Genomic DNA, 128,110 nt, shown 5'->3' on the forward strand with positions numbered 1-128,110 from the left:
TAAAGATGATCCAAAATCTTGGAAATAGAATAGACAAAATGCAAGAAACAGTTAACAAGGACCTAGAAGAACTAAAGACGAATCAAGCATCGATTAAAAACACAATAAATGAAATTAAAAATACTCTAGATGGGATCAATAGCAGAATAACTGAGGCAGAAGAAAGGATAAGTGATGTGGAAGATAAAATAGTGGAAATAACTGATGCAGAGCAGAATAAAGAAAAAAGAATGAAAAGAACAGAGGACAGTCTCAGAGACCTCTGGGACAACTGTAAGTGCACCAACATTTGAATTATAGGGGTTCCAGAAGAAGAAGAGAAAAAGAAAGGGACTGAGAAAATATTTGAAGAGATTATAGTTGAAAACTTCCCTAATATGGGAAAGGAAATAGTTAATCAAGTCCAGGAGGCACAGAGAGTCCCATACATGATAAATCCAAGGAGAAACACGCCAAGACACATATTAAACAAACTGTCAAAAATTAATTACAAAGAAAACATATTAAAAGCAGCAAGGGAAAAACAACAAATAACACACAAGGGAATCCCCATACGGTTAACAGCTGATCTTTCAGCAGAAACTCTGCAAGCCAGAAGGGACTGGCAGGACATATTTAAAGTGATAAAGGAGAAAAACCTACAACCAAGATTACTCTACCCAGCAAGGATCTCATTCAGATTTGGTGGAGAAATTAAAACCTTTACAGACAAGCAAAAGCTGAGAGAGTTCAGCACCACCAAACCAGCTTTACAACAAATGCTAAAGGAACATCTCTAGGCAAGAAACACAACGAAGGAAAAGACCTACAATAACGAACCCAAAACAATTAAGAAAATGGGAATAGGAACATACATATCAATAATTACCTTAAATGTAAATGGACTAAATGCTCCCACCAAAAGACACAGATTGGCTGAATGGATACAAAAACAACACCCATATATATGCTGTCTACAAGAGACCCACTTCAGACCTAGAGACACATACAGACTGAAAGTAAGGGGCTGGAAAAAGATATTCCATGCAAATGGAAACCAAAACAAAGCTGGAGTAGCAATTCTCATAACAGACAAAATAGACTTTAAAATAAAGACTATTAGAAGAGACAAAGGAGGACACTACATAATGATCAAGGGATCGATCCAAGAAGAAGATATAACAATTGTAAATATTTATGCACCCAACATAGGAGCACTTCAATACATAAGGCAAATACTAACAGCCATAAAAGGAAAAATTGACAGTAACACAATCATAGTAGGGGACTTTAACACCCCACTTTCACCAATGGACAGATCATCCAAAATGAAAATAAATAAGGAAACACAAGCTTTAAATGATACATTAAACAAGATGGACTTAATTGATATTTATAGGACATTCCATCCAAAAACAACAGAATACACATTTTTCTCAAGTGCTCATGGAACATTCTCCAGGATAGATCATATCTTGGGTCACAAATCAAGCCTTGGTAAATTTAAGAAAATTGAAATTGTATCAAGTATCTTTTCCGACCACCACGCTATGAGACTAGATATCAATTACAGGAAAAGAGCTGTAAAAAATACAAACACATGGAGGCTAAACAATACACTACTTAATAACGAAGTGATCACTGAAGAAATCAAAGAGGAAATAAAAAAATACCTAGAGGGCTTCCCTGGTGGCTCAGTGGTTGAGAGTCCGCCTGCCGATGCAGGGGACACTGGTTCATGCCCCGGTCTGGGAAGATCCCACATGCCGCGGAGCGGCTGGGCCTGTGAGCCATGGCTGCTGAGCCTGTGCATCCGGAGCCTGTGCTCCGCAACGGGAGAGGCCACAACAGTGAGAGGCCCACATACCACAAAAAAAAAAAAAAAAAAAAAAATACCTAGAAACAAATGACAATGGAGACACGATGACCCAAAACCTATGGGATGCAGCAAAAGCAGTTCTAAGAGGGAAGTTTATAGCAATACAATCCCACCTTAAGAAACAGGAAACATCTTGAATAAACAACCTGACCTTGCACCTAAAGCAATTAGAGAAAGAAGAACAAAAAAACCCCAAAGTTAGCAGAATGAAAGAAATCATAAAGATCAGATCAGAAATAAATGAAAAAGAAATGAAGGAAATGATAGCAAAGATCAATAAAACTAAAAGCTGCTTCTTTGAGAAGATAAAATTGATAAAGCATTAGCCAGACTCATCAAGAAAAAAAGGGAGAAGACTCAAATCAATAGAATTAGAAATGAAAAAGGAGAAGTAATAACTGACACTGCAGAAATACAAAAGATCATGAGAGCTTACTACAAGCGACTCTATGCCAATAAAATGGACAACCTGGAAGAAATGGACAAATTCTTAGAAATGCACAACCTGCCAAGACTGAATCAGGAAGAAATAGAAAATATGAATAGACCAATCACAAGCACTGAAATTGAAACTGTGATTAAAAATCCTCCAACAAACAAAAGCCCAGGACCAGATGGCTTCACAGGCGAATTCTATCAAACATTTAGAGAAGAGCTAACACCTATCCTTCTCAAACTCTTCCAAAATATAGCAGAGGGAGGAACACTCCCAAACTCATTCTATGAGGCCACCATCACCTTGATACCAAAACCAGACAAGGATGTCACAAAGAAAGAAAACTACAGGCCAATATCACTAATGAACATAGATGTAAAAATCCTCAACAAAATACTAGCAAACAGAATCCAACAGCACATTAAAAGAATCATACACCATGATCAAGTGGGGTTTATTCCAGGGATGCAAGGATTCTTCAATATACACAAATCAATCAACGTGATACACCATATTAACAAACTGAAGGAGAAAAACCATATGATCATCTCAATAGATGCAGAGAAAGCTTTCGACAAAATTCAACACCCATTTATGATAAAAACCCTGCAGAAAGTAGGCATAGAGGGAACTTTCCTCAACATAAAGGCCATATATGACAAACCCACAGCCAACATCGTCCTCAATGGTGAAAAACTGAAAGCATTTCCACTAAGATCAGGAACAAGACAAGGTTGCCCACTCTCACCACTCTTTTTTTTTTTTTTTTTTTTTTTTTTTGCGGTATGCGGGCCTCTCACTGTTGTGGCCTCCCCCGTTGCGGAGCACAGGCTCCGGACGCGCAGGCTCCGGACGCGCAGGCTCAGTGGCCATGGCTCACGGGCCCAGCCGCTCCGCGGCATATGGGATCCTCCCAGACCGGGTCACGAACCCGTATCCCCTGCATCGGCAGGCGGACTCTCAACCACTTGCGCCACCAGGGAGGCCCTCTCACCACTCTTATTCAACCTAGTTTTGGAAGTTTTAGCCACAGCAATCAGAGAAGAAAAGGAAATAAAAGGAATCCAAATTGGAAAAGAAGAAGTAAAGCTGTCACTGTTTGCAGATGACATGATACTATACATACAGAATCCTAAAGATGCTACCAGAAAACTACTAGAGCTAATCAATGAATTTGGTAAAGTAGCAGGATACAAAATTAATGCACAGAAATCTCTGGCATTCCTGTACACTAATGATGAAAAATCTGAAAGTGAAATCAAGAAAACACTCCCATTTACCATTGCAACAAAAAGAATAAAATATCTAGGAATAAACCTACCTAAGGAGACAAAAGACCTGTATGCAGAAAATTATAAGACACTGATGAAAGAAATTAAAGATGATACAAATAGATGGAGAGATATACCATGCTCCTGGATTGGAAGAATCAATATTGTGAAAATGACTCTACTACCCAAAGCAATCTACAGATTCAATGCAATCCCTATCAAACTACCACTGGCATTTTTCACAGAACTAGAACAAAAAATTTCAAAATTTGTTTGGAAAAACAAAAGACCCCGAATAGCCAAAGCAATCTTGAGAACGAAAAATGGAGCTGGAGGAATCAGGCTCCCTGACTTCAGACTATACTACAAAGCTACAGTAATCAAGACAGTATGGTACTGGCACAGAAACAGGAAGATAGATCAATGGAACAGGATAGAAAGCCCAGAGATAAACCCATGCACATATGGTCACCTTATCTTTGATAAAGGAGGCAGGAATGTACAGTGGAGAAAGGACAGTCTCTTCAATAAGTGGTGCTGGGAAAACTGGACAGGGACATGTAAAAGTATGAGATTAGATCACTCCCTAACACCATACACAAAAATAAGCTCAAAGTGGATTAAAGACCTAAATGTAAGGCCAGACACTATCAAACTCTTAGAGGAAAACATAGGCAGAACACTCTATGACATAAATCACAGCGAGATCCTTTTTGACCCACCTCCTAGAGTAATGGAAATAAAGACAAAAATAAACACATGGGACCTAATGAAACTTAAAAGCTTTTGCACAGCAAAGGAAACCATAAACAAGACCAAAAGACAACCCTCAGAATGGGAGAAAATATTTGCAAATGAAGCCACTGACAAAGGATTAATCTCTAAAATTTATAAGCAGCTCATGCACCTCAATAACAAAAAAACAAACAACCCAATCCAAAAATGGGCAGAAGACCTAAATAGACATTTCTCCACAGAAGATATACAGACTGCCAACAAACACATGAAAGGATGCTCAACATCTTTACTCATTAGAGAAATGCAAATCAAAACTACAATGAGATATCATCTCACACCAGTCAGAATGGCCATCATCAAAAAATCTAGAAACAATAAATGCTGGAGAGGGTGTGGAGAAAAGGGAACACTCTTGCACTGCTGGTGGGAATGTGAATTGGTACAGCCACTATGGAGAACAGTATGGAGGTTCCTTAAAAAACTACAAATAGAACTACCATATGACCCAGCAATCCCACTACTGGGCATATACCCTGAGAAAACCATAATTCAAAAAGAGTCATGTACCAAAATGTTCATAGCAGCCCTATTTACAATAGCCCGGAGATGGAAACAACCTAAGTGTCCATCATCGGATGAATGGATAAAGAATATGTGGCACATATATACAATGGACTATTACTCAGCCATAAAAAGAAACAAAATTCAGCTATTTGTAATGAGGTAGATAGACTTAGAGTCTGTCATACAGAGTGAAGTAAATCAGAAAGAGAAAGACAAATACTGTATGCTAACACATATATATGGAATTTAAGGGGGAAAAAATCTCATGAAGAACCTAGGGGTAAAACAGGAATAAAGACACAGACCTACTTGAGAATGGACTTGAGGATATGGGGAGGGGGAAGGGTAAGCTGTGACAAAGCGAAAGAGAGGCATGGACATATATACACTACCAAACGTAAGGTAGCTAGCTAGTGGGAAGCAGCCTCATAGCACAGGGAGATCAGCTGGGTGCTTTGTGACCGCCTGGAGGGGTGGGATAGGGAGGGTGGGAGGAAGGGAGACGCAGGAGGGAAGGGATATGGGAACAAATGTATATGTATAACTGATTCACTTTGTTATAAAGCAGAAACTAATACACCATTGTGAAGCAATTATACTCCAATAAAGTTGTAAAAAAAAAAAAAAGCTATTCTCTTTGTTTACCTACCTTTATCTAGAACAGGATTTTCTAAGTCCATGTGGCATTTTATGAGTATTTTATTTTAAAGGCACAGCAATTATTCCCACATAGGTTATTCTAAAAGAACTCAGAGCACAAGGAGACTTGGCAAAATAAGCAGCCAGACATCCCCAAAAGGTTGTCCTCGGGTCTATGCCTCCAGCTTAGTCCCAGGTCCCCTTCCTGGATGCCTGTTAGCTCATATGCTCTAGAGCTGTTTTGTCTCATACGATGGCCACTAGCCACACCCAGCACTTGCAGTATTGAAATTCTGAATTGAGCCTTGCCCTAAGTGTAAAATACACACCCGATTTTGAAGATTTAGTATAAGGTAAACATTAGTATCTCATTAATAATCTTTATATTGATTATATGTTGAAACTAATATTTTGGATAATTAGGTTAAATAAAGTGTACTATTAAAATTTACCAAAAAAAGCTCTTGTAGATGATACTAATTTGCTGAAGGTGATTCAGCTAGTTGAGGTGATTAACCAAATACTGAGGTAGAAGGCCAGGTTAGGTGAAAGGTCAACTCAGAGTAAGGAAGACAGTTTCTTACAGCTAACCTTCACCTCTCCTGCATGATAGGCAAATAGGCACCTTCGTGAAATCTTTGGTACTCACACTTTCATTTTACCACTAGTCCCTCTTTAAAGTCTGTCAATTCATGGACCCAAGAAAACAACAGAGTAGCTCTAAGTTTTCCCAAATTGGGAAATCTCTTGGGTCCCAGTTGTTTAGCAGGGAAACTAAGGTTAGAATGAGAGAGTAGGAAGCACCAACTTAGTTTACATTACAAAGAAATGAGGTTCTTACACCACAAGTATTATCCGTATTTCAATCCCTAAGGTCAAAGCAACAAAGGTTTGAGCTGACTGCCTCCCAGTTCCCCACTATCTCTGGATCAGCCTTTAATACTCCTCTTGAACTGATTTTTAGTCAGCTTTCTGGATGCACTGTTAGGGAGGGTACAAGGGAATAACTGCCACGTTTGACGTACTATTGTATATATAAGACTAAATCCCGATCCCCAATTTTCACCTGGGCCTGAGTGATCGAAAACAATCTCTACATGTCTCAGAAGACATCAACTTGCGCCCACGTCTACCGCTACCCCCGCTATTCTAAAGACTCCGGCCGAGGAAAGCCATCAGCTTAGGCAAAGGGAGACACATTGCAGAGGACGTTGTCCACGACAGACGACACAGAGGACACGCTGGCCACTTCAACAGACGCGTGGCCTTCCCTCTCCACATCGGAACGCTCGGCTCCACCCCTCCCACCCGGAACTACAACCCCCGCGCTCCACGCCCGCACGAACCGCGTGACGCTCACGCCCGCCCCGCCTACCCGGACCTACTGGGCAGACGCAGGGCGCGCGCATGCTCGGCAGGCCGGCTGCTGGGGGCTTCGGGATGCTGCAATCTGTTGCGCCGCCGCCCGCGGAAGCAGGCAGATCCGGGTCTTGTGGCTAAGAGTGACGTGGTCAGTCGAATCAAAACAGAGGAGGGGAGGAAGCAGCGGCCAGGAGCGGCGGCGGCAGCGACGACCGGAGCAGCTGCAGTGTTCCGGAAGCTTCAGGCGGTCTTTCTGCCGAGGCTTGGTCCCGGCCCCCATCTTTCCCGCCCTATCGGTTGTTGTCTGGGCGGGTGAGTGTCTGCCCCTTCTCCCACCGCCGTTTGCCGGCCCACCTTCCCCTCACCCCGTTTTTTCCTGGTGGCTACTCAGGCTCTGGCGGACTGCGGCGGCTGTGGCAGAGAGGGGCTGCTTCTCGGGCTCGGTGCGTCCCCGGCTGGGCTGGCGACTCTGCACCTGGAGAAGCCCGCTGCTGCCGAGCCCGCGTCCCCCGGCGAAGAGCGAGGCGGAGAGCCTGAAATTGGCTTTCTCTGCAGAAAACCACAGTCGGGACTTGGCAGGGAAGTGGACGGTAGCCAGGGATGGTTTCATTTTTAGGGCAAGCAGTAAACTCGGGTGGAGGCGTATAATGGAGTAAAAAGAAGAGAGAGAGTCTTAGCTGGAAGGAAAACCCCACAAACCTTGAAATTCACACTATATCATTTACCTCTGTTCCTCAGCCTTTGCCGGGTTTGATGAAGTCACTAGGATACGTCCTTTGTTGTGATTAATGAGACTAGAGAGCTGCCGTCCAGAAAGCGGGAGCTTTTAGCCCTTACTGGGTTGTGAATTTGAAGGATTCCATTTTTCTATTTGTTCAGTAAGTGGAACCAGAGCCGACAATAAAGAGGTAGCACACTTTATTGGAACAGATAAAGTGCGATAAACTGGTTACCAGAGTACCTGAAGTCTCATGTTGCCATTTAAAGCCAGTTTTCCAAAGTGGCTGTTTCTGTGTGTTTTTTAGCCAAGATGATGTTTGTTAGCTGTAGAGAATCAATAGGATGTTTTCAGTTGTCCTAGTTTGCAAAATCGAAGTTGTGGCCTTAAGAGAATGTCTTGGCTTTGCATAAAGTCGGATGAGCTTCCTGCACGTAATACCTGTGTTCAAAGCGATCTTCCAGTTTTTGTATTATTGTCAGAAACCATTGGCAGCTGTACGTAGAATAACTTGGACGGCGTAAGACCTTTCAGACGTAGTGTCGAGACCCTTAGGAGGCGTTCTCGCTGCCCAATCTGTGGAGCTTGCAGAAGGCTTGTGTTCCCTTCCACTTAAGATGACCGGCCACGCAGATTCCTCTAGTGTAGCCTGCTTCGAGCCCTGCCGCTCTCCGCACTTCCCCACCGCAGGAACGAGACCGGAAGACCAAACCTCCCTTTTGTCCTAACTTAGTTTTAAAAAAGAATTTTTTTCCCCAGAGAACTCATTAATTGAGGTGTTTCTTTAGCAAACGGCAGGAAAGAAAAACAGAGCTATGTGGTAAATTGATTGTCACTTATCAAACCCAGGTCTTAGGAATTTAGACTACTCCCTTGAAGGGTATGTCCTTGTGTGGCATAACATGGACCTCTTCCTAACAAATTTCTTCCTTCCGTGTGTGCAACTGGGATCTTTTTTTCTTAACACCACAGTTGGAATCCTGCTGATTTACACACAAACGAAATTATGTTTTCTTGAAGTTCTTTTTTTTTTTTTACCTTTTATGCTAACCTATAACAATATTTTTGTTATATGAAATAATTTGTGATAATTGGAGAAAATGTTGATTAAAGCAGATAAGCAAAAAAAAGAAGAAAATAAGTCATCAATATTCTTGCCATCAGAGATGACCAGAATGTCAGCAGTGGTTTTATATCCTTCCAGACTTTTTTGCATTTATGTATTTTATACAAAAATGGTATCATACTGCATATACTTTTCTGTAACCTGCTTTTCCACATAGTAGTACTTCATTTTTGAGTAACAAAGTTTAAATTTTTGCAGATAGGGACTTGTAGACTTAACTTTTAGGGAATATTCACTGTATGTTTGCCACCCCATAATGATTAAAATCGTGGTTCTAAAAGATTTCCTTTCAAATCTCTTATGATGATATTGTAAGATTTATGAAATTAATATGCACTGTGTGACAAGGCTTTGCTTGTTTAACTCTTGAGAGCAGGCACAGAATAGCCTGAGATGACAATATGGAAGTTTAAAAAGTTTTTGTTCATTTAGTGATCTGATTCAGGTAAAGGTTTAGTTCTATTCCATAGCTGCTATATACTCCAAATACTGACCCGCTGTCCAGGCTTCTGGGAGTAAGATCCTAAAAGATTTTACTTTACTTTACACACTTAATATTCTTTATTAACATTGAGTCTTGGATGTGTGCCCATTTAGTCCAGTGCTTTATCAGTGGTGCCAAAAAAGAAGAAAGTTTCCTCTTCACTTCAACTTCAAAGGATAAGTACATACTACAAAGTATCCTAAACATGCTAATAATGTATTGGGGTCTGTTAGTCATAAACTTAGCTAAATTTGCCTTATAGTGTTCAATATATATTCTAGATTTGTCCACTTTTTCCCATCCCTACTGCTACCACCTTTGCCAGCTAACCATCTCTCACCTGGCCTACTGCAGCAACCTCCTGGTCTCCCTGCTTCCACTTTGGCTTTCCCCTCGCCACAGCCCAAGGGATCCTTTAAAATGTAAATCAGATTGTGTCACGCCTTTGTTGAACAGCCTCTCATCACGTTCGGAATGAAATCCAAACTCTTTACCAAGGTTTGCCAGGCAGTACATGTTTTGGCACTGCCTTCCTCTCTTATTTTGTATCCGAATGCCTAGATTAGTACCCAGGAGCCTGGTCACGTCAGTTTCTTCCTGCGTTCCAGCGGCACTAGCATTGTTCCAGGAACTTGCCAGGCTTGTTCTTGCCTCAGGCCATTTGCACTTGCTGTACCCCCGTGGCTTCATCTTTTCCCAGATCTTCCCATGGCTGATTCCATTGTGTCATTCAGGTCTCAGTTCAGCTGTTGTCCCTTCACGGAGATTGCCCCCACAATTATCTCACCGTTCTCTCTTATTTTCTTTATTCCATCACTGTCCGGAATTTCCTTATTTTTTGTATTCTGTCTCCTATACTAGAAGTTAAACTCTGGGAAGATGGGGACCTTGTCTGTCCTTTTCACCGCAAAGTAGGTGCTCAACGCATGTTGGTTGAATGAATAAAACTGAACACATCTGCATCACTCTTGAACGTACTGTCTATTTTAAACCAGTTCTTTCTATGGAAAAACCCTAATTTTCAGCTTGTTTTTGTAAGGCTGTCCCTTGATTCTCCAACTTCAATAGTTCTTGGTGTTTGGGCCAGAGAACAGCCACATTCTACTTTAGGCCTGTAGAATTAATCCCTGGGAGGAATTGGTCCCAGGTATCTGAATTTTCAACAAGCCCTTTAAGTGATTTGAATGCTTGTCAAAGTTTGAGAATGTGTTAATATTTTAATGGCTTTACTCTGGGAGATTTCTTCTTGCTTTATAGTAGTAATGATAGCTGTCATTTTGGGGAACACTCTGTGTCAGGTACTATGCTAAAAACTCTAAGCATGTTTTTCATTTAACTGTAGAGCAATTCAGATGTAGGCATTCCAGCTCCCACTTTACAAATGAGAGAACTGGGACATAGTAAGTAGCAGAAAGTTGGATTTGATCCCGTGTCTGTTTTCTTAATCACTGTACCCTACTGCCTCTGAACTACAGTGTTTAGAACTGTACACAGTACTTTGGTTTTGATAGGACATGTTTTTGTTAAGGCCGAAGTAATGTTTTTTGTCCCGTTTCCAGTCGTGTCCTTAATGAAGTCCATTGTTCTGTTGGTCTTTTTGCCTGAGGTTGCATAGCTGGTAGGTGACCTCAAGAAACATTCTGCAGGGCCTCCCTGGTGGCGCAAGTGGTTGAGAGTCCGCCTGCCGATGCAGGGGATACGGGTTCGTGCCCCGGTCTGGGAGGATCCCATATGCCGCGGAGCGGCTGGGCCCGTGAGCCATGGCCGCTGAGCCTGCGCGTCTGGAGCCTGCGCGTCAGGAGCCTGTGTTCCGCAACGGGGGAGGCCACAACAGTGAGAGGCCCGCATACCGCAAAAAAAAAAAAAAAAAAAAAAAAAAAAAAAAAAAAAGAAACATTCTGCAAAGGTCTTCTTGCTTTGTTGTATTGAATTTTCAGAGCCTACCAGGTTTAAAGTAAATTTGGAGTATTTTCTCCTTCCTCTGCATTACCTTGCATTCCACACACCAGAAATCCGTCTATCACTTTTTACCTGCTGGTATAGTCATTTGAATTCTTCCTACATTTTTTAAATTGATGTGAGTGTTTTAATATTTGGACAGCCATTGGATCATCATAAACTGAATAGATTTCTCACTGCAAGACCTCTTTCCAAATGAGTAAAAAAAAAAAAAAAAGATTGATTGATGCATTAATTTGGAGCAGTTAATCCAGAGAAATACCAGTTGTCTTTACTCTCTTCCTAGTCTTGAAGCCTGACTGACTATGTTTATCTGTCGAAGCTCAGGTCATACATGACCTTTAGCAGAGCTCTATCCTAATCCACCTCAGGATTCTGTAAAGAGCCCTTTGTGGCTCCCATCACTTCACCTTCCATGTTATCAGTAAATTGTCTGTGGCTCTCTGGCCTATTCGATTGGGAGGCCCATGAGGTTAGGGAGAACCAATTAAGCAATCAGTAGGCTTGCTGATGGAATAAATAAATGAAGAAAAATCGCAACTTTACCTGTATCTGTAAAAAGCAGTACAATGCTAAAAGGAAGTACAGTATTTGTAATAATCTTTTCCCATATAATGTAATAAGACTTAGAACAAAAACTTCAATAAAAGACACTAAATTGTCTAAATTGATAATTAACAGTGATATATTAGCATACGAGTTGTAAAGACTTTGAAGAAAATTAAAGACTCCCGACTGTTACATTGTGGCTTATATTAGGATTTTTTTAAGATTGTAAAACTTCTTAGACAAATACTACTACAGGCTTGTGAGTAAAGGTATTCTTTTGGTGTGTGTTTATGTGCATATTCATATTTTGGCCCATACAAAAAGTGCTAATCATCTGAAATGGTTGGGCATATGTCAGTAGATCCTAACGTAGGTAAAGAAAAGTTTGGGCACTTCAAAGGCATTTTAAAAGAGGGCTGAAAATTATTTGAGTCTGAAATTTAAAAAAAGTTACCTGTCAATATCAATAACAATGGCATTTACTATTCATGGAGTATATATGCCAGCCTCTTTACTTTCTTTACATACTTTATGTTTAGCGTACACATCGGCCTTCCAAGTCAGATATTGTTACCCCTAATTTACACTGGAGGAAACAGGCTCTGGTTAGGTAAGGTGCCCAAGAAAAAGCCACTGGAACTGTTGGGATTCAAACCCAATTTTCTTTGACCCAAAATTCATATACTTTATATTACAACAGTGTTGAAGAGTCTTTTTGTCTTACAGAATCATGGAAGTTATAACCAGTAAACCTACTTGTTCTGGCTGTCAGAATATGCTAATAGAACTGCGATCATGAATTGTTTTGTTCTATTTAAACCTAAGTTGCATATGCATTTCTAGTAGTCCCTCTTTTTTTTTTTTTGAACACAAGACATGCTTGTTACTGAAAAGCTGCAAAGGATAGTAATATATAAAGCCAACAACAAAAGCTATAATCCTGTCATTCAGAAGTCATCTCTGTACATGTATTTCCTTCCAATCTTTTTAAATTCATCTTTGGTACAAATGAGATGTAATACTCACATAAGCTTGTATTCTTTTTTGGGGGTTGTGGAGAGGGTTAACATGGTGAGCTCTTTACTGTGGCCTTAGAAAATTTCTAAACTTGATTTTAGCTGGCTGCATTTTATAAGAGATTTTGAATAAACTGGTTTACTCGAAGTTTTCATTTTATGTTGGACGTGAATGTAGTTTCCAATTTTCACCATTATAAATAATGTTGTGGTGAACCATGGCTTTAAATAGTCAACCAACCAGTCTAATTATTTAAAAAGTCATAATTATGACATTTAAATGATTTGAAATGTGATTCAGTCATAGTTCAGCAAGTATATATAGCATACATATACTTGCAGTCTGAGAAAATTTACATGAGAGTTTTTAATAGAGGTTGCCTCTGAGGAGAAGAGAGTACCTTTTACTTTTGCTTTTTTTTTTTCAACTTTCTGTATTTGAATTTTAAAATTAAATGTGATTGCTTTCAAAATTAAAAAAAAAAAGTTTAACTCCTTGGAAAAGTGTATATTTTTCTATACTAAAACCAATTTTTAGGTGTGTAGTAGGGCTTATATTTTGTTTATAACATTTTAAACTTCATTGCTTTTGTTTTGAAGAAAGTTACCTTCTTGTTGCTTATTTTCGTATTGAATTTTCATTTCCTTTTTTAAATTTAGGTTAAAGAACAGATGTGAGTCTCAGTTTTGTAAAAATACAGAATAAATCTGGGTTTTGCTTGACTGCACTCATTGACAAGTATTACAGGTGCAGCACTTTCAAATTTTAACAGCTAATAAAGATGCTTCAAATCAAGTTAGGGATATAGTAAGCATCTTCTTCATAAACGAAGACTTAGAGGACAGTGTTCTGGTTGCTATCTTGTTTTAGCTTATACTTTTAAAAGACAGTAATTTTTTCATATAGTATGTATTTTGTTGCTTTGTACTCTGGGCAAAGGTAATGTAGAAGAAACTGACTTGAAATTTAGAAGACTTTTTTTTCTGTGGTGCTTACTCAGGTTTCATTTTTTTAAATAACATTGCTTTCTTTATCACAGAGGTTCTAAGCATTTTTCCTGTCATCATGAATGGCATTGACGTGCATCTACGTGCAGATATGTCATCTAGGCTGTAGCATGGGTGAGAGAAGCTGTGAGTTACCTGAGTTGGGAGAACAGTAGCCATAACTCCTTTCTGCTTCCAAAAATCATATAGGCAAGGAAGTGAATGGGAGTGATAGTGAGGAAAAGCCTTGATTCTGCTCTAGCTTATTTGAATGGTGTAAATCATTCACAGATTTGTAACATCACTTATGATATACCTCAGAATTTCAGAACATAGTAGTATTTTGTAATACAGCTATTGAAACCTAGTTTTTTAACATTTGTGAGTAATTTATATCCACTATGACTTGGGGTCACAGAATATGGAATTTTTATATCATCTGTTGAATTTTTCTGTTCCTAACTTATGAAACACAGCCTTTTTTCCTGAGTTTAAAAATTTTTATTCAGAATATGACTAAGTAGTACTCGAGTAGAAATTTCAGAAAATACTTTTAGAAGATGAAACTTTGGGTTAAGATATTGAATATAAACAAAAATGATTCAGTTGGAAAGTTTTCCTTTGTTTGACCATTTATAATAAATTTTACCCCTGGATCTTGAGAAAATCTATCTATGAGATTGTTTAAGAGCAAAGAGCAGCTAGGGAAGGACAGGAAATTTGTAGGTGAGGGACCAAGGTTCAGAACAGAAGACTTCTTTCTTCCCTTTTGCTTTTATGCAGAAGAGTGATAGCTGAGCCCCAGGAGAATACAAACACCCCAAAGCAGTATACAGAGAACTTGGGCTGAAGGTTGAAGATATATTTCAAATCTAAGGGCTTAAGAGTTACTGGCTCAGAGCATTTTACAGTTTATAAAGCACTCTTACAAATTCTCGCTTGATGAACAGCCCTTTAAAATGAATGGTTTCAATTATCTTGTTTTATAGGTAATCTGAAGTCACAGAGAGGCTAATTTATCCATTTCTCAGTAGTGCGGTAACTTAAGTCATTTATCTGAGATATATTCTTTCTGCTATCCCATGCTGTTTTTAGCAAGTGTTGCCTAAGGTGATTCCTAGAATACAATCAAATACAGATAAGGGAAAAAAGGGTCACAGAGGAAAGTAAAGGTAATGTCTAAGGTGTAGGAAAATAGGGTCACATTAATGGGGAATTTCCAGAAAAGTGGTGGCAGCCCTGGGGTGGACCTTTAACAGAGTCCTGTTCTGCAGAGACATCAAAGAATTAAGGAGGTAAGGAAATTCTATATAATCTTGAAGAGTCCAGCTTTTAATAAAAATGGGATAGGGGCTTCCCTGGTGGCACAGTGGTTGAGAGTCCGCCTGCCGATGCAGGGGACACAGGTTCGTGCCCCCGTCTGGGAAAATCCCACATGCTGTGGAGCGGCTGGACCCGTGAGCCATGGCCGCTGAACCTGCGCGTCTGGAGCCTGTGCTCCGCAACGGGAGAGGCCACAACAGTGAGAGGCCCACGTACAGCCAAAAAAAAAAAAAAAAATAGGATAGAAGTTAAGTTAGTTAAGTAGTTCTCCATTTGATCTTTCTCCAGAGAGATTGTCACAGAAGTCATTTGTGACATTTATTTTGGCCATTAATTACGTACTGGTATGTGATTATATTATTATATGAATGAATTATAATTAATAATTAACTTGATTGCAAGCTCTTGGAGGTGGGGTATGCCTTTTATTTCTTCTGTATCCTTCTCTGAACTCTTCTGCTAGTTACCTAGTCCCCTGGGGACTTGTTAGATATATCCTTTTCAGGAAAGGAGAAATGAGAGAAGACATGGGTTTGAAGCCCACCTCTACTGCTTGACTTTGGGTAAGTCACTGACACTCTCTGGGCCTCAGTTCTTTCCTCTTTAAATGAGTGGATGAGAACTGGTGATCCCCAGAGTTTTAAGAGTAACACTTGTAAAGTTTTGGTTTGTTGAATATAAATAAAGACTTAGCATCCTCTAATCTGTACCTTATCTATACAGTGATATCTTGCACAGGCCTCCTGGTCATACTGACCTTGTTTCTTCTATACATTCCCATTCCCATTCTATGAAAAATGAACATTTTGTTGTCATTCTTTCTAGCCTGCTCTAGTCTCTTCCTTTGGAATAGTACGCCCCCTGAAAGAGTATCTATACGTTTTTTGTTATCCTGTAAAAATATTTTATGGTAAGATTTTCAGAGGTGGTTTTTATTGTAGTTTTCTCTTGTAAATAGCTAATTCTAGATGGGCCTGTTGACTTGGAAAAAGTGTACAACGTAAGAGCTGTGAGTTGAGTTTATTCATTGTCTTACTGAGGACTGTAGCATGGGAGACAGCCTCTCAGGTAGCTCTGAGGAACCGTTCCAACGAGGTGAGGGAGGAGCTGGTGTGTGTGTGTGTTCATATATATATATATATATATATATATATGTATGTATGCAGTCAAGTGAAAGGTTACTGCTAGTCGCAAGGATCAGATATCTCAATTTTAGTGCTTTTCTGTTCATGAGAAGATGCAAGAATCTGGGGTCATTGGAATTCTTCCTTAGATATGCATTTTTGACTATCTAGGGGCCCATAAATCCAAAACACAGAATGCTTCATCCTAAATTCTTTCAGTGTGTACTTATAGGTCAGCAATGGTTGTGGCTAATGATTTGATCCTTATAGAACTGGAATGGTAGGCAATATTCTTTGTTTACAAACAATATAGGGTCACCCTATTCGATCAATTTGGGAGTATTATAAGGAATTTGTAACTGTAATTGCTTGGCTATTAATGTGAATTCTAAAAATTTGTCATGGAGGGCTTCCCTGGTGGCACAGTGATTAAGAATCCGCCTGCCAATGCAGGGGACACAGATTCGAGCCCTTGTCCGGGAAGATCCCACATGCCACGGAGCAACTAAGCCCGTGCGCCACAACTACTGAGCCTGCGCTCTAGAGCCCATGAGCCACAACTACTGAGCCCATGCACCGCAACTACTGAAGCCCGCGTGCCTAGAGCCTGTGCTCCACAGCAAGAGAAGCCACCGCAATGAGAAGCCCGCGCACTGCAACGAAGAGTAGCCCCTATTTGCTGCAGCTAGAGAAAGCCTGTGTGCAGCAACAAAGACCCAAAGCAGCTAAAAAAATAAATAAATAAAAATTAAAAAATAAAAATTTGTCATGATAGATTCAGTAAGTCTTAACTCCTAAGCATAGAGAATTATGGTATTTAAGGTACATAATAGGGTTTATTTCAACATTTAAATTTTTTAAATGACTTTAACTTCCCAGGCATAGCTTTAGCAGTTTTTAACAAATAACAGTTGACTGATTTGAACTTGAGTCTGCATCCTTTCCGTGCCCTCTTCCCATCAGAGAATCAGATATGAAAATGTAGTTTAAGAGAAAAGTATGTCACTAGTAAGAAGTATTAGGAAGTTAGTTGATGGTTATCTCATTTCTGTACTGCTCTAAAGTGTTTATAAGAGTGAAACAAGTATAACTAGCATGATTGGTCATATCTGACAGATGTGGAATGAGTCTTGGTCAGGAATTTACATTGTGACTTCCTGTCCAAGATCTGGCTCATACTGGATGGATGTGTGATCATGGTCAAATTGCTAGCTTATCTGAACCTATTTTCCTCGTTTTAAAACGGATAATTTTCCTGCTTTGACTTTGTCGGAAGGGCTGTTGTTAAGATATGAAAGTAGTTAGAAAGCTACAGGCAAATATAAACTATTATTAGGTATGACTATGTTTGATTGAGATCCATTTCTGATATAAAGAATAAAGCAAATGAATATGTTACAAAAAAGTATTGTATATGAGTGAATTTGAACACCTTATTGCATTGAGATGTTGAGTCAGTTGATAAAAGTAATCCCAACAACTAATTATAGCATATTAGTACATAGTACAGTAATGATAGTATTACTGAAATTGATAGGCAAATATTTTGTTCTCCCTGTTTAATATGAAAGGTAGCCAGAGTTTTGGGATAGCTCTGCTCATTTGGTTAATCAGTTTTCTAATTGGCTACTGGGTAAAAACTTGGGATCAGAAAGCCATTTATAGAAAAAAAAATTTTTTTAGAGGTGAGTAATTACCCCTTTGATATAATTGGGAGTAAGGTTAAAAATAGACAGCAAACTCAAGTGTAGTCTCCCTGAATGTCTGGGGGGCAGTTCCAGCAGTTTCTGGCACATATGTTTCACTTTCTTGGTTTTATAACTTTGGAGCTTTAATCAATAGCATTGACGCTTTTTAGATAAAAATGCATAGAATGCTTCTTCTGAGTTCCCCATTTCACTGACTAGCATCTCTATTTTCTGTCTTATAAAAACAAATTGCATGCATTCTAAATTATTACTCTGTATTTTGCCCTTGCTCTGGGTTTTTATTTTTTATTATTTTTTAAGATTTTTGTTTTTGGTGTGGACCATTTTTAAAGTCTTTATTAAATTTTGTTACAATATTACTTCTGTTTTATGTTTTGGTTTTTTGCCCGTGAGGCATGTGGGATCATAGCTCCCCGACCAGGGATCGAACCCACACTGCCCCCTGCACTGGAAGGCAAAGTCCTAACCACTGCATCACCAGGGAAGTCCCTGTTTTTAATTTTTAAATGGGAAGAGTTTTGATACTGTTCTTGATCACTGTAAAGATTTGGCTATTTGGAAGAGTGATTTTATCATAAATCACCTTCTTAAAATTATGGTAGAAAGATAGTTTTCATCCTCTGACCTTGAGTTAGGTTTGGTTATCCCTACTTTCTCAAGAAGAGCCCTCTGCGTGGGGAGGAAGACGAATTTTTGTTTTGTCTATAAAAATGTACTTCTAAAAAACTTAGGTATGTTTGAAATTTTTGGTACTAAAAGGTAGAATAGTATCATGCATCCGAATGTACCCAGCAACTGGCTTCAACAGTTATTTAGCTTATGGCTGTTTTATTTCATGCATACCTCCCCCTTTGGACGATTATTTTCAACTGGATTCCATGCATAAAATCTCTTTTAACTGGAAATACATAGTGAGATCTCTCAGAGATAATGACTCTTTTCAGATGTGTCAATTGACTTTGTAATGTTAAAAAAAATTAGTAATTCCTAAATGACATTTAATCCAGTCAGTGTTCAAAGTTCCTGGTTGTTTCATAATTGTCCTTTTGCTAGGTTAGTTTGAATCAGGGTTCAGACAAGGTCTCTATGTGGCATTTGATTGTTAATCTCTTAAATTTCTTCAACTGTAAGCATATCCCTGCCATCTCTTAAAAGTTTTGTTTATTTACTTTTTACCACTTATTTATTGAAAAATCCGAGTTAGTTTTCCTTAGTTTTGCTGCATCCAACATTTTTCCTGATTTACAAGAGTTAATATATAATCATTATATGATATTGAAAGATAAAATATACAAAATGAAAACTAAAATCCTGTCACCCAGAGATAACCAATGATAGTTTTGGTATGTTTTCTTTCAACTTTTTTGAGTGCTTTTTTTTTTTTTTTTTTTTTTTGCGGTACGCGTGCCTCTCACTGTTGTGACCTCTCCCGTTGCGGAGCACAGGCTCCGGACGCACAGGCTCAGGGGCCATGGCTCATGGGCCTAGCCGCTCCGCGGCGTGTGGGATCTTCCTGGACCGGGGCACTAACCCGTGTCCCCTGCATCGGCAGGCGGACTCTCACCCACTGCGCCACCAGGGAAGCCCCTGTGCTTTTTAAATATGTGCATGTGCTTTGCTTATTTTTATATCCTATTTAATATACTTTTGTGTTGTGTTTATTTCCCCATGTCATTATGAAAGAAAATGAAACATTTGGCTGCATAATACTTCACAGTATGTGTCATAATTTAAATATTTCCTTTTAGCCAGAAATTTAGATTGTTCCAATTTTTCACTATGATAAAGCTATGATAACCATGTTAGTACATAAATCTTTGTATTTCAGATTTTTAAATTTTTTTTATTTTTTTGGTTGTGCCGCACGGCATGCAGGATCTTAGTTCCCTGACCAGGGATCGAACCCGCACCCGCTGCAGTGGAAGTGTGAGTCTTAACCACTGGACTGCCAGGGAAGTCCCTCAGATTTTTTTTAAATGGTAGAACCTTAGAAGTGGAATTATTCACAGGACATGAACATTTTTTGACTTCTGGATTCGTATTGCCATAAAAGTTATAGCTTGTGACCTCAAATGCAGTCTCCACTTTAAGAATCTGTTTGTATATGCTCCATGTTATTAAGATGTCTTTGCTTGTCGTATTAATAGAATGTGTTTTTTTTTAATTCTTTGGATCTTTTCATTGTACTTGAGAATTTTTTTGTGCACATATTTTTATGTTGTAAGTTTGTTGATATTTTTCATTGTGTGTATCTTTAGGAAATTCTTCCGCTAGAGGTCAAATAAATATTCACCTAAATTGTCTTCTGGAATCACTGATGGGTGTTTTTTCCTTCTTAGTTGCTAGCAGATTTTCCTAGGGACCATTTATTAAAATGTTGATCCCATCCTCATTTATTTGTAATTCAAGTTTTGATATATAAATATATATATGGTTGGTATGTTCAGAAAATTCTAGAAAAAAGAATTGATTTCCTATTTACTGGGTTGTAATATTATCTCTTATCTCTTTCCTCCCTCCACCCTCTTTTTCTGCCTTCCAGCTATAGTATGTATCCAGACGTCTTTGATTCTGAATGTGCATTGGGAAAAAACCTGAAAGAAAACTAGTCTCATCTTCATCTGTTTTCTTTTATTTTCCTTGTTTTATGTGTATTTTTAAAATGAATTTAAAAATGAATTCCCATTTGCTTTTATTTTAAACTCAATTTACCAAACATTACCAAAGCATTTTACCAAACATTACCAAAACATTATACCAACATTAGTAGTTTGTGATATATACTCTGTTGTTTCAGTATTTTGATTCTCTTAATTGTTAAAGCTTCCACCAGAGAATGAGTAGAGGAAGGGAAAGGTAAAACATTGAAAACTGATTTTACGAAGAATGATTACCCAGATTTAGGGCAAAGGTTGACTTTAGAAGTATCCATTGTATGGTCTGTTTATACACTTGGTCATTTCTCACTGATAATGGGATTTGGTTTATTTTGTAACACATTCACTTACAGAGTTTAGAATACCTTTTTTTATATACTAATTCTAACGGAGAAATTCAGTGATGATGGAAGCTCAGATAGAGGGTTAAAATAATTTAGCATGTTCAGTTCAAGAGAAAAATTGAAATGTAATTATTTGTCCCTAGAGCTAATGGTTCTGGTACGGGAAGAACAAGACGCTTACTCTAAGGTTATTCTTTTTTTTTTTTAAGGTTATTCTTTTTAAAAGTTAATATTTTTTGAGTAATTCAGAAGACACAAAGCAGTATACAGTGAAAAGTTTCTTTATTACTTCTGTCCCCTAAACGCTTAGGCCCCCTTCGAGAGGCAACCAGTTATATAATTATTTTTTAATACTAAATTCTTATGGTTTTAAACCATTCGCAAGCATCCATAGAAGAAAATTTATCTGTGAGTTATTAATGCAAGGAAGTTCGGCATCAACCTTTAGTATTTATTTTGGATAGAATCTTTTGTTTACATGTGTATGTAAATTTTTACATATATGTACAAATTTATGTACCCATGTGTAAATATGTGATTTGATTTAAAAAGTAAAATATAGTATAGAAAATTAGGAAAACAAGAAGAAAAAAATCTGATAACCTTAACAGAACCAAGTATAATCAATTTAGTGTAGAATACTTCTTCCCTAGGTTTAAATTCTAGACACATAGTAATTTTACATACTTTTTTTCCCGTAACTACAAGAATTTCACGTTGAGCATACTGGGTTTCTGACTCATTTCTTATGAAGGATATGAATTTCTTAGTTATATTGCTCTTGGAAGCTGGAGCAGGGAACCCTTATTGAAGACAAGAGGAAATGAGAGGTTGGCAAGAGTAGGGAGGTTAAATAAGGGTACATATTTTTATAATTCAACCTTGAGAAAAATAAAGGAAAAATCAAGCTGCAGTATTTCTGGGTTCTTAGAACTGATTGCTCTTTTTTTGATTTTTTTTTTTTTTAGGGAGGATTGGATCTGAGCTGTGTAGAGGATAAGCTGACATTTTATTGTTTTGAATGTGTGGAAAAACAGAAATGCCTAATACACAGTACTCTGCCTCTAATCAAAATTAATTTATAAATTTCTTGGTAGAATTTCTTTGAGGGCGATCCCCTAAAGTTTCTGGAGAACAATGAATGTTTGTGGAATTAATAGTACATTACCCAGGACTTGGCTGTCCAGTGGTTAAGACTCCACACTTCCACTGCAGAGGGCGCAGGTTCGATCCCTGGTCGGGGAACTATGATCCTGCATCCCATGCGGCATGACTAAAACAAAAACCAAAAAAACAAAAATAGTACATTACCCCGTATTACTAACTTAAGTAAAATGTCAGTGCTGATTTTTTTTTTTTTTGGCGTGCTGTGCTGCATGTGGGATCTTAGTTCCCCAAACTGGTGCCCCCTGCATTGGAAGCGCAGACTCTTAACCACTGGACCACCAGGGAAGTCCTAATCTATTTCTTTTTATCATTTATAAGGACTTTCCTAGGATCACCTGGAAGTAGTGGTAGTCTGCTTTGTCTCCTCTGTTTTGTAGGTTTTCCTTGTTTTTTTTTGTTGCTGTTGTTTTGTTTTTTTAATGTCCTTGACAGTTTTGAGGAGTATTGGTTAGATATTTTGTAGAATTCCCCTCAATTTGGGTTTGATTTTTCTCATGATGAGATTTGGTATTATGGTTTTGGGGAAGAATACCACAGAGGTGAAATGTGACATGTCAAAGGGTATGTGATATCAACATGATGTTTACCTTGATCTTTTGGTTAAGATAGGGTTTGCTAGGGCTTCCCTGGTGGCACAGTGGTTGAGAGTCCGCCTGCCAATGCAGGGGACACGGGTTCGTGCCCCGGTCCGGGAAGATCCCACATGCTGCGGAGCGGCTGAGCCCATGAGCCATGGCCGCTGAGCCTGTGCGCCCGGAGCCTGTTGCTCCACAGCGGGAGAGGCCACAGCAGTGAGAGGCCTGCGTACCGCAAAAAAAAAAAAAAAAAAAAAAAAAAAGATAGGGTTTGCTAGGTTTCTCTACTGTAAAGTTACCTTCTCCTTATGAATTCTATTCTTTAGAAGTGAATCACTAAGTCTAGTCCACGTTCAAGGGTGAGTGAGGGTTAAGCTTCACCTCCTAGAGGGTGATAAATCTACTAATATTCAGTGGAATTCTATAAGGAAGGTTTGTCCCTTTCCCTCCTTCTACTTTCCCTTCCCTCTGTGAGGGTATTTTAAAGCAAACCACAGAAAACACACATCATTAATAAGAACGTTTTTATAGTTCTTGATACATATTACCAAATCCCTGAAGGGTTGTAGGTGTAACTGTAGGACTAGCAATGTGTGACTGAATTTTCATGGTACTTTTTTGGTGTTTTTCTTTTAGGTGAAAGCTTACATTTTTTTTTAGAAGTGAATTTTTTTTTAAATTTCGTTTTTGGCTGCTCTGGGTCTTCACTGCGGCACACAGGCTCTTTGTTGTGGCGAGCAGGCTTCTCTAGTTGCAGCACGCAGGCTCTGGAGTACACGGGCATAGTAGTTGTGGCTCGTGGGCTTAGTTGCGGTATGGGATCTTAGTTCCCTGACCAGGGATCGTGGACCCCTTGCATGGGGAGCATGGAATCTTAACCACTGGACTGGACCACCAGGGAAGTCCCCAAAGTTTACATTTTAATTTGCATTTATTTGATTTACTTAGGGTGACCTTTTAAAATGTTTGTTAATTAGCTGTAGCACCTCTTTTGGGAATTATCTTTTCCGTTGGTCTTTACCTATTTTAAATATTTTTTAGAGACTTTCTTGGCTATTTAACTCTTTTGTCTCTTAGACTTAAGAGATTTATTTACCATTTTGCTTACTGGCCCTTCATTTTTTTTTTTTTTTTTTTGCGGTACGCGGGCCTCTCACTGTTGTGGCCTCTCCCGTTGCGGAGCACAGGCTCCGGACGCGCAGGCTCACCAGCCATGGCCCACGGGCCCAGCCGCTCCACGGCATGTGGGATCCCCCCGGACCAGGGCACGAACCCATGTCCCCTGCATCGGCAGGTGGACTCCCAACCACTGCACCACCAGGGAAGCCCTGGCCGTTCATTTTTAATCATCTTCAGGGTTTTGTCTTTTATTCAGATCTCATGACCACATCATTCATAGTCCTGTTGTATTCTTTAAAATTTTTTTCCTCCTTCTGTTACATTTACCTACGTATATGATAAGGAAATTTGCTAGCTGTTGGTAAAGCAAGAAGTAAACAAGTAAGGCTATTTTAGGTAAAAGTCATGTAATGGTAGTTCCATTCCAAATTAATGTGAGAACTATTGTGGGTTAATCTAGCATAATCTAGCAATAATCTAGGATTATTTGCTTTAAAAATTCATGACTGATTCTCCCAAGCATTTTATGTTAAAAGTACTTTTAAAATATTTACTATTTTGCAGTGTGTTACAAAAAACCCATTTCAGGGCTTCCCTGGTGCCACAGTGGTTGAGAGTCCGCCTGCCAATGCAGGGGACACGGGTTTGTGCCCCGGTCTGGGAAGATCCCACATGCTGCGGAGCGGCTGGGCCCGTGAGCCACGGCCGCTGAGCCTGCGCATCCGGAGCCTGTGCTCCGCAACGGAAGAGGCCACAACAGTGAGAGGCCCGCGTCCCGCAAAAAAAACAAAAACAAAAAAACCTTAGGGAGGGTGGGAGGGAGGGAGATGCATGAGGGAGGGGATGTGGGAACAGATGTATATATATGACTGATTCACTTTGTTATAAAGCAGAAACTAATAAAAAAAAAATGGAAAAAAAAAAAAAAAAAGAGATAAACAACAAAATTGATACGAGTTCCCTGTAAAGCACAGGGAACTATATTCAATACCCTGTAATAAACCATAATGGAAAAGAAAAAAAAAAAAAAAAACAATTGAAAATTACTTTTATAATCTTGAAACCTATGTTGACATTTTATTATATTTTGGGAATTTTTGTTACCCCTAGGTATTTGTAAAATACTTTCTTTTAAAAAAGCATAATTTAGTTTAAAAAAGAAACAGGAGATAACAGCTTCTTACAAAGATAGATCCCAAACCAAATATTTACTTCTGTAAGAGGAACCAAGATGAACTTGCACACACACATACAAATGTATTAATGCTTTCCCCCCTAAATCTTTAATGGCTGGAAGACTTGTTTTTAAACTTCATGTTAGTCCTTAACACCTATGGCAACAACAAATAGCTCTAAAATAAAAGCTGAAGTAAAAGTGTCCAAAAAAAAAAATATCCAGGGTTTATGTTTATCCTTCAGTTCTTCTAGCTTGTCCTTGGAAGAAGTTAGTAAGTTAAAGCATTAAAGAAAATGAAAATACTCTCCAATTAATATTTCACATTGTCATTGGATGTTATTTCCAATTGCTCTCTTGTGATTTTAGATCTATTATTCTGTGATTTGCAGTTCTGTTAACTTTTTATATAATAGTCTGATATTTAAGTAGAAAAATTTGTCAAAATAGACCCTTATAAATCTGGCTTTGGAGCCATCTAGAAGAAAGGGAAGCAAATAATGTATAACAAGTTCTCAATCTTACTATGACATGATGGACTAATACTCAATAATATAAAGAGCTTCTAAAATCAACTAGATAAAAAGAGTTTGAAAAAGAAGAAATATAGATGCCAATAAACTTGAAAAGATGTGCAGCCTCATTAGATAGAAAATAAAAGCAATGAGGCATATTCTGGGGGTCTGACATTCTGGCAAAAAAATTTTTTTAAGTTATAACCATATATTGTACTATTAGTGATAGTAATAATGTATGTAATTACTATGCTATGCAATTAGTGATATGTACTATGTGCTATTGATAGAAATAAAATTGGTGAAGGCTTTTTGTGAATGCCCTTAGACCTAGAGATTTCATTTTTTTGTACTTAGTCCTACAAAAATATGGGCATAAAGATGTTTGTTGCAACATTATGTTAACAAAAATATTGGAAAGGCCCTAAGTTATCTCTACTAAAGGAATGCTAAAATTGTATGTTTGTGTTTTGGAGTATTATGTAACCATTAAAAAGAATGAAGTCGGGCTTCCCTGGTGGCGCAGTGGTTGAGAGTCCGCCTGCCGATGCAGGGGATACGAGTTCGTGCCCCGGTCTGGGAAGATCCCACATGCCGCGGAGCGGCTGGGCCCGTGAGCCATGGCCGCTGGGCCTGTGCGTCCGGAGCCTGTGCTCCGCAATGGGGGAGGCCACAACAGTGAGAGGCCCGCGTACAGCAAAAAAAAAAAAAAAAAGAATGAAGTCGAGCTTTATATATTGGAAGGTCTCCAAGACTTTTTATGTTATAAAAAAGCAAGTTGCGGAACATGTATAGTATGATTTCATAAAACCTACCAAAATGATGGGTATAAATACATATAAAAAGACCTGAAAGTATTCACACCTGGCTGTTAACTGTGGTACCTCTTGGGAAAGGGAGTAGAATTAGGGAGAGAGGAATGGGAAGGTTGGCATTCGTCATTTTACTCTCTGTGCTTCTAGGGATACCACTGGTACTAAATATATAACACTGGTAATGTTGCTGTTTTACAAATATTTGCTACTAAGAGTATTTGGCCTAATCAAGAACCACTTTTTTTTTTTTTTTTTTTTGCGGTACACGGGCCTCTCACCGCAGTGGCTTCTCCCGTTGCGGAGCACAGGCTCCGGACGCACAGGCTCAGTGGCCATGGCTCAGGGCCCAGCCACTCCACGGCATGTGGGATCCTCCCGGACCGCGGCACGAACCCGTGTCCCCTGCATCGGCAGGCGGACTCTCAACCACTGCGCCACCAGGGAAGCCCAAGAACCACTTTTGAGAAGTTTATTTCCCAAGGAATCAATCCTGTATATAATAAGCATGCAGTTCCATGGCATAATCCTAGAAAACACAGTAGTAGAACTACAGTATCTACTTTTCCACCTTTTCCAAAGTTATAAATAGGCAGTTAAGTTTGACTCCCCAAAGATGAAATAAGGTAGGTTAAACCCACCCAGCATGAGCTGGAGAGTTTAAGGTTCTACTGGCAGATAAGAAATTGGTTAACAGCACTGGAAAATTCCTTCAGCACATACAGAAACAGGATGACTCAACTGACTTATTACAGCTGAACTCTACCAGGGAAAGTTTGTTAGTTGTAGTTGAAGGAAGAAATGACCTGGATCTGAGGGATATGGGGAATTAATTGCATTTGCCCTCCCAAGATACAGAGTGGATTATTTTACTGCTTTCCTGTGCTAAGACTTGTTCAGGAGTGGATGGTTTGAGAGCTTTATATGTATTTTGTCCTTTATGCTGCATAGAAAGTCATCTGTAAACTGTTGCTTACTCTACCCCCAGAGTCAGATTGCTATCACAAATATTCATTATACTGGGAAAATACTGATAAGTTAAATACTTATTATGGAAAATCTTAAAACAGTAAAAAGTAGAAATGTATAAAAGCTCTCTGGTACCTATCACTCAACTTCAATAATTATCAACTCATGGCCAGTTTTATTTCTTCTATGCCCGTATTTACTGTCCTCTCTCCTCTCCAGGATTATTTTGAACTTTTTCAGTGCACTATTCTTATTTTTATGACTTAGGCCTTTTGTGACCAATTAGAGTAAAGCTGGTTGTCTTCAAGGGTCAGACCCATGTCTTTGACATTATTTAGCATTGTTCTCACATTAGAGATATATACTGAGGAGGTGAATAACTCCTCTGAAACATGAAAAGCAAAAGCATTATTTTAAGTTACTTTCTATCAAAAGCCTCTTCTAGGCTGATTTACCAGAATTCCGACTCAGTAACCCAGTTTTGTCTTACTCAGGATAGAGCAGCTTCTTAATGTCTTTGGACACCAAGGGATTTAAATGTGGGGTGGGATTGGGTGAGTTTTTTGCTCTAGTGCTTAGCTGGTGGTGTGCATTGACACTTGCTCTGAGGTCCTAGCCAAAAGAGGACTTTCCATTCTGTTTTTTTAAAAAGTAATTTTAAAGTGGAAACTATTAACTGAAAACTGTATAGTACTTAAAACAGCTCAAGTTTACACGCATAAAGTTCCACAGAAACATAGCACTATTGAGCAATGTCCTGTTTATAAATGCGTTTTCTCATTTTACTGGAGGCTAATTAAGACCAACAGATACTTTAAATTCTAGCTGATATACATGTTCCTGGCATATATAGATAGAAAATAAACATTGTCCAAAATTCAAAAATATTTATTCATTGCTATGGCTTAAGCAATGAGGGAGGTGTTTAGAGACAGAGTGATGACTAAAATAGGTTCCTGCCTCCAAGCTGTTTTTTTTTGGGGGGGGCGGTGATAGTAGTAGAATCTAATTTTGTAAGTCAGATGGATTAAAAAGACTTAAAATAGCTGTTTTACAATTTTTATGGGTGATAAAAACAAGTCTCCCTTTATAAAAGTCATTTTGCTAGTACTTTGCATTTCTGTGTCCAGGGGCTATAGAACTGGATAGACATTGGGCATTTTAGTACTTGAATTTTATTTTTTAAAAAATTAGGTCTGGGGGCCTCCCTGGTGGCGCAGTGGTTGAGAGTCCGCCTGCCGATGCAGGGGATACGGGTTCGTGCCCCGATCTGGGAGGATCCCATATGCCGCGGAGCGGCTGGGCCCGTGAGCCATGGCCGCTGGGCCTGCGCATCCGGAGCCTGTGCTCCGCAACGGGAGAGGCCACGACAGTGAGAGGCCAGCATACCGCAAAAAGAAAAAAAAAAAAAAAAAAATTAGGTCTGGGCTTCCCTGGTGGCACAGTGGTTGAGAGTCCGCCTGCCGATGCAGGGGACACGGGTTTGTGCCCCGGTCCGGGAGGATCCCACATGCCGCGGAGTGGCTGGGCCCGTGAGCCATGGCCACTGAGCCTGCGCGTCCGGAGCCTGTGCTCCGCAACGGGAGAGGCCACAGCAGTGAGAGGCCCGCGTAACGAAAAAAAAAAAAAAATTAGGTCTGTATCTTTTAATTTCAACCAACATTTTATTGGCCTGGCAAGGCATTGAGAGGGAGGAAGGACCAGTATTTGTAAGTGGACACTTGCATATGTCCACACCCAGCACAGTCTGAGCCCTTGTTTCCTTATGGACAGTTTGAAAAAACAATTGAGAAAGACTTTCAGGGGTGAACTTTATCTACATATAAGGGTAGATTATATATTTTTTCAGGGTTTTCTGTGTTGGATATGTACAGTCAGTTGTCTAATATGAAGGCTTATCATTTTAAAAAAGTGTGGACGCAGAGTGGCCTCAGACAAAACCGTGAAGTAGTCAGAGTTTGTGTTTGGTATTTCCTACCTTCTGGAGAGTAAAACTCTCCAGCTTAGGTTGCCTGCAGCTCCACTTCCTTCCCCTTCCAATCCCACCTGCCCTTAGCTCAGGCAAGAAGATATTAGATGGGAAGTAGGATTTCCCTGACTGTTCTGCAACTAGATTTCACCTCAGTGCATCTTGGATTTTTCCCCAAATCATCACATAGAAATTTGACTCATTCTTTTCAACAGCTGTATAGGATTTCAGGTACTCGTACTATTATTTATTTAATTAGAGCTACATAAATAAACACTTAGAATTATCATGTTTTGCTCTTATAAAAAGTGTTGCAGTGACCGTTCTTATACAAAAATTTTGCATGCTTATTTGGATATGGATATCTAAGTTATCTACATAAATTTTCCAATTTTCTGGTAAAAGTGATGTTTAGATTTGCACTTCTTCCATTTTGTATTTGCTTATTGGTTCTGTTTTCCTGTGAACATGCTCTTTGCTCCTTTTTTTCTGTTAGATTGCCATTTTCGTATTGATTTTTCAGTTATCTGTAAATTAAGGAAATTAACCCTGATATGTGTTGAAGTTTTGTTTTTTTTTTTAAGTTCTTTGTCTTTTTATTTTACAGTATATATTTTTTTTTTTTTTTTTTTTTTTTTTTTTTTTTTTTGCGGTACGCGGGCCTCTCACTGTTGCGGCCTCTCCCGTTGCGGAGCACAGGCTCCAGACGCGCAGGCTCAGCAGCCATGGCTCACGGGCACAGCCGCTCCACGGCATGTGGGATCTTTCCAGACCGGGGAACGAACCCGTGTCCCCTGCATCGGCAGGCGGACTCTTGACCACTGCGCCACCAGGGAAGCCCTACAGTATATTTTTGGCTTATAGAAACTGGATATCATTTTTGGCTGTCAGAATGATTGATCCTTTATAGGTTCTTGGATTTATGTTCTTCTACATGTATCCCAGTGGCCTTCATGTAGTTATACATTTGTGACTTTTTAAATTAAATTTTTTCCATATTTTAAAAGTTTTAATGTATAAGTACATAGTCATTATAAGAAATGTTTAAAAATTGACAAAATGAATGGCTGTCCCCCAAATTATATTCTCTCCCCCAGAGCTAACCACTCATTAAGTTTGATGTATTTTCTTCCAGTCCTTTTGTATGCATCACACTTTAATTTAAAAAAATAGACAGCTTTTCCACCATTTCTGAATAGTTCATGGTTTAAGATGGCACCTTTATCATATTCTAAATTCTGAATAGTCCATGGTTTAAAATAGCACCATTTTAGAAACACAGCTGAAGATTTTGGCTCTGATTTTTACTAAGAAATATCAGACAGTAAACCAGGAAATTTTTCAGAGTGACAATATGTATAAAATCAAACCTTTGGATATGTAATCTCTCACAGAAAACTATATTTCAGATTATTACACCTGTGCCATATGTACAACACAGTAGTCCTTTGAAGTTCATGTTTTCTGGAATAAGTGACTTTAATTTTCTTGTCCATAAATAACAAATAAGTAATTCTTGCTTAAAAGATTCAAATAACAAAGGAACATATGATTCCATTTATATGAATTGTTTGTAATAGGCAAATTCATGGAGACAGAAAGCAGGTTAGTGGTTAACTAGGGCTGGGAGGAAGAGAGGGAAGTGAGGAGTGATTGCTAATGGGTATAGGTCTTGTTTTGGAGAGATGAAATGTTCTAAAATTGTGGTGATGGTTGCATAGTTCTGTGAATATACTAAATATTGAATAGTACACTTTAAGTGTCTGAACTGAATAGTATGTGATTTATCTCAAAGAAGTTGTTATAAAAAATAAATCTAAGTAAGACATATGTATATAGATATAACAATAGTAAATATTTGAAGAATAACTTTTATAAATATTCTAAAAATAAATAACTAAAATAAAACAGCACCTTTACACATTCTATATCCTGCTAAAATCATGGGGTCAGTTTGTCAGCATTCTTTTCTGATCCATTGCTCTAGTTGACTATTTCTGTGTGTGGCCTCATTTAAAAAAATCACTCATACATCTAGAATTTGTTTTGTTACAAGGAATGAGGGTAAGGAGTCAGCTTTCCCCAATACCATTTATGGAATAACTTGTCTTCCCCCCCAGTGATTTGATGTGCTGTCCTCAACCTATAAATTTCTATAATGGACGTCATCATCACTGACCTATAGAAGGAGCATTTTGACTAGGCTCCCTGTGTTGACTTCAGCTTCTTTACTGTCAGTTTTCCATAGTGCAACCAAGGTGATCTTTTTAAAACACACAGGCATTAAACCTTATGGACTTCACATTGATCTTTGGATGAAGCCCTAATCTTGAACATCACCTGGAAAGCTCTGTGTGGCCTGGCCCATTGACCTCTCTGGTCTCATTTCAGACCACTCTTATTGTCTGGATTGCTGTCTGAATTCCAGCATGTCACGGCTTTCTTTCAGTTCCTTCATCAGGTTATACTCTTACTCACTACAGGGTCTTGCACTGCTCTTTACTTTGTGTCTAGAATGCTTCCAGCCCTAGATCCCCATACCTTCCACTTCCACCTTACCCTATTGTATTCCAGTGCATCCTTCCACTTTCAACTCAGCATTAACTTCTTTAGTAAAATCTTCCTAACTCCCTAGATAAGTTTAGAACCTGTATATACTCTATAGGCACCTTTTATCTTTTTTTTTTTTAAGTAACAGCTTTATTGAGATATTCACATACCACACAGTGCACTGTTTAAAGTGTACAGTGGTTTTTAGTACATTCATGGAGTTGTGTGACCATCACCATAATCAATTTTAGAACATTTTCTTCACTCGAGAAGAAAGCCTGTACCAATTAGCAGTCACTCCCCATTTCTCCTCAAGCCCCTCAGTCCTGGACAACCACAATGATTTTTTTTTATTGTGATAAAACATACATAAGTTTCACCATTTTAACCATTTTTTAAAGTCTGTAATTTAGTGGCATTACATTCACAGCATTGTACAACTATCTCCACTATCTGTTTCTAAAACTTTTTTTTTTTTTTTTTTTTTGTGGTACACGGGCCTCTCACTGTTGTGGCCTCTCCCGTTGCGGAGCACAGGCTCCGGACGCGCAGGCTCAGCAGCCATGGCTCACGAGCCCAGCCGCTCCGTGGCATGTGGGATCCTCCCGGACCAGGGCACGAACCCGTGTCCCCTGCATCGGCAGGCGGACTCTCAACCACTGCACCACCAGGGAAGCCCTGTTTCTAAAACTTTATCACAACAAATCTTAAGTTATTACTTATTAAGCAATAACTCCTCATTCTGCTCTCCTCCAGGTCCTGGCAACCACAATTCTACTTTGTCTATATGAATTTGCCTATTCTAGATATTTCATATAAGTGGGATCGTATGAGTCCTTTTGTGTCTTACTTATTTCACTTAGCATAATGTTTTCAAGGCTCATCTGTGTATCAGGACTTCATTAATTTTTATGACTGAATAATATTGTATGTATATACTGCATTTTGTTTATCCATTACATCAGTTAATGGACATGTAAGTTGTTTCTACTTTTTGGCTGTTGTGAATAATGCTGTTATGAACACTTAGCATACAAGTATCTGTTTGAGTCCTTGTTTTCAAATCTTTGGAGATAAATACCTAGAAGTGGAATTGTTGGGTCATTGATCATTCTTATGCTTAACTTCAGGACCCATCAAACTGTTTTCCTGAAAGGCCATTTAGGAGGTTTCTAATTTCTCCACATTATTTATTTCCTTTTTTAAAATTAAAGTCACCCTAATAGGTGTGAAGTGATATCTCATTGTGTTTTGTTTTGTTTTAAATTATTTATTTATGGCTGTGTTGGGTCTTCGTTGGCTGTGCACGGCTTTCTCTAGTTGCCGCGAGTGGGGGCTACTACTGTTCGTTGCAGTGCGCGGGCTTATTGCAGTGGCTTCTCTTGTTGCAGAGCGTGGGCTCTAGGTGTGCGGGCTTCAGTAGTTGTGGTGCATGAGCTCAGTAGTTGGGGCTCGCGGGCTCTAGAGCACAGGCTCAGTAGTTGTGGCGCACAGGCTTAGTTGCTCCACAGCATGTGGGATCTTCCTGGAACAGGGCTTGAACCCGTGTGCCCTGCATTGGCAGGCGGATTCTTAACCACTGCGCCACCAGGGAAACCCTGCATTGTGTCTTCGTTGCTGCACGTGGGCTCTCTAGTTTTGACGAGCATGGGCTACTCTTCGATGTGGTGCGCAGGCTTCTTATTGCGGTGGCTTCTTGTTGTGGATCACGGGCTCTAGGTGCGCGGGCTTCAGTAGTTGTGTTACACAGGCTCAGTAGTTGTGGCTCGCAGGCTCTAGAGCACAGGCTCAGTAGTTGTAGCACACGGGCTTACTTGCTCCATGGTATGTGGGATCTTCTTGGACCAGGGCTCGAACCTGTGTCCCCTGCATTGGCAGGCGGATTCTCAACCACTTCACCACCAGGGAAGCCCCCTTTGTCCATTTTTAAATTGACTTGCTTTTGTTATTGAGTTAGAGGTGTTCTTTATGTAGTCTAGACATTAAGTCATTGTCAGATATACGATTTGCAAATATTTTCTCTCATTCTGTGTGTTGTTTTTTTCCAGTCTTTTGGTTCATTTATCTTTTATAACATTTACAAGTTTGCATTTATAATTTTTAAAATATTTAGATTAATATCTGTCTCCACTATTAGAATGTGAACACCCTTAGGGTAAGGACTGTATCAGTTTTTGCTCACTTTTATATTGCTAATGCCTAGCACAGGTGCTAAATATTTTTTGAATGAATGAAGGTATTTTAAGTTAATTTACGAGTTCCATTGATTGCCTATTCCATCTTAAATATCTATAGTACTCCATCTTGTTACTCTTATTTTTCAAAATCTTCCCAGCTATTTCCTGGCTTTTATCATGTTCATTCATGTAAATTCATGCCCCTCCTGCCCCCCACATTGGTATCATTTTAGATAACTCATTTTTTTCTTTCAGAGGGCTTTCTTGGTAGGATAAAGGCTGCGAAGTTGCCATAGTCAGCTTAGGCTGTTATAGTCAAATAGCACAGACTGAGTGGCCTAAACCAGCGATCCCCAACCTTTTTGCACCAGGGACCAATTTCACGGAAGATAATTTTTCCACGGGGGGTGGGGAGGGATGGTTCAGGTGGTAATGTGAGCCATGGGGAGCGGCAGATGAAGCTTAGCTCACTCACCCATCACTCACCTCCTGCCATGCGGCCTGGTTCCTAACAGGGCGTGGACCAATAGCCGTCTGCAGCCCGGGGGTTGGGGACCTCTGGCTTAAACAACAAACATTTATTTCTTACAGTTCTGGATTCTGGGAGGCCCGTGATCAGGGTGCCGGCAGATTCGGTGTCTGGTGAGGAATCTCTTCCTACTTTGTAGATGGATGCCTTCTTGCTGTATCTTCACATGTTGAAGAGAGAGAGATATCAGTCTCTTCTTTAAGGGCACTAATCACATTTATAAGGGCTCCACTCTCATGACCTCACTACCTCCCAAAGGCCCTACCTCCAAATACCATCCCCTTGGGGATTAAGGCTTCAACATACGAATTTTAGTGGGGACACATTCAGTCCATAGCAGTACTGGGGCTAACAAAGTTAAAGGATTTGGTAATTAAGCAGAGTAGGGCTCTAGTATCATCAGCTTCACAGATGGGGCCAGTATAGCGTATCTGAAGACATTTGCATTTACAGGAAATCAGTCTGATGGTAAAGTGGTAGCCAATCATTTGTATAGATTCATAATTCATATAAGATTAGCAATAAATTCATAGATATAAGTCATTAATAAATATGAACTGTACTTAGTTTAAGAAAACTATTATGAATTTATACATACGTGAATTCTTCATAGTTCAAGAGAAAGAGTAATTCTGAATAGTAGTCTTATGATATTTTTTCCTTCCTCCTAGATTTAAACAGTCAAGTTAAATCAAGCTGGGTAATCATGGCAGAAGGTGGATTCGATCCCTGTGAATGTGTTTGCTCTCATGAACATGCGATGAGAAGGCTGATCAATCTGGTGAGATGAACAGGACAGTCCTATTCAGAACTGAACTGTACCGCTCTGTCTTGTTTTTGGGAGCATGTTGTTTATTGGAAGATTTTCATCTGATGGGCACTAAAAATTATTTCATAATTGAAATTCCACAGTGGTTTAAGTCATAATGGTTAAAATGCTTGCCAGCAGTTCTTTTATTAGAGATAAAAACAGATTGCTGTCTTTATTTATGGTAGATTTTTGTTGGCGAAATTCACCATCATGGGTGGGAAACACACATTTGTGTAGAGGCTTTTCTGTTCTGTATTTTATTTTTTGACCATACCATGTGGCACGTGGGATCTTAGTTCCCTGACCAGGGATCGAACTGACGCTCCCTGCGTTGAAGCGCGGAGTCTTAACCACTGGACCGCCAGGGAAGTCCTCTGTTCTGTATTAATACATATAATTTTTGCCTATACGGAACTTGTTTACCTGATAAACTGCTATGAAGTCACACTTCCTCTTATGATATAGTTCAAATCCTACTCCAACAAATGGCATGACAATAAAAATCTCTATATAGTTTATTTCCAGATCCAAATCAATTATTTGGCAGAGGCAGATTTCTGAACAACAGGCTTTGAGTGTAGTGAGATTTCAACTGTAGGTTTTTATAGACTTTTAAAGCTTAAATACAGGGCTGTTTATGTACTATACTTTATACTTTTTATATACAAAGGAAAAATTTGACCATTGTTAACAATAAAGTACAATTGACCCTTGAACAGCATAGGTTTGAACTCTGAGGGTCCACTTACATGTGGATTTTTTTTCAATAGTAAATACTGCAGTATTACACCGTCCGCAGTTGGTTGAATCCAAGGATGTAGAACTGCATATTTGGAGGAATTGTGTATACTGAGGGCTGACTATAAGTTACATGCGGATTTTCAACTGTATGGCGGGTTAGTGTCCCTAACCCCTTTGTTGTTCAAGAGCCAACTGTATATTATTATTATGTTATACATTATAACAACATTTTGCTGTTTTAAAATACTCTTGTACCGGGGTATATTATTATAGGCCAGTTAATAAAGGCAGGTACAAACATTTGCTGGAATACTTGAATAAGCAAGTTTTCTGCTCACTCATTGTCTATGTACAGTGATTAGAAGTACATTGATTGTGAATGATGTTCCTTTGAGAATTAGCATATACTAGGACTTACGATCCTTAAGAATGCCTTAGAGGGATAGAAATAAACTAAGAACTTATAAATTAAATCAGACTCTTGTGAATATAGAAATAAAATGGCAATGTCATATCTCTGGTAATTGATGTAAAAATAGATTAATCTGAGAAGAGTTTAAAAAATATTTTCTCCTGTTTATTTATGAAGTTTGAGCTGATAGTTTTTAATGTCTTAATTCAATCAAACATAAAGCAAATTTTTTTCAAATTACTCTGATATTAGGAACAAAAAATAGACTTGTAATTTAATTGTGGTAAAATTTCCCAGTAGATTAGTGTTAAGGGCTACTACCTCTTTTTATTTCTTAGTATAGTGTTTTTTATTTTATTTTATTTTTTTGCGGTACGCGGGCCTCTCATGGCTGTGGCCTCTCCTGTTGCGGAAAACAGGCTCCGGATGCACAGGCTCAGCAGCCATGGCTCACGGGCCCAGCCGCTCCGCGGTATGTGGGATCTTCCCAGACCGGGACACGAACCTGTGTCCCCTGCGTTGGTAGGCGGACTCTCAACCACTGCGCCACCAGGGAAGCCCGGTATTTTTTATTTTTAACATGCTTTATTCTATTAGATCTGCTGCTTTTTAAGAGATGACTAAAACTAAGCCCTACTTTTTTAGGATTCCCTGTACACTTTACTTTAGTAGATTGTCAAGGAAGCCATGTTTAGCTTTTTTTTTTCTTTTTTTAATGGGCACATTAATTCATGCTTGATGGGACGTTACTTATAGCATTCTTGGTTTGAAATACTTCGTAATTATGTGAAAATAGATTTCAGATTTTTACAGATCTTTTAAAAGTCCACATTTTTTAGTGTATGATGGATATTTTCACACAATATAAATTACTGATGGATGATCCCCTTATGTATAACATGCTGATAGCAGTATTGAAGATTCCAGAGGGAGGAGAAACTCATTTGATTCATTAAGGAAACTTGCTGGCAAGGTTTGATAGATGTTTGTTTGAACTGAATTGTGCTTTTTAATTTTTATTTCATGTGTATTTCTTCTTCTTTTATTTAAATTCAGAATCAAGCAGCATTTTTGGATCATATCTACTTTGTTGATGTTTAAGTGCTTTCTAAACATTTTCCCTAGGAAGTATCATTAGAAATATGGTCTCTAGGGCTTCCCTGGTGGCGCAGTGGTTGAGAGTCCGCCTGCCGATGCAGGGGACACGGGTTCGTGCCCCGGTCTGGGAAGATCCCACATGCCGCGGAGCGGCTGGGCCCGTGAGCCATGGCCGCTGAGCCTGCGCGTCCGGAGCCTGTGCTCCGCAACGGGAGAGGCCACAACAGCGAGAGGCCTGCATACCGCAAAAAAAAAAAAAAAGAAAGAAATATGGTCTCTAAATTCAGAAATTCAAAGATTTATGAATAATACTATTTATTGTAGCATTATTTATAGTAATAAAAAGTTATAAGCAACCTTAATGTTGACTAGTAGGACAATGGTTATATCATGGAAATTCATATGGTAAAATCTTGTTTAAAATGGTTGTCTTTGAAAAATATTTTAAAACAAGAGAGAAATGTGTGTTATATGAAATGAAAAAAAAAAGATGTACCAATGGTGTTTAATAGATCTTGGGCCTCCCTGGTGGCGCAAGTGGTTGAGAGTCCGCCTGCCGATGCAGGGGATACGGGTTCATGCCCCGGTCTGGGAGGATCCCATGTGCCGCGGAGCGGCTGGGCCCGTGAGCCATGGCCGCTGAGCCTGCGCGTCCGGAGCCTGCGCGTCCGGAGCCTGTGCTCCGCGACGGGGGAGGCCACAACAGTGAGAGGCCCGCATACCGCAAAAAAAATAAAAAAAATAAAAAAAAAATAGATCTTGCATTTGTGTACATATACACATACACCCACACACCCACCCATTTCATATACATGTGTGCATAGGAAGAAAGACTAGAAGAGAATACACTGAAATGTTAAAAGTGGTTATCTCTGGATTCTGGAATATGGGCTGAGACTTCTCTTTTATACTTTCTTGTATTTTCTGTGATAATAAATCTTATAATCAGAAAAAAGTTATCTAACAAAAACTATCAATATTTTCATTTAAACGTCGTTGTATTCTTTTGTAATATATCAATACTAGACTTTTCTACCTCTCATGCATCCATTGTCTTCCACTCATACTTTATAGGACCCTTTTTTCCCAGTATCTGTTATCTTATTACCCTGTGGAACTCTTAACTCTACAGCCTATATTTTATTTTATTTTATTTTATTTATTTATTTAGTTATTTGTATAAATTTATTTATTTTTGGCTGCGTCGGGTCTTTGTTGCTGCGCGCGGGCTTTCTCTAGTTGCAGTGAGCGGGGGCTACTCTTCATTGTGGTGCGCGGGCTTCTCATTACGGTGGCTTCTCTAGTTGTGGAGCACGGGCTCTAGGTGCATGGACTTCAGTAGTTGTAGCACGCAGGCTCAGTAGTTGTGGTGCACGGACTCTAGAGCACGGGCTCAGTAGTTGTGGCACAGGGGCTTAGTTGCTCCGCGGCATGTGGGATCTTCCTGGACCAGGGCTCGAACCCGTGTCCCGTGCATTGGCAGGCAGATTCTTAACCAGTGCACCACCAGGGAAGCCCCAGCCTATGTTTTTTTTTGTTTGTTTGTTTTTTTAAAGTAAATTAAAATTTCATTTGCATAGTTTTCATTCTAAATTAAACTGATGAATAACACATTCTTGGAATCTTCAAAGTGGACTTCAAATTAAATAATTTTTCATATTAACAGCCTATGTTTTAAAAGCAATTTATCTGAGGGTATAATTTTTCTATATTAGTTATAACTACCAGAATTTAGGTGTCTGCATGCTTAGGAAGCTCATAGATACAATAATACTGTGTTATAGTATGATAACAGTGCAGAGATTTATTCTCATTTTTTTAAAAAATGGACATCTAATTCATCTTTGTAATAGCATACCATCTCATTAATTTCAAGTTCTAATTTGGAATTTTTAAAATTTTTGACCTTATGTAATAAAATTGGATTTTCTTGTATATGATGGATATTTTCACACAACATAAATTACTGGTGGATGATCCCCTTATGTATAACATGCTGATAGCAGTATTGAAGATTCCAGAGGGAAGAGAAACTCATTTGGGGAAACTTGAGGATTTTAATGATTTTTTTTATGGTTAGCTCATTAGTTGTATGTTGGGTTGCAGTTTTTGTTTTGCCTATTCTGTGGAAGTAGATGGGCTTTGCCAAGGGATATATTCAGCTTAGAAGCAGTGAAGATTTTACCATTAGTTCCTTTTCATTTTAATAAAGTTCTGTTCATTCACAATTTAAAACTAATTTATTTTCCTGATTTAGTAATCATTTCAGTTAAGGTTCTTCACTGTAAGTAATAGAAGTTTTAGATGATTTAAGCAGAAAAGGACATATTAAAAAAATACTATGTGGCTCACACTGGATAACCTGGCATGGAAAATGAATAGGATCAAAGGGAATGTAAATGCCAAAACGAGCCCATGCTCCAAAACAGCCCAGCCAAAAAGCGGCTGCTCCTGAATTCCAGACTTTTGTGTATCCAACTGTTGATGCAACATCTCCATTTGGACAAATAGTAGACATTTTGTACTTGATGTGTGCGTAACTGAACTTTTCTTGTCCCCAACCTTATACTTCTGTCTTCTCTATTTTTTTTTTCTTTTGGCCACGCCATGAGGCTTAGTTCCCCGACCAGGGATTGAACCCGGGCCACGGCAGTGAAAGCACCGAGTCCTAATCACTGGACCGCCAGGGAATTCCCTGTCTTCTCTATTCACTCCATTATTCTGGTTGCTCAGGCAACAGCTTTTGTGTCATCTTTTACTCTGTTCTTTCAACCCCATGGCTAATGCATAACCAAATCCCTTTGGCTCAACCTTAAAAATATATATCCAGAATCCAGCCATTTCTCACACCTCCAGTGAAACACCCTGGTCTAACCTACCATCATCTCTTGCCTAGGTTATTGAAATTAGCCTCCTTGTTGGTCTCCTTGCTTCTACCCTCTTGCCATCTCCATTTTCTTCAACTTTAGTCTCACTACAGGAGTTGAAATTATCTATTTCTGATAAGTCAGGTAATGTTCCTCCTTGCCTCAAAATTCTGCAGTAGTTCCCCATGACACTCATAGGGAAAAAAAGCAAAATTTATGTGGCCCTATGTGGCCCCCTTCACTCCACTGGTTCCGGTTTGCTCACTTTGTTCTACCGTTTCTGGCTGCCTTGCCATTCCTGAAAATACAGGTCACATACAAAGGATCAAGTGTCTAAATGGCTTTTAGACTTTTCAACAGCAAAACTGGAAGGCATTAGCACAGTGACTTTAAATTCTGAATGGAAATTATTACCAATCCATCATTCTATATCCAACCAAACTATCAAATAGGAGGAGAGTCTTAAAAAATTTTACCTCATGTACCTTTTCTTAGCTGGTTACTAGAGGATGAACTGTTTTTCACCAAGATGTAGGCATAAACCAAGAAAGAAGAGATTTCGAGTGTAGAAAGCAGTAGATCCAGCATATGAGAGAGGCAAAAGTAATTTCCAGGGTGATGGTGAATGGAGATCCCAGGATAATGGTGAAGGGACATTCCAGGGTTATAGCTACCCACATGCTTTCTTGATAAGGGAAGCTGTTTGTATACCCTAGCTGCTCACCCAGCCTAGTCCTTCATTAATAAATATGAACAGAAAAACAAGCAAAGAGTTGAAGAAAATAAAAGGACTACAATGTGGTCGCAGGTACAGCTACATTAGAAGACAAGATGAAATAGTTAGATCCTTCTAATATGAAAAGTCATTATGAATGTATAGCTAAAAATGCAGACCTAGGGGGCCTCCCTGGTGGCGCAAGTGGTTGAGAGTCCGCCTGCCGATGCAGGGGATACGGGTTCGTGCCCCGGTCTGGGAGGATCCCATATGCCGCGGAGCGGCTGGGCCCGTGAGCCATGGCCGCTGAGCCTGCGCGTCCGGAGCCTGTGCTCCGCGACGGGGGAGGCCACAACAGTGAGAGGCCCGCATACCGCAAAAAAAAAAAAAAAAATGCAGACCTATACAAGTATGTTATGCTGGCCTTAAGTACCACCAGCAACATGATTTTTTGAAATGGTAAAGTTTCAAAGTCACCAAATTCTTGGTAGAGTCATAAACAAAACTAAGTATAGTCTTCCCTTGATTTAAATGTGAAAGTCCAGTTAAATTCCTCGATAATTCTGTGCTGAGTATAACCATCCAAAAAATACTTTGTGTTTTTCTTTGAAATGGACTTATATTATTAGCTCAAGTTTTTCACTTAGTGCATGTTTGGCAGGACCTTTGAAAGTTAGGGGGGATGCAAGCCAGTCACAACAACCAAAGAACTGCCTCTCAGATATCCATATGCCCTAGTACTGACACATTTGAGAACCTTTGAATAGGGGGGAGAATTAGGGTTTATTAAAAAAAAAAAAAAGAAAGAAAAAGGAAAACCAAGTAAGCTGAAGGCAGGCAGGAAGAAAGAAGAGAAGCATAGTTAATAGAAAGCATAAAGTAAAATGTTATGTGTGAGTGGATTATACTTGCTTATTAATAGAGACAGGTTGGAGTTTTTAAATGCTGTTGTTTATCAAGGGAGACAGACACTGAAAACAAAATCTCATAGATAAGTGATAAAAGGAGTGGGGGTGTAGGGGAAGCTGTCCCAAAAGAATGTGATACTTTTAATCTCAGACAAAATTAATTCAAAGCCAAAACAGTTGGACACAGGAATAATACTGACAAAAGAGAGAATCCATCACGTCTGGGACAAACTGTTTATGTCCCAAACAACAGAGAATGCAAAAACAATTAGAAATAAAAGAAGAAACATATTTTAGAAGTATCTGAGAAATGTTAGTGAAAGCCATAGAGATGCCTTTGCAGGTTAAGGTTAGAGTATGTGTAGGTCAGGATAATGTTTGTAAATGCATAGAAGAGGTTCCAAGGAATATATCTCAGATTCATAACAATGGTTATATTGGGGAGAGTTTGAAGGGAATGTAGGCACTATTTTAAACCCACAGAAATCCTCTGATGTCGATCCTCCTTTTACAAATGAGGACACTGAGGTTTTCCCAGGTATTGGAGCCGACCAGAGAGTGGCAGAGGCACATTTGAGCTTGGCATTAGCTCCAGGCCCTGTGCTGTTTCTTCGGTACCATGATCTGCTCTGCTTCCTGTCGGTTTCCTTCAGGTACCTTAAAAAAAGCACTATATTTGCAGTCAAGGAGGCGGTAGGGGGATAGGAGAAAACTGTGGGAGAGAGACTCTTCACTGTATTTTTACCTTTTAAAACTATGAGAGTACATTACCTATTCAAATATTAACTTAAAAATAAAACTTTGTAAGCATCTTCAGAGGTATTATAAGCAGGACAGTTCTATAGAAAAACTAGTAATCACAGACTTTTTCCACTGAAGAATAAAAGTTTTGAATGCACTGTTATGTAATTTGCAGAGAAAATATATTCTACCATATTTAGCTTTTTAATAATTTTAATAAGACTGTATTCTCATCTTACCTTTGTTGATTTCTAAATTGGTACAGTTTGTTCTCATGTTAAAAATATATAGAAAAAACTTGTATGTCTTCTAAGGCTAAATGGACATAAACAGCAATTCAAACGCTTTATTATTGCCTCACCAGTTCTGTGTATGTTCTGATTATTTAACTGCTAAGCTGTACCAGTACAAAGAATATAAATCTGATTTTCATGCATTTTATTGTATTGGGTTGACCAAAGTGCCTTTGGTTTTTAAGTAAAAATAAGAGACACATTTTTCATTTTCACCAAGAACTTTATTGAACAATGTATTCACCCTTTTGTTCCACTACCTTCTGTCATTTTTCAGCCAACTTCATACTTCCATCTTCCCAAAACTTTTTTTTAAAATAAATTTATTTATTTATTTTTGGCTGTGTTGGGTCTTCATTGCTGTGCGCAGGCTTTCTCTAGTTGCAGCGAGTGGGGGTTACTCTTCATTGCGGTGCACACGCTTCTCATTGCGGTGGCTTCTCCTGTTGTGGAGCACAGGCTCTAGGCGTGTGGGCTTCAGTCGTTGTGGCGTGTGGGCTCAGTAGTTGTGGCTTGCAGGCTTAGTTGCTCCATGGCATGTGGAATCTTCCTGGACCAGGGCTCGAACCCACGTCCCCTGCATTGGCAGGCGGATTCTTAACTAGTGCGCCACCAGGGAAGTCCTTCCCAAAACTTATTATCTTTTTGAGCAAAGAACTGTTCCAGGTGCCTTTTACGGTCTTCCAGGGAATGGAAATTTTTTTCTATTAAGAGAATTTTGTAAAGACTGAAATAAATGGAAATTTGAAGGTTCATATCTGGTGAATAAGGCAGATGAATCAGAACTTCCCAGCCAAGCTGTAACAATTTTTGCATGGTCATCAAAGAAACATGTGGTCTTGTATTATCCTGATAGAATATTATGCATTTTCTGTTGACTAATTCTGGATGCTTTTCGTCAAGTGCTGCTTTCAGTTGGTCTAATTTGGAGCAGTAGTTGTTGGAATTAATTGTTTGGTTTTCCAGAAGGAGCTTATAATACAGCACTCCCTTGCAATCCCACCATATACACGATCCAACCTTCTTTGGATGATAACCGGCCTTTGGTGTGGTTGGTGGTGGTTCATTTCACTTGCCCCACCATCTCTTCCGTTCCACATTATTGTACGTTATCCACTTTTCCTCACCCGTCACAATTTGTTTTAAAAACAGAACGTTTTCATTACGTTTCAAATGCAGAAATATGGTCAAGAAGGTTTTTTTCTGCTTGACTTAACACAGAACCCAAACATCAAAGCGATTAACATAACCAAGCTGGTGCAGATGATTTTCAGTGCTTGATTTGGATATTTTGAGTATGTCGGCTATCTCCCGCGTGGTATAACGTTGATTGTTCTCAATTAATGTCTCAATTTGATCACTATCAACTTCAGCTGGTCTGCCTGACAGTGGAGCATCGTCCAGTGAGAAATCTCCAGCATGAAACTTCACAAACCACTTTTGACATGTTTGATCAGTCACAGCACCTTTTCTATACACTGCACAAAATCTTTTTTTGCATTTCAGTCGTTTTTACCTTTCTTGAAATAATAAAGCAAAATATGCCGAAAATGTTGCTTTTTTCTTCTATCTTCAATATTAAAATGGCTACACAGAAGTTCACCAGTTTTGATAAGTCTTTTTTTAAATGCACGCTGATATGAGAGCTGTCACATACAATCTAAAAAAGTTGTTTTGAATGAAGTTAAAGACAACTAAGTGCTACTAGAGCTATCTTAACAGAAAAGAATGAACGAACTTTTTGGCCAACCCAATATATCTGCAATATGGACTTTTAAAGCAAATGACTGTATCACTGTATTCTTTTTTTTTTTTTTTTTTCAGGTTATCATTTTTTTTTTTTTACAAATTTAATCAGTTATACATATACATATGTTCCCATATCCCCTCCCTTTTGCGTCTCCCTCCCACCCTCCCTATCCCACCCCTCCAGGCGGTCACAAAGAACCGAGCTGATCTCCCTGTGCTATGCGGCTGCTTCCCACTAGCTATCTAGCTTACGTTTGGTAGTGTATATATGTCCATGCCGCTCTTTCACTTTGTCACAGCTTACCCTTCCCCCTCCCCATATCCTCAAGTCCATGCTCTAGTAGGTCTGTGTCTTTATTCCTGTCTTACCCCTATGTTCTTGATGACATTTTTTTTTTTTTTTTTTTTTTTTTTTTTTTTTTTTTTTGCGGTATGCGGGCCTCTCACTGCTGTGGCCTCCCCCGCCGCGGAGCACAGGCTCCGGACGCGCAGGCTCCGGACGCGCAGGCTCAGCGGCCATGGCCCACGGGCCCAGCCGCTCCGCGGCACATGGGATCCTCCCAGACCGGGGCACGAACCCGTATCCCCTGCATCGGCAGGCGGACTCTCAACCACTTGCGCCACCAGGGAGGCCCGGCATTTTTTTCTTAAATTCCATATATATGTGTCAGCATACAGTATTTGTCTTTCTCTTTCTGACTTACTTCACTCTGTATGACAGACTCTAGGTCCATCCACCTCATTACAAATAGCTCAATTTCATTTCTTTTTATGGCTGAGTAATATTCCATTGTATATATGTGCCACATCTTCTTTATCCATTCATCCGATGATGGACACTTAGGTTGTTTCCATCTCCGGGCTATTGTAAATAGGGCTGCTATGAACATTTTGGTACATGTCTCTTTTTGAATTATGGTTTTCTCAGGGTATATGCCCAGTAGTGGGATTGCTGGGTCATATGGTAGTTTTATTTGTAGTTTTTTAAGGAAACTCCATACCGTTCTCCATAGTGGCTGTACCAATTCACATTCCCACCAGCAGTGCAAGAGTGTTCCCTTTTTTCCACACCCTCTCCAGCATTTATTGTTTCTAGATTTTTTGATGATGGCCATTCTGACTGGTGTGAGATGATATCTATTCTTATAGGAGTGTTTTATTTTTTATTTTTATTATTTTATTTTTTTTCCTCTGAGGCATTTTATTTGCATGTATGTATTACATCCCTAGAAAAAGAATCCAATGATTTTCCCTCCTGTGTGTTTTCGTCTTGCTTCTTCATGGTCCATGATGCCAGCTGAGGTTGTCAGTACAATGAAACCAAACTGACGGGACGGGAGCAGGTTATTCTGCCATTTTTCTAGATCTTTGAGTTGCACATCAAACCTGGGGCTGATCACTCCACACTTACTTAGCCTGCCTGTGGGGTTCACAACAATTTTCCCAGCCCTGTGATCATCGATGATTTCAAATTCGCCAATGTAATCATGCTTCATCATCACAGTGAGAAACCTGACGATGACTTTGGAGCACGGCCTAATAAGAACCTGGCGTTTGCCTCTCTTTTCGGCATTGTTGATACTCTTGAGAGCATCAGCCAGGACATTCATGTGCACCATTATGGCGGCACAGAAAGATGGAGGAAAGAAATAGGAGTGTTTTAAATGATACATTATAAACTGTTTCAGTTCAAGGTTGGTAAGACTGCAGTACAACGAATGCCCGTTTTGGGGTGCTCATGACAAGTAAAGCTTTACTTATTCTATTGGCATGTTTCCTTCCTATGATTTAATTACACCCTTGGGTTACACAGGTATTAGACTGTTTTTAATGCAGGTGTATTTTGCCAGGTAAGTGTTTTGCCAGGATTTGTTTGCCAGGTTCTGTTTGTCTCAGGAATGTTCAGAAACATTAAAAAATGGAGGCATTATCTGACATTACAGGCATTTTTCTAACCTAATCTAATACTCTAATTAGAACTTTAATGTTTTACTCATTAAATACTGGCTAAGAAGACTTAAAGAGGTGGATAAGAATATACAGTGAGTGGGCTGGGCTTCCCTGGTGGCGCAGTGGTTGGGAGTCCGCCTGCCCGATCCGGGGGACGCGGGTTCGTGCCCCAGTCTGGGAGGATCTCGCGTGCCGTGGAGCAGCTGGGCCCGTCAGCCGTGGCTGCGGAGCCTGCGCGTCCGGAGCCTGTGCTCCACGGCGGGAGAGGCCACGGCAGTGAGAGGCCTGCGTACCGCAAAAAAAAAAAAAAAAAAAAGAATATACAGTGAGTCCCTTTCAATTAAAATCAGATATCTTTATCATGTTACATACAGTTCTGTGTTTCATTACTTGTTAACATGGGAATATGCCTATTGATAAATATGGGTTTTTATTGATGTAGTAGTAGAATACTACTACATATGTAGAAAGATGCCAACACAAAATCATAGTCTAATTATAAATCATTCTTTTAAGTTGTAGGTTTTTTGGTGTGTGTCTCCTTCTGAGGTTAGTTTTGTTTTTAAGGAGGTATTTCCTTATAACTGATATATCTAGTTGTTTGGGTTTTTTAAAAATCACTTATATTTCCTTACAACCATAAAGATGGCCTGGCAAGAGACTTTTTCAGTTCCCCATTTGCAGAATTATTCTGTTTTTATCCTCTTTTGCTCTCTTGCCACCTCCTTCTCCTGTTCTCCTTGACTGGCTGTCTCTTGGTATACAGTTTTTTCTATTAATGATAGGCGTTCCAGAAAGAGAACAGATGGATTTAGAAATGTGAATTTAGGTTATGCTTTGTGTTTTTCCTCCTTTCTGTTGTAACCTAAGGTTTGGAATGCAGATAATCCCCCTTTTGTTTGTTTGTTGAGCTCTGTATTTCAGCTCTAATCTAAACCGTGTAACTGAAACTTCTGCATCTCTAATTTACTTACATTTGTTTCCGTATTAAAGTACTGTAAGCATGTGATCTGGGAGATCATTGGTCAGATTCCTCTTACAAGCCTGAAGGCCTTGTAAATTGTGACTAATGTCCACTGTACTTAAATAAGTCATGTTAAGTAAGACCTATTATTGGCCTTTTCCTGGAAGATGTATGCCTGAAAAGTTTCTTGAGAAACTTCTCTACCCAGCAAATATATCTACTGCTAGTATCTTTTCCTATTAATTTATATTTTTGTAAAATGTTTATTAATATGAATAATATACTAATGTTTTTTCACAAAATCAATACATTAAAAGTAAGACCAAACTTCTCACTCACTTCTCTATATCTGGCATGTTCCTACTTCCCTAGATGAATTTGGTATGCACCTTCCCAGATCTTTCTCACAAATAAACATTTAGATACTATGGTATATATATTTTATCCCCAATTTAATATTATTTAGCAAGTCCAAGGAACAAAGGAGAGGGACGTTATTTTATAGAGAAAAAGGAGTAAGTTGGGAGGGGTTGTTTTGAACAAAAGCCCATTGGAGAAAAGTAGGAGCTCAGGGTGATGATGGCTTCTCATTGACTGAGTTGCTGGGGTAGTCAGTTTCTTGTAGGAGATGCAGTGTACATCTTTTCCTGTTGGGGCCTGTGATTGATGATCTTCTGTTGAGGTCTGTAATTGACAATTCTCCTTGTAATTGACATCAGGTTGTACTGTGTGAGGACCCCCTTCTGGCCTCCTTCACAGAAGTGAGGTTATGTTTTATTTAAAAGATAAAATAGGGCTTCCCTGCTGGCGCAGTGGTTGGGAGTCCGCCTGCCGATGCGGGGGGCGCGGGTTCGTTCCCCGGTCCGGGAGGATCCCACGTTCCGCGGAGCGGCTGGGCCCGTGGGCCATGGCCGCTGGGCCTGCGCGTCCGGAGCCTGTGCTCCGCAACGGGAGAGGCCACAGCAGTGAGAGGCCCGCGTACCGCAAAAAAAAAAAAATAAATAAAATAAAATAAAATAGCTAGTGCCTGTCCTCATGGCACAAAATTCAAGCAGTACTAAGTGTAGAAATGGAAAAGTAAAAATCTCCCTATGTTCCCCAGCCTCTCATTGCCACTTTACTGATTTTAAGCTATTTACAGTTTCTCTTATATTCCTGTTATTATGGCTGTATAACAAATTACTCTAAAACTCAGTGGCATAGGAAAAACCTTTTAATTAAGTTAACAAACTGTGTGTCTAGAGTTCATACAGAGCACAGTGGAGATGGCTTGTCTGCTGCATAATGTCTGGGTTCTTAGCTGGACGACTGAGAGGCTGGGAGCGGGAAAAGCATCTGGAGGCTTGCTCACTCACTGTCTGGCAGTTGATGCTGGCTGGTGGCTGAAACCCTGCCTAGTACTGTCAGCCAGAACACCTACATACGGCCTTTTCATGTGGCTGCTTGGCTTCCTCACAGCACAGTGGCTTGGTTCCAAGGGCAAGAAGCATCCATCCCAAGAGAGGATGGGGGAGGGAAAGAACCATGCAGCCTGGATACTTTTTATAACCTAGCCTAAGAAGTCACATACAGCACTTCTACTATACTTCTGGTTGTAGCAGTCCTGAGCCTGCTCAGCTTTAAGAGGAGGGGGAATAGACTTCACCTCTTTTTTTAATTGAGGTATAACTGACAAATAACATTAGTTTTAGGTGTGCGACTTGTATATATTGGGAAATGATTGTCACAGTAAGTCTAGTTAACACTTGTTACCATACACGGTTACAATTATTTTTCTTGTGATGAGAACTATTAAGATCTACTGTCTTAGCAACTTTCAAATATGCAATATGTTATTACTAACTATAGTCACTATGCTGTACATTACATCCCCATAACTTAAATTATTTTGTAACTGGAAGTTTGTACGTTTTGACCCCCTTCACCTATTTCACTCACCTCCCAACCCCCCCACCTCTGGCAACCGCCAATCTGTTCTCTATATCTTTGAGCTTGATCTTTTGTTGTTGTTTTAAATTCCTCATATAAGTGAGATCATATGGTATTTGTCTTTCTCTGACTTATTTCACTTAGCATAATTCCCTCAAGGTCCATCCATGTTGTTGCAAAAGGCAAGATTTTGTTCCTTTTTAAGGCTGAATAATAATTCCATTATATTGATATATATGTATGATGGATATATGTGAGATGATACCTCATTGTGGTTTTGATATGCATTTCCCTGATGATTAGTGATATTGAGCATCTCTTCATGTACCTGTTGGCCATCTTTATGTCTTTTTTTGGGAAAATGTTTATTGAGATCCTCTGCCTATTTTTTGTTTTTGTTTTTTTTGCGGTACGCGGGCCTCTCACTGTTGTGGCCTCTCCCGTTGCGGAGCACAGGCTCCTGACGCGCGGGCTCAGCGGCCATGGCTCACAGGCCCAGCCGCTCCGCGACATGTGGGATCTTCCCGGACCGGGACACGAACCCGTGTCCCCTGCATCGGCAGGTGGACTCTCAACCACTGCGCCACCAGGGAAGCCCCCTCTGCCTATTTTTTAATCAGATTGTTTATTTGGCTATTGAAGTATATGAGTTCTTTATATATTTTGGATATTTAACCCCTTATCTGATATATGATGTGCAAATATCTCCTCCCGTTCAATAAGTTGCCTTTTCATTTTGATGATGGTTTCCTTTGCTATGCAACAGCTTTTTAGTTTTATGTAGTCTCACTTATTTGTTTTAGCATTTGTTTCCTTTGCTTTTGGAGTCAGATCCAAAAACTTATCACCAAGACTGATGTCAAGGAACTTACCACCTGTGTTTTCTTCTGGGATTTTTATGGTTTCAGGTGTTACATTCAGGTCTTTAATATATTTTGAGTTAATTTTAAACCATTTTTGAGTTAGGAGACTCCACCTCCTTATGGGGAGTGGTAAGATTCTGGAAGTGCGTGTATGGTTAGAAATACTGCTATGACCGTTTTTAGAAAATACAGTCTGCTATATATCTCTTTCTAGAAATTTGTTTTCACATAGAAGGGATCATAGTATATTTATGTTTCTGCAACTTGTTTTTTTTTTCACTTCATTTATTTTTTCATATTAGCAAATTTCTTAGTTCGGGTTTCTATAACAGAATACTGTAGACTGGGTGGCTTATAAACAACAGAAATTTATTTCTCACAGTTCTGGAGGCTGGACATCCAAGATCAGGGTGCTAGCATGGTTGGCTTCTGGTGAGAGCCCGTCATCTAGGTTGCAGATCTTGTATCCTTATATGGTGAAGAGAGGGCAAGAAAGCATTCTGGGGTCTCTTTTATGAGAACACTAATCCCACTCATGTGGGCTCCACCCTCATAACCTAATCACCTCTGAAAGGCCCCACCTCCTATTACCATCACATTGGGGATTAGGATTTCAAAATATGAATTTTGAGGAGACTCAAACATTCAGTCCATAGCAACAAATCAGAGTCAGCCTCATTTTCAAGTATCATGGTATTGGAATTTTGTCTTTCCTTTTAATGATACTTGTAATATGTGAATATCTAAATTATGGATGCTTGAAATAATGTAGATATACAGAGCAAAATGTCAGAGTCCCCCTTCCTCTTGCTCCCCACTCACGTATCCCATTTCATGACATTTATTGCTCTCTTAGCCAGAGGTTGCATTGAGTTTGTGGACAGTCATGTATCTATATCTATATCTTTATATATAATCAAAATAGACTGTACCATAAAGGTATAGCATATAAGTTATGTTGTTGTCTTGTCAGTGGCCATAAATTACGTGATGACTTTTGGTTCAATAAACTAATTAAACTCAAATTTAGAAGGTATATTTGTAGGATTTGGGAAAGTATATGCATATCATTTGGGCAACCTATTAGTGTTAGACATTCAAAAACTGTTTTCAAAATACTCAGACTTGCCTTTAACCTGATTATTTGAAGTCTTCAGGCTTAAATGTACATGGATTATTGTGGTCCTTCCAAGTTATTGAATATTTTTGTTAATATTGTAGGAAAATATGTAGAGATGCTACTTAGTCATTAAGAACTAAATGTGATCAAACAACCCAATCGAAAAATGGGCAGAAGACTTAAATAGACATTTCTCCAAAGAAGACACACAGATGGCCAAAAGGCACATGAAAAAATGCTCAACACTACTGATTATTAGAGAAATGCAAATCAAAACTACAATGAGGTACCACCTCACACCGGTCAGAATGGCCATCATTAAAAAGCCTTCAGGGAATTCCCTGGTGGTTCAGTGTTTGAGGTTTCACCGAGGGCCTGGGTTCGATCCCAGGTTGGGGAACTAAGATCCCACAAACCACATGGCATGGCCAAATAAATAAATAAATAAGAAGAAAAAATAAAAAGCCTTCAAATAACAAATGCTGGAGGAGGGGGTGGAGAAAAGGGAACCCTCCTACACTGTTGGTGGGAATGTAAATTGGTACAGCCACTGTGGAAAACACACAGTATGGAGGTTCCTCAACAAACTAAAAATAGAGTTGCCATATGATCCTACAATCCCACTCCTAGGCATATATCCAGACAAAACTATAATTGGAAAAGATACATGCACCCCAGTGTTCATTGCAGCACTGTTTACAATAGCCAAGACATGGAAACAACCTAAATGTCCATCGACAGATGAATGGATAGAAGATGTGGTACATATATACAATGGAATACTATCCAACCATAAAAAGAATGAAATATTGCCATTTGCAGCAACATGGATGGATCTAGAGATTATCATACTAAGTGAAGTGAGAAAGAGAAAGATACCATATGATACCACTTATATGTGGAATCTAAAATATGACACGAATGAACTTACCTACGAAACAGAAACAGGCTCACAGGATAGAGAACAGACCTGTGGTTGCCAAGGGGGAGGAAGGGATAGGGGAAGAAAGGATTGGGAGTTTGGGATCAGCAGATGCAAACTATTGTGTATTGAATGGATAAACAACAAGGTCCTACTGTATAGCACAGGGAACTATATTCAATATCCTGTGATGAACCATAATGGAAAAGAATGTGAAAAAGAATATATATATATATATGTATAACTGAATCACTTTGCTGTACAGTAGAAATTAACACAGCGTTGTAAATCAGGTATACTTCAGTAACATAAATTTAAAAAAAAAAAGAACTAAATGTGATCAGATATAGTTAGGTTTTAGCTGTCTCCCAGTTGAAACATTGGGCTTCCTCAGTGGTGTGATCATGCAGGAATAATTGAATTGAATGTACTTTGTATTTTGTCATTTCTTTAAAATTCCCCTCCTGTAATTTGGCAATGTATATCAAAATTTAAAGTGTACATACTTTCATTATAGCAACTCTACTCCGTATTCTAAAGAGATTAATCAAGTGTGTAAGAATGTATTTATATGGACATTCACCACAACATTGTTTTTCATATACAAATTTGGAAATGATGCAATTAAATGGAATGCGGTGCAGTATTAGAAATTAGGGGGAGCTGGGTTTTGGCAGTCTAAGGTTATTTCAAGCTAACCTGTTACTGTGAGCTGTGTGAGGTCTGGGCAGAGGACATTGACCAACTGTTTAACCCTTGATTTGAAAGTACTTTTTTGTTGTTGGTTTTGGAATTTCACTTTTTGAAAAAATAGTAGTGATAAATACGAATAGGCTTATTTGTACAAACAGGCAGCCCTTTCCTGCATATTGCTATAATCCGAAAGCATTCTGTGGGCCATGACCTGAGTTTTTATATACATTTTATATTTAATTTTATATAATATTTAATTATGTCATTTAATCCTCACAATGACATCAAGGTTGATAACAGATTGTACTTATCTCTTCTATAGTTTGAAACTCTGCCTAAGAAAGTAACAGACACAGAATTTGAAACCAGATACCTCTGACTTTAAAGCTTCTCTTTTGAACCACTGTTCTGTACCACACTGTTTACCAGTCCACAGGTAGACCCGGTGCATGGGAAAGAAGAGCACCTCCAATGTACATGAGGTTCTTGAGCAGACATAGAAAAACAGCAGATAAGTTCTTGTTTAGGTACTGTCTTAGTTTGCTCGGGCTTCTCTGGAAAAATACCACAGACTGGGCAGCTTAGACAACAAGTAATTATTTCTCACAGTTCTGGAGGCACTGGGAAGTCCAAGATCAAGGTGTTGCCAGATTTGCCAGGGTGATTTGGCTCTTTTCTTGGTTTTCAGAGAGCCACCTTGCCATACCCTCACATGGCACAGAGAGAATGACGTCTCTGGTCTCACCCTCTTCCTATATGGGCACTAATTCCATCATGGTGGCTCCACTCTCATGACCTCATCTAAACCTAATCACCTCCCAAAGGCCCCCACCCCCAAATTCCATCACTTTGGGAATTAGGGCTACAACATATGAATTTGGAGTGGTGGGAGAAACACGAACATCCATAGCAGGTACCTTTTGATAACTCCAAAGAGAGACTTTCTGTTTTTTGTAATTTTCTTGAAAGAATTTCTCCAAGGTAAGACTCCTCATAGAAGTTCCATTTATCTGCTTTTTGTCATTAGAGTCTTATTATTTTTTTTTTGAAGATGTTGGGGGTAGGAGTTTATTAATTTATTTATTTATTTTTGCTGTGTTGGGTCTTTGTTTCTGTGCGAGGGCTTTCTCTAGTTGTGGCAAGTGGGGGCCACTCTTCATCGCGGTGCGCGGGCCTCTCACTATCGCGGTCTCTCTTGTTGCGGAGCTCAGGCTGCAGACGCGCAGGCTCAGTAGTTGTGGCTCACGGGCCTAGTTGCTCCGCGGCATGCGGGATCCTCCCAGACCAGGGCTCAAACCCGTGTCCCCTGCATTAGCAGGGAGATTCTCAACCACTGCGCCACCAGGGAAGCCCTAGAGTCTTATTTTGATCCATCAGCCTCTGACAGCCAAGGTTCTATATGAGGCTTCCTGGATATCCTAAGAGACTATTTTAGGTTCTACATTTTCTCTAACAGGAAATCTCTGTGCCAAGACTCTTGTATTCTTTAAATCTCTGTTTTCTGCTTTTTTCCCAAGGAAGAAAAACATTTCTTCTAATCATACTATGTTGTCTCTTTGATTTTTTTTTTTTTTTTTTTTTTTTTTTTTTTTTTTTTGTGGTACACGGGCCTCTCACCGCTGTGGCCTCTCCCGTTACGGAGCACAGGCTCCGGACGCGCAGGCTCAGCGGCCATGGCTCACGGGCCCAGCCGCTCCACGGCACGTGGGATCTTCCCGGACCGGGGCACGAACCCGTGTCCCCTGCATCGGCAGGCGGACTCTCAACCACTGCGCCACCAGGGAAGCCCCGTCTCTTCGATTTTGAAGCTAACTCATCTAAGGAACTTTACATGGCCATCCTGGTTAGGTGGGGAAGATTTGGGATCTTCCCTGGGATCCTGGGATCAGTGTTAGCATGAAGGTTTACCTAGGCAGCAACCATTGGCTGTAGAGTCCACATGTGGTTCCCGCCACTCCACTGTAATACAGAAAATACTTGAAGTTTATGGCTCCATCCTGTAGATACTGCCATGCCTGTTTCCTTCATTTATTATCCTTGGTTTTCTTTTTTTTAAAATTGAAGTATAGTTGATTTACAGTGTAGTGTTAATTTCTGCTGTATAGCAGAGTGATTCAGTTCTACATATATATATATATATATATATATATATATATACATACATTCTTTTCCATATTCTTTTCCATTATGGTTGACTACAGGATTTTGAATATAGTTTTGAAAATAGTAGGACCTTGTTTATTGGTTTTCTTTTAGTTATGTTTGCTTTCATAAATGGTTTCCTTTTGGAGTAGCCAAAATCAGCATCAATAGTCCCACTGTATTCTTCAAATAAGTCAAGAGAAAACTGAGATGCACTGTAAGTTAGGTCTCTCTGTTTAAAGAGTTCCATCAAAAGACTCTCATTTTACTAAATGTGTTTTTTAAATTCTTTAAAGACTATAATTTACCCATCGTAAGTGTTTGAATCTGACATACTGAATATATATTCCAACACGCTGGTTTGGGTAAAACACTAAGTCCTGGACTAGAACTGTGGTCATGATACTTTGGCACCTCATTATTCAGAGCCTGCAGCATCATCTGCTTGTGAACATGTAGAGTGTAGCCAGGAACCCATAGGAGATCAGCCAGAAGAGCAGGATCCAGCTCCAGCTCTTGGTGGAATGTCCCAAAGATTCACTGCAGCTTGGCTAGAGATGGAGTGCTTCAGTCAGCCAGGCTCCCAGTAAATAATTTCTTCTCTTTCTTGGTCGTGTGTGTGTGCGCGTATGCGTGTGTGTGTATGCACGTGTGAAGGCACTTTTTAACAATTTTCTTAAAGCTGAAAGGGCTTCTGCCTGCATGGTTTGAGTTATAATTTGACCTGCTCAAAGTCATAATTTGACCTCCCACTCTGTGGTTCCCCTTACCTAGAAAAAAATCATTTATGAACCAACACAGCTACCACATAAAGCTGACATCATTTTTATATTTACCAATTGTATGTGAGTGAATTGGTTTTCTAGAAACTTGTGTAGCAGGACAAATTGTACATTACCGTTTTTTATCACAGTCCCAAAGGGAAGCCTACTCCTTCTGGTGACACCTAAAGGGAAAGAGATCTCTTTTAGTGCTGAAAGAAAACATTGGCTGTGTTAATCTTAGAGGCTATTAGGTGATTACATCTATGGCCATTTTCACTTTACTCTGAATTTGCTTCAGTTCAGTTTTGTTTTTGTTTTTTTTTGCGGTACGCGGGCCTCTCACTGTTGTGGCCTCTCCCGTGGAGGAGCACAGGCTCCGGACACGCAGGCTCAGTGGCCATGGCTCACGGGCCCAGCCGCTCCGCGGCATGTGGGATCTTCCCAGACCGGGGCACAAACCCGTGTCCCCTGCATCGGCAGGCGGACTCTCAACCACTGCGCCAGCAGGAAAACCCTTCAGTTCAGCTTTATATCAGTTGATTATCAACTCACTGGAGTATTCTGTAACCATTCACAATTGTGGTTGGTTACACGGTGTTTCATGCTAATGATATGTTAACTAAAATTATGATACAAAATTTTGTATGTTGTAAAGTAGAATGGAATTGAGATTAAAAATTTAGACTCTGGAGTTAGCATTGGATATGTTAGCCAACCTCTCCCAAACACGTTTCTTCATCCATAAAGTAGGAGTTATAGCACCTGCCTCCTGCCATTGAATGTGAGGATTAAATAAATTAAAGTTCTTAGTATAGTCCCTACCACATAAAAGTTCCCAGTAAATATTTGTTATTATAATGATTGTAATTACATGAAAGTATGCATATTTTAATGCTAGAAAACATAATAATGATAATTGTACTGAGTCAGTGAATTAATCCACATTAATTTCTAAGTATTCTGTAATTTTATTTTTATTATAATGTAATATAAATAATAAATTATTTAAATTATAATTTAAAGTAATATAATTTATAAATTTATCATTAAAATATATTTGTATTTAGATGTATTTCTAATGTGATAATAAGAAGGTACCCCTTCCACATTGGTAAAACATATAGGTATCTGTTATATGTCTTAGAATTGGAGGCAGTCAGACTAATGCCATTAACAGAAAACTGTGCTGATTTGTGCATATCTAGAGAGCATTTGGTTCTGAGGTTGACTAAATACAGCAGCTAAGTAATACTGCTTACATGCCCCAGCCACAGTGGCCTTGTGGTTCCTCAACACCAGCTCACAGGCACCTTTTCATCTAGGGGCCTTTCCTAGTTGTTTACTCTGTCTGGAATTCCTGAATGCTCATCTCCTTGATCTTTTACTACTATTATTGTGTAGATAGTCCCTTAAGTGTTATTGCCTCTGTCTGCCTAATTTAAAGTGGCTACTGGGGCTTCCCTGGTGGCGCAGTGGTTGAGAGTCCGCCTTCCGATGCAGGGGACACAGGTTCGTGCCCCGGTCCGGGAAGATCCCACATGCCGCGGAGCGGCTGGGCCCGTGAGCCATGGCCGCTGAGCCTGCGCGTCGCGTACCGCAAAAAAAAAAAAAAAGTGGCTACTGGACTGCCACTGTATGCCATCCTACTTTCATTCTCTGTGTGGCTCTCTGACATTTTTATAATATACTTGTTAATTGTCTGATTTCCCCCCAAGACTGTATGATCCATAAGACTAGAAACTTTGTCCTTTTCATACCATATCCTCAGTACCTGGAACTGTACTTGGCGTGTAGTAGGCATTCAGTAAACATTTTGAATGAATAAGTAAATAAATGATTGTTGCATTATAACTAGACATAATGAGCATCTCACATTTCTAAATGAACATTTTTATATAACTACACAAAAATACTTGTTTTTTCTCATATTTCATGGGTATTTCCTAGGCGTCTTTAGCTGGTTGTCATTATCAGCAGTGTTGAGTAATTTAAGGGCCAGATAGTAAATATTTTAGGCTTGGAGTCTCAATGGCAACCACTAAACTCAGCTGTTGTAGTGAAAGCAGCCATAGACAATATGTAAACAAATGGGTGTGGCTATGTTTCAGTACAACTATTTATAAAAATAGGCCTCCAGCCTACAGGTTTTAGTTTGGTGACCCTGGCTATAGACTACAAACCCACTGCAAGGGTGTGGGGTGAAACCCAGACCTGCCAGCGTCACAGGGAGGTCAAAAACGAACACAGTGAGCATCTTATCTGGTAGACCCACATTGAGAAAGGAGAATGAGACTGATGGAAGCATGAAGAAGAAGCCTAGAGCTGGTGGTGTGGCCCTCCATGGAAGTAGATTTGTGAAAAAATGGATATATAAAGACTTGGGGGCTTTTCACATGGAAATCATGTCATTTGTAGATATCATTGAGCTACAGCCAGCCAGCAAGTCAGACCTGAAGACAAGGGCATCAGTTAGCCAAAAGCCAGGGCTGGCACTTGAGTTACATAATGTACAGTGAACTGATAATTCATTGGTCATTTCGATCACAGCTGTAGATTTTGGGATATGCTATGTGATTGCTAAATACTAAACCCAAGAAAGATACTTTTACTCCTTATTTGATATCTTAAGTAATTAGATAGTACTTGTTCAATCCAAAGACCTAATAAATCTTTTTGTTTTACATTCGCTACAATGCTACTTAGAGGTGGAGGAGTAATGGGAAAAGATATATATGCTTATAAAAATGTAAGGACATCTCTGGAGAGATTCACAAAATAACCTGAGTGCTGTGGAGGCTGAAGGACAGAAGAGAGCAAGAGATTTACCTTGCATAGAGTATCCTTTTGTACTTTTGAATTTTGTACTGTGTATATGTATTACTTATTGGGAGAAAATTAATGAAACTTAAAGTATATGTAAAGTAGGAGGTTCATTAGGTCTGATTTGTGACCCAAGGGTCTAGTAATCTTTTTTTCAATTTCTTTAGAATGTGTAATTTTTTACAATATTATTAGCTATAGTCACCATGCTGTACCTTACATTCTTATAACTTATTCATTTTTTAACTGGAAATTTGTATCTTTTGACCCCCCTTCACCCATTTTGCCCACCCTCCTCCCCCTGCCTCAGGCTACCACCAGTCTCTTCTCTATACCCATGAGATCTTTGTTTTTAGGTTCCACATATAAGTGGATCATACAGTGTTCATCTTTTTCTTTCTGACTTATTTCACTTAGCATAATGCCCTTGGGGTCCATCCATGTTGTCACAAATGGCAAGATTTCATTCTTTTTTATGGCTGAATAATACCTCCTGTGTGTGTGTGCGTGTGCGTGTGTTTATCCATTCATCCAACAGTGGACACTTAGGTTATTTCCATGTCTTGGCTATTGTAAATAATGCTACAGAAAACATGGGGCTGCATTTATCTTTTTGAATTAGTGTTTTTGTTTTCTTCGGGTAAATACCCAGAGTGGAATTGCTGGATCATATGGTTACACTATTTTTAATCTTTTGAGGAACCTCCATACTGTTTTCCATAGTGGCTGTGACCAATTTTCCCACCAACAGTGCACAAAGGTTCCCTTTTCCCATGTCCTTACTAACACTTGTTATTTATTGTCTTTTTGATAATAGCCGTAGAATGCATAAATTTTTAAAGAGGTTTTGGATTGATTCTTTTCATATTTAGGAAGGTTTAAGGTTTAAGGTATGATATATTCCCAGCATATTTTTACATTAATTAGATCTGTTTTCTCATTCTAATTCAAGTAGAACTACTTTGGGGACTTTCCTGGTAGTCCAGTGGCCAAGATTCCACGCTTCCAGTGCAGGGGGCCCAGGTTCGATCCCTGATCAGGGAACTAGATCCCACGTGTCGCAACTAAGAGTTTGCATGCTGCAACTAAAGACCGTGCATGCCACAACTAAGACCTGATGCAGCCAAATAAATAAATAAATATTTAAAAAACAAAAACCAAAAAACAAATAGAACACTTTTAGTGGTATACACCAAAGCAAGCCTGATCATCTTAGAGAACAACTTACAAGATGATTTGTTCTGTTAATTCCAATAATTGTTTTAGATGAGGTCATAATTTGTTTGGCACAGTAATAATAATAGCTAACGTTTCTTCTTTCTTGGGTTTTACGACATTTCATATGCACTGTGTATTTTAATTCTCACTTGTACTCAGATATAGGTAATATCATCCCCATTTTACCAGATGAGGAAACTAAAGCTTAGAGGTGTTAAAGAATTCACCCAAGGTCTTGAAACTCTAGAAAGTTGCAGAGCCTGACTTTAAATCAATATCTGCCTTTTTGCAGAGCCCATGCTTAACCAGCTAAGCACGACTGCTCTGTAGTTGCTTCCCCAAAGAATTGCAGGTTATGCGTTAACTGCTTTAATGGAGAGGGGGTGTCATTATAAAGTAATGAGGCTGAATTGAAAAGTTGCATGTTCATTCAGTTTACTGTGTATCATCTCTCTTAAGATTTATGAGATTATCATTTCTAAACATCCTAAAAGCCCTCAGCATAGAGTGACCATTCATAAAAGGATGATATATGTTTATTGATAGATGGGTTTTTACTTTTCACTTATCTTTTTAAAATTCATAATCATATGGTTCCAAAATTAAATTGTATATAAAGGTAGACATTGAAAACTTCAGGTCCCATCTCATCAGAGCCTACTCCATTCCTCCATCCCACCCCCAACTCCTGTGGTATCATTTTTATTAGTTTCTTCCTTGTCTAACCACTGTTTATGCAGATGTAAGAAAAAAGGGAAAAAAAATTCCTTCCTTTCAAAGGTGCATTTTCTACAAAGAGAACCTATTTTTTCTATTAGAAGCAGAGGCTTCTAATTTTCAGGGAGAAAAAAACCTTATTAACGAAGTTTACTCTTTTTCTAGTAGCTCTCCTCTACCGTTAAGTGCTTTTCCTTTGGGAAATCTAATAACATACAGCAGCAGGAGTTTCTGTCACAGGTGGCTTTTTATTTTTTTTTCTGAATTTTAAATTTTATTTTATTTATTTATTTTTTATACAGCAGGTTCTTATTAGTTATCTATTTTATATATATTAGTGTATATATGTCAATCCCAATCTCCCAATTCATCCCACCACCACCACCCATCCACAGGTGACTTTTAAAAATTCCTAATTTAAATAGGTGAATTACACTAGATCACAGTATATTTGAATATTATGTTGAGGAGAAAATAATCCCCCCAAACTGAACAGCCCCTCAATATATTTTATGTTTTTATCTGATTTTGAAGGTATGCTATATACTGTAGTAGCATTCATTAAAAAGCAAAACATGATCTTTCTAATAAATAGTATCCATTTTTGGTTAAGTCCAGTGGCTAACTTTCCTTTCTTCTTATTCATTGTAGTTGAGGCAGTCCCAGTCCTACTGCACAGACACAGAATGTCTTCAGGAATGTAAGTAATGATGGGACAGGAGGAGGCTTGGCATTGGGAGCAGAATTAGAGACCAGAATAAGACTGAATTTTTTGCCAGAAATTATTCTTACAGTTTGCCCTTTAAGGAAATGGTTCTTAGTAATGTATTTCCTACTTAAATATTTAATTTTTTAACTTAAAAAATTGTGTTTTTTGGTCCTGCCACAAAAACAAAACCTGTTCATTGAATAAAATTATAAAATCACAGATAAGAAAAAAAAAAGAAAAGGAAAAGCTTCCAGAATAATAAAAGATGACCACTGTTAACAACTTGGTGTAAACCCTTCCAAGACCCTTTTTGGGGCAAATACACGTGGAACAGGGCACTTCTGGCTCGTTGAACTGAACACCGAGGCTGCTAGCACAAACCCCTCACTCTTTCCCTACCATCTATTTACATCCATTGGCAACTTTGAGAATTTGTGAGTGAAGGAAGGGGAGGCCATTTTTTCCCAAGGTTTGGAAGCTTTGGGAGACATTGGAGTCATTCCTTTGGCTCTGACATTAGCATGCTCAAGACAGTAAGGGCAGTAGGGAGGTTTCTCCATGGCTTTATGGGCAGTGGTGATGGTAAAGTGAGAATCAGTGCAGGAAGATGGATTCCGCATGGTGAATGTAGCTGACAGACTTATAATATGAGGCATTTTTTTTCAGGACAGAAATAACTTGAGAGATACTTTGAGGGGAAATAATAGCCAATCCAGTCTTATACCATAATAATTTGACTGTAAGAATGGAAGTATGATGTTTACAGGATGGTGAAGCCTGGCACAATTCGATTTCATATATACTTACAAATATGGGATCACTTTATATATGTTGCTTTTCACTACTGTATTGTGAGTATATCAGCATGTATTTACCTTAAAAATATTTACTGACTAAATAATAATTCATTATGGGGATGCACCAGTGTTCAAATAATTCCCTTTTGTTGGAATCTTAGGTTGCTAATATATTTTTGCTGTTATAAATAATGCTTGAACAAACATCCTTTTGCACATTTTAAGGCTTTTGACATATTGCCAAATTGCGTTTATTAATAGGCTAGTTGCATATACTTCACATCTCTGAAGCTGAGCACCACTTTTTGTATGTGAAACTAAAACAAAACACAGTAAGGTATCATTATAAAGGAACTTGTTAGTACATTATTAATGTGAACTGGGTATTCCATCAAATTCTGTAAATGTAACAACTTAGAGAAACAGGAGCTAGTACAGTGCCTGTCCCAAAGTAGAAACTGTGTCAGAATGTAGTCCTTTGGTGCAGCAGGGTAATAATTATATGCCTCTGGGCAAGAAAGTAATGGGCAGACTTGCGTTAGGTTTTTGGGGATGATGGGTGGTGGTTCCCCAACTCCAGATTTCTTTATGTTGTCTCTTCAGTAGCGTTCATTAATCTGCAGTGTGCCCTCTGATAAGCATCATAAATTTCTGCCTCAGCAGTAAAGCTAAAACGTGTTCTTCTAGTTGAAAATAATCTTATTGAACTCCTTATGGGAAAACAAGTGTTTATTGTATTTGTGGTATTTGTGACCCTTGAGCCAGTCCCACCTGTAAACCAAGTATACGCTTATTTCTGTGGGTGAAATTTCACTTCTTTAATCCAAGTATAAAGGCACAACTCTAGAGCTTGAGTATTAATTCAGTTATCTTGGCCAGTCGTTCCACCCCACCCCATGTCTTTAAATGGTTTAAGCAGTTGTTTCCTCTGAGCGATATAATTACTTTTCTGTGTATTCTAAATTTTCACGAATGAGCTTATGCTGTTTTCATAAAATATATATTAATCGGGGGTCCCCGCAACCCCTTCTTCTGTTTCAGTAATTTGTGAGAATGGCTTACAGAAGGCAGGAAAACAGTTTAATTACTATTACCAGTTTATTACAAAGGATGCAACTCGAGAACAGCCAAATGGAAGAGATGCCTAGGGCAAGGTATGAGGAGAAGGGGTACAGAGCTTCCCTGTCTTCTCTGGGTGCACCACCCTCCCAGCTCCTCCATGTGTTCACCAACCGGGAAGCTCTGTGAACCCCGTTGTTTAGGGTTTTTATGGAGGTTCCATTCCATAGGCATGAATGAGTAAATCATTGGCCATTGGTGAATAACTTGGAAGCTGGAAGTTCCAACCCTCTAATCACTTGGTCAGACTCCCAGTGACTCCCCATCCTGAAGCTTTCTGGGGACCCACTAAGAATCACCTCATTAACATCAACTCAGGTATGGTTGAAAGGGGTTTATTATGAATAAGAAAAGACGTTCCTCTCACCCTTATCACTCAGGAAATTCCAAGGATTTTAGCAGCTTTCTGACAGGAACCAGATGAAGACCAAATATGTATTTCTTATTATATCATAATATCACAGTATCCATTGTGCCTGCCATGATGTGCTGCATATATTTGAGATGATTTAATAGAATATGAAGCTCATTACTTCACGTGGTAGCAGAATCTAGTTGCAATCTGTGAGTATATCTAGTTGCTGCATGATTCTTTATATTGAGCTACATTCCACTTCATCGTGATATTTACCCACAGTTTTGTTCTCTAGAGCTGCATAGAATGAGTCTGCCCACTCTTCTGAAAGACTGTCTTTCAGATAAAGAGTTGTGGAAACCAGCTCTACTGCCAATTTAATTTTGGAGTAAATCAAAAGATGGGCAGATGTTCTGAGGATATTGTAATTACTGTATACAACTCCAAAATCACAGGGTTAAAGCCTGCTGGTGCACTGTCCACTTTCATGCTGTTCTGTTTCTGCTTTTCCCACTGGAAACCTATATACATTTATAGAAATAATCCCTCAGGATCTGCCAGCTCTTAGAGCCTCCCTCTCTTTCATCTTCCTGGTGTCCAGCTAAGTTAATAGCTTCATTGTGAATATTCCATTTGACATCTTATTTGTAATACTTTTTCTTATAACCAAAGACTTAACCCTTGAGTAAAATGGAACCCTGTATTTTGGTGTACAAAGTCCTTTTACATTTTTATGATTTGACATTTTTCTAGACCATAGAGTAAAAAGTATTTACCCTCATTTTTTTTTTTTTTTTTTTTTTTTTTTTTTTTTGCGGTACGCGGGACTCTCACTGTTGTGGCCTCTCCCGTTGCGGAGCACAGGCTCCGGACGTGCAGGCTCAGCGGCCATGGCTCACGGGCCCAGCCGCTCCGCGTCATGTGGGATCCTCCCAGACCGGGGCACGAACCCGTGTCCCCTGCATCGGCCCGCGGACTCTCAACCACTGCGCCACTAGGGAAGCACTATTTACCCTCTTAAGGCAATTAATTCCTAGGCAGTGAGGGGAACAGACTTGATATCCCGCATGTGATTGTGCTTCTTAATATCTAGATTACTTGGCACTACGTTAATATTTAGAATATTTAGTGCCAAATGGTTGTCGCAATAAAAAATAGTGGCCAGCTCATTCAAAGGCCCTTTCAGCTCTCTGTGTTGACTTTAAAATAGCTGCTCCTGGTATTTGTTTGCATTAGCCGCATGCTGTGTCAGGGAGTTTGAGTAGCACGCCTATTCTGAGACTTCACGAAGAAGTAGATCTTGTCATAAGGGACTGCGAATAATCACAGAAAGCCTATAGTGACCCCATTCATCCCTATTCCTAGATATTTCAAAAAGTCTAAGTCAGTTCAGATACCCAGTGTCTCCAATCCCAAGACATTTTAGGTTTACTGTTTTTGCTTCATTCAATTTAATGTTTTTATATATGGTTCAAAAATCAAGAAGTTAATTAGTGTATAGTGAAAAGGTGTCTTCCTACTCATATTCTCCCATCTAACCATGTCCTATCTCTAGGTATTATTGGCCTTCTATGTAGCTTTCCAGAATTTCTTTATGCATGTACAGGCAAAATATATATTACTTGTCCCCCTTTCTTAGTACACACTGTTTTTCACCTGCTTTTTTTCCTCTGTCAAAAAATAGCATATCTCATGGAGACTTCCCTCAACATTGATTTATAGCTTCATAGTATTCCATTTTACAGATATACCATAATTTTTTTTTGAGAATTATGTTTTATTTGATAGACTTGCTGAGGACTTAAGCCTGGAAGACAGCCTCTCAGATGACACTGAGGGACTGCTCTGAAGAGGTAAGGGAGGAGCCAGGATATATAGGAGTTTTTGCAAGAAACCCGGTAGTAGGAACATCAAAAGATTACTGTTAATTAAAGAAAAACAGGGACTTCCCTAGTGGTCCAGTGGTGAAGACTCCAGGCTTCCACTGCAGGGGGTGTGGGTTCGATCCATGGTTGGGGAACCAAGATCCCGCATGCTGTGTAGCACAGCAAAAAAAAAAAAGAAGAAGAAGAAAGGAAGAAAGAAAAAAAAAGAAAATCAGACATCTCAAGTTAATGAAGTCAGCGCTTTTCTTTGTACGGAAGATGCAAGAGTCTGAGTGCATTTAAATCATTCCTTGAATACACACCTTATCAATGAAAAAAAATGTTGCCTGCCAATTCAGTAAACAAAGGATGTTGCACCCATCAAGCCATCACATTACAGCTGCCTGAGGGTGAGCCCTGAGGGAACTCAGCATAGAAATAGGATGCCTGCCATCAGACACTGCAGCCACCACCAGCCCCCCATAGTGCACCCTGAGGAGACGCAGGATGAGAAAACACAGGAGAGAGATATACCATAATTTCTTAATCAGACACTCTTGGCAGACGTTTAGGTCTGTTTCCAGTTTTTTGTTAATAACCTTGCACAGTATGTCCGTGTGAAGGTACATTCTAGAGCCAACCTTAAGTTTGTGCTACTGCTGTAAACAGAAAAACATTGACTGTGATCAAGAGGTTCGACTATAATTGGTTCAGCTATTGTCCTTTATTCTGAGATGGGCCTTAAGTTATTAGAGAATAAGAGAAATGCTCTTATCAAACCTGGGAGGTCAGGTCAAACCTGGGAAGTCAGGTCAAACCTGCATCCATTTGGCCTTTTAAGTGGAGAATTCTTCTGCATACTACCGCCCTGCAGAAATTTTAGAGGCGCCCGTACTTTTTCTTCCTCCTCCTACCGTAATCAGTCCAGGCAGTCGCCAAGTGTTATGCTTCTTTCATCCTGTTGCCATTTGTGTCTGACCCTTTTTCATTCTCACTTCACCTTCTTATCCAGCCTAGCTATTCACACAAGGAATTTTCTGCACTCAGTCTTTTCTGTTCTCTAGTTGATCCTAATACTGATTTTAACTAGAGCACATATTGATAATGGTTGATGTTTTTTGAATACCTACTGTGTACCAGGCATTGTGCTGCTTTCCATGTACTGACCATTTCTCTCTTCTATCTTTCTAACTACCCTATGAGGGGATTGTAATATTTCCATTTCACAGATAAGGAAATCGAGGCACAAAGACGATATATGTAAGAGGTGGTGGAGTGAAACAGCTATGAGATGGTCTCAGTTCTTAAAAAGTTAATGACCTAATTAGGAGAAGTAGGAAACCATTCCTTCAAACTAGAAGTGCTACACTAGTCTAGAGAAGAAAAGAAAGAGTGGGCAGAGAAAATGGTGATTTTTTTACTGACGAGAGAGGGGTGTAGTTAAATGAGATTAGTTGTAATATCATGCCAGATGGGGAAAAATAATCAGTCCCCAGAAGGACTGAGTTTGCAAAGTTGGCAAGTGTGTTAGCCACACTAGCATTGAACTATTGCATCAGATTCGTTTGGAAAGCTTTAAAAATATTGTTGATTCCTGACCCCACCCCTGAGCTGCTCCTGAATTAGATGATGTGAGGCAGGGCCTTGGAAACTGTGGCATTGGTATCATCACAGGCTATTCAGATGGGCAGCCAGGCCAGGGAACCACTGGCTAAAGAAGGAAGAAGGAATGGGGTTGACTAGAGCAGGGGGTGCTTTTTCTGAGAAATGGAAAGAGGTAATATTGATGAGTAGGGCCACATCTGATGAGGAAAGGCCAGGCTGAAGAGTTCAGAGTTGAAGCAATAGCAGTGGAAAGCGAGTCACAGGATTAGCCAGCAGAGATGTGTTAAGAGCGGTGTCTTTTAAGCAGACTTTTTTGGCAGTAGTATGCAGGAAGGAAAGGCTGCAATAGGAACCAAGCTAGGAGACAGTTATGGGGAACTAGGAGTCATATTATCACTATGAGAGTCTTAAAATGGAGTGGGCATTTTGTCAGGGTTGCTTTGTCTAGAAATAGGCATTAGTAAATTTGTGATCTGAGGTTTAACTCTCTGAAGCTTCACAATCATTTACCTGTGAAGAGTATCAAAAAGTAAGGGACCCATTTTCCAAACTGAATAACATAAGAATTGGCTTTGGACGTAAACTTCTGGTCTGTACAATTAATCTAGCATTTTACTTCTGAGAGGGCACTATAAGAAGTGATCATGTATAGAAGGTACAGTTATCGTTCTCTGACTACCTTTAAATAATCTAGTTTTACCTAACAGCTAGTTATGAGTTTATTTTTCAAAATTCTTTTAAAATCTGTATTTTCCAATTTTTTTTTAAATTTAATTTTATTTTTTGGCTGCGTTGGGTCTTTGTTGCTGCTCGTGGGCTTTCTCTAGTTGCGGTGCATGGGCTTCTCATTGCAGTGGCTTCTCTTGTTGCGGAGCACGGACTGTAGGTGCATGGGCTCAGTAGTTGTGGCATGCGAGCCCTAGAGTATGTGGGCTTCACTAGTTGTGGCACTCGGGCTCAGTAGTTGTGGCTTACGGGCTCAGTAGTTGTGGCTCATGGGCTCTAGAGCGCAGGCTCAGCAGTCGTGGTGCATGGGCTTAGTTGCTCCACGGCATGTGGGATCTTCCCAGACCAGGGCTCAAACCCTTGTACCCTGCATTGGCAGGCAGATTCTTAACCACTGTGCCACCAGGGAAGTCCCTGTATTTTCCAATTTTACTACCCACAGGAGGAGTAATTTTCAGGGATCTGTCTTCTAATGTGATACTGTCAGAGATTATGACATAGCAAAGAGGTTAAGAGCACAGTCTATGGAATGAGACCACTGTATTTAAATCCCAGCTTTGCCACATGCCAACTGTATGACATTGGGATTTAACCCCCACTTTTCCTCAGTTTCCTCATTTACAAAATGAAGATACGATAGTACCGACCATAAAATAAGATTGTTGAGGAACTCCCTGGCAGTCCAGTGGTTAGGACTCGGCGCTTTCACTGCAGTGTCTGGGGTTCAATCCCTGGTTGGGGAACTAAGATCCTGCAAGCCTCCAGGCGTGGCAAAAAGAAAAAAAAATTGTTAAAAGGGATTAAGAGAGAATGCCTGGTTCAACTTTTAGCTATTATTTAGTAATAAAAATAATAGTATTTGATTTTTTAAAAATTACCATTCTTAGAGCAGCTTAAAGGACAGAATTAGAGGAGGCAAGAGTAGGTATGGGGAGATCAGTTAAGAGACCGGACAAGAAGTGATGGTAGCTTGAGCAAGTGTGGGCACGGAGCTAAAAGTGGACAGACTTGAGTGATATTTAGGAAGTAAATATTTACTTCCTAAATATCACTCAACAGAAACTTAATGATGGGTTAAATAGAGGGTCATTGAGGGAATAAAAGGTGTTTCCATAGGTTTCTGGCCTAGGCAGTTGGATACATAGAAATCCAATTTGGTAGGGCATGGAGGATGGGGCAGGGGAGATGCTCGTGATTTTAGTTTGGGATATTGAGTATGTTAAGTGCGAGGTGGGGTTCAGGTACATTTTTAAGAAGCATTGGCTCTACAGTACACCACAGTTTAGGAACTGTTGATGTGAAGATTTTTAAAAAAAATAGAGAACTACTGATGTAGATAGATAATTGGATACTGGGTTTGAAGTTCAGGGAAGTTGGGGCTGAATATAAATTTAGGTGTGGTCTGCATACAGAAGGTAAGTGAAGCCACAGGTGAGGATGATAGTATGCAGAGAAAGAAGAGAAGGGAACCTAAAACTGACCATGAGGAATTCCAAAATGTAAAAGCCAGGAAGAGGAAAATGAGCATGTAAAGGAGTGGCTAAGTGTTAGAAAGAAAATCTGGCAGTGGTAATGGCACAGAATACAAAGGAAGAAAGTGTTTTAAGGAGAGCATGGTCATGGAAAATGAGGACTAAAGTTACCCATTAGGTGAGCATGGTCATGGAAAATGAGGACTGAAATTACCCATTAGGCTTAGCAGCCTGCAGGTGTCATAGGTGACCTTTCAAAGAGTTGTTTGAATGTTGATTGAGGTAGATGCCAACCTAAGGAGTGAATGGGAGCTAGTGAAGTGTAGATGTAAATATAGACCACTCTCAAGAGGTTAGCTTTGATAGCTGGACAGAGAAAGAGGTTGAGGGAGGGATATATATATATTTTTAAATATGGAGAAACTTTATCGTGTTTAAGTGATTATGGGATGGCTGCAATGGAGAAGAGGGTGTTGAATTCACAAGAGAGAGGATAATGGATAAATTTCTGCAAGAGTGATGGGATCCAAAACTTAAGTGGAGAAATTGGTTTTTAGTTATGAAGGGAGGCACATATAATAGGAGGGAATAAGGAAAGGAATGAATATGGATATAGAGGGGGGAAATGCTGATTCATTGTGTGATAAGCATTGCAAATTGATGACCCCTGAGTACTGTGTTACTTGTTCCTGGAGAAGTGATTGGGTTGGAACAGAGACTAGATTCCTCTCCAGTCTGCTCTTGGGATAGCTCAGCTCTTTGCTTGACTTTGTCCCCTTTGGCCTCAGCAGTGCCACCTTGGCCCTGGGCCCGTGGACCTCAATGTAATGCATAATGCATCTGCTTAGTTTCAGAGTCTTGTCTGGATTTCTTTTACTTTTTCCTGAGGCAGTGAGACCAAAACCAAACATTTATACATAGTCTTGACAGGCTATTTAAATCTAATCTAGAATTTTCATTTTTGTTACTTTGAGTTCTCTAATATACATTTCATTTATTAGAAATTTGGTAAGTTCATACCATGAACTAGGCACTGTGCTAGGTACTTAAATAAATACTTAAGATATGGCTGCTTTAAGGAGCTGGAAAGACTGATACCTACCCAGAAACCTGACGTTTTTCTCTTGATAAAGGCATAGACTATAATATCTAGATCTGAATCCAAATTCTTTTTGCAAAAAAGAATGCAAAATTAATACCTATTTGTTTGAGAATGTCATAAAGGGATATTAATTCATATATTATACAACGTGGATGTCCCCTTTTCCTTAAGCTGTTATTTTTTCATGCTACTTCTGTAATTAAAATGCATAATTTCCTCACCCCTAGAGTGTCTTAACTGTGTATCATGTGGTCTTAACCTGAGTTCTGTAGATCTCAGTATATCTATGGATTGGTGGCTTTGTGGGTCCATGAATCTTCTGCAATTATATGCAAAATTGTTGAATGTGTATACATGGATTCTTATAGTGGAAAGAGAGTCCTTTTTTATCAAATTCTCAAAGGATTCTATTGCCCCAAATATTAAGAACTACTATACTATTAAAAATCTTTACTTAATAGGCTCTGGCTTATGAGTATTTTACACCATTTACCATTTAGATTTCCTCACAGGAGGAAAGGGAAATTGAAGCTGTAATATTTAATAATTCTTAAAATTACAAATGCATTTTTTTATATAATATAATGTTTCAAGTTGCTATTTAAACATTAGGATTTGTTTTTACATTTACCTAACAATATTATAATTTTTCTACAGTTTTTGTTGCAAATACATTTACTGTTTGTCTTTAGTACCAGGACCCCCTAGTGATAATGGCATCAGTATTACCATGATCTTGATGGCCTGGATGGTTATTGCAGTGATCTTGTTTCTACTGAGACCTCCTAATCTAAGAGGATCCAACCTAACTGGAAAACCAACCAGTCCTCATAATGTAAGTGTTGTGGATTAGAAATGTTTTGGGGTGGGGGGATGGGTGTGGCCTGGGAAAGGAGAGGAGTTTGTTTTGACGGAAATATCTGAATTAGCAAAAGGAAGATTTAGCTCACGGAGTAAGTTCTTCCTGTGTAGTCCTAGTAAACCTTGAAACCCCAAATGGCTTAATCTTCGTGGAGTTACATTTAGAGAGAAGTACAGACCAGTAGCCCCCAAATCATTTTAAGGTCAATTCCAATCTTTACTCATGTAAGAAACATAAAAAATGATCCAGTTCATAATAATCCACAGCAGTATTTCTCAAATCTCAGTCTTCCACTACCCAGTTCTGTCCACCTCACAGTTGATCCCTTGCCTCGTATGCTTCCAGCTCCCCAAATTCTCTTACTAGCTACAGTTCAAATGTTTCTACACACACATTCTTCATTTTCTCCCCTTCTGTCCTCACTATCAAATACAACCGAGACACTGAGCCTATCTGGCTAAACCTGTTTCCCCATCCTATTTCTCTCAACTTCATTCTTCCAGTTCTGCATCACAGTAGGTCAACTGAGCTGGCAAAAGGAGAGGTAGGAATCATTCATGTTGATAAATCTTTTTTTTTTTTTTTTTTTTTTTTTTTTTTTGCGGTATGCGGGCCTCTCACTGTTGTGGCCTCCCCCGTTGCGGAGCACAGGCTCCGGACGCGCAGGCTCAGCGGCCATGGCTCACGGGCCCAGCCGCTCCGCGGCATATGGGATCCTCCCAGACCGGGGCACGAACCCGTATCCCCTGCATCGGCAGGCGGACTCCCAACCACTTGCGCCACCAGGGAGGCCCCATGTTGATAAATCTTGATAGTCATGATTACAGCCATTTTTAGAACCTAACTGAAAGTATGATAAAATGACCCAACAGGGAGTTTTTGATAGAGCCTCCATTAAAGGATTCCTTTAATCATTTTCAGAACCAGTGTTTATATTTTTTTCTTTCCCATTTGATTTGGATATTACCTCTAAAAATATTTCCATGACGGATTTACTTGTTGAACACCAAATTATCCCACTAATTCCCTTCTCCAACCTAAAATAATTGCTTCTTTTCCCCAATCTTTCATTGTTACTATTAAAAAGAAGTTTGGTTAGACCAATTGCTTATACAGGAGAAAGCAAATGTGCAGTGTTAACTGGTCAGTGCTTTGGGTTTTTTTAGGATTAAAACATTTATATATGTAGCATGCTGACTTTAGTTAAGAAAGAAGGCATCATTAACACTATATAAAATGCCTTAATTTTATTTTAGGGTTTTCTTGGAGAGGAGGGTATCCATAAAACAGCTTGTATATTGTCTTGATAAAGTGCTTTCTCCTAAGCCTTTTTTCTTACTTTCTGGGCACAGTTTTATTACTTTCATATCAAAGAGCAACATATCCTCAATGTTTGGAACTAAAGAAACCCAACTCAATTAGAAGCCATTCAAAAGTGACAGTCCCCTGAACCTTAGTTCATTGTAGACCAGCAGTTCTAAAAATAATAGTCCCACAGCTCTAGGAATAAGCAAGAAAACATATTGACTAATTCCAAGTAGAAAAATTCATTATCCTCACCTAGGGCCTCATATAGCATGTCAGAGTAAATAAATGGAATCTTCCTGAAGATTCCTAAAAGGTCTGCTCTTTCCTTTACAGTTGAGAAGCTTTCTATTACAAGTAACAAAAATCTGTTCAGCCTGGTTTAAGTAATTGGCTTTATTGGTTTACACATTAAAAAATCCAGAGGTAGGATCAATGTTTAGAAAGTTTAACAGCGTCATCAAAGACCCGGGTCCTTTCCTCAGACCATTAGCTTTATTCCAAGGTGGGCTCCCTTTCTGGTCCCTATAGGGTGGCTGCCAGTTGCAACTGGTGCCACATACTTCCTCATTGACTGACATTCTGTAGTGAGAAATATGTCTTTAGCTTCACTTTGATTGTACTGTACTCAGTCACCTTAGCAAGAGGGATGAGACTGCCTTGATTGGTTTAAATATCACCTCTGGAGCTGTCAGGGAGAGCACTTTTACCTAAGTCAATATCACTGTTACAAAATTTTCCTTTCTTCCATGCTACAAGGAAGAAAGAGACGAACATCGGTGAATCACAGTGTTAACCTAGTGCTCCCTTGTGCAAAAACGTACAAGAGGTCCAAATAAGTATATGATTTGGGATGGGAAGGTGAGGGGCATTGCTGCTCAATTCTTACTGTATGTGTTAGACTGGTTGCACTGGGAGATTTAAGAAGTCAGTTTCATAATTTCTCTCTCTTTATTGCCAGGGACAGGATCCACCAGCCCCTCCTGTGGACTAACTTTGTGGATATGGGAAGTAAAAATAGTTAACACCTTGCACGACCAAATGAACGAAGATGACCAGAGTACTCTTAACCCCATTAGAACTGTTTTTTCTTTTGCATCTGCAGTATGGGATGGTATTGTTTTCATGAGCTTCTAGAAATTTCACTTGCAAGCTTATTTTTACTGCCTATATTATCACCTTTCCTATATTTGAGTAAATGATACATTAAAAAGTTACATGGGGCTTTTTTGGTTTTCCTAAACTTAAACATTCCATTCATTCTGTTTGTAACTGTGATCATACTTTTTGTGATAATTTCTGGGCTGATTGAAGGAAATTTGAGATCTCTACATTTAAATATTTTAAAATAGTTTTGATGGGTTTAAAGATTTTTTTTAATAAGGTATTTATAAAGTTATTTGGGGTTATCTGAGATTGTATGAAAGAAAATTAGAACCACATTGTATTTACACTTAACCTTGGTAGTTTATTTGTGGATGGCAGTTTTCTCTAGTTCTTGGGACTGTGACAGCCTTTGGAATATTTTACAACTTACAGCTGAAATCTGTATCATCCTCTACAACTGGCTTATGTGCAAAGGAAAGGAGGAAAGAAGAAATGAAGTAATTGTTTGCTAAGTTTTTATTCCCATAAAAATGTCTAATTAAAGAAAACTTAAACATGATTTAAATATGGTAGATGATTTACAGTCCATTATATGAAATTTGTAAGCCACTGTACACTAGCCTTACACAGTTCATGAAAGGAGGAAAAAATTTAATTCTTTCTGCATTTGCCAGGTATAATCTATACAGTAATAATTTAAGCTATAATTTATTTTTGAAGTGGGTGCCTCTCAGGAAGCTGCTTTTCTGTTGTAAAACTTCCCTGTTAAATGAAACTATCTTAAAGCTGTATTGGGGGCCTGTTTGGTTACTGATATTTGAATGCTGTTTACTTATTTACTCTGTTGTTTTCTTTGAAGAAAAAATTTTGAGTCTTGTTATCTTTCTGACTTTAAACAATATTTAATGAATTCTTGATTTACTCCAAGGGAAAAGGAGGAAAATGAGAAACAATCAAGGATCTTTTTTTTTCTCAACCTCTTTCTCATTCTTGTTCGGTAATAGGATGGATTGGGGTGGGGAGGAGCATTAATTTAAGTAAAAATTTGAAATGTGAAAAAGTGTAAAAGGTTGCATTTTTTTTTTCAGTTTGATAGAAAATGAATACAAATGGCATAAAAAAATTCTGCATGACCTGTGTGGTTATGGAATTTTTTCCTAGCAAGTGATTGCAGATGATATATGGGGGCTAGAAGATATTTTGCTATCAATGTAAGGATTTTCCCCCACTAGATCAGTTTAGCTTTTCACTGTATAGATCTGAGAAATTACTTGTATGAATTGAATAAACTTCTCTATATCATTGTACTGTTTAATAGAGTCTCTGATACAATTATGTGATGCTCATAGGGTATTTTTTCCCCTTTATTATGATTATATTCTAGGCTATAAACACTGTAAGGGCTTCATTTCATTATATAATCCATTATTGACTGCTTGCATTCCTCCTGTGCATCTTGGCTTTGTCCTCAACTTCTTGACATAATATAACCTACTCTTAATTACTTGTGTTAATTGAGGGGTATTGTAACACAGGTAGGTCAAATCCTGGATAAATGAACACCATAGATTTAAGGGTTTTTCTCTCAATATGGCCTATTGGAAGCCTTCCCAGCTCTATAGCTCTTAAAGCATTTAAAGCAGAGAGGCAGGAATGGCTTAAGATGGAGCTAAATCCCTATAAGCATTCCTTTTTCTGTCCTTGCCCCTGAACTTTGAAGGCTAGCACATATCTCCTAACAATCTGCTCTCTAAGCTGCTAGAAGGCTAGTCTCTGGATAAGATACTGATGTGTTCACTGAATCTGTGGCTCACAAATAATTAAGAATTGACTTTGGTTGAAGAAGTGGATATGACATGGAAACAGAATGTCAAGCGTTAGCTAGAGACCTGGAAATCTGGGTTCTTGTTCCTAGTTCTTCATTTCTGTCACATATACTTAATTGACATTACATTAGAATATTAACCTTTTCCTATATGGGCCACCTATTTAATTAGTAACAAAAGTTTTTAGTGAAGTATTAAGTCTTGGTTTTTTTGCTTGTAAAATTTCTCTGCACTCCTGACAAAGACAGTGTGCAATAGCACATAAAGTATTTCTGTTAACCTAACTAGTAATTCATATTATTTTCTTTAATTCCTAAAGCTTCTACATGTGGCCTTTTTATTGAGCACACTCTTACTCATTACTTGGCTTGTAAACATTCACCTGAACTGTGGCTACTGTCATTTTTAAGTAATCTGAAAAAAAGAAAGATAAAGCTTCACATTTTAATCACTTTTGGCTGTTAAACATTCCACAAATGCCATTAAGAGTTTATTTTGTTTTAGAGTTATTTAATGTTCTTTTATGCAAAATAATGTTTTTTTGCTTTCCACGTGGAAAAAGTTAACATTGGAACTGTGTTTAGTAAAAGATTTTATCATGTATTTATCCAAGCACTATCCCATGGTCAGCAAGTCATATTTTAAACTACTTGGAGAAAGTTTCAGAAGTAACTATTAAATACAGCTCTTCCATGGTTACTTTTAGTGTCTTTGTCGTATGCGATATTACAGTGTTTATAGAATTATCTATATCTTACATCTTCAAAGGAACCTCAGAAATCTGTCACCCTGAATCAAAGTCTGTCACTCTAAATGAATATGTGCTAAAATTTGACCAGCTCAGCTTAAGACACAGAACAGCAACTTGAAGGAGAAATGGAGAGAATTTAAGTTAATGGGTTAAATTTTTGTTGTTGCAATAGTAGGTTTAGTCTTAACATTATAATATTTCTAAATGAAAAGTCATATGTATTTGTTACCATGTCTGATGATTACTTTGTTAAAAGCAAAGGTGGTCATATGATGTACCAAATGTTAATTGCCGTTTTTAAATGTTTAAATCATGCCAAACAAATCATGTCTGTGCCATCCAGGGTTTATTGTAATCTTTTACTGAGTACTTGGATTGGGATAAAGGGCTTGTACTATGCACTTTTTATTAATGAATAAATAGAAAACATTAGTAACACTCACTGTTTTCTGTTTGGCTTTTATGGGAAGAGAAGTGAGCATCTCTTGCTTAGTAAAATGTTAACATCCTTTATTAAACAGTTTCTTTGTAAGATTTTTTACCCCAACTAAAAATTCCTAAGATGAACTTTGAGTTACAAGAAGAATATTTATGTAATAACAGTATGGGGCCAGTATTCGAAAGTAAGGATTCTAAGAATCTCTACGAAATTAGGTTGCAATTACATTTCTTTTGTTATTCTTTTTTATTTCTTCCTAGAATACAGGTTCAATAGACATTTGCTTTGAGGGTATAATATCCAATCGTTTTAATTATTTGGGCGGACATATGTTGCTCAAAAGGAGCTAGACATGTAACTGTACTGAAAACACCCAAAACTGAAAGTTTGCGTTTGCTCTATAACCTGGAATCCATCCAGATACTAAAGATCAGGGACTTACCTGGTGGTCCAGTGGGTGAGACTCTGCACTCCCAGTGCAGGGGGCCCGGGTTCGATCCCTGTTTGGGGAACTAGATCCCACACTCATGCCGTAACCAAAGAACCTACATGCCACAACTAAACATGCCGCAACGAAGATCCCACATGCCGTAACTAAGACCCAGCGCCACCAAAATAAATATTTTTTTAAAAAGATCATTAATAACCATACACATAAAAATAGTATAGTTTTCTGGTATGATTATGATGTCAGTGTCTGTGTGATACTTAAGTGTTAAAATAGCAAAATTTGTGAAATATATAACTTCCTGGAGATAGTGACAAAGTCTCAATCTAAACTTTGTCACTGTATGTCAGTGCATATCTGAGTCCCCAGCAAAACTGTTTTCATTAAATGGCTCTGCAATACTAGTTTTCCACCCAGAAAATGGAATTCAAATAAAATAAGTTTTTGATCCTTGCCATTTCATCTGATAGTTTTCTCAACTCAGAATCTCAATTTATAAAATTGGTTCTCCCCCACCCCCCAAAATGTTCTGTAAACACCAACCATGATTATCTTCCATGTTTAGGTTTTTTAAAAACTGAAGTTATCAATGTGATTTTTCCTCACAAGGAACTTAACCTTGCATATCTTTTCTCAAACAAATTGTTTACGTTTGTTCAATAAACATTTCAACAAGTTTATTTTTATTGCTTAACTGTTTATGCTTTAAAATGGGTGTTATTCAGGACTAGATTATAGAAACCATTTTAAGCCATTAGATGCTAAATTGAGATATCTGTTGATAGGGAGGAGGGAGATGTCTGGAGGCAGGGAAAATGTAGGGGTGCACAACAATACGTGTAGTTTTAAGAATAAAGCAACTTTCATATCAAGTAAGAATTATTCCCTTATACAAAACTCTGCTTATTTCTAGAAAATTTAGGAATGAGAAAAAAGTTATTTACAATCCCTGTGATGCCAGAGGTCTGACCTCTTAAATATATGGTCCTACACCCTACACTGCTCATAAGCTAAACTCAGGCTATGTCTTGATAATGAAAGGATTTAAATTGCATTGTTTTTATTCACTTTGAAAAACTGAGCAGAATTAAAGAACATAAGTACCACATAGCAGACTCAGCATTGTGGAAAAATCTGTGTTGTTTTTAAAGAAATATATCTGTTATATAGTCACTCAATTCAGTGCCAAAGGAAGAGATGCTTTTATAATACATACAAAAGGCATTACCCTAGACTGAATGCAGCTTTCCCTGACTAATTAGTATGTAAACATTAAACTTTGGAAGTCTGGATGTCATAAAGGGGATTCCTCACAATCCAGTAAGTACAAGTTTGTGGTTAAAACATACAGGACGGGAACTTCCCTGGCGGTCCAGTGGTTAAGACTTTGCCTTCCAATGCACGGGGTGCGGGCTCGATCCCTGGTTGGGGAGCTAAGGTCCTACATGCCTTGGTGGCCAAAAAATCAAAACATAAAACAGAAGCAATGTTGTAACAAATTCAATAAAGACTTTAAAAAAAATGTTCCACATCAAAAAATCTTAAAAAAAAAAAAAGAAAACAAAAAAACCATACAGAACAGATGTGAATCTTGACACCAGGACACCAGAGCCACCGTAACAAATGGATTAAGATTTCTGTCCTTCCGGGCTTCCCTGGTGGCGCAGTGGTTAAGAGTCTGCCTGCGAATGCAGGGGATACAGGTTCGTGCCCTGGTCCACGAAGATCCCACATGCCGTGGAGTGGCTAGGCCCATGAGCCATGGCCGCTGAGCCTGCGCGTCCGGAGCTTGTGCTCAGCAACGGGAGAGGCCACAGCAGTGAGAGGCCCGCGTACTGCAAAAAAAAAAAAAAAAGATTTCTGTCCTTCCAAATGTTCTTAACCTTCATGTTTATCCAACAACCTTTTTTAAAGAGTAGATTTCACCCTGTTTTATCTCACACTGCTGCTTTGACAACATCCTCTTACCTTCCCAGAATTTCACTAACAAATGCCTGTTGAAAGTTGACGGTGTCAGGCTTAAAACATGATTCTGCTAACCAGAACTAAATAAGAAAATAGAAGGCTTAAGGAAATCTTGGGCTAAATAAAGTAATACTGAAAATTATAGTTTCTCCAGTAAAGGATGAGTGGGGCTTATAATTTTCTCCCTCCACAACATCTAAGGAATTTTTTCATTGTGTCACAATAGCTTGAGAACTCAGTCACATAGATGGACGTAAATTGGCAACAATTAAGTTTGAATAACTTGTGCTCTCTTGTATTAATAGTTTCTGATGCCAATCTCTGAAAGCATCAAAGATATTCAAAGGGTATTTCTGTTGAAGAAAGATACCTGACTTTGATCTTCTTTCTTTTTTTTTTTTTGAAAAATGAATTTTATTTATTTATTTATCGTTGGTTGCGTTGGGTCTTCATTGCTAAGCTCAGGCTTTTTCTAGTTGCGGTGAGCGTGGGCTAAGATACTCTTCATTGTGGTGCGTGGGCTTCTCATTGCGGTGGCTTCTCTTGTTGTGGAGAACGGGCTCTAGAGCACAGGCTCAGTAGTTGTGGCGCAAGGGCTTAGTTGCTCCGCGGCATATGGGATCTTCCCCGACCAGGGATTGAACCCGCGTCCCTTGCATTGGCAGGCGGATTCTTTTTTTTTTTTTTTTTTTTTTTTTTTTTTTTTTTTGCGGTATGCGGGCCTCTCACCGCTGTGGCCTCTCCCGTCGCGGAGCACAGGCTCCGGATGCGCAGGCCCAGCGGCCATGGCCCACGGGCCCAGCCGCTCCGCGGCACATGGGATCCTCCCAGACCGGGGCACGAACCCGTATCCCCTGCATCGGCAGGCGGACTCTCAACCACTGCGCCACCAGGGAGGCCCGGCAGGCGGATTCTTAACCACTGTGCCACCAGGGAAGTCCTACATTGATCTTCTTTATCACATGTTTGCATTCAGTTCTCAAACTTCTATTTTCATTGTAGCAATCTTCTCATGTACAGTAAAAATATTTAGTATTGTTGATAGTGTTTAGACTTGGGGGAGAATGCTAAATAAGCTAGCTTTGTGTGAACCGGGCATGGTAAACAATTTATTCAGACTTTTAGTTTTTCTCACAACTAAAAAAAATATGCCAGAGGCCAAAGTATATAGTGATAGCTTGTAGAGATTCTCAAACTTTCTGGTTTGGGGACCCCAAAGAGGTTTTGTTTATATGGGTTATATCTATCAATACATACTATGTCTAAAATTAAAACTGAGAACACTTAAAAGTATTAAGTATTTTAAAACAACAATACACCCAATACATGTTAAAAATATTGTCAGTGAACATAACCATTTTCTACAATGAAAATTTAATGAAAAGAGTGGCACTGTTTTACAATTTTGCAAATCTCTTTAATGGCTGGCTTAATAGAAGAAAGCTGGGTTATCATTTCTACTTCTGCATTCAATCTGTTGCAATAAGTTCCCTTCTTATGAAACTATAAATGTTAGCTTTCAGTAACTAAAAGACTAATGGCATTTTAAGCAGCCTATGCCTTGACTAAGGAATACAAGCTATGTGACCCTTGGTCAGCCTACTTAATTTGGAGCATCAGTTTCCTCATCTATTTATCAGATATAATACTACTTTACACCAAACTGAAGTGAGAAATGAAATGTGTGTAAAAATGCTTTGTAAAGCCTTAAATATTGTTATGTAAGGGCCTTCACCATCCCAACACACACACATACACACAACTCTTCCTTTTCAAAACCTTTGTATGGAAACTATGGATTTCAGACACTTCCACTGAATTTCCATTGGAAGGAATTCACCCTACTAGGACTAAAAAATGGCACCTTTAGGAATATGGAATGTGAAAAACAGTAAATATTAAATATAATATCACAGTTTCCAATCAATAGTTTAAAATCCTTGGAACATAAACTGGAAAGCAAATTTTGACTAATAAGTGAACAAATCCATTGCAAGAAAAGTTAAAGAGCAAACTATTAGAGCAGTAGTTCTCAACTTTGGCTGCACGCTGCATTCACCTAGAGAGCGTTAAAAACCACTGATGCCTTGACCTCAGAGATTCTAGAACGGGATTAATTGGTATGAAGTTTGGCCTAAGAATCTACAAGTGACTCCAATGGCAGCTAAGGGTGAGAACCACTGACCATAAAGAATGTTAAACCTTGTGCTTAGTTCTAGAGATGAAATGAAATGAAAATTAATCATTTCCTTCATTCTAATTGATTTCTATGTATGGGCAGGGAATTCACTGAAACTCTGAATTCCACTGCAGTAGAATTGTATTTTATAGTGATATTTAACAGTTTTTCCTGATGCCTAAAAATAATGCTTCTGTATTTTGTCAGTATTTTTTTTCATGGGGGTGAGAAAGGGAGATGTCATCCTTCATGGATGGCCATAACAGAGGCCTGTTCAGTTAATGTGAAGATTCTGTGTTTTTTGTTTTTAAAAAGCCATGAAACAAAAACATCACTGTCATAAAAAGGAATAAAAGCAGGATTATTACTTTGTAAGGCATTGGGTCAAAATTATGTTAATAGGGTAAATAATTCATTCTTCACATAACTAGAATTTGTGATCTTCAGAAAAAATGAATTCTCATGGTGGTAAGATCATTTGTTTTTAGTCCCTGTCATCAAGAAGTTTATACTCTATTTACAGGGGGCAGACAAATACAAAAGCTAACAATATTATTTCAAGGACTGCTAATTGCTAAAAGGAAGTTAAAATACAATCAAGGTAAAAGAGCTTTCTGAAGAGATGATATTTGAGTTGAGAACTGAATGATGCAGCTATGCGAAGATCTGGGCAGTCTTCCAAGAGAAACAACAAGTACAAAGGCCCTGAGACTGAAACAGACGTGACATTTTCAAGGGACCAGAATAAGGCCAAATGACTGGTATGGCATGAGATCAGAAGTAAGGTCTACATCTTGTAGGATCTTGGAATCCAAAACTTCAGGGAATTCCCTGACAGTCCAGTGGTTAGGACTCCATGCTTTCACTACTGGGGGCTGGGTACAGTCCCTGGGTGAGGAACTGGGATTGCACAAGCCGCGTGATGCAGCCAAAAAAAAAAAAAAAAAAAACCTCAAAACAAACTGAGGACTTTGGATTTTATTATGAGTATAAAAGCCATTAGGGCAGGGGGTGGGGGATAAATTATCTGATTTATGATTTATAATCTCACTCTGGCTGCTGTGTGGAAGATGAACTGTGCATCAAGAATGAGGCAGGAAGCCACTGGAGTCCAGGTAAGAGATGCTAGTGGCTTTGAGTAAGGTTGTGGCAGTGCGATTATACGAAAGGATCAGATTTGGGATATATTTTGGAGGTAGAACCCGTAGGTCACAGTGATGGCCAGCAATGAATGGGAGGGAAGAGAGAAAACAAGAATGGCATCTAGTTTGGGGGCTTGAGCAACTGGGTGATTGATGCTAACAGATTGAGATGAGAAGGGTTTATGGTAAGGGAAATGAAGGGTGAGAAGGAACAGATTGGAAGCAAATATTAGTTTGGATACAGGTTAACTTGCTGGAATAAAGAGACTCCAGTGGCTTAAACCAGATAGACTTAAGTTGTCTTTCATGTAACAGCTCAAAGATATAAGCAGTCTAGGGCTGATGTATTTGCTTCAGGTATTCAGAACTCAGACTCTTTCTATCTTGTTGCTCCACTGACCTCTAGAGCAGTGGAGCTTCTCAAACTCCTGGTCTGTAGTCCACCCAATGTTGTCCTTCTCTGCATGGTCGAAGATAGTTCCAAAACAACACCCATTGGGTCAGTGCTCCAGCCAGAGGGAAGAAGGGGAAGGAAATATGGAGGGCCTGCCTATTTAAGGGTTTGTTCTGAATGTTGTACATATCCCTTCCGCTCATATCCCCTTAGCCAGAACTTCATCATATGACCATACCCAAAGCAGGCTAGACAATGTAGTCTTCATTATGGGAAATATCTGCCTAGCTAAAATTTGGGAATTCTATTACTAAATAAGAAAAGTGTGGCTCTTGGGGTCAGCTGGCAGTCACTGCCACAGAGGAAAAACAACACTTCAGTGTTGGCTATGATGATTTTGAGTGCTAGACATTCAAGTGGAGATCTTGAGTAGGTAGTTGGATAGAGATGTGTGGAGCTAAGTTTCCATGATAAAGGGATATATATTAAAAGCCAACGAAATACAGATAGTATTTGAGTCTTTGGGACTGGATAAAATCACCTAAAGAGACAATAAAGACAAGAGACGAGCAAAATGGATCAATGGAACAGGATAGAAAGCCCAGAAGTAAACCCATGCTTATATGGTCAATTAATCTACAGCAAAGGAGGCAAGAATACACAATGGTGAAAAGCCTCTTCAAAAAATGGTGTTGGGAAAACTGGATAGCTAAATGCAAAAGAATCAAACTGAATTGCTTTCTCACACCATATACAAAAATTAACTCAAAATGGATTAAAGACTTAAATGTAAGATCTGAAAATATAAAACTCCTAGAAGAAAACATAGGCAGTATGATCTTTGACATTGGTCTTAGCAAAAAATTTTTGGATCTGTTTCCTCAGGCAAGGGAAACAAAAGCAAGAATAAATAGGACTACATCAAAATTTCCAAGCTTTTGGAAAATTAGGAAACTACCAAAAGGGCAGCCTGCTGAATGGGAGAAGACATTTGCAAAATATATATATGATAAGGGATTAATATCCAAATTATACAAAACATTCATACAAGTCAATATCAAAAAAAAAAACCCCAAACAACCCGATTAAAAAATGGACAGAGGACCCGAATAGATATTTTTCCAAAGACATACAGATGGCCAACAGGCACATGAAGATGCTCAGTATCACTAGACATCAGGGAAATGCAATTCAAAACCACAATGAGATACCACCTCACACCCCTCAGAATTACTGTCATCAAAAGGCAAGAAATAACAACTGTTGGCAAGGATGCGGAGAAAAGGGAACCCCTCATGCACTGTTGGTGGGATTGTAGATTGGTGCAGCCACTATGGAAAACAGTATGGAGGTTCCTCAAAAAAATTAGAACTGCCATATGATCCAGCAATTTCACTTCTAGGTATTTACCTGAAGAAAACAAAACACTAATTTGAAAAGATATACACACACCAATGTTCATTGTAGCGTTATTTTCAGTAGTCAAGATATGCAAGCAACCTAAGTGTCCATTGATAGATGAATGGATAAAGAAGATGTGGTATACATACAATAGAACTTTACTAAGTCATTCAAAGAAACAAAAGGGAATCTTGCCATTTGTGACATGGATGAATCTAGAGGATATTATGCTAAATGAAATGAATGAGTCAGAGAGACAAATACATATGACCTCATTGATATGTGAAATATAAATAACAAAACAAAACAAAATGAAAATAGAGTTACAGACACACAGAACAAATGGGTGGTTGCCAGAAAGGAGAGAGCGGGGTGGGGGCAGGGAGGGGAAGCAGGGGGAGCAAAATAGGTGAAGGAGATTAAGAGGCACAGCTCTCCAGTTATAAATAAGCCACAGGGATGTAATATACAGGATAAGGACTATGGTCAATAATATTGTAGGGCTTCCCTGGTGGCACAGTGGTTGGGAGTCTGCCTGCCGATGCAGGGGACACGGGTTCGTGCCCCGATCCCGGAAGATCCCACATGCCGCGGAGCGGCTGGGCCCGCGAGCCATGGCCGCGGAGCCTGTGTGTCCGGAGCCTGTGCTCCGCAACGGGAGAGGCCACAGCAGTGAGAGGCCCGCGTACAGCAAAAAAAAAAAATAATAATAATAATAATAATAATATTGTAGTAACTTTGTATGGGAACAGATGGTTACTAGACTTGTGATCATTTTATAATGTATGTAAATGTCAAATCATTATGTAGTACACCTGAAACTAACATAATGTTGTATGTCAACTATATTTCAATTAAAAAAGAAAAAAAGAAAGAGAAGAGAAGAAATACCAGGACTGGGACTTGGAGTACTGCAATATTTTGAGCTCTGGTTGAGAAAGAGGAGCTGGCAAAGTAGACTGAGAAGGAGCACCCAGTGAAAGAAGAAAACCCTGTGAGTGTACTGTCTTGGAAGCCTGAAAAGAAAGTAAATCTCTAGAGGGTGGAGGGCTCAATGGTGTCAAATTCTACTGAGAAAAAGCATGGGATGGAGAATTGAACATTTTGACAGAAAGGATTCATGGTGAACTTGATAAAAGATGTTTTGTTGGAGTGATGATGATGCAAACCCAGCCAGAGTAGTTAAGGAAAGAAATGGGAGTACAGAAGGAGAGACAAAGTATAAGCAACTCTTTGGAGGGGGTTTACAATGAATGGGAACAGAGAAATGCAGTAGTGACTCGAGTGGGATAAGGATCTAGGGAGAGAGGGAGAGGTTTTTACTGTTGTTTTAAGATGGAAGATAAGAGTATGAGCAGAGTTGTCAGGGGATACCCACAGAGCCCCCTCCACAGTGATATCCAACCTTTATTGGCCTGAGCACCAATATCATGTCTGACAGGAAGACCCACTGAGATCTACATGTTTTTGCCAAGGCTCCCTCAAGCCTACCTTCCTACTCTCTCCCTGTACTCATGGCCTGGCTGTGATAATTGGCCTTAGAGACCATCTTGATTAATCCTATCATGTCCTATACCCCTGTTTGTATTGGCATCCATAAGTCCAAGACTCCCAGGCCATCACTCAGCCATTCCCCCTCAGCTGATTCAATCTCATACCCTTCCTCATGCCCCAAGACTCCTAAACTCAAGGGTCATGATCAGCAAAAGCTCCATATCTTCAACCTTTTCTCTGAACATTCCCTTCACCAAAACATGGCATCTCCTAAGGGCATTGACTCTCCTGTTGCCCTCTCAAGTGGGAGCTATTTTCTTTTCCAGACTATGTAACCAAAGAATGTAGATGTAGACTGAACTTCTTCCCAGTTCCTTGTTTTGGCTGACAGGTTATCACTCTCTCCTCCCTAAAACTCACCAACTCTTTTGAAGCTCATGTTGTCAGAGTATTCCACTTGATAACCTATCTTTCATAGTCATTTGTAGACCTCTGGATTACTCCTCATTCCTTGAAGATTTTAGCACTGGACTTTCTGCTTGTCTTTTTGACACTCTTCCTATGGTGATTCCAGTATTAATATCCAAGTAAACCACCCTTCCAATACTCAGTCCCATAATGTCTCCTCTAGTAATCTTGTTTTCCACACAACTAGAGCCATCCACTCCCATTGGCAAAGACCTATAATTTCTAACTTTATTGCTTGTATATTCCTAAGAGAACTTTGAAAAATGTCATACTATCTTAAACTTTTTTTTCCTTTTAGAAGTACAATGCAAAGCAATCTTGATGCTCTCCCTTAACATAGGTTCATATGTGTCCCTCCCACTTCAATAACCATACTGTTGATGGCATTTAATTCTTTTTTCTCTATCTGGCCAAAATACACACAGAGGCAGAAGGGGGTCTAAGCCTTGATTTGTAACTTTTCACCTAAACTTACTTGGTTCCATCTGTGAGCAAACCAAACAAAATCTCTTCTCCAGATTCAAAACTGTCTTCATTTATTTTAATACAATTGTTGGGTAAAGCCACTAGTAACAGCAAGATTATAATGCAAAAACTACAAGAGATTTTGTAAGACTTGCAGACAAAAATGGATAGTTTCAAAGGGTTAAGAAAACTACAATTCCAGCTGCTGTCCTTAGTGCCAGAATCAGTGTGATTAAACACCTTCAAAATTATGGAGAATGGCTCTGATTTTGGTCAATGCTTAGCACATTTTAAGTTAACATTTAATATGTTTTTATATATAAGTGGGTATAATTTTGTTAATAAAAATATTAAACATTATATATGATGAAAACTACAAGTGGAAAAAATATTTTAAGATTTGATATAACTAAGTTGACCAAGATTTGATATAACTAAGTTGAAATACTTTACTGAATAAATCCTGTCAATTTTATCCATGTCAATTTTATCCAGTATCTCTTGAAAATTTTCGTAGTCCTGCAGAACACTTAAATTGCTTTTAAAATAATCAAGGTTACAAATTTATATGGCACCTTCTGTTTGGAATTCAGAAAATGTCCAAAGTGTCCTGTTTCTAACTCTGAACTTCAGCCTTAAAATAAATATAAAATGAGGAAAAAGACTTTAATTTTTTTGGCACGTGGGCCTGGCACTGCTGTGGCCTCTCCAGTTGCAGAGCACAGGCTCAGCGGCCATGGCTCATGGGCCTAGCTGCTCCGCGGCATGTGGGACGTGGGATCTTCCCGACCCGGGGCACGAACCCGTATCTCCTGCATCGGCAGGCAGACTCTCAACCACTGCGCCACTAGGGAAGCCCAAGGAAACAGACCTGAAGTGTCTTGGTTAATCACTATAAGAGACTTTCCCCAAATTAGAATTCACTTCATCCCTTTGTTTGGCACCCAGAATTTTACCCCGGATAATGAATCATAGTACGTTTTGTTTGAGTAAAAGGTAAGTCTTTCTTTTGTAAAATGGACTGTTCTTGGGCAGATCAATTTTGGGAAAGAATACCTGTGGAAGTTGAGCTAGAAATTCATTCCCTTAAATGTATCTGTGCAAGGCAAAAATAACCTTTACTGTCAAGCCAAGATAGTGTCATCCTTGGTGTGAGATGGGTGAGGGGTATAACTTTTATTCCCTGATCATCTCTTGAGTCTGTTCTTTGCTCTAAATCTCCATGACTACTACCCTGGACATGCTGCTTCTAATTCTTGATGAGTATAATTAGCTCTGAATTGCTCTCCCTACATTCATCCTTTTTATTCCTCTAACCACCCTCTTTGTTTCCTCTAGTTAATACCTATGTTTCCTTTAGGAGCTTAATTATCAAAACTTGAAGAAGCATTCCTGACCTACTATGTTAGATACTTCTATTGTGTATTCCCACAAGACTATGTGTCTCTCCTTAATAAAGTTATAATTTTACATGTAGCTGTGTGATTGATGTTCCCCATAGAGAGTAAAATTTACAAAGGCAGGGAATATATCGTTCTTTTTCTTTTTTTTTAAAGCTTTTCCCTTTTTAAAAAATATTTATTTATTTATTTATTTATTTATGGCTGTGTTGGGTCTTCGTTGCTGCGCACGGGTTTTCTCTAGTTGTGGCGAGTGGGGGCTACTCTTCGTTGCGGTGCATGGGCTTCTCATTGTGGTGGCCTCTCTTGTTGTGGAGCACAGGCTCTATTCAGTAGTTGTGGCACGTGGGCTCAGTAGTTGTGGCTCGCGGGCCCTAGAGGGCAGGCTCAGTAGTTGTGGCTCATAGGCTTAGTTGCTCCACGGCATGTGGCATCTTCCTGGACCAGGGCTGGAACCTGTGTCCCCTGCATTGGCAGGCGGATTCTTAACCACTGTGCCACCAGGGAAGTCCCTGTAATTCTTTTTTTAAAAAATTTTTTTATTGAAGTATAGTTGATTTACAATGTTGTGTTAGTCTCAGGTGTATAGCAAAGTGATTCAGTTATTCATATATATATATATATATAATTTTACAGATTCTTTTCCATTATAGGTTATTACAAGATCTTGAGTATAGTTCCCTATGTTATACAGTAGGTCCTTGTCGGTTATTTACATTATATACAGTTGTGTGTATATGTTAATCCCAAACTCCTAATTTATCCCTCCCTCCCCTTTCCCCTTTGGTAACCATAAGTTTGTTTTCTATGTCTGTGAGTCTACTTCTATTTTGTCAATAAGTTCATTTGTATCATTTTTGTTTTAAACTCCACATATAAGCAGTATCATATATTTGTCTGATTTACTTCACTTGGCATGATAATCTGTAGGTCCATCTAGATGATGTAATTCTTAATCCAATGAGAGGAAATAAAAAGTCATGACTGTGTTTTCTTTCTTTAAATTTGACGTTTAAGATGACCTTGGAGTGGGGAAACAGGAACAGAACTACTCTCACTAAAAGTGGGAGACTCCATACGTTAATTTCACTTCCTCTTAGGCGGCATTTACATCTTGCATGCTCTCTGCTATATATCATGCACAGACATCTCAGATCCCGAATTTGGCAGGAGTATTTGGAAAATGTGGCAGGAGGGCTGTCCCACTTCTCTACCCAGGGATCAGGACGGGGATCACTAACTGGTCCAGTCATGACGGGACTCAGCATCCTTCTGACGTGAGGCGCCTCCTTCCCAGAAGCGGTGGGTCGTTGGTAATCTGACTAAACCCTGGGCCGCGGGCCCGGAGGGTGCGGCGGACCCATGGGACCGGAAGGCGTGGGAGTGGAGTAAGCCGCTGGCCACGTCTAATCCACAGGGTCTAGGGGGCCGAAAGACGAGGCAGGCCCTCTAGGCTGCTGGGGAGACCGGAAAGGGGGCCTGGACCTTCCGGTCCCCCTGGGCCTCAGCCCCAGAGTATGGCTGACCTGGCGCGCACGCGGCACCACCTCAGCGCTGTGATGCAGGAGGGGACACAGGGAGGGAAGCGGGGGCCAGACGGCAAGAGCGGGTTTTGGACTACCGGGAAACTAGAACCTGACCTAGGCGTAACAAGGAGCCTAGCCCTCGGTCCTTGGCCGACCTGGGACCGACCTGCGGCGCACGCAGCCCTCCCCAGCGCCGCTCGCGGCAGGGGCGGGGCCGCTGAGCTGGCCTGAGCGGATTTGCCCAGGCTCGGCGGGGGGGGGTTGGGGTCTGCCCCTCCCAGCGACGACTAGTCACGCCCCCGTATCCACCGCCCCTGGGGCCCGCAGGAAATAGGGGCGGGCCCCGGCCTACAGTGGCGGGAGGGGGAGCAGGGATGCAGCGGAGGGAAAAGTCCGGGAGGGCTTGGCTGCGGGGGAATGAAGCCTCCGCCTTCTCGGGTGGAGACCTTTAAATACAGGCTCGGGCCCGGGACTCGGGGTGTGCGGTGAGGGGAGATCAGACGGAGCAGGGCGGGAGTGCTGAAGCTGCGGCTGCGCGGCCCAGAGCGAGGAGCTGTCCGAGCGGTCGGGTTTGGAGCAGTTACCGCTTTCTGCCTGGAAGTGGGTAAGCGCCTTTCCCGGGCTGGCTCCGCCACCCCGTGGGGATGCTCCCGGGTCCCGGCGGGATGTGGAAGGAGCCTGGCGGGGTGTGCGCGCTGCTTCCAGTCGCTCCCTGCGCTCGGTCCCAGGCTCCCAGTGTCACGACCCCCCGTCTCCTCTTTTGGGCTCTGGGCGGGAATAGTCTTTTGGATCTGCTGCCCTGGAAGAGGGAGAGCTTGGGCTTTTAATTCAAGACTCGCGAGTCTTCCAACCGCTTCTCTTTCTGCTTTTCCCCACTTTCCGACTTAAATGAGATTTCCCTGGCGCCTCTGAAAGCCGAACGTCCACCAAAGGAAGTGGTCCTCTGGTCAGGGACCCCATTTTGGTCTCGGAATCATAGTCTTTTGTTTGTGTTTAGAATCTGCTCACATGGAGGGCTGCTGATTTCCTCACGTCGCTGGTCGCCCTTCTTAAGAAACTAAAGAGAAAACGAACCAGGGAGCCCTTCTGAAGGCGAAATCCTAAGACATTCATTCTGTCGTGACATCTGTATGGACTGTCCTGGAATCCATTGTTGGCCGCCACACTATATAATGGCTTTATTTCATATTAGGGAAGGCCTTTCTTGGGTGCTTCAGGAGATTGCGTTTGTGTGAGACCTTGAAAAATGATGCCTCTTTATATATAGGAAAATAATTGAGTAGGGTCGAGAATTTTGGTATATAGAAAAGAGGGATTCACTGGTAGGGAACTTTTCAGGGATATACAGAGGAGTAGCTGTTCACTGACTGCCTGCCCTCAAAGACACAGTGAGTCTTTGAGTTTCTTCAAATCCCCTATGAAATGGACAACAGTGGTCTGTTTCTTGGGGGATGCGGGGAGCGGAGGGTGGTTCTGGAAATGAAAGAGGTTACTGTCTGCTCTGATATGTGCTTGTTAGTGCCTAGCATCTAGTTTAAGGTAAGGGATAGACAACCCTGATTGAAAGGATCTCATTTCTTCGCCTATTGCTGTACTACTCCTTTCTCCAACATAAAACCTGTAACCAATAAGCATACTCCATCTTCTCTCTTGCTGTTTCCACAGTTTTACATGATACTCTTTAGATATGAGGTTAACAGTCTTTCTCACTGATTAAATATTTTTCCCGGGTCAGGCATCTGTTAGTATTTAATTTTTGGAAATGTCTAAGATGATGTGTGAAGTTGATGTATCCAGCTATAACGTCCATTGCCTTAGATACTGGGTAATTATACAGAGTATACTGAAGAGTGGTGGAGGTGGAGGGATTATATTCAGTTTAGATTGTAATAGGAGCTTCGCTATTTGTTAGCCACATCTTTTAGGCTGAAATATTGATCTGAATTTGTAAAATTTTAGATGAAAAGTAGTTTTGGAATGGCCTGGTTGCTGTGACTTTCCCAAAATACGGAGGTAAAAACTCATTTCAAACTGACCCATTCAGTAAGCAAACATTCTCATTTTCCTGACAGCACAGTAGAGGGTCAGAAGGTAAATAAAAGTAGAAATAGAAAATGGAATCAGAAGATATCTGTGTCAGGCAAAGTATATCACTAACACTGTATCAAGCTCCGTATTAAAGCTTATTGAAGATTTTGTTGAAACTTCCAAGTGGTAATTTATTTGGACTTGCACAGATTGTACATCTATCTTCTTCAGTAATTTTCCCATTGTCATCTGCGAGCCATACTTCATACTTCATATGAAAGAGCAACGCAGGGATACCCTAAAACACGTGCAGTTCTATAATACAGACCCACTTGCCATCAATAATTTACCCCAGCTGCTGTCTGAAAGGCAAGCTAAATATGGCATGGCAACCAAGGTAGATAAGAAGTAGCTCTGAGAAGACATGCTAAAGTTCTACCTAAAGAAGAAAGATTGATAGGATTGTGGACAATCTGCAGAAATACTCTGATCGAGCATCTGAGATAAAGATATTCAAATACCAGCCTTCATCTCAAAAAGATAGGCCCTTATTGAATTACTCATGCAATTAATATTTATTGAGAGCCTACTGTTCTAGGTGCTGAGGTGAACAGCAGCAGAGAAGTGTTAGCCTGGGAGTACCTTATAAAACTCTTGAGCCCAAGAGTTCATCATGGGCTCAACCCATGTTCTGGTTGAGACTGAGGGCATAGGCTGCCCTTATAACCTCTTGGCTATGGATTAAGTGGTAACACCACAAGATCCTCTGGTCCAAAAATCCTTTGAGATTTTGCTTTTTCGGTATTCCAGATATACTGGTTTTGATTAGAGAGGCCACCTATCCAGTAAGGGGTTACTGTGAGTGGTAGTCCAGGTTCATCACAGTTCAGGACTTGATCTTCAGCCTTGCAGATCTGGAAGGTTGATTTTTTTTTCTTCCTCCCACAGACCTAAGGGTTAATGAGGCTTTAGGTAACTTATGATTACTAAGCTCATAAGAGACTGATGGATACTCTAGAATGGAAACTTGCTATTACAGTAGGGAAACTTTATTCCAGTGTCTGGAATACTTATGTCTCAAATCCAGGCCATCCCTTTCTAGTATTATGATTCCTGGCAATCTGAACTCATAAGGCCTAGTGGAATCAGAACAAAGAATTTGGGGGGAATGTGCCATCCAAGCATTCGGAAAGCTTTTTTCTTGCCCCACCTCTGTGAAACCAGAACACTTCTGACTTCCAGATTCTGTGTCACTCTTTAGAAGCGCTGAAATAAACACTGTGTCATTCTTATTCATATTCTTTTTTTAAAAAATTAATTTATTTTTGGCTGCATTGGGTCTTTGTTGCTGTGCGTGGGCTTTCTCTAGTTGCGGTGAGCAGGGGCTACTCTTTGATTGTGGTGCGAGGGCTTCTCATTGCGGTGTCATCTCTTGTTGTGGAGCACGGGCTCTAGGCACGTGGGCTTCAGTAGTTGTGGCACGGGGGCTCAGTAGTTGTGGCTCACGGGCTCTAGAGCGCAGGCTCAGTAGTTGTGGCACACGGGCTTAGTTGCTCCGTGGCATGTGGGATCTTCCTGGACTAGGGCTCAAACCCGTGTCTCCTGCGTTGGCTGGCAGATTCTTAACCACTGCACCACCAGGGAAGCCCATCATTCTTATTCTTTTTTTTTTTTTTCTAAAGATTTTTTCCATCATTCTTATTCTTTTTTTTTTTTTTTTTTCTTTTTGCGGTATGCGGGCCTCTCACTGTTGTGGCCTCTCCCGTTGCGGAGCACAGGCTCCGGATGCGCAGGCCCAGCGGCCATGGCTCACGGGCCCAGCCGCTCCGCGGCATATGGGATCCTCCCAGACCGGGGCACGAACCCGTATCCCCTGCATCGGCAGGCGGACTCTTAACCACTGCGCCACCAGGGAGGCCCTATCATTCTTATTCTTAATGCCCCTTTTCCAGGCTCCAAGCTGATCATTCCCTTTGCCCCCTCCCCCCTTTTTTCTTCAGTGGAGTTTATTAGATTTTAGCTAATATATTAATGCCTTGGTTGTTATGGTTACTTTCAGCTGTGTTACCTTAAGTTATTAAATTATAGCCTCATGGATTTTTATGGTCATGCTTTCCTGAAAGGGGCATTCAAGACCCACTTCCAATTCATTTCCACCCTGAGACAATTTTTACCTCTCACTACTTCTTAACACCCACGTTTTTGTGCAACTAGGCAGATCTCACTTCTTTGGACTCATTTATTTCTTTTTTAAAAAAATTTATTTATTTTATTTTTGGCTGTGTTGGGTCCTCGTTGTTCTATGTGGGCTTTTCTTTAGTTGCGGCGAGCGGGGGCTACTCTTTGTTCTGGTGTGCAGGCTTCAGTAGTTGCGGCACGTGGGCTCAGTAGTTGTGGCGCACGGGCTTAGTTGCTCCGCGGCATGTGGGATCTTCCCGGACCAGGGCTTGAACCCGTGTCCCCTGCATTGGCAGGCGGATTCTTAACCACTGCACCACCAGGGAAGCCTGGACTCATTTCTGTCTATAAGTCCTTATTTATGTCTTTCAAGTCCTTATTTACTTCCTTCCTGTCATCTGGAATGCCTTCCCCACTTATCTTTCCTTTTAAATCCTACTCATTCTTTAGGTCAAGCTTAGATTTTACATTTGCCTTGATATAGGTACTTTCTTATTTCGATTTCCGCCCCCCCCCGGACTTTAACCCTCATTTTGTCATTTAATTGATTATACTGCCTTGTGTAATTTAACCATGTTACCTGGATGCAACTAACTCCATTTTATCTTTTAAGTCAGTTTATTTGTTTGTTTTTTGTTTTTTTTGCGGTACGCCGGCCTCTCACTGTTGTGGCCTCTCCCGTTGTGGAGCACAGGCTCCGGACGCGCAGGCTCAGTGGCCATGGCTCACGGGCCCAGCCGCTCTGCGGCATGTAGGATCTTCCCGGACCAGGGCACGAACCCGTGTTCCCAGCATCGGCAGGCGGACTCTCAACCACTGCGCCACCAGGGAAGCCCCTAAGTCAGTTTAAAAGTCACCTTCTCAGAGAGTCCTTCTTTAACTACCCTAACTAAAATAGTCCTTTCCCCATATACAATCTTTCTCTTTTAGCTACATGTTTATTTCCTTTATGTGGAATTTACCACAACTGCCATAATTTTGTTTGTGTGCTTTCCTACTAGAATATAACTGTGTAAAGGTAGGAGCTGTATCTGTCATGTTCACTATTGTATCTATAGTACATAGAACAATAGTGGCTGTTACATAGTGGGGTCTTTAATAAACATTTTTCAATTGAATTATTTGCTGAATAAATTGTTAAGTACTGGAGTGTCAGGACCTATGTTATTCTATGGCCAAATTCTCTGCTGTGCCCACACAGTAAATCCTTAAATTGGGAATATTAATTTTTCATGAATGAGAGGAAGGGAATAAGCCTGAAGCCATTTGAAGCAATTTTTCTGAAACCAGATGCCAAGACTTTTCTGCTGTAGAGGTGGGGACAGCAGCAGTGAATGCTGGAGACACATCTTTGGTAAGCCTGCTCCAGGCCAGCTGTCCCTCCCACAGGTGGGAGCTTTTCAGAACATCCAGCTCAGTCTTAGCCACTTAGCAATCCCAGTGCAGTCTATCTCCCCATGCATTCTCCTCATGTATAGGGCCCTTGAGGCCTGGAGAGTGTGAAGGGCAGAACTGAAAAGCAGAAGAAGGGTGAAGAAAGATATATGGTTGCTAAACGTAAATTTTTCTAGGCTCAGTGTTTTTGCTAAGGTGAATCTTGGAATACTAATAAAGAGGTTGCTTGTAGAAGCAAAGTAGAGGATAGCAAAGTAGATGTGGATGGAGTAGTGTGTGGCTTCTTAGTGTTTACCTTGTTATAGAGATTTAATGAATTTTTTTTTTTTTTTTTTTTTTTTGGCCGCACGGCCTGGCTTGTGGGATCTTAGTTCCTTGACCAGGTATCAAACCCGGGCCCATGGCAGTGAAAGCGCTGAGTCTTAACCACTGGACCGCTAGGGAATTCCCCAGATTTAATGTTTGAATCATATGAATTATTACCTATTCAAAATAAAAATACATTTAAAATATTTCTTTGTATGTATATTGCTAAGAATATTTCTTTCTTTTGGGGAATCATTAGATTCCAAATTCTGTTCATATTTACTGGTTTACTAAAATTCCATTTCTTTTAGGTTATTAAAAAGTCATTAGAAGGGGGGCTTCCCTGGTGGCGCAGTGGTTGAGAGTCCGCCTGCCGATGCAGGGGACACAGGTTCGTGCCCCAGTCTGGGAAGATCCCACATGCCGCGGAGCGGCTGGGCCCGTGAGCCATGGCCGCTGAGCCTGTGCGTCCGGAGCCTGTGCTCCGCAATGGGAGAGGCCACAAGAGTGAGAGTCCCGCGTACTGCAAAAAAAAAAAAAAAAAAAAAAAAAAAAAAGTCATTAGAGGGAATTCCCTGGCAGTCCAGTGATTAAGACTCCACTATTCCACTGCCAGTGAGGGTGGGGGGGGGCTATTTTTCGACTCCTGATCTCCATCCCTGGTCATGGACCTAGGATCCCACAAGCCATGCAGCCAAAAAAAAAAAAGTCATTAGAGATCAGACTCTATGAGTTGATATCTGCTAATCATAACTACTAAAGATCAATTTATAAGCCAGATTACTTGCTTATTAACACAGACCAGGATACTTGTTTGGGTTGTCAGCTCATTCTCTTCCAGTTGGGAAGTCTACCCAGAGAACCAACGAAGATTAGAGCATTGTTTGATTAATACAGATTCAGACCAAAGGGAATTGGATCATCTTAATTATGTGCTTTGTGTATCTTTTTTCATAATAGAGATATACTTGCCAGGCATTGTAATTAGATCAGCCTTCCAGAGTACCTTCTCTGATCCATGCAGGAATATACTAACAAATGCTTAAACTCTCTAGGACAAAAATTCTAAGAATCGTATCAGTTTGACCGTTCTCGTTCTCATTACTGAATAAACTGAAATTCTTACATATAACTCAGTCCCTTGTCATTTTGATTTGAGTGAATCAATTCACTGGTTTTTGAAAAACCCATGAAAATCTGTGTAACAGCTTTGCTAACTACAGAAATTATTTTCTTTTAACCATCTCCTGGTTTCTGATTAAAGTTGAAATAGAGTTTAAGATCATTGTCTAGTACCTAAAAATGAATTGCTGAAACCAAATTGTGCAGGGAATATAATCTCAGAGGCCAATTCTGGATTTAGGAACTAATCTTAATATCTGTCATTTTAGTCTAAACCTGTTGTAAAGCTGACCTTTGTACACCAGCATTTAGTTAAGCAAGAATTGCACTGGTGTGTTCACCCTTGAATTTTCCCTCAGCAATCAAAGTTACCCTAGAGTGTTAGAAGATTAAGTATGGTTTTATTTTGCTTCTTGACTTTCTATATTAGGTCATTATAATCTTTGTGACACTTCTTTAGTAATATCAGTAACTATAATTTTTTCCCTATTTCATGCTGGTACAGCTGAGAACAGGCTAGGTCATCCAATTGGAATGTTATTTTTTTATTATCATTGTTTTCATAATTCTTAATGAGTGTGAATGTAGGAAATCTTTCCAGTATCTGTCACCTTGACAGTTTTTATAAAGGGTGATGAATGTGCAGTGTGACTTCTTTAAATTTTCTGTTCTCAATAGTTGGACGGTCTTACTGTTTCCCTTCTAGTACAATCATGTTTGAAATTAAGAAGATCTGCTGCATCGGTGCAGGCTATGTTGGAGGACCCACATGTAGTGTCATTGCTCATATGTGCCCTGAAATCAGGGTAACAGTTGTTGATGTCAATGAATCAAGAATCAATGCATGGAACTCTCCTACACTTCCTATTTATGAGGTAAACCATATTAAACAATGCTTTGTTCTTATGCTCTTTGTTTTCTTACTCTTTTTGCTAAGTAATTTACTTTTAATATAAAATTCTATGACTTCAACTGATAAGAAATTAAATGAAAAAACAAATACACAATGTTATGGACATTACAATTATAATTATGTCAAATATGCTCAGGGAAAATGCCTAGAAAAAAGTATATTGAATATTAATAATGGTTATATTAGTGGAGTGAGATTATGGGTAATTTTCTTATCTTCTCTATTTTCTAATTTTGTTTGTTAGTATGGTTACCATATGGTAATAGTACAATTAAAAAGTGACATCTGGGGCTTCCCTGGTGGCGCAGTGGTTGAGAGTCTGCCTGCCGATGCAGGGGACACAGGTTCGTGCCCCGGTCCGGGAAGATCCCACATGCCGCGGAGCGGCTGGGCCCGTGAGCCATGGCCGTTGAGCCTGCACATCCGGAGCCTGTGCTCCGCAATGCAAGAGGCCACAGCAGTGAGAGGCCCACGTACCGCAAAAAAAAAAAAAAAAAGTGACATCTGTAAAAATTAAAAAACTGTGGATGTTTATAATATTAATTCATGTTAAGTATTATATTTTTGGGTGATTGTATTTATTATATCAGGTAAACCTTGGATGAATAAATGGTATCTTTCATATTCAGTGTTTAGTACCACAAATTTGTTTAAATTGGAATTTCAAAATTTCTGTGAATTTAGAGAACTCATAGTTAGGAAAATATGCCTCTATTTTATTAAGCAGGGTTCCATTTTTAAAAATTTTCACTGTAAAATGAGTTCATGATATTATGCTTTTGACATACAGAGAAGCACTTGAAAATTTGAGGGTAGCATTTTCTCTCCAACATTAATATATTCTTTTCTTTTTTTTTTCTGAAAAGTTTTATTATTTATAAGACTCTTATCAACCATAGTCTTTAAGTGATCTTTAGAAGGGGAAGTCTCTGAAAGATAAATCTGCCTGCTATTTATAGGCCTATGAATAGAAATCCATGAAAAAGTACCTATAGAGTAGTAGCCACTTAACATCACAGATTAACCAATATCTGAATCAGACTTAGAATTAAAAAAAAAAAGCCCTCTGTGTGTGTGGTAGCTTCTGTTTGTACTTTACCCTTTCTTCCTCTACCAGATTAACTTCCCATAATAGTTATTTAAATATCTCAGTGTTATAGCATTTCTTTTCCTGTTATATAAACATAACATTACTACTATATTAGGTCGTGGGGAATTTTTAAAAACATTTTAAAAAACATTTTGGAAAGATAACTTAAGAGTTTTATAATTCTGATATCCATAAAAGGGCTGCAAGTCATCTGAAACCTTGTGAGCCATATTTATATCCAGTCATTCAGTAATTAATTATGCCAGCAGTATACTCTACTTTTCAAACACAAAATGTACCAGAATGGCTAAAATTATCACTACCGATAATACCAAGTGCTGACAAGGATTTAGGGCAACTGGAATTTTATACACTGCTGGTCAGAACGTAAACTGGTACAGCCATTTTGCAAAACTGTGCAACAGTATTTACTAAAGCTGAAAATGTGAATATCTGACCCAGAAATTCCACCTGTAGGTGTATATCCAACAGAAAGGCATACATTTATGCACCAAAAGACAGGTATTAACAGTGTAATTCATAATGACCCCAGATGGGAAACAACCTAGATGTTAATTAGCAATAGAATTGATACATAAATTGTAGTATAATCCTGCAGTAAAATACTATACTGTATTTAAAGTCCATGGAACTACTCCTGCATGCAAGCATATGTTTAAATTCTCACAAAAGTAATGTGTTGTCAGACACAAAGTAGTCCATGCTATATAATCCCATTTGTATAAAGTTCAAATATAGGCAAACTAATTTCTGGTGATAGTATTCAGCATGATGGTAGTTTGAGGGGCTGTAGAGACTAGGAGAGGGCATACTGCAGGCTCTGATTTACTGTTTATGTTGTTTTGGGGGTTTTTTGGCCATGCTGCACAGCTTGTGGGATCTCAGTTCCCCAACCAGGGACTGAATCCAGGCCTTGGCAGTGAAAGCCCAGAATTTTAACCACTAGCCAGCAGGGAACTCCCTGTTAATGTTCTTTTAATTCTTGTATGGATAATGGTTACACAAGTGTGTTCACGTGTGAAAATTGAGCTATACACTTTTCTATACTAAAATCTATGCACTTTTCTGTATTTTTGTTTTACTTCAATAAAAATTTTACATAAAAACAAAATAAAAAGGTTATCTTGAGCTAGAAAAAAGTATAAACTATCTATAATATATTGGATTTAGATGTTTTTCTTGGAGAAAACAAAAAAATTAGTTGGCCAGGCACATTCCCTGGCCAGATTCTTATTATTAGTACTATTTCTATTATTTGAAATCTGAAACTCTTTTTCCTAAGACTTCAGTGCTTTAAATTAAAAATAGTGTGTTTGGACTTCCCTGGTGGCACAGTGGTTAAGGATCTGCCTGCCACTGCAGGGGACATGGGTTCGAGCCCTGATATGGGAAGATCCCACATGCTGCGGAGCAACTAAGCCCGTGTGCCACAACTACTGAGCCTGCGCTCTAGAGCCTGCGAGCCACAACTACTGAAGCCCGCATGCCACAGCTACTGAGCCCATGTGCCACAACTACTGAAGCCCATGAGCCTAGAGCCCGTGCTCTGCAACAAGAGAAGCCACCGCAACAAGAGAAGCCACCACAATAAGAAGCCCGCGCACTGCAGCGAAGAGTAGCCCCCGCTCAAGGCAATTAGAGAAAGCCTGCACGCAGCAACAAAGACCCAACACAGCCATAAATAAATAAATAAATGGGAAAAAAAATTGTGTGTTCTACGGATATAGAAAACAAACCTGTGGCTACTAAAGGGGAGAAGGAAGGGAGGAGGGACAAATTAGGGGTAAGGGGTTAACAGGTACAAACTACTGTATATAAAATAGATAAGCAACAAGGATATACCGTATAGCACAGGGAATTTTACCCATCATCTTGTAATAACCTATAATGGAGTACAGTCTGCAAAAATACTGAGTCACTATGCTATAGACCTGAAACTAACACAATGTTGTAAATCAACTATACTTCAATAAAAATAAATAAATAACAACCAAAAAACCCCAAATAAAAACAATAGTAAGCCACAAAAGAAGTGAGATGATCTGAATTTGCCATGTTATACTCTTGTTACTTTTTTTAAAATTAAAAGTTAAATTCCTCCAAAAAAGAAAATAGTGTGTTCTACATTGATATTGAATCCAGGTGGGATATATAGTTAGATTAAAAGAGTTAAGATCTAAGATGATTTTTTTTCCACATCTTACTTGTTTTTCTCAATAACCTAGCTTTTATAAACAAACAAAAGTATTTCTTGTTGTTTCACAGTTTTATTTCATGAATAAATTTTTTCTTCTTTAAATCTCTTTAAATAGAATATAAAAGATTTCAAAGTCTAGCTAGCATTGTGCTCATTAGAAGCAACTTCTGAGTTCTCAGAACTCTAATGTCCCATAATTGTATTGGCTTTATTTAATGGTTGTAATTATTTGGTCTTTAAAGTCTTATTTTTATCTCATTTTTAATCTGTCTACTCCACAAAATTAGATGATGACAACCGAAGCAGCTGTTTTACTTCTGCACTATTTAGTTGTATCCTGCAAAGGAAATGGAATCTTTAAAAAAAAAAAAACAACCCAGCTGACTTTGGAGGTTAAAAACATGGCACTGCTACTTTAAAATTCTAGAAGGAATCTTTTTAACAAGTAGAATGATTTTCCTCTTAGCAAGTAAATGACTTTAGTCTTATAATTTTCATGTGTCTTTCTTACACATCAATTGTTAAAAGACACCTGCTTAAGAAATTTATAAATCAGAAGAAAATAAATGATTTCTGTAGCGTGTATTTAAAAAGACAAAACAAAACAAAACTGTGTGTCCCAATTATCCATTTTCAAAGATACGTTAAGCCTTTGTTCCATTTTTTGTTTATTTTATGTTGTAAAACTGTAACTATTCCTGCACATTTCCTTGGCCGTATAGGAGATGTAAAATGTTATGTGAAATGTCAAACAGGAAGAACTATAAAAGAAGAAAAACAAATGGCAGGTTTAACCAGAATTTATGCTGCTTTCTGAATTCCTTTATTGAGTAGCTTATAGATATTGTTACTACTTGTGATTTTATACTGATCTACCTTGGACAAGGCAAAGAAATATTTTTATTTCCAGAGTAACCTTAGATACCTTTGCAGTCAACCTCCTCCTTAAATTTGTATATTCTATTATGCATTAAAAAACACACAAACAAGGGACTTCCCTGGTGGCGCAGTGGTTAAGAATCCGCCTGCCGATGCAGGGGACACGGGTTCGAGCCCTGGTCTGGGAAGATCCCACATGCCAGGGAGTAACTAAGCCCATGCGCCACAACTACTGAGCCTGTGGAGCCCGTGAGCCACAACTACCGAACGCCGCGCGCCACAACTACTAAAGCCCACGCGCCTAGAGCCCGTGCTCCGCAACAAGAGAAACCACTTCAGTTAGAAGCCCGCGCACCACAACAAAGAGTAGCCCCCGCTCGCCGCAACTAGAGAAAGCCAGCAAGCAGCAATGAAGACCCAACGCAGCCAAATACATACATACATACATACATAAAATTAAAAAAAAAAACAACCAAGCAGATATTTGTTTTCAATGATACTATAAAAATCTATGGCATTGATTTTTCATTGTAAATACCAATTTTTAATATCAGAGAGTCTCTTTTGGTGACTAATGGTTAACTCCTGGTCACTGATAAAGAAAAGATAACGAATATGTAATTATAATATTTAATGAACTCTTTTGAGTACACAGCCTCGTTGATAGTTGTTCCACCCTGGCTCCATTCAGTCTGAAACTCACTAGACTTAATTGGAGATATTTTTTTTTTGGCCTTACCCCGCGGCTTCTGTTATATGACCAAGGAATTCCCAAGAGAAATATTTAGAAGGAAATATGATCAGACTTGATTGTTGATTCAAGAAGGATGAAGTAGAGGAAGGAATCTAGAATGATATTCAAGAATTCAGGGCTGGGGAATTTCCTGGCGGTCCAGTGGTTAGGACTTAGCACCTTCATTGCCATGGCCTGGGTTCAGACCCTGGTCAGGGAACTAAGATCCCACAAGCTGTGCAGCATGGCCAAAAAAAAAAAGAAATTCAGGGCTGAAGATGTAAACTTAAGATTATGCAGGAAGTTAAAAAAATAAATTATGCAGGCAGTAGTTAAAGTCAGAGTAGTTGAGCTCTCCCAAGAAGAGCCTGTAGAGAGAACAGAGCATGGGGTCAAAATGCTAATGTTTGATGAGGGGTGGAGGGAGAAATGCCTTAGAGAAGCACTGAAGAGTAGTTCAGAGAAGGTGAACCAAAGACCAGAAGAGTTTTAGTAGCGCAAGCTCCATAAAGATGTATATGTTTTGATTATGAGTGATGAACACAGTGACCAGTACTTAGTAAGTGCTCAACAAATATCAGTATTTGCTGAATGAATGAGTAAGCTGTCAATTCTGCCAAACACAGGAGAAATAAGAACAGAGACATACTCATGAAATTCGGTATTATGGGGGCCATTGTAACTTTTACAAGAACAATTGCAAAAGGTAGGAGATTGAAGAAGTGAGAGAGTGTAGAAAAGGAGTAAGACTCTTCTTTTAAAAGGTTTAACTAGAAGGAAATAAAGGGGGTGGTCACTGGAGAGGGACACAGGGTAAAAGCAGTGATTTTTTTTTTTAATTTATTTTTGGTTGCATTGGGTCTTCGTTGCGATGTGCCGGCTTCTCATTGTGGTGGCTTCTCTTGTGGAGCCCAGGCTCTAGGCGCACAGGCTCAGTAGTTGTGGCTCGTGGCTCTAGAGCGCAGGCTCAGTAGTTGTGGCACATGGGCATAGTTGCTCCATGGTATGTGGGATCTTCCCGGACCAGGGCTCGAACCTGTGTCCCCTGCATTGGCAGGCGGATTCTTAACCACTGTGCCACCAGAGAAGCACAAAAGCAGTGATTTTTAAAAATTATATTTTTTCCTATGGTTGATAAAGAATCAAGCTTGTTAATAAACTAAGGTAGACAAATCACATAGAGAAGGAAAGGTCAAAAGTATAAGAAAAAAAGTATAAGAAGAAAGCGGCTAATTGATGGAATAAAGTCTAGAAAAATAGCAAAGATGATGGTATCAAAAACACAAGAAGAGGAATTGGCCTTGAAAGCCTCTTTCTCAGACTGGAGGGAAGTAAACAAGGGTGGATGAAGATACTGTTTTGTTGGTGGGAACAGGAAATAAAAGTGACTGAAACGTTGGTCATCTCAATTGAAGGTGGGATGCCAGCTACTCTGAAGATGATGTAGTGGAGGTTGGAGCAGTAATCTCAGAATGAGAGGACAAGTAAAAAGATTACCAGGCTACATTGAAAAAACCCAGCTAAATGTACTTAGGGTCCATGAATTTATGTGTTCATTGTTGTTCTTTCTAGTCTTATAGGCTTATATTTTATGGGTCAAAACTATGTTAATAAAAAAGTAGTCATTTTTACCACCTGAGAAGTAAATAGTAATGACTATCAGATGAAATATGGTAATAAGATATTCAAGTTTTTACTCAGGGAACAGCATAATAGAAACTCTTAATATTTAACAATGAAGGGAATTCCCGGGTGGTCCAGTGGTTAGGACTCCGCACTTTCACTGCCAAGGGCACGGGTTTAATCCCTGGTTGGGGAACTAAGGTCCCACAAGCTGCACGGTGTGGCCAAAAAAACCCAAACAAAAAAAACAATGAAAACATTCTGTTTTGTGTTGCCATTTTTATTGAATAGTCATTGCTTTTTTGTTAACTTTGTTCATTAAAAAAACAATGTAATAACTACTTCTAAAAAGCCAAAATGGATAATTTGCTTTGCTTTTTCTGAGTAAAATGAAAGCTAATTTTATCCTGTGAAAGGATTTTACTTCCATAAAAAGTGCCATATAAATTCTAAATACTAGTTATGAAAATTACATAATGAATCTAATAAGAGGTAGAACATATATTATCAACTGCTTCTGCATCCATTTTGGTTATCTACAAATATCCCATTGATTTTAACGGAGTAATGTAGTTGTTCATTTTGAGGTCTTTTTAAGACTTAGTATAAATTCTGTGTTGCTGTGATTTTAGGTTACTTTAATTTAAATGTTAGGAGATTATATAGGATTGAATTAAATCTTCTCTGTAAAATTCCAACTCCATAACCTTTTACTCTTATTTTCTAGAAACTAGTCAAAATAACTAAGGAACCAGTTGCCATAATTAGTGACACTATATTCATGGTGCAGTGGTTCATATATTTTGCTGGTCCTGTTATACATTTTAGCCAAACTAATAGAAATTTTGAATTTACATTTTACACTTTCTCTGATTGCTTATGTTAAAAGTTCACAGAACCATGAAGAAAAGTGAATTACCTCTGGATATAATTCTAGACCTATGCCCCTGAATTGACTTTTTACTTTGCTATATAGTTTTCTATACATTCGTAATATTTTGGATATTATTTGAACCTTCTCTCCCAGGAGAAAAGGTCTGTTTTGCTTTGGTTTTTAAGAATTCTTAAACATGTCCTTCCCCTCCATGGTTTATTTGAATCAGAATCCAAGTAAGAGCCATATATTGCAATAGATTTGTATCACTTAACTGTCTTTTAAGATCACTATATACATATATATTATATATATATATGTATATATATATATATATTTTTTTTTGGCCTCACTGCACAACATGTGGGATCTTAGTTCCCTGACCATGGATCAAACCTGTGCCCCCTGCAGTGGAAGCACAGAGTCCTAACCACTGGACCGCCAGGGAATTCCCTAAGACCACAATATATATATTTTTAAAATTTATTTATTTGGTCGTGCCGGGTCTTAGTTGCAGCACGTGGGCTCCATAGTTGTGGCTCCAGGGCTCCTTAGTTGTGGCTCCAGGGCTCCTTAGTTGTGTCTCGCTGGCGCCTTAGTTGCGGCATGCAAACTTTTAGTTGCGGCATGCATGTGGGATCTAGTTCCCTGACCAGGGATTGAACCCAGGCCCCCTGCATTGAGAGCATGGAGTCTTAGCCACTGTGCCACCAGGGAAGTCCCAAGACCACAATATTTTAATCTCTCTTTTTCTCTCTTTGTTTTTCTCTTCAGTTTGTTTATTGAAGAAACCAGGTTGTTTATCCTGTAGATAAACAGATTTTGCTGATTGGACTGGTCTGATCAGATTTAGACCTGATTTTTTTGGGGGGTGGAGTCAAGAATACTTGTTAGGTGGTGTTGTACAGCTCAAATTTCTTAATTATATCTCCTGTTAAATTGTATGGGAAAAGTAACAAATTTTTTAATAGAAGTGTTTCTTATAATGGGACTTAGAAAAATATATATATTTATGTATGTGTAGAGTAAAGACTATTTCACAGCCACTCTGAATGGCCTGTATTCTATGGCCTGAATTCTTGGGAGTAAAAACCTGTATTCTAGTGACAATGCAAAATCAAATGTTTGCTTGAAACCACAAAGACTTGACTTTTCTGATGATTGTGTTGATACTTGGAGTTAATTGTTAACTCTTATGAAGAAGTCCGGAACATGGTAAAGAATGACATGCATTAAATTAATCTGCTGCTTTAATTGTGGCAAGTTCAGGTTTGCTTTATTTGTTACATAATGTACACCTGATGGCCTTCAGTACCAGTATAATCTTTGATTTTTCTACAGAGGTGTTATTTGAGAGCAAATCTAGACCTTTAAATTACACATGACCTTCCCCTTAATGAATGTAATTCTATACTATTGGGTTATCTCATATGACTGGTAAAATGTATGTACAACTTCTTTTTTCTTTTTAGCCAGGACTAAAAGAAGTGGTAGAATCCTGTCGAGGAAAAAATCTATTTTTTTCTACCAATATTGATGATGCCATTAAAGAAGCTGATCTTGTATTTATTTCTGTAAGTATTTTCCTTTGCTGTGTGAGTTTTAATGTATTCTTGTCTATATAGAAGTTTCATTGTATTTTAATAGTAAAGCCATTGGTATTAAGCCACAGCATTACTTAGTATAGACTTGTCCAGTTGAATTTTGATTGTCACTAACTTTATCCAACACTTCACCAAACTCTATAATCATCTGATCATTTCAGGTCATTGAACAAATAAGTTCAGAGAAAGTTTCTAATATGAGATCTAGAATTAGGAAGTGCTGGTAACATGTGAGCATGTGTGAGCACATATGGTGATAGTATATGTATTTCATCATTTCTTGTTTCCACTGCGCCTAACAAACATATGCCAAGTTCTAAACAATTAATTTAAAATGACTTTTGGAACATAAACTCATCTAAATAGGAGATGCCTGTAAGTTTGCAGCAAACTTTACCTGATTCTTTTTATCTCACTTCCTGCAGCGGTGGAAGTGAGATAAAAAGAATCAGGTAAAGTTTGCTGCAAACTTACAGGCATCTCCTATTTAGATGAGTTTATGTTCCAAAAGTCATTTTAAATTAATTGTTTAGAACTTGGCACATGTTTTTTAGGTTATTAGGCTAGTCCACAGACACCTTCAGCTCATAATAGGGCTTAACTGTTATACCTTTGTGATGAAACAAGTAGAATGAATGCTTGGGAATACACTCTGATAATTCAATATTTGAACCAAGGTAACTTTTTTCTTGCTGTCCTGGTAACCATCTACTCAAATATTCTGTGTGTAATGGTATAGTTATCACTAATTGGTGGCTGAGCTAAGGTGTTATATGACTCAAGACCTGTACAGCCTTAAGGAATAAAGGGAAAGCCAGTGGTGTGAGCTTTGACTGGGTTCCATGAGATAAACACCATGGGGCCCATAGAGCAGAGATGATCTTGAATTGATTGTGTGTTGAGACAAAAGCAGTATTGTGAAGAAATAGGAACTCCAGAAGAAAGTAGTAATGAAACCCTTGGTAAAACTGTGTTATGAATTCAGTCTCTCTTTTTTAAAATTGCTTCAGAGAAATTGGTGCCACTTCTATGACTCACCTACCCAATCTTCTACTTAAGCTTGCAGGAGGTTAGGGTAGAGGCATAGAAAAGGAGAAATTATTTTGGAGTAGCTAGATGCTTGGAGAAAATCAAGAAGTTACCTTAGTCTGACATTTGGATAACCATAGCCTGGAATAGGAATAGGGGACATTTCTATATGAAAAAAAAATTTTTTAAGTATCTATTCTTAAGGCAATAGAGTTCACCTTAGTGTGGTCTGGCACAGATAGCTGATTTTACGCTTGCTTCTCTGCCGATCTAGCCTGAGCTGCCTTAAATCTTTCCAAGCTATTACTTTGTGTGCCTGTTAGGGTAATTTATTGTAGTCTAACTCCTACCTAGTTCCCATTATTCTCTGCATCCGTTTTTTTTTTTTTTTTTTAATGTGCTTGTTGTATACTTTTCATTGTGGAAAACACCAAACTTATACAAAAAATGAAACCAACAATATAGTGAACCCCATTGTCAACAGTTTTCATGGCTGATCTTGATTTATTTACTACTTCTCTCCCTTTCCTCTCACCCCAGATTACCCAAATTATTTTTAGGCAAATTCCAGGTAGAAATAGTTTTATACTATTGAATCAGTTTTCAACTGTTATCTTCAGAGCTCCTTTCCCAGGGAAGCCATCTGATCATCCCCATCTCTGACATGTTTCACATTACCCCATTAACCATTTTTGCCCTTCTGTGTTCCACTGCACCCTTACTTCCATGTCTAGGTCTTTTCCTAAGTTGTTCCATGCGTATAAACCACTTTTTCCTCCTGCTTTTTACACCTCAACCCAATCTTCACGTTTTGATTTATTTTGGCTTGATTCCTTTATTTAGTCTCCCATTAAGTTATAAGCTTGTCAAGAGAAGACAGTTGGTGCTACTTACTGGTTCAAAAATTATTCCTACATAGAATTTTAGACTTTTCAGAGTACTTTCATTTTTACGAGAGTGTTATAAAACTTGTGTGTTAGATTTTAGAGAGTGTGTTATTCTCATTTTCCAATGAGGTCATTGAGACAAAGGCAGCCACACTTCTCCAAGTTTACATGATACAGCTAAGCCAAAACTAAATGCGTGGACTCTGGACTCGTGATTTATTTTTCTTTCTATATGATAGTCTTTGTCCACATAGTATTCTGTATCCTGAAGGCGCTAGATAATTTCTAGCTCTAATGAGCCAAGAAAGCATTTGTGAATGATACTGCAGACATTTAAAAAAACCTATTGATATAGGTCTATAAAAAAGGAGAATAAAAAGGAGTTTAAAGTTTAGTTTTAAAGACCAGGATAGTATATTACATACCATCAAGAGAGGAAGAAAGAGAAAACTTACATTTCATTTCAGACTGTGAACTCCTTTTGGAGTCTCTTCCATCTTTATATCTGCAGGCTTAGCTTGGAACCTGCCTGCCCTGATTCTGACACATATATAGTAGCTTCTCAACAGAAATGTACTGAATGAGTTCTCATAAAATATTATTTCCATGGAACTAATAGAGGGTGAAACCAGGGCTCCTAATGATGTTAACTGCCCAGTTGACTAGTCAGTTGATGGTCCAGGGCATATCTTGTAATCAGTGAATATCTCATACTCTCTTCTTAATCCCGTATACTTTCATCAGGTGAACACTCCAACCAAAACCTATGGAATGGGGAAAGGCCGCGCAGCAGATCTGAAGTACATTGAAGCTTGTGCTAGACGCATTGTGCAAAACTCATACGGGTACAAAATTGTGACTGAGAAAAGCACAGTCCCAGTGCGGGCAGCAGAGAGTATTCGTCGAATATTTGATGCAAACACAAAACCCAACTTGAATTTACAGGTATAAAAAAAGGAAGCATTGGAATCTGGCTCTTCTTATGTAAATATCAATGCTTTAAAGTTGTCCGTAATTAATTCTAGCTTAAAACTTTCCTTTGTGTTGGGAGTCTAGGTGCTGTCCAACCCTGAGTTCTTGGCAGAAGGAACAGCCATCAAGGACCTGAAGAACCCAGACAGAGTACTGATTGGAGGGGATGAAACCCCAGAGGGTCAGAGAGCTGTGCAGGCACTGTGTGCTGTGTATGAGCACTGGGTTCCCAGAGAAAAGATCCTCACCACTAATACTTGGTCTTCAGAACTTTCCAAACTGGTTGGTACACAGCACTCAACTCTCTATTAAATTTAAAGCCAAGGACTTATTTCTCTTAACCCTGATAAGCTACACAGGTACTTTCTTAACATTAATAAAAAGATATGCTTTTGAAGATAATATTCTTGTATATTATGAAATAATATTCACAAGGGGATCAAATATTTGGGTATAAAATATTCTGGAATATGTAAAAGAAAATAGTAATTACATTACTATTAATGTAATTAATTAAAATAGTAATGTAAAAAATCACTCTTTCCCTTCTTTTACCCTTTCTTCATCTTCTTCTCTAATTTAAAACATTTTCCGGGCTTCCCTGGTGGCGCAGTGGTTGAGAGTCCGCCTGCCGATGCAGGGGACATGGGTTCATGCCCTGGTCCGGGAAGATCCCACATGCCGCGGAGCGGCTGGGCCCGTGAGCCATGGCCACTGAGCTTGCACGTCCGGAGCCCATGCTCCGCAATGGGAGAGGCCACAACAGTGAGAGGCCCGCGTGCTGCAAAAAAAAAAAAAAAAATTTCCCTTACCAACCCACCCATTGCCTACGCAAATTGAGCCCGTCAGTAACTTTTATATCTCCCTCAGTAATTTGGATCAACTCAATGAAATATAATACGGATATATAAAATTTTTATTTTAGCTCATCGTATTCTTCCTTTTTTTTCTTTTAAGGCAGCAAATGCTTTTCTAGCACAGAGAATCAGCAGCATTAACTCTATAAGTGCCCTCTGTGAAGCAACAGGAGCTGATATAGAAGAGGTGGCAACAGCCATTGGAATGGACCAGAGAATTGGAAATAAGTTTCTGAAAGCCAGTGTTGGTAAGCTGAAATTTTTCTGTACATAAAGTAGGTTCATTTAGCTAGGTCTCTAACTTTAAGGAAGCCTTTGCTTAATTTAAATGCCCTTAAAACAATGATTCCATTATACATGTAGGCTTCAGCCTATTAGGGACTTTCTAAGTGAGGCAACTGTTACTTATATTGTTTAATAATTACTGACTGATTGGTAGATAAACATAGTTCAATGTTTTAGGAGGAATATGTTAGTATTTTGTTAGAACATTTAGGTAGAATAAGTTTGGGATACCACATAGGAAATCATGTAACACTTTATTGAAGCAAATAGGAAAAAATTCCTTATCATTTGCTTTTCCTACTAATACAATTATGGAAATGTGACCTTGGTGAACTACAGTCAATCCTCATGATTTGTGGATTCCATATTTGTGAATTAGCCTACTTGATAAAATGTATTTGTAACCCAACATCAATACTCATGTGGTCATTTGCAGACATGAACAGAGCAGCAAAAAATTTGAGTCACCCAACACATATATTCCCAGCTGAAGTTGAATAAGGCAATACTCATTTCTTCTTATTTTAGCTCTCATACTGCAAATTTGTGCTCTTTTTGTGGTCTATTTAGTGCTGCATTTTTGTGCTTTTTTTCCTGTGATTTCACTGTTTAAAATGGCCCCCAAGCATATTGCTGAAGTTTTGTCTAGTGTTCCAAAGCATCAGCAAGCTATGATGTGCCTTACAGAGAAAATACATGTGGTTTGATAAGCTTCATTCATTCAGGCATGAATTATAGTGCTATTGGCTGTGAGTTCAATGTTAATGAATCAACAATATTTTTAAATAAGGTGTCTTTAAACAGAAATACACATAAAACAAGATTATGTTGATCAGTTGGCAAAAATGTGACCAGAAGCTCACAGGAACCTAATGCTGTATTTCGCCTAGGAGCCGTGCTTCAGTATTTGCTAATTCAGCGTTTGTGGCAAATCTGTAGAACATAATTACTGAGTTTAATAAGAACTGACGATGTTTCTTTTGCATATAAGTTAATAAGATTGATGTAAAGGTAAGTAGAGTCTTTTACAGATGGGGCCATAGACAGCCTTTCCTGTATTTCTGGGGCTTTATGCCATTTCTCAGTACTGATTTCCCTGGCCTTTTGTATCTTTTTGATATTTTCTCCTAGTGGCCATTTAATAAAAGTAGCTCCTATTTACTGAAGGTGTATTATGCACCAAGTTCTGAACTTTATATATCTTAATTATTGATCCTTATAACCAGGACTTCCCTGGTGGTGCAGTGGTTAAGAATCCACCTGCCTTTGTTATACAGCAGAAACTAACACAACACTGTAAAGCAATTATACTCCAATAAAGATGTTTAAAAAAAAAAAAAAAAAAGAATCCGCCTGCCAGTGCAGGGGACATAAGTTTGATCCCTGGTCCGGGAAGATCCCACATGCCATGAAGCAGCTAAGCCTGTGAGCCACAACTACTGAAGCCTACACACCCTAGTGCCTGCGTGGCAGGACTACCGAGCCTGCGCCCTCCAGGGCCTGCATGCCGCAACTACCGAGCCCGCATGCTGCAACTACTGAAGCCCGCGTGCCTAGAGCCTGTGCTCAGTGACAAGAGAAGCCACTGCAATAAGAAGCCCGCGCACCGCAACGAAGAGTAGCCCCTGCTTGCCGCAACTAGGGCAAGCCCGCGCGCAGCAACGAAGACCCAACACAGCCAAAAAAAAAAAAATCCTTATAACCTTTTACAAAGGTGTTGGTATTTCTAGAGATGATTAAGGATTGGGGGAATTTTTGTAACTTGCTCAAAGTCATAAAACTAATGAGTGGCTAGATGTTTCTGACTCCAAAGCCCACGCCAACCCTCATTGTGTACTGCATTGCATTAAAACAGGAGTGGGCAAACTACAGCCCCCAGGCCAAAATGCGGCTCACAGCTTGTTTTTGTAAATAAGTTTTATTAGAAAATAGCTATGCCCATTTGATTACATATTGTCTATGACTGCTTTTGAGCTACAAAGGCAGAGTTGAATATCTGGCCCACAAATGCTAAAATATTTTTTACCTGGCCTGTAAAAGTTTGCCAGCTCTATGTTAGAGTTAGAGATGCAGGGCAGTGATACCAGCTGAATGAGGGGAAAAAAAAGAAAACATAGCCACAATAAAACTTAAGCTAGAAAGTGATTTATAATTATTTGTAATTATTTAAGATTATTTATAATTATTAGGAAATTATTTATAGAGTTGATTAGTTGCTTGCAAATTTCATACAAGTTATAAACCCATTAATTTTCCAACATTCAAATTTTATTATTAAAAATCCAAGCATAGGCCCTCTGATTAGTATGACAAAGAAATTTGTAATATGATTTAGTTGTTTGGTTCCTAAATGAAAATATTATCTTTTTTTTTTTTCCTTTCTTCAGGTTTTGGTGGCAGTTGCTTTCAAAAGGATGTTCTGAATTTGGTTTATCTCTGTGAGGCTCTAAATTTGCCCGAAGTAGCTCGTTATTGGCAGCAGGTATTAATCTTTATAGTCAACAGGTTATGATTAACTTCTGATTAAAACATGTCACCTTTTTCTGTCAAATGTTTTTGATAGGATTAATTTTTTCCAGGAACTCAATTATTATTATATTCAATATATTCATTTTAGGTTTATTTGTTGGGGTTCTGTGTTTATAATTTGTCTTTTTTGGTAATCATCTATGATGGAAGTTTATGAGAAACCAGTATTCCTTCTAATTTTAATAACTAAATTTGCTCCCTGAGTAAAGCAAGAAATATTACTTTTAATTATAATTCTTCTTTATCTTAAAAGGCGTAAGATAAAAGTAAAGGCAAAAGAACCTCTATTGTCATGCTTCCAAGTGGTTTGCATATGTTGATATTTGTTTTGTCCCTTTGAGATTCACAGAGCTAAAATTAGAGACCCTTCTCAAAGTGGAAATAGAGTTAACATTTATTGCATGCTTACTCTGTGCCAGGCACTCTTTTAAGCACTTTACATGTAGTATCTTAGTCCTCCTTGTTAATATTATCCCTCATATATAGATGAGGAAGCTGAGGCTTAGCAATGTTAAGTAGTTTGTTCAAGATAACAGCCAGTGTATGTAACTTTCCCAAATATTTTTTCCCCAAGTTTACAGTTTTTCAGATTTCAGCAGTGAGTAGGAATGGGAGGAAATTAACATTTTTAGGGAAATGTACACTTTTAGGTTCATTTCAGTCAATCCAGTATGATGGCTTTATATTACTGTCCATTGTGGGGGAAATCTAGATAAAGGCTTGATTTTCCAAAACTTTGGCTCATTTCCCAAGCTCTCAGGCTCTGAGACGGCTTCTAGAAGCTTAGAGCCTTAAAAAAAAGGCTTTCCTTATATCCATCTGGTCACCAATATGATGTCTTGTTTGTAAATTCTTAGGAGAGTAACAGATTAGGTGATCAGAGACTATGTTATGTTTTACTCGTAACATTTAGTTAAAAATTTTGCCAGATGTTTGTGCTGTTATGGTTCATCCAGAGGGAGCTATAACTCTGTACATAGTTTGACTGTTCTCTGTCCACTTTCTACTCACACTCAGTTTTGGTGAGGGGTTGGGAGTGAGCATATGAAGGAATACTTTGGGGTTTATTTGCTTCCACGGGGTTTGGAGAAGTTGGCTAGCTGCCTTTTTTTAGGTGGACTCATGGCTGGACCTCAAATGGGGTTGAAATTTAGCTGTGCTCCCCACCTTAACATCCATCCCAGCCCGATGCATGGAAAGTTAAGCCAAATGAAAATGAAAATTTTCAGGCTGGCTATAAGGAGTGGGGGGTGGGTAATTCTTCATTTTTTTCAGTCTGCAGATACTAAAGAGGTTGTTAATCTTTGCCTCCTGTTAATTTATAAGGCTTGTATTCATACAAGAGTACTCACCATAAAGCTGTGAGCAGTGTATGGTACAGGCTGCACCTCTTCTAACTGATCCTTGCATAATTGTCCTTGTCATTTCAGGTCATAGACATGAATGACTACCAGAGAAGGAGGTTTGCTTCCCGGATTATAGACAGTCTGTTTAATACAGTGACTGATAAGAAGATAGCTATTTTGGGGTTTGCATTCAAAAAGGACACCGGTGATACGAGGTACCAGTTCTTTGAAATATTTCAACCTTTTTGAGAATGTTAACTCCTCATCTTATCCTGATTTTTTTTTTTTTTTTTTTTTTTTTTTAGGTAAGAAGTGGATTTATTTAAAGAGAAACACACTCCACAGACAGAGTGTGGGTCATCTCAGAAGGCGAGAAAGGCCTTATCCTGATTTTTTGATGGTGGTTGTATATGTGAAATACATGTATGTATATAGTGTAAAGAATAAAAATAAAGTGGACATCAATATCTTCACAAGAAATAGAATCTCACCTGTATATTAAACCCCTTAGGTATTAGAATATATGCCATTTATGGGACTTCCCTGGTGGTCCAGTGGTTAAGACTCTGTGCTGCCAGTGCAGGGGCTGTGGGTTCGATACCTGGTCGGGGAACTAGGATCCCACCTGCATGCGGCATGGCCAAAAAAAAATAATTAAAAAAAATTTAGAATATATGCCATTTAAAAGTGCAGCAATACTGATTTTTTTTCCTTCAGAGAGTCGTCTAGTATATATATTAGCAAATATTTGATGGATGAAGGCGCACACCTCCATATATATGATCCAAAAGTACCAAGGGAACAAATAGTTGTGGATCTTTCTCATCCAGGAGTTTCAGAGGATGACCAAGGTAAGTAGGCTTTGAGTCTCATGTATCACTTTGAGTTTGGGCCCCCAGACTTTGTCCTCTAGAAACCTTTGGTTGCTCAGTATTTATCATTTATATCATTGGTAGGCCCGTCTTTTCAACCTTATTTCTCTAAAATTAAACTCTCAGACACTGCTTCATCAACTTTGATTTGAAGTAATCAGCTATGGGTTAGTCTAGTGATTTTTCCGACATATTCTAAAAAGTCCCGGAGATTCCAAGGAGTTGCTTCTGGGGCAAAATTGGGAGCACTCCAGGCCCCCCACCGTTACCCCTACTCACACTTCAACCAGACCATTCCACTTCTGTCAGACCCTCAACTCCTCCAACAATCTTAGTGTTAAAATGCATAATTTCAAATCACTCCTTTCTTATTCCAACTTTCTGTTGGGTTGTTATAGTGGCCCGGCTCGTGACCATTTCCAAGGACCCCTATGAAGCATGTGATGGTGCCCATGCTGTTGTGATTTGCACTGAATGGGACATGTTTAAGGTGAGGCGACAGTAGTGAGATTAAGGAAAATTTTAGAGGTGTTCTAGTACCATTTGGGGTTGAGTATGTGTTCCCATATATGCTCTACTTGTTTCTTTGGTTCTGTCTTTACAGGAACTGGACTATGAACGCATTCATAAAAAAATGCTGAAGCCAGCCTTTATCTTTGATGGACGACGTGTCCTGGATGGGCTCCACAATGAACTACAAACCATTGGCTTCCAGGTAAGCATGATCCTGGATTGGTTTTGTTTCATTTGTTTGGTCATTTCCTTTTTAAAGGCTTTGAGTTTTAGAATTAAAAAATTTTTTCATTTAGCAATAGCATAACTCTGGGCAACATGTCAGTCAGTTCTCTGGGAAATTCTGTGATATTTGTGAAGTACTCCACTCCCTCCTTAAAACTGTGATCTAAAGGTCATTCAGTGTTGGTCTTTCTTACATAATATCAGTTGCCTATCATATGGGGCCAAGATATGCCTTGCCTTACCTCATATAAACATCAAGTAAGAAAATATACACATAAAATTTTTTTTTTTTTCCTGGAGCCTCCAAAGCTACTCTGCTGCACTGTCTGCATCACACTGACCCACTCTGAGGCCAGGTCACTTATTCCTATATGAATGTTTTGAAAACTGCAATATGCAATATAGTTGTCACATGTTGGTATAGGATCCTGTGCCTCTGGGTGCTCAGCACTGTGCTGGTGCTGTGAGAGGTCTGAATGAAAAGTATGGGAGCTGCAGTGGTGCTGGCCCTTTTAATTCAGAGTTTGTCAGTTAATTATGGAACGTTTAGAGAGCTGACACAAACCTGCACAGTACATTTTATGTTGCATCCATTTCAATTCTACCAGGGGCCCCAAAAGTATTAATAAGAGGGAGCTACTTTCCATTTCCTCAGAGCAGAAATGGGGTGGGAGGCTTGGGGGGTGGTTGGGAGGATAAAGAAATCTGCCGGGAGATTGCGGTCAGCATAGTCCCGAAGCAGAGTGCAGCAGTGTTTAGAGCTGGCTGTGTGCGTCTGCTCGGTACCAGCTGTCTTGGAGAGGTACTGATAAGGCTTCATCCACTGTTGAAAATATCTGATCTGGTTCTCTTAACCTGTCACTGACTTGTTGAAGATCCTTCTTATTTAGAATTCAGTGCCCATGTCTCATTCATGAGAGATTAACTTGCAAGAAAAATCAGATGACATCCTTGTCTGTTCACACTCCATCAAAGACCCTGGGGACCTTTTTTTTTTTTAATTAATTAATTTATTTATTTATGGCTGCATTGGGTCTTCGTTGCTGCATGTGGGCTTTCTCTAGTTGTGGCGAGCGGGGGCTACTCTTTGTTGCGGTGTGCGGGCTTCTCATTGCGGTGGCTTCTCTTGTTGTGGAGCACGGGCTCTAGGCATGTGGGCTTCAGTAGCTATGGCACACGGGCTCAGTAGTTGTGGCACACAGGCTTAGTTGCTCCACAGCATGTGGGATCTTCCTGGACCAGGGATCGAACCCGTGTCCCCTACATCGGCAGGCGGATTCTTTTTTTTTTTTTTTTTTTTTTTTTTTTATTAGTTTCTGCTTTATAACAAAGTGAATCAGTCATACATATACATCTGTTCCCACATCCCTTCCCTCATGCATCTCCCTCCCTCCCACCCTCCCCAGGCAGGCGGATTCTTAACCACTCTGCCACCAGGGAAGTCCCCCTGGGGGCCCTTTTATCCTACCCCTCCTTAGTGAGTAATGTGACTGTTTTTCACAGTCATGACTGAAACTCAGCAATGTTATTTTTTAAAGATTATTTGCAGGCACAGACACATTTTCTCTCATTCCTGTGTTACTCATCTAAAGGAGAAGATATGTAGAGGTATATATATTTAAAATGAGTTTGAGTTCTTATAAAATTAACTTTTCCAAGTAAGGATTAAAAAAAAATTAGACTGGAATTACTAAATAAAGGGAATTTATAAGCCACTAAATAAGACAATTGATGAATATAAAGCAGAAGCCCTTTGTGGTACGAGTCAGCATTAAATATTAATTTTTAATTAAAAAGACATTTATGAAGATTGTTTAGTATATTTATCTGTGCTGTGTGGAGAGGAGATAAACTTATGACTATTAAAGAAACAGTGTCTTTAAAGATAAGATTGATTATTTTGGATAGAGGGGGGAAATTTTTAATGTAATATGCAAAATGAAAATTGACTACCGTTGATTTATTGAAGGTTGGCTCGCATGCCAGATACTGTGCTGAGCACTTTATCTAATTGAATCCTTACCACAGCTCTTTGAGGTAGATGGGTAACACCATTTACGATGAGGAAGAAAGACCTTCGAGGGTTTAGGTAACAGCACTTATCAGTCAGGATTCCAGCTGGATCCGTTCAGACTCTGAAGCCTGAACTTCTAAAAAGCTATGCTGTTATAGCTTATGCAAGCTTTTTAGAATGAGGGAAACAGACATTAGAATAGAGTTTGAAAGAATGTGAATTAACTGGAATCCGGTCTATTTATTGCTTTCACATGTGCTACTGAAACAATCGTGGCAGGTGGTTCCCTATTCTGTTTGAGGGGGTCTGGTGTTGAGAATGACAGGAGTCAGTGTGCCCTCTTATGAATATGAAAAGGGGAGTGCAGACTGACTCTAGAAACATAAACAGTGTGGAAGGAACCAAAGATCTTTCATAGCAGCGCAGACGACTTGAGAAACTTTTTCTGCCTTTAAAAAGAAAAAAAGCATCTAGCTTTTAGCCCTTATTATACTACATTACAGAGTTTTTACATTTAAGTATTGTAATTGTTAATAATTTTCTTTCTAAAATCTTTTTTTCCCCTCTAGATTGAAACAATTGGCAAAAAGGTGTCTTCAAAGAGAATTCCATATGCTCCTTCTGGTGAAATTCCAAAGTTTAGTCTTCAGGATCTACCCAACAAGAAACCCAGAGTATAGACATTGCCATTTTTATCTGTAATTTTTTTGGTACTTCAGGATAGCAAACATCTATCTGATATTAAATGGTAAATGAATCAAGTGCTTTTAAGGAAACAAAACTATTTTTTTAATAATCAAATTTATATTAGCTGTATGGGAATTAGCATATCTGGTAATTATGAAACTAGAATATTTTTTACATATTTTTATAATATTGTTACCTCAGTGATTGGATGCATAGCAAATAATTGTGTTGGTTTTAATGGTGTCAATTTTTGTAAAATTAAACTTCAAACACTTTTTACTTTATAAAATGTCTTTAGGCAGCACTTTAATATCACATCGTAATGGGAATGGCACGCTTCCGTTTTTCTGATCATTGGTTTATCTACTTGTCCTTAAGTATGTATTTTAAACCATGAAATGGCTATGCTAAATATTGGGCTAAACCTGTTAACCTTTCCAAAAGTGTCATGAAAGTTTAGAGGTTTCTGGATTAATTGGGTAAGATGTTTTCCATGCCATTTCTTGTCTCTCTGAACTGAGGAGGGTGCAATGGACAGAATGTGGCCTTTGAGCTTTTTTTTTTCCTATGCTTCCATGTTAGAAGTAACCCTACAAGTATGGTTTGGTTATTGTTCTTTTGTTCCTTTTGTTTTAATGAGCTGTGTTGTTGGTTTTCTAGTCCAAAAAGATCATCACTGCCCATTTCCAATCAATCCAAATAAGACTAAAAGGCAATATTTTTTTTAACATGAAGAGAAAATCAGTGTAGTGAAATGAAAATCTACTTCACTCCACTTCTTGTTTTTCCTCACTGATCACTACGTTTTTTTAGTCCAATATTTGTTACTTTTACTTTGCATTTTCTTCCAGTAACTCACTGCAATTTCTCCCTTTTTCTTTAAGTAATAAAACCAATATAATCTCATATATAAACTTAAAGTAGTAGGTTTTACAGGTTATGTATAGCATAATCCTAAAATAAGGAATTTTGTGTCTTCAACTACTTTTTTTCTTATGTCTCTTTGACTTATATTTGATTTTCTCTTGTGTTTATCATTATTGAAATATGTCAGATGTCCATTTGATGCTTGTGCTCTGCTGAGAGTATACAAATTGAGTTAAACAGATACAAGTCTCATCCTTTAGGAATTCTGCGGTTCAATAAGGATACAGAGACAAAGATGAGGACAGAGACACCTATACAGATATCAAATACATAAATAAAATATTCTGCATAAGCCACTGTGTGGGTTATTTTTTGTCTAGTGCAAGTAACTAATAAGTCATGACAGTATGACATTAGACAGGAAAACAACACTCCTTACTTTTTTGAGAAAGGGGAATTATATTGTTCTTTCAAATGATGCAAGAAAGCAAGGGAATTTAGCAAATAGACCAGGTATCAGCAAACTAAATCCCATTGGGCAAATCTGGCCAGCCACATGTGAGCTAAGAATGTCTTTTACATTTTTACATGATTACATTTTAAATGGTTATATAAATTGCTATCTGGTCCTTTAAGAAAAAGTTTGCAGACCAGAGTGAAAGAAACAAAACACCAAAAAGAGATAAATGCCAGAGTATTTGAACATAAGATGATCCCTTGCTCATAAGACTTTGAAGTGAGGATGAGCTTATTAATTAGAATTTGCTTTTACATTTTTGCTTGAAAATATTTTTGCATTGTGCTTAATAATCTTATATTCTAGTAAAGGGATTATAACCCAAAGATGTCTTGCTAAAACAGATAGAATTTGGCACTAGTTTCAAGTTGCAGGATGCTTCAATGCCTAGGATTGATAAGTAAATTGATAAGTAAACATGTAAAATATAGTCACTGATTAGAAGGTAGGAGAACTGGTAAGTGGAAGAAAATACAAAAGACCGTTCATAGAGCCATGTAAACTGGCTCTTTGTAATGGGGAAAAATCCCCCAGTGACTGGGCAGGTAACTTACAGCTATTTGAGGCCTTTGTGTGAAAAGTTGGAAGAAGATGGTTAGCCTTGTTCTCCCCTATTAAGAAAATTAAAGACCATGTGTATTTTAAAAACTGATAACAAGATTTCTATTTTTAGGCGAATTCCCTGGTGGCCTAGTGGTTAGGATTCCAGGATTTCGCTGCCGTGGCCTGCGTTCAATCCCTGGTTGGGGAACTGAGAGCCCACAAACTGTACAGGTGTGGTAAAAAAAAGAAAAAAAAGATTTCTATTTTTATTAGCTAGTACTTTATGTGAGATTATTAACTAGTAATTAAAATTGAAAATAATACATGGACATGATTTTTAAAAGTTCAAATAGATAGAAAAGAATATATGAAAAAGTAAAATCTGTCTCCCACAATATGTTCTCCAGAAATCATATGTTATTCCACTTAAGACTTCCAGCTTTAAATCCTGACTGCATTATTTTCCTCATCCGTAAAGTAGAGATAATTCATCTCTAACTCAGAGCTGTTATGCGGATTACATGAGATCAATGTCTACACAGAGATCTTACTGGCAGTGGCCGGCAGGTGATGGGCACTCCTGTTAGGCCCACTGACCCAGAGCCACATGTAGGCTCTGGAGTCACTAAGAGTACAGTAATTGACACAGCCTTACAGGGCAGGCACTACACTGAGCGCTTTAGGTGCATTTTCTCATCTATTCCTCATGTAAGGCCTTTGAGGTAAGTTCCATCCCATTTCAGATGGAGGGCAGAAAGCTAGAAAGATTAAGTAACTTGCTCACAGTCACAACCATTTGAATAGGAGCTTTTCTTACTTGAAGTTGAAAGCATCCTAATTTCAGAGGTATTATTATTAAGAGTGGGCACTTGTAACCTTAAGCAGACTGATGGGATAGCATCCCAAGGGAAGAAACAGATGATGGGTAGGGCAAAACAGCATGAGCGGCAGCAGAGAGGGATGTAAATACATGCCTTTCCCCCTCCCAGGGGCTCCCAACTACTAGAAAAGGGTCTGAGGTTCTGCAGGGGGTAGGGATGGGGAAGAGCAGCGAGGTTCAGTAAGACAAACTACTGAAGTTAAGGTCTCATTTTCTATGTAAGTTCATTTGTTCTCACATTTGAGTAACCCTATTTAAACTATTTCAAATTGGGTGTCTGTGTACCCACTGTAAGGCAGATACTGTGAGGTGCTAAGAAATGGAGGGCACAGATGAATGAGAGCAATTTTGTGGAGAAACTAAGACACATGCAGAAATAACTGACCAAATATGAAAATAGCCATAAATGATAAAAACGAAATGCTATCTGGGCACTTGAAGTGGGCCTTAACAGACAAACATGATCTTGATACGGAAAGTGGGTCAAATGACCACGTCAGTGGCAAAAGCAATGGGAGCAAAAGGACGCCTGCAGGAAAATTCAGACTGGTTCTAGGGAAAGCAAGTTGCTTTTTGTTTGGGGTTGAAGGGAGCATGAAGAGGAACAGCTGGAGAAGACTGGAAGTTTAGACTAAGGACAGATTGTAGAAAGCCTTGAACTTCAGGCTGAGTTTGGGCTTCACTTAATAGTCAAAATGGAGACACCAGTGGTTACGCAACATTGTGAATGTACTTAACGCCACTGAAGTGTAAACTTTAGAATTGTTAAAATGATAAATGGAGGACTTCCCTGGTGGTCCAGTGGTTAAGAATCCGCCTTCCTAATGCAGGGGACGTGGGTTCGATCCCACGTCAGGGAACTAAGATCCCACATGCCGCGGGGCAACTAAGTCCGCGCCGCAGCTACTGAGCCTGCGCCACAACTAGAGATCCCGTATGCTGCAACTACTGAGCCCGTGCGCTCTAGAGCCTGTGCGCCACAACTAGAGAGAAGCCTGCACGCCACAACAAAGATCCTGTGTGCCGCAACTAAGACCCAACGCAGCCAAATAAATAAATAAATAAATTTAAAAAACGATAAATGGAATCACCAAAGGTTTTTTAAAAAATGCAGTCATTTTCTTAAAAAAAAAAAGATGTTTGTTAGTCACACTAAAGGACAGACTCAAACTTGCTTTCCAGAGTTGCAGCCCCAAACTAGATGTTACCATCTAGTTTATTCATACATTGACACTGTATTAAAGTTTTAGACCAAAACCCAGGCATGAATATATCATTAGTGCCAGACTTGCAAAATAATACTTACAAGGGACCTTTAAACTTCAGAGGATAAGTTGGATACAGTGACCTCTCGCTGTCTTCCTCCCTTCCTTTTCCTGAATATAGTCCAAAAGATCCCTCATTGTAGATCTGCATTTTACAATATACCACTAGTAACAAGGCAGATTATTTTAGGTGAACATACATTTTTCTTAATAGGCATTTATTTTAAAGGCATTAGAATAAACATGACTTACAAATTATATTAGTTAGTACATAAACTTGACTGCTCTAACAGAGACCAAAAATGATAGTGTTTTAAACAGAAGGGAAACTTATTTCTCTCAGACATGGAAGTCCACGTCAGTGGTCCACGGCTGGCAGAGAGAGCACTTCCATAGTCATCAGAGGCTCAGACTTCTTTACCTGGGCTCTGCCACCCTCTACACAAGTCTCCTATCTCATGGTTCAAGATGGCTGCTCCAGCTACAACATCATGTTCTCATTCCAGCCAGCAGGGAAGGGGAAAGAGAAGGGAAAAGTAGGACCCACCCTTTAACAGCACATTCAGAAGTAGCACAAATCATTTATGCTCACATACCATCGGTCCCAACTTAGTCACATATCCACAACCGGCTGCAAAGGACTCTGGGAAATATAATTTTTAGTAGGATAATCAACCATGCGCCAGCTAAATATTCTACATGAAGTTTCATTTTAAAGGAATTTAAGTTTAGAAATTTAGTCAATTGTAAAATATATATATATATATGTATAATACTATAGTTCCCATCCAGATAGGGCAAAAATTTGTGACGGTTTTACATGAATGACTGGAGTTTAGGAAACAGTGGTAGGTGATGTATTTTAATTAGTAACACTAAACATAGTGTTTGTTAGTTTTTCTAACACTAATGAGCAAGCATACATAATGGAAAACATATAGATGTAAAGTGAATATTAAATGTTACTTGTTCTCTACCAATGATTTTCAAACCATGACTGACCCAAGCATCTCTATAGAGATGCTTCAGGGATTCAGCAAATGATTGATTTAAATATAAACATAAATACATATATACACACATAGATAATTATATATGTAAAATTATCTACAAAGCTACTATTAAAAAGACAGCAAGTAGAGTTCTTGGTCAAGATGGCAAACTGAGCACACATTTATATCCACTCCCTTCTAAGGACACCATTAAAATTACAGTGAGGGGGAAAAGGCATAATCCAATAAAGCAAAGAGAACAAGAGGGGGCCATCAGTGGTCAAGAAATTTAATAATTTCTGAAAAGCCTTGAGTGGATAGATGTATACGGACTAAAGAGAAGAGTTGCTTCCTGGAATATTGATGTGAGGGCCAGAGGAGGAGGCCCTGCCCAGCAGAACAGCAGAGGCTCTACCCAAAAGGAGGTGGGAGAGAGAGGGGCACCCACCAGGGCCTTAACTGTAGGTCTTTAACTTGAACAGTCAACCTTCTCATCTCATCCACCTCTAGAGGCACAATGACAGGCAGCCTGGCATTTACACCCATGTGATTACATCTTCCAGCCCCCAGGGTCAAGGGGAAAGAAAAAAAAAGGTAGGTGGAGGCAGGGTGAAGTTTCTTCTCTAAAGAAATTGATTCAACTGCCTGGGGAGAACTATAACAATGAGTACTGTTCTCCACCAGAACAAACCCTAAGTCCAATACCAGCTGTCTGCAAGTTTGCCCTAAAGCAAAGCCAGCAAGTCAAAGCACTGTCTGGACTTTTGGGTTACGTGCGTTGAATTAACCATATGCACTATTTTCATTCTCTCCTGAAATCTCACTAAAACGGCAGTAAAGAAATAAGAAAGCTGTAAATAATAGATAAGGACAAAGAATGAGAAAGGAGGCACCAGTAGATGAGAGATGTCAAACAATTTTTAGAAGGTGGACCACGGGAGGCTAAGTAACTTACTATAAAGAGCAAGCAGAAACTTCAATGCCCACATAAGGGACTGCCTTCTAGATGTAGGTAACTGGTCCCTTAGAAGATCACAAGAATTAGAGGCACCACATTACCACAACAGGTGGGGTTTAGGTGTGGGGCTAGAAACAGGGGACTTTGATGGAAGGCTGTATAAGGAAGAGTTGACTGCACCCAAGTCTCTACCCTACCCACACCAAGAAACTCCCTTTCCCACCCCTTACTCTCATGGAATATTAGAGGTTTATTTTCAGGAGGAATAGAATTAGAAAGTTTCAGCCTTGGGGAGGGTGTTAGTAAGTTGCCAGACTGGAAACGAGGAAACTAAATAAAAGCCTGCCTATGGAACAGAGACCCACGCTCCCCTAACCAGCTTGCTTTTACTCATCTGGCTCTGAGTAAGCAGGCAGCCAAGTTTATAACCCTCAAGGCAGAAGACTTGAGGATTATAATTATTATTTTCAATCCTGACATTTGGGAGTCACTCACTGAGAAATCTAGCTCATGCCCCAAACACGCTCCAGTGGAGCTCTATCAATTAGACAGCTTCCCCCACCCCAGCTTCCAAATAGCTTTAGAGTGGCTCATCACTTAGTATGTCTGTACAGCCAAGGAGATGAAGGAGAGCCTTTAACACAAAAGGCAGAGACCAAAACAAACAAAGGGCAGAGACCAAACAAAAAAAGGAAACAGAGACAATGCTCAATGCAGAGAATGACACTATCCTCAGAGAGAAAAATGGAAGAACTTGTAGCTAGGAAACAAGAACAGAATGCTATTTAAACGGGGAAAAAAAAAATCAGAGAACTGCTCTTGAAAATTAAAATGTGGTGGCCAAAATTTTAGCAAGAGAATCATCATCAAATTAAAATTTCATGGAAATCCAATACAAAATAGATTAAATGGTATTTTATTAGCACAAATGTATGTTAAAATGTATGTGTGGCTTCTGAGTAGCTGGGAGTCCCCACAAGGATGAAGGGCATGTACTCAAATCTCTCTCAGCGGCTGCTCCTGCTGTTTTGCTCTACTCATACTCTGAATCTTTCTTTGGGGTGTTATTCCCATTTTTCTGCCTAAGTACACTGGAGCTCATGCTTCTTAATGCAGTAATACAAATAATATCTCTAAAGTGAAGATGTTTTCAGGGAATTCCCTGGCGGTCCAGTGGTTAGGACTCAGCACTTTCACTGCTGGGGCCTGGGTTCTATCCCTGGTCAGGGAACAAAGATCCCCCAAGCTGCATGGTACGGTCAAAAATAATAATAATAATAATAAAGATATCTCACTAAACAGGAATTGGGTTTTCAGGGAATTGGGGTTGGCTGATTCAGTGGCTGGAAAGGGGACAGTGACCCCTGTACTAATTGATTTCTTAAAAACCATGTGCATTTGTCACTTTCACTTTCTTAAAAATACTATTGGTGCTACAGAAAGAAAAAGATCAGACATACTGAAATGGGCACATATCAGATTTTAACACATTGGAGCCCACTGATGCATTAACTTGTGCTGCGCGATCAAGAAATTTTGTATAGGCCACCTGCCATGTCTGTGCATTTAAATACACTTCTTTTAATGCATCATTGTTTAGGAAGGTCAAAGCTCTGCCTTGGCCTTTTAAAATTCAAGCCTGTCCATTCTTGTATATTTATGCAAGGGACTACACCTCTACAGCACCAACTCTCTACACTCAAATGTCCAGCAAGATCCAGGCATTTGGTCACATATTCTAATGAGTGAATGAATAACAAATTCAGAAGATACTATTTTTGATTCCACTTTGAAACAAACATTTCCTGCTAATTATCTTTCAGGTTTTTGGATTAAATTTAACTGGAGAGTATGCTGAGATTGCAAGATGTTTTAAATTTTTAAAATAATTTATCATTATTTAGCTGTATCAGTCAGGATTTTTCTCAATACTATATAACCAAAATAAAACAAAGGAGTAAGTAGACTGTTGAGGTCTGACAAAGACTGCAAACGTCATCCATGACTCCCAATTTCACATATGTATCAAAACAGCTTCATCTTATCATTCACTATTTTTTTTTTTTTTTTTGTGGTACGTGGGCCTCTCACTGCTGTGGCCTCTCCCGTTGTGGAGCACAGGCTCCGGATGCACAGGCTCAGCGGCCATGGCTCACGGGCCCAGCCGCTCCGCGGCATGTGGGATCCTCCCGGACCGGGACACGAACCTGTGTCCCCCGCATCGGCAGGTGGACTCTCAACCACTGCGCCACCAGGGAAGCCCTCATTCACTATTTTTATGTGTAGTTGTTACAAATCTAAAATCTTAACATACATTTGTGCTAATAAAATGCCATTTAAATTATTTTACGTTGGGATACCAAACATTTCATTTGACAAAATGACTCTTCTGCTAAAATGTTTCATTACCAACTGCCTACACTGTGCAAAATTAGGAAACATCAGATTATGTTACAAAATCAGAGTCTGAAAAGTAATCCATTTTTCCGGTGAAATAATAGATTTTGAAGGAGGGTAGTTGCCAGAGATGTTAAAATGGAAAGTTGATGGGGTTAATTTTACACAGCAAAATTAACTTAGGATCTATAAGGAAAGTGATTCAAAGTATATATGGCTCCCTGAGTTAAATTAAAATGTAACTAATTTTCAAAGTTATGCATTTTATAAAAAAAAAATTAGTTCACATATTTAAAACTTCAAAACAGAATCGGCTATCCAAATTACATATTTTACAATATTGCCATCTAAGTACTTCCTTTGTGAGATGTAGTAGAAAAACAGGATTCAGAGTCAAAAGATGAATTTGAGTTCTAGTACTTAGGAAAGAAATGCCTCATTCAGGTCATTACTATGATAGAACACAGCCACCTCACCAGAGTGGTGTGAGGAATGAAAGGAACAAATGGATAGTGCATGTGATGTAGCAAACTATTATAAAATGAGAGTTAATATTTTATTTTTAGGTTATATTTCCCCATCTTGGACAACATCATGGTCTTGGTTTAATAGAGGTCCTAAATAAGCAATCAGCATAAAACTCTTCTGTAGGTCTAAAGTAGTCATATCAATGTGAAGAGTCAACACTGAAACTCTTTTTTTTTTTTTTTTTTGCGGTATGTGGGCCTCTCAC

At 39.1% G+C, this 128,110-nt stretch overlaps 3 protein-coding genes across 5 annotated transcripts; 2 read left to right on the top strand and 1 right to left on the bottom strand.

Annotated features, from left to right (window-relative positions):
- The first annotated feature begins 6,942 nt into the window (after positions 1-6,942).
- Positions 6,943-76,900, top strand: SMIM14 (small integral membrane protein 14). Of its 2 annotated transcripts, XM_060110913.1 has the most exons (6): positions 6,943-7,180; positions 34,483-34,533; positions 35,092-35,201; positions 61,509-61,557; positions 71,300-71,442; positions 73,736-76,900. In XM_060110913.1, exons 3-6 carry the CDS (start codon positions 35,127-35,129, stop codon positions 73,766-73,768), a joined length of 300 nt encoding a protein of 99 aa, XP_059966896.1. In that variant the 5' UTR covers positions 6,943-7,180; positions 34,483-34,533; positions 35,092-35,126; the 3' UTR covers positions 73,769-76,900. The 2 variants fall into 2 exon arrangements, with proteins under 2 accessions (XP_059966896.1, XP_059966885.1); XM_060110902.1 differs by lacking the exon at positions 34,483-34,533 and having other exon boundaries at positions 7,097-7,180.
- Positions 45,956-46,380, bottom strand: LOC132484769 (small ribosomal subunit protein uS8-like). Its single transcript, XM_060091540.1, has one exon. The coding sequence runs from the start codon at positions 46,372-46,374 to the stop codon at positions 45,982-45,984; it is 393 nt and encodes a 130-aa protein (XP_059947523.1). The 5' UTR covers positions 46,375-46,380; the 3' UTR covers positions 45,956-45,981.
- Positions 76,901-90,145: 13,245 nt separating the features above from the next.
- On the top strand, positions 90,146-120,177 carry UGDH (UDP-glucose 6-dehydrogenase). Of its 2 annotated transcripts, XM_060110924.1 has the most exons (12): positions 90,146-90,383; positions 97,515-97,683; positions 106,611-106,712; positions 109,403-109,603; positions 109,715-109,912; positions 110,588-110,735; positions 113,160-113,254; positions 114,732-114,862; positions 115,365-115,498; positions 115,918-116,009; positions 116,124-116,234; positions 118,841-120,177. In XM_060110924.1, exons 2-12 carry the CDS (start codon positions 97,522-97,524, stop codon positions 118,949-118,951), a joined length of 1,485 nt encoding a protein of 494 aa, XP_059966907.1. In that variant the 5' UTR covers positions 90,146-90,383; positions 97,515-97,521; the 3' UTR covers positions 118,952-120,177. The 2 variants fall into 2 exon arrangements, with proteins under 2 accessions (XP_059966907.1, XP_059966916.1); XM_060110933.1 differs by lacking the exon at positions 97,515-97,683.
- The last annotated feature ends 7,933 nt before the right edge of the window (positions 120,178-128,110 follow it).

This window comes from Mesoplodon densirostris, chromosome 1 (assembly GCF_025265405.1).
Source record: "Mesoplodon densirostris isolate mMesDen1 chromosome 1, mMesDen1 primary haplotype, whole genome shotgun sequence".
NCBI classification, from domain to species: domain Eukaryota; kingdom Metazoa; phylum Chordata; class Mammalia; order Artiodactyla; family Ziphiidae; genus Mesoplodon; species Mesoplodon densirostris.

Excerpts from the sequence above, each read along its gene's own strand:
- SMIM14 (XM_060110913.1), top strand. The coding sequence starts at position 35,127 with ATGGCAGAAGGTGGATTCGATCCCTGTGAATGTGTTTGCTCTCATGAA. Across the intron at positions 35,202-61,508 it reads TGAGAAGGCTGATCAATCTG|TTGAGGCAGTCCCAGTCCTA; the intron begins GTGAGATGAACA and ends TATTCATTGTAG. Across the intron at positions 61,558-71,299 it reads CACAGAATGTCTTCAGGAAT|TACCAGGACCCCCTAGTGAT; the intron begins GTAAGTAATGAT and ends GTTTGTCTTTAG.
- LOC132484769 (XM_060091540.1), bottom strand. The coding sequence starts at position 46,374 with ATGGTGCACATGAATGTCCTGGCTGATGCTCTCAAGAGTATCAACAAT.
- UGDH (XM_060110924.1), top strand. The coding sequence starts at position 97,522 with ATGTTTGAAATTAAGAAGATCTGCTGCATCGGTGCAGGCTATGTTGGA. Across the intron at positions 110,736-113,159 it reads GTTTCTGAAAGCCAGTGTTG|GTTTTGGTGGCAGTTGCTTT; the intron begins GTAAGCTGAAAT and ends TCCTTTCTTCAG. Across the intron at positions 113,255-114,731 it reads TAGCTCGTTATTGGCAGCAG|GTCATAGACATGAATGACTA; the intron begins GTATTAATCTTT and ends TTGTCATTTCAG.